Below are 144,179 nucleotides of genomic sequence, written 5' to 3' on the forward strand. Positions count from 1 at the left end.
GGAGTGGTAGTTGCCTTGATGAAGTGCTGTGCCACAGAGTACTCCTTCAGGATGTTGCTCGCTGGGGATCAGTGCAGTGGAAATGTAATAGTGAAGAAGGAGGCCAGAATTAAACATATAAAAGTATCTTTTTCCAAGTGTAATTTTCTCTCTGGCACCAGTAAGGAATATGGAGGAGGTTGGAGGACTGCAATGTAACACTTAAGTTTTACTGGCTTAGTAATGTTTTGGGAGATGGATGTCTTAGGCTACTTTTACATCTGCGGTTTCGTATTCCGGTTTTGAGATCCGGCAGAGGGTCTCAAAACAGGAGCAAAATGCTTCCATTTTGTCTCCATGCATTGTCAATGGTGACAAAAGAGATCAGGATGTCTTCCGTTCTGGTTTGTTCCATTTTGTACCCGGACTGAAAACCGCTCCAAAAAAATTAAATAAATGATCCGTCATCCATTGCCTTACGTTGTTTTTAGTGCCAGATCTGGTTTGTTCAATTTCAATTTAATACAACGCATCCAAACAGAACGGATGCATCCTGATGTATTAAATCGAACTGAGGCGTTTTGCTCCAGTTTTGAGATCCTCTGCCGATCTCAGAACCGGAATACAAAGCGCAAAGCGCAGATGTGAAAGTGGCCTTAGCCATAGTCCCTTACCTCACAAAAGTGTCTTTAATGATGCTGGATGTAGAAGTTCACTCTACTGTCTTCTCATGGATTCACTTGAGTACTGTAGTTAATTTCACTGGAGAACCTCTTTAGGAGCAGGAGCTCAGCTTTGTGCTTCCTCTCCACGCTGTATCTTAACTGGAGCTCTCCCCTACTGGCAGGAAAAGGACCAGCTCACTCCTACCAAGTGAGGAAGAACAGGATGATCATCCCTGTTCCTTGTTAACCTTTTGCCATCCATAAACTTTAACCGGTAGTAACAAAGCAATGTGCAATTGTAGTACCCCCAGGTCTGGGGTACTACACATACCCCATGGATGTGCCAAAAATGTCCAAGATGGGAATAATCCTTAAATTCTTTGGGTAGCATGCAAACTACCAGGGAGTGAGAGGTAATGGAGAACTGGGTCATAGCTATAGGTTGCAGTTGCCCAAAGGTCCCATACAAAAATACTATTATTTTATACGGTATGTGATAGGTGGGGGTCCTTTTAAAAATGTGTTTTTTATAAGTCTTAAGTTACACCCTCTGGGGCAGTTGCTAGTTGCAATAGAAGGCCATAGACTCAACCAGAAGGGTCTTAACAAAGGTAGACAAAAATCAAACACAGGACAAGGGGGGCACAAAGGCACGGGCAAAATTATACCACGATAGGTAAACCTAGTAGTTAGCAAACCAGCCAAGAAACAAAAGGGTTAATCAGGGGAAAAACAATCTCAAGCTCTCTGGATCAATCAACTCACATGTAACGTGCTACAGCTATTTAGAAAGATCATTGTTGCACTGTGCTGCTTCTTTTTTGCAAATCTTTATTTTTTCACCCAGCTAGCTTACAAGCACCAGCAAACCAAGATTCCCAGACAATAATACATCAATTGCTGGTTCCCACCCTGTGGCCCCTGCTCTTCTTGTACATTTTAGTTAGGGTTCCCCAAGTCCAGTGCAGGGTACTACTTAAAAATAGTGGAAAGTTGCTGGTTTGTAAATGTATCATTCCTGTTTCTCTTCTGTTTTCTCATAGTCACAGCACACGATTACTGCAGAATTCCACTTTTTTCATCTGTGCATTGCCAACCAAAGAAATAATTTTGTGCACACAGCATTCACAGTTTTTGTTCCTCTTTGAGATGTCCAGAAAACACAATATAATTTTGGAGTTCAAATATTTTCATCTGTGACCTGGGCCAAATAAATCATTAGTGTTTACAGATTTTTTCATCTAGATCGGAGATAAAAGCTACACATGAGACATCAGATGACTGGATTCATAGAAAACAGAAAGTGACTGCTTGCAAATACACAGATTTTTAACCCCTGTATCTCAGAAACAGTTGAATATTTGTAATAAAGACCGATTGAAAAAAAGATTTTTAGCTCAAAATGAGTAAAAAATGCCCCAAAGGTGTAGATAGCCTTTAAATAAAAAAGGAAGTTCAAGATGGCATTCAGGTGACTATTACTACACAGCAGCTCGGCAATAATCTCCAATACATCATGTACTCGCTATACCTTATCAAACGTAGCAGAAATGGATTAAACCTACTACAGTACTAGAATACAATTTGACCCATTCTCCTTTAAAAAAACAATTATTAATTGTAAATTCCACTACGGTTTCCTGAAAGCAGGTGATGAATTGATTCTGTATAACTGTTGTAGGAGCTCCACAGGGATTTCTACTTCAAAGTGCTACCACTTTGTAAAATTGAAGCCTGAGGCACTAGTAGCTCAAGCTGCAATACCAGTCTGAACGCAGATGTGTTGTTTTATGCTGAAGCATGCAGGACTTTGAATAATGTAGCTGACAACTCTCTAAAGATTGGTGGAATTTGGTAAAGCTGTGATATGCCATGCGAGAGGATCAATCCATGAAGTCTGTGATATCAGACCTAAACCCATATGCCATGGCTCCCACATTTCTGACTTGACTCTCCAAGTTTTAGTCCTGTTGTAAAATACAGAATTTACAATTCAGTAAAAAATTTGAGGCAAATTTGCTGACGTGACATTAATTATTTACTGTAGGTCGCTAGACACGTGGGGCATTTTCTCTTCATTACGCAACCTTGCGAATGTCATGTTTTGTACAAGTAAATGGAACCCCTCAAGGAATTGCAAGTACAAATGCCCAGCTTTAGAAAACCTTTAGTCAACCTTAAGGAGCATCTGTCATAAACCAGGAATGCTGTCTGGTAGAGTTGCTCCTGCTGAGTGAAACTCCTTTCCTGTTAAAATGTGTGTTCCCATTTTTGAGAAAATAGTCTTTTATTCCATATGCTAATGAGGTCTTCAGTGCACCTCGGGAAAGGCCCAGGACCTCGGGCCCCTTCCCTGCTTAGCAACTCCTCCCTCCCCTTTGTAACAGGGCCAGGCATTCTCACCATCTTTCTGCCTGGTCCTGGAATCCTGCGCATGTGCTGGAGAATGTTCAGTCGGCACATGCACAATACATTTCAGTTGTTTTTTTCTCAATGCTGAGGTCCTAACTGTACATGCACTGATTGACGATTCACAAATGCACATGCAGGACTAGAGGGCCAGGCAGAAAACCACTGAGGATGCCTGGCCGTGTCACTGAAGTGGGGGGAGTGACTAAGGCAGGAAGGCAGAGTTGCAGAGGTGCTCGAAGAGGCTAGTCTGGCCCTCCGGAGCACTGAAGGCATCATTAACATTTGGAATGAACATCTAATTTCTCAAAAACAGGGAAAATGATCTGTACAAGACAGGATCAACCCTACCGGGCAGTATCTCTGGTTTTATAGAATTGATTCTGCTCACGGATGCTCTTTAAAGGAACTGTTTCATCATGACAACCCTTGCCGCTGTGTTCTACATATTCTTATGTCAGGTAGGCTCTCAATACCCTCATTAATCACTCATTATAATTAGAGATGAGCGAATCGAAGCTGACGAAGTGGAATTCGATCCGAATTTCAGAAAAAATTTGATTCGCACAGAATCCAAATTTCCTCGCGATTCGCGGTAACAAATCAAATTTTTCCTAAAATGGCTGCTGCACGTGTGTGGACATGGAGAAAGGAACTCTGGTTAGACGGGATCACCAAAAATGCCATGCATGCAGCCAATCAGCAGCCAGCCAGCCCTGTGATGTCACAGCCCTATAAATAGTGGCAGTCATCTTAGATTCTGTCATTTACCAGTGTACTTAGTGTAGGGGGAGACGTCAGCAGGCGCTAGGGACGGTGCTAGGAAAGACTTCATTGTGCAAAAAAAAACGATTTACAAGTGCAGGGCAAGATTATTCAAGGTGTGGGGAAAGGATAGGAATGAATCATTCTACAGCATTTATGTTGAACAGGGTTCAGTAGGGGAGGTTACAGCCTGGGTAAAGGGAACAATCCTATTACACCTTGCTGCACTGACTGCGGATCCAAATCCATTATACAGGTCTGTTATTCCAGCAAACAATTCTTATTGGGGTGCAAGTGCTGTTTGAAACAGGCATTAACAGAGTTTATTACAAGGAAATATTTCTACGTCATATTTGCCCTTGTGCGGTGCAGTTATCTGTTCTAAAGCCCTTTTTGTTGTGTAATAGTGGCAAAAAAATATATATATATATTTGCCGTTTAGCGGTGCAGTTATATGTTCTAAAGCCTTTTGTAGCGTATATTAGTGGCAAAATTAAAATATATTTGCCAGTCAGTGGTGCAGTTATATGTTCTAAAGCCCTTTTTGTCATGTAACAGTGGCAAAAGAAAAATATATTTGCCGTTCAGCAGTGCATATATATATGTTCTAAAGCCTTTTTTGGCTTTTATTAGTGGTTAAAAAAGGGCCTATTAGCCATTGTGTGCTGAAGTGAGAAAATTAGAGTTTTTTGGGATGTTTCCTTTTTATTTATTTATCTGATCTAACAGTATGTCAGACAGAGAAGTGCCAGGCCCTGCACAGGGGAGTGGCAGAGGCCTAAATGTTTCTGGTGCAGGCAAAGGTCGCAGCAGAGTAAGGGGACGTGGCAGCAGGGGTCACAGCGAGAGGCCTGAGCTTCCAGTGTCATCAAGCAGTCGTGTCTTGACCAGCAACCCAGCACTTCTTGAATGGTTGACTCGGTCCTCCACTTCATCCCAAGTGACATCAGACACCCCCAGCCAAGAGTTGGTGGTTCGTCAGACACAACCCTTAGATAGCATGGCCCAGGAGCAGGCCCTGTGCCCTCACCTGTCCTCAACCTGCCTCTGTCCTTTTCTGTTTCCTCAGCCAGAGAAGTATTATATGCTGTCCCCACTATACAGCGAGAACGAGCTACTAGCAGCCAAGATCTGGAGGAGACATCCGCCGCTTCCTCCGGTAGGCGGGCAAGTAGTGATGAGGAGAGTGGCGTGGGAGCTGGTGTTGCGAGTGGTCAGGCTCCTGACCCAGAGACGGTTGAAGAGGACATCAGTGACGTGCAGACAGTACTCGATGATGATGTAGCTGATTGCACTTGGGAGCCAGGTGACGAAGGGGCTTCATCATCATCGGGAGAAGAGGGTGGCAGCTTGCTCGTGAGGCAGCAGCGGAGCCAGAAAGTCTCTAGCGAGTCAGCAGGGTGGCAGCAGTGGGAGGTTGGTAGCCAAACATGCTCGGTGAAGACCACCCGCTTCAAAGGAGCCTACCTGCCCGGGAAGTAGCGGTGCACGGGTTCACTGAGGCAGCGGCAGTAGCAGTCAGTCAGTGTATAGTATTGGGAGTAGAATCACCCACTAGGCGGTGTGGCAGTTTTTTGTTAAGCCACCGGAGGAGGTGAACATGGCCATATGTAGAATCTGTGGGCAGAAGGTGAAGCGTGGCCAAGGTGCCAATGTTGGCACCACGGCCCTGCATCAACATATGCAGCGTCACCATAAAGTGGCCTGGGAAAGCCGTGGCTCTGAAGTGATGGTCCAGCCTGCCACAGCAACCGCTGCATCACCTAGTGGCACGCAGCCGAGTTCAGGCAGTCAAGGCTCCACCACCTCAGCTGAAGGGAGCTGTCTGTCCTTCCCATCATCTGCTGGTCCTGATGCACCTGCTCCTCTCCCTCCTACTCCTTGTCAGTCATTCGGTCAGCAATCGATCAACGAAGAGATTGCCAAGAGACAACAGTATGTGTGCACTCATCCAACGGCGCAGAAGCTGAATGTGCTCCTGTCCAAGTTGCTGGTGCTGCAGTCCCTCCCTTTCCAAGTGGTGGATTCTGATGTTTTGTGCCGAGCCGAGGTGGAGAGTCCCAAGCCATTATTTATTTGCCAAAAAGGCAGTACCAGCCCTGCACACCTATGTAGAACAGAAGGTGGGCCAGTCCTTGAGCCTGTCGGTGTCTGCCAAAGTGCAGGGCAGTGCCAACGTGTGGAGCTGTAACTACTGTCAGGGACAATACATGTCCTTCACGGCCCACTGGGTGAATGTGGTTCCTTCACAGCCACACCAGCAACTTGGTCAGGTGACGCTGCTTCCACGTCCACGTTCTCACACCATTGGTCCTGCGACAATGTCTACCTCTGCCTCCTCATCCTTTACCATGTCCTCAGCCTCCACTGCAGGGACAATTCACAGTGCCCCTCCAACATACCACATGTGCATGCGCTGTTCTGCACCTCGTTTACCTGGGCGAACGGAGTCACACAGGGGAGGAAATACTCTATGTCCTTCATGCTGACACCCTCTCCACTCTGTCGGGGGGGGGGGGCTCTACTTGTATCAGCGTTTAATAGAACAGGTTCTGTAGACATCTATGTGGAATCAGCTGCTGACGGTGTAAAAGGAGTGCGCTTCTTCTTGGCACTAACACTAAGGCTACTTTCACACTAGCGTTCGGGTTTCCGTTCGTGAGCTCCGTTTGAAGGAGCTCACGAGCGGACCCGAACGCAGCCGTCCAGCCCTGATGCAGTCTGAATGGAGGCGGATCCGCTCAGACTGCATCAGTCTGGTGGCGTTCAGCCTCCGCTCCGCTCACCTCCGCACGGACAGGCGGACAGCTGAACGCTGCTTGCAGCGTTCGGGTGTCCGCCTGGCCGTTCGGAGGCGTGCGGATCCGTGCGGATCCGTCCAGACTTTCAATGTAAGTCAATGGGGACGGATCCGTTTGAAGATGCCACAATGTGGCTCAATCTTCAAGCGGATCCGTCCCCCATTGACTTTACATTGAAAGTCTGGACGGATCCGTACTAGGCTATTTTCACACTTAGCTTTTTTTTGCTAAAATAATGCAGACGGATCCGTACTGAACGGAGCCTCCGTCTGCATTATTATGATCGGATCCGTTCAGAACGGATCCGATCGAACGCTAGCCGAACGCTAGTGTGAAAGTAGCCTAACCTGTAAGGCTGAGTTCATACTTGAGTTATTTGGTCAGTTTTGGCCCCGTGACTGCCCAAATAAGTGAAGTGTGCAGTGATTCTAAGAGTTACACCTGTCATCTGCATGTCATACTGACTCACAGTATTATTTCACTGCCACAGCAGACTCCCTATGCGTGTTACTGCAAGGCACAGTGTTCTACACCACTATAAAGACTCTCTGCAGCCAGGAAATAGCTGTTTTTTAACGCGATTCGCCGTGAATAAATTCGTATTGAACCAATTTAAAAAAAAAAAATTGGGCAAACCGGCGAATGGAATTTTTTTAAAAATTCACTCATCTCTAATTATAATATACAATGATATCTTGGATTGTTAGCTCTGCGGCCTGTGTCTCTCTACTCCGGGCAGGCATAGGCACCTCCTTGCTTGCCTTCCTGCCAAGCAGCCCAGACTCTCTGCTCCTCCTCTTCCTCACCTACAGTGGACCCGGCCACATGGGTCTTTTTGTGTCCCTGTAACACGCAGCAGGAGCTCCTTAGTCTGGCATCCTCTCCCCACCCCTAGGGCTTTCTTGCTCTTAACCCCTTAGTGACCACCAATATGCCTTTTTACTGACATAAACAAAGGGGCTTTATGATAGACCGCTGGCTTTAACCACCTCCCGACCGCTGTACGCATATATGCGTCCGGGAGGTGGTTGCTTTATTCCTCCTGGACGCATATACGCGTCTTCTCGCGAGACGCGAGATTTCCTGTGAACGCGCGCGCACAGGTGCGCGTGCTCACAGGAACGGAAGGTAAGCGAGTGGATCTCCAGCCTGCCAGCGGCGATCGCTCGCTGGCAGGCTGGAGATCCGAATTTTTTAACCCCTAACAGGTATATTAGACGCTGTTTTCATAACAGCGTCTAATATACCTCCTACCTGGTCCTCTGGTGGTCCCTTTTGTTAGGATCAACCACCAGAGGACTCAGGTAGGTCAGTACAGTCGCACCAAACACCACACTACACTACACTACACCCCCCCCCCGTCACTTATTAACCCCTTATAAACCCCTGATCACCCATGATCACCCCATATAAACTCCCTGATCACCCATGATCACCCCATATAAACTCCCTGATCACCCCCCTGTCATTGATCACCGCCCTGTCATTGATCACCCCCCTGTCAGGCTCCGTTCAGACGTCCGTATGATTTTTACGGATCCACTGATACATGGATCGGATCCGCAAAAAGCATACGGACGTCTGAATGGAGCCTTACAGGGGGGTGATCAATGACAGGCGGGTGATCACCCATATATACACTCCCTGTCATTGATCACCCCCCTGTCATTGATCACCCCCCTGTAAGGCTCCATTCAGACGTCCGCATGATTTTTACGGATCCATGGATACATGGATCGGATCCGCAAAACACATGCGGACGTCTGAATGGAGCCTTACAGGGGGTGATCAATGACAGGGGGGTGATCACCCTGATCATCCCCTGTCATTGATAACCCCCCTGTAAGGCTCCATTCAGACGTCCGCATGTGTTTTGTGGATCCGATCCATGTATCCACGGATCCGTAAAAAATCATGCGGATGTCTGAATGGAGCCTTACAGGGGGGGGTGATCAGTGACAGGGGGGTGATCACCCTGATCACCCCCTGTCATTGATAACCCCCCTGTAAGGCTCCATTCAGACGTCCGCATGTGTTGTGTGGATCCGATCCATGTATCCATGGATCCGTAAAAATCATGCGGATGTCTGAATGGAGCCTTACAGGGGGGTGATCAATGACAGGGGGGTGATCAGGGAGTCTATATGGGTGATCACCCCCCTGTCATTGATCACCCCCCCCTGGTAAGGCTCCATTCAGACATTTTTTTTGGCACAAGTTAGCGGAAATTTTTTGTTTGTTTTTGTTTTTGTTTTTTCTTACAAAGTCTCATATTCTACTAACTTGTGTCAAAAAAATTAAATCTCACATGGACGCACCATACCCCTCACGGAATCCAAATGCGTAAACATTTTTAGACATTTATATTCCAGACTTCTTCTCACGCTTTAGGGCCCCTAAAAAGCCAGGGCAGTATAAATACCCCACATGTGACCCCATTTTGGAAAGAAGACACCCCAAGGTATTCTGTGAGGGGCATATTGAGTCCATGAAAGATTGAAATTTTTGTCCTAAGTTAGCGGAAAGTGAGACTTTGTGAGAAAAAAACAAAAAATAAAAAAAATAAAAAATAAAATCAATATCCGCTAACTTATGCAAAAAAAATAAAAAATTCTATGAACTTGCCAGGCCCCTCATTGAATACCTTGGGGTGTCTTCTTTCCAAAGTGGGGTCACATGTGGGGTATTTATACTGCCCTGGCTTTTTAGGGGCCCGAAAGTGTGAGAAGAAGTCTGGGATCCAAATGTCTAAAAATGCCCTCCTAAAAAGAATTTGGGCCCCTTTGCGCATCTAGGCTGCAAAAAAGTGTCACACATGTGGTATCGCCGTACTCAGGAGAAGTTGGGGAATGTGTTTTGGGGTGTCATTTTACATATACCCATGCTGGGTGAGAAAAATATCTTGGTCAAATGCCAACTTTGTATAAAAAAAAAAGGGAAAAGTTGTCTTTTGCCAAGATATTTCTCTCACCCAGCATGGGTATATGTAAAATGACCCCCCAAAACACATTGCCCAACTTCTCCCGAGTACGGCGATACCACATGTGTGACACTTTTTTGCAGCCAAGGTGGGCAAAGGGGCACATATTCCAAAGTGCACCTTTCGGATTTCGCAGGCCATTTTTTACACATTTTGATTGCAAGGTACTTCTTACACATTTGGGCCCCTAAATTGCCAGGGCAGTATAACTACTCCACAAGTGACCCCATTTTGGAAAGAAGACACCCCAAGGTATTCCGTGAGGGGCATGGCGAGTTCCTAGAATGTTTTATTTTTTGTCACAAGTTAGCGGAAAATGATGATTTTTCATTCTTTTTCTTTTTTCCTTACAAAGTCTCATATTCCACTAACTTGCGACAAAAAATAAAAAATTCTAGGAACTCGCCATGCCCCTCACAGAATACCTTGGGGTGTCTTCTTTCAAAAATGGGGTCACTTGTGGCGTAGTTATACTGCCCTGGCAATTTAGGGGCCCAAATGTGTGAGAAGTTCTTTGCAATCAAAATGTGTAAAAAAAATGCCCTGCAAAATCCGAAAGGTGCACTTTGGAATATGTGCCCCTTTGCCCACCTTGGCAGCAAAAAAAAGTGTGACACATCTGGTATCGCCGTACTCAGGAGAAGTTGGGCAATGTGTTTTGGGGTGTCATTTTACATATACCCATGCTGGGTGAGAAAAATATCTTGGTCAAATGCCAACTTCGTATAAAAAAAATGGGAAAAGTTGTCTTTTGCCAAGATATTTCTCTCACCCAGCATGGGTATATGTAAAATGACACCCCAAAACACATTCCCCAACTTCTCCTGAGTACGGCGATACCAGATGTGTGACACTTTTTTGATGCCAAGGTGGGCAAAGGGGCACATATTCCAAAGTGCACCTTTCGGATTTCACCGGTCATTTTTTACAGATTTTGATTGCAAAATACTTCTCACACATTTGGGCCCCTAAATTGCCAGGGCAGTATAACTACGCCACAAGTGACCCCATTTTGGAAAGAAGACACCCCAAGGTATTCCGTGAGGGGCATGGCGAGTTCCTAGAATTTTTTATTTTTTGTCGCAAGTTAGTGGAATATGAGACTTTGTAAGGAAAAAAGAGAGAAAAAAAAAATATCATCATTTTCCGCTAACTTGTGACAAAAAATAAAAAATTCTAGGAACTCGCCATGCCCCTCACGGAATACCTTGGGGTGTCTTCTTTCCAAAATGGGGTCACTTGTGGCGTAGTTATACTGCCCTGGCAATTTAGGGGCCCAAATGTGTGAGAAGTACCTTGCAATCAAAATGTGTAAAAAATGGCCTGCGAAATCCGAAAGGTGCACTTTGGAATATGTGCCCCTTTGCCCACCTTGGCTGCAAAAAAGTGTGACACATCTGGTATCGCCGTACTCAGGAGAAGTTGGGGAATGTGTTTTGGGGTGTCATTTTACATATACCCATGCTGGATGAGAGAAATATCTTGGCAAAAGACAACTTTTCCCATTTTTTTATACAAAGTTGGCATTTGACCAAGATATTTTTCTCACCCAGCATGGGTATATGTAAAATGACACCCCAAAACACATTCCCCAACTTCTCCTGAGTACGGCGATACCAGATGTGTGACACTTTTTTGCTGCCAAGGTGGGCAAAGGGGCACATATTCCAAAGTGCACCTTTTGGATTTCACCGGTCATTTTTTACACATTTTGATTGCAAAGTTCTTCTCACACATTTGGGCCCCTAAATTGCCAGGGCAGTATAACTACGCCACAAGTGACCCCATTTTGGAAAGAAGACACCCCAAGGTATTCTGTGAGGGGCATGGTGAGTTCCTAGAATTTTTAATTTTTTGTCGCAAGTTTGTGGAATATGAGACTTTGTAAGAAAAAATAAAAAAAATAAAATCATCATCATTTTCCGCTAACTTGTGACAAAAAATAAAAAGTTCTATGAACTCACTATGCCTATCAGCGAATACCTTAGGGTGTCTACTTTCCGAAATGGGGTCATTTGTGGGGGTTTTCTACTGTTTGGGCATTGTAGAACCTCAGGAAACATGACAGGTGCTCAGAAAGTCAGAGCTGTTTCAAAAAGCGGAAATTCACATTTTTGTACCATAGTTTGTAAATGCTATAACTTTTACCCAAACCATTTTTTTTTTTGCCCAAACATTTTTTTTTTATCAAAGACATGTAGAACAATAAATTTGGCGAAAAATTTATATATGGATGTCGTTTTTTTTGCAAAATTTTACAGCTGAAAGTGAAAAATGTCATTTTTTTGCAAAGAAATCGTTACATTTTGATTAATAACAAAAAAAGTAAAAATGCCAGCAGCAATGAAATACCACCAAATGAAAGCTCTATTAGTGAGAAGAAAAGGAGGTAAAATTCATTTGTATGGTAAGTTGCATGACCGAGCGATAAACGGTGAAAGTAGTGTAGTGCCGAAGTGTAAAAAGTGCTCTGGTCATGAAGGGGGTTTCACCTAGCGGGGCTGAAGTGGTTAATCAATAATTATATGTACCCAAAATGGTGCATTAAAAACTATAACTTGTCCTGCAAAAAAATTTGTCCTCCAAAAAAGATATAGGTCTTGGAAAACGATGATGAAAAAATTTGCATGGTCACTGCACGCATGCCCCAATTCTCCTCTCCAGCTGGGAGTTTCCAAACCAGCATTGCATGTGACGCTGTTTCCGTATCTCACAAGTTACTGGAGCAGCATAGCTCGCTTCAGGCAAATGATAGATCTCCATATGTCTGGCCGATAGCAGAGTTTATTGTTTTTGCATGAAGTTAGATATTGTCTACCACAAAGTGACAGGGGTGAAGAGAAATAAGATTGTAATATGTTCCCCATGTTATTCCCTGCATGCTTGTACGAGATGTGACACGGCAAGCCTCAGGTATTAAGAGCATTGGAGTAAATTTCCATAGGGTTCACGAAATAAGGACATGAGATATTGATTTTGTGATGTATTAAACCCTTATAATTAATATATAAATGCTATAATCCATTTATAGAGTCTCCCTTAGGGATATGCTCTGCTGTAGAGGAAAGTAAGATCCTTTGCATGTCTTCCAAGACACACATCTAAACAAGAAGAAGGGCATCTACAGAGTATAGCTGTCTCAAGTTCTCCTGCTGTTCTGGATTCCTGGGTAAAAAAACATGTTGCGTGACCTCTACTCAAAGTAGTAAGGGATATTTTTCACCCATTGAGCTACATCTTTCGAAAAGTGCATTACCCATTTAACACGTTTAACACATATTTTAAACTTTTATTTATTTGTGGTGATGGGAAACTAACTCTCAAAACCAAACCATAGTCATATGTGGGTCAAATTATTTAGCTGTAATTTTCTGCTCATTTCATTTTTTTGTAAACTAAGGATGCCCTAAATCCATACTTTAGGATTTTGTTTTATATGAAATCCTCTTAGACAAAATTTAACAAGTTGAAACCCAATGCAAAACCTAATTTGCATATTAAAAAAGCCAGAGAAAGAAGGCACCATCATGTAATCTGAGAGTTCGTCTACTGAAAGATAATGGATGTAAAAGAAAACATTTTGATGACCCCCTATACAACTTCGATAGCTGTTCTTCATGACCTCTCCATACACATGCACATTTGGTTTGGCCATGCATGCATGTGTCTTATCACCCTTGAGAACCAAGGATTGGGTCTGTTGAAATCCAGCATGATTGATCCTTTTCTTCCAACATCTGCTGAATAAATGTTGGCTGAACATCTAATACACATTAGATGGTTGGCTGGTTACCCTTTAATTGACAGGTTTGGCCATCCCAAGGGAAGGGACTCATATCTTGTTTTTTGGATGGGGTTTTAAGGCAGATTTTCCTGCAAGTTTTGAGCCAGAAGTGGATCCAGCAGGGAGCAGAAGTATAAGTCCATCCTTTATAACTCCAATTTCATTCAAATCCACTTCTGGCTTTGGCTGAAAAACCTGCATAAAAATCTGCCTCAAAAATCTCCTCCAAAAAACTCTTTGTGAACCTACCTTTCGTCTAATGTGTATGACTACCTTTAGGCTAGAAGACTTCTCATTAATATCTGTGAAGGATTACCACACACCTGGGGAGTTATCTGTCCAAATATGGGACATCTTGTTTTCAGGAGAATTAGAGTTGCAAGGGTTGGTGCCAACTAATTAATGGGTTATAAAAGTTCAAAATGGCCTGTCCTGTTTCAGCTAATGCAAAGTTCATATGAAGCATTTTTGTTGTTTTGTCATTTTGCAACTTCCTGCCCCACTAACACGTGAACGGCCAGATTTTTTTACAAGCCCCAAAGGGGAAAATTTTAAAACTGGTGCAAATGAAAACTGGCTTAGTTGCCCACAGCAACTAATCACATTGATGCTTTCCTTTTTCAAAGGAGCTCTGAAAAATAAATTGTGGAATCTGATTGGTTGCTGTTGGTAATACAGTCAGTTTTCCTTCACAACAGTTTTGATAAATCTCCCCCTTTCTGATGCTGAAAAATAGATTGGGCATGTCATGCAAATAAATGTGTTTTGGACTCCCATAAGGCCCTTGCACACAAACTTTTTTTTTTTCGTTTACAGGCCGTTTTTTGCGTTCCGTATACGGTCCGTATACGGAACCATTCATTTCAATGGTTCTGCAAAAAAAATGGAATGTGTTCCGTATGCATTCCATTTCTGTATTTCCGTTTCTCCGTTCTGTTGAAAGATAGAACATGTCCTATTATTGCCAGCAAATCACTTTCCGTGGCTCCATTCAAGTCAATGGGTCCGCAAAAAAAAACGGAACACATAAGAAATGCATTCCGTATGTATTCCGTATCCGTTCCGTTTTTGCGGAACTATCTATTAAAAATGTTATGCCCAGCCCAATTTTCCTATGTAATTACTGTATATGCCATACGGAAAAACGGAACGGAATAACAGAACAGAACCAGAAACAATACTGAAAAAAAAACTGATCCGTGAAAAACGCCCCGCAAAGACATACGGTCGTGTGCAGGAGGCCTAACCCTGTCACCTGCACACCACTTGTCCTATCTTGGACTACTTTTGGAATATATTTTCAGGGCCAACACAAGACCTTTATTGACATGCTCTGACCCAGTCATATAGTCACTTAGATCCTTACACTTAGTCATCAGCTTCCATCAACTACAGCTTCATGGACTGACTGCTCACTTGCTGCCTAATGTATTGCACCCTTTAACAGGTGCAATTGTAGCAAGATGATCAATGTTATTCACTTCACAAATCAGTGTACATTTATCACACAGATGTAAGAAATTTGGCCACACAAGGATAAATAATGTTTTCATACAATATTCACGCAATACTACCCAAATAACACCTCTATAAATGCCAAAACATGTGAGTGGGTGTTCCTGGGTAGGATCGGGGCGGTCCAAGGGCAGGGCTTATATGCCCCAATTTTATTAGCTGAAACATTGGTAAGTATGAATAAACTTTATTTACAATCATCAGGAGAACACCTTTAATAAATCTCACATACCATAGTTGCTAACTGTCCCAAATTTGAAATGATCTGCCCTCATTTTCAGAGACAGTCCTAGCAAGGTGGAGCCAGAGTAAGTCCCACCCAAAACTGAGAAGTCCTAGGTGGGTTTGGGGGCCTTTCTGGGGGACGGGGCTTGCAGTAGCAAAATTACAAAAAAAATATCAAAAATACAAAACGAAGAGCAGGTGGCAAAAGAGAGCAAAACAAATCCCCCATTTTTTTTTAAATATATAAATGCTAAAAAAAAACAAGGTCTGAGCAGGTAGGTCCCCTTAATTATGGAAAAGGGGGGTTAGTCACTGAAGATAAGAAAAAAGCAGAGTTACTAAATTGTTTTTTTTAGCTCTGTATATACAAAAGAAGAGAAAGGAGTTGATATCTGTGGTGCTGGGGCTGTTAATACATCCAGTAATATACTCAATTTGCTAACTGTAGATATGGTCCAAGATAAGTTAAATAAGGTATACGTGAATAAGGCTCTGGGTCCAGATGGATTACACTCAAGAATGCTTAAAGAGCTCAGTTCAGTCATTGCTGTGCCCCAGTTAAATAGCTAGATTCTGGAAAGTTCATTCATGCTTACCAACATTTTAAATGCTAAATACATAGTTAATACGGTTGAAAAAAGACATAAGTCCATCAAGTTCAAACAACGGATAGGTGGGGACGCGAATCCCAGAAGGAAATGAGATATCTCAAGCAAAATAAGTAAATGAGCCTCAACCCTGAACCATTCATAATACAGATGTTCACTAATTTGGCAGAGATGCTCCTTCAGGCACCAAGGCCTGTATGCCACAATTGCCTGCCATCCCTTATAGTTAGGCCTCTGTATTTAAGTATTTTGCCACAGAGTAGGCAATATAGACATTCTATCCAAAAGTATAAAATTAAGAAACTACGAAATGCCTTGTCCATGCGATGACCTACAACCACCAAGCCATTAAATTTTGACTAAACCCAACATTTTCTGTGGTTAAAAGGGTTGGCAACTTTCTGGTTATTGTTGACCAATGTACTTATGAGATGACTATATGTACTTTGTTAATATAGCCCTTGATGAAATTCTGCTCTATTTTCTATATTTCAGGTAGGTATGCCTCCTTGTTCGCTAAGTCTTGTGTGCTGTCCACACAGAGGTTTTGTCCATAAAATGACTGCTGATGGAGGTTCATGTGATCAAGAGAATCACCTCCAGGTGGAGAATGTCAATGTTGCATCTGGTCACATGGTCCTCCATCAGCGGCCATCTTATGGACAGGATCTCTATGTGAACAGCACAGAAGAGCTGCCTAACAAGGGGACATGGTTTATGAAATATAGCATGGAATATCAACAAAGGCTATATTCATAAGTGTCATACTGTCAACTTACATACATATTGGTCAGAAAAAGCCAGAAACTGACCAACCCTTTAACTACTACAGCTAATTTCCTACATTGCATCCCTCCATCATGGCAGTGACTACTACTTATGGGAAGTATATTTTCTGCACACATGAAGCTGGTACATTCAGAGAATCTGGTACATTGAACTGAGCATTGATCAAGTGTGAATTTTTTTTCTCCTGTCCTTGGGGGAAGGGGTGACATGTAATTACCTTGCTGTCTTATATTGTTTCCTTTTGTCCAGAGAAGGACTCCGTTATCTACTTGAGCAGCCGTGCGTTAAATGCGATCAATGATCCCATAGATGAGCTGAGAAACAGGGGACACCCAAACCACTGCTATTTTTGCTGCATTTAACCCCTTCTTAGCTGAAATATTTCATTGTACATTATATCTTAGAAAAACCAAATATGTCCGATATCATCTTTACATACAAATGTTTATCTATAGTAGTTCAAAGTCATGGGAAGAGGAATGGAGGGGGAGGAATATATTAAGAGTCAAACCCCACTTTACCAAGTCATCATTTCAAGAAAATGACCGTATTAGGATCCACATAACATGGATCCCAGATGCAATGCTAATACCAAAGACCTATGTACCATAGGGACAGACCATACATCTGCTATGGTGCTACCAAAAAGAGGAGGTCCAGACCTGGATGGTCTTATCCCTTTTGCTTTTGGGTGAAGAGAATCAGTGCAGGACACCCTCTACAGAGGCATTGCATTGCTTACAAGCAAGGGGTGGGGAATTGGATCTGAGGTCGGAAAATGGATTTAGGAGGGGTAACAAATGATGAACTCATATCAGCCAAACCAGAGACACCCATCTGTAGACAGCACTGCTCATCAGCATAGAGCAGGATACTGGTTGGCTGGTTGTGATACCTTAGACTCAGCCAAGAACTAGCCTGCTCTTCAATGATAAGCGGCAAGAACCATAAAACAGTGCTGTCTAAAGATGGGTGTCTCTTATTTGGCATGCATGAGTTCATTTGCATCCTTTTTCCCATGGAACATTGCCTGAAAAATATGTCTCCTTACACCACTGTGTCTCTTCAATGAGAAACAGTACCTCCCCACACTTCTATGTATACCACAAAGCTAATGCATTTCAAGTTGGCCATGCTTACTACTGTATAAAATATTTTGGTATACAGAGATTTGGCTATGTAGAGTTTCATTTATATTTATTCAGCATGCTTCATTGGATGTCATGTGCCAGACTCGGCTTTCCTTAAACAGGACGGAACTTTGTGATACTGCACTCAACTCGGAACTATGCAGTACACACTACAGGCCAAAATGCTAATCGTTATGTGCCTGATGCCAAATATAGATATATATAATGAAAATTTGGCAGCATCAACCTGTACTGGAGATGGGTGCTAGTTCCAAGGGTACAACCAGAATACAAAAATGTAAAGCAGAGCAGCACTCCAAAATTGTGATAAAAAAGGATGTGTTTATTCACCCATAAGTGACACGACGTTTTGGCTCCAACATGAAGCCTTTCTCAAGGCTTGAGAAAGGCTTCATGTTGGAGCCAAAACGTTGCGTCACTTATGGGTGAATAAACACATCCTTTTTTATCACAATTTTGGAGTGCTGCTCTGCTTTACAGATATATATATATATATATATATATATATATATACACTACTCACAAAAAGTTAGGGATATTTGGCTTTCAGGTGAAATATATGGAAGAAGTAAAAAGTTCACGCTACAGTGATATTATATCATGAAAGTAGGGCTTTTAAGTAGAAGCAGCAATGGTGATTTCCTCATCTCAAACAATTTATTGAAACAAAAGCCAACAACAGTGGTGGGTATACCGCCACAAAAAATGTCAATGTCTCAATAACTTGTCATGTGGCCTTAAGCATCAATTACAGCTTGACAACGACGTCTCCTGTGTTTCACAAGTCGACTTATTGTCTAGTAACATAGTAACATAGTATATAAGGCTGAAAAAAGACATTTGTCCATCCAGTTCGGCCTGTCATCCTGCAAGTTGATCCAGAGGAAGGCTGAAGCATGGCATCCCACTCTTCTCGAAGGGCCGCCCTCAGGTCATTGAGGTTGTGGGGTACAGAGTTACGAACCTCTACATGGCAACTCAGCTGATCCCATAGGTTTTTAATTAGATTCAGGTCTGGAGAAAGTGCAGGCCACTCCATTTGAGGTACCCCAGTCTCCAGCAGCCGTTTCCTAATGATGCAACCTCGATGTGCTGGTGCATTGTTATCCATGAAGATGAAATTTGGCATGTGTTGTTCATGCAGAGGCACAATGACTGAATTAATGATGTAATTCAATTAGTATGATGTTACACTTGGGTACCTCTCACCTCCCTTAAATGTGCCTGGAGGTGTGTGGCATTCGTCATCTGGTTCCACAGGGTATTGTTCACAATGAAGCGGTCATCAGTGTGGACGTCCACTTCTATGCCTTTCTGTGACTCTTCCAGTCTCTCTGTATCTCTGTTGCAACCTGCTGATGACACTCTTAGCTTAGTGGCCACTTCTGTCTGAGACCATTCTGCTTGAAACCTCGCAATGACGAGGTACTGTTGATCAATTGTTAGGTGTAATCTTGGTCTCGTGATGTCAAAAATGTGAAAAACACGATGAGGAGGACTGTTTAAATACCAATTCTAATTGTACCAGGAAATGTATTGGGTGATGCATGGTTCAAACACCTGTTGTGAATTTTGCCGGTAAGCTCCTTGTTACAGAACATCAAGTTGTGCAAAAAGAACTGAAACATTTAAGAGTTGGGCATGTGCATTCAAAAGTTTAGAGAAGGTCACATTAAGTTCACTTGTAAAGGTTAGAGTGCATTTTAGATTCATCCTGAAATTTCACCCACAAGACAAATATCCCTAACTTTTTGTGAGTTTAGTGTATATGCATATACCTTACCTGAATATAAATGAAATAAATAGAAATAATTGGTTTGGATTCCATATACAGAGAGAGAACTCATATTTTTTTTCTAGAGTCAGAAGAGTTCAACTGAAATCCAGCAAATGATTGTGTTCTGTCAATGCTTGTCCATCAAAACCATGCTATGATGGGCAGATCTGTACTCAATTAAGCATATTACTTTTTGTACAGGAGAACTTAAAGTGTTCTTCCAGAGCATAAGTCTATGTTTCTTTGATTAACAGATACATTATTTGGAATGAACCGTGTGCAAAATATGGAATATAACTTATATATTTTAACCTTCAAATATATAATAATTGTTGTTTACCTGACTTTCACTATAATAAAGCTGGCCAAAGACCTTAAAGGGATTGTCCAGGTTCAGAGCTGAACCCGGACATAAACCTTTCTTCACTCATTCAGCATGAATGAATGGCGCATCTGAGCATTTCCTGGCCCTGTATTTCATTGCGTAGGGCAAGGGATTTTTCTTTACCTCCGGTGACGTATTGGGCTCTCCATGGCTATGCTAGGCAGAGGCTTCTGCCTAGCAGTGAGCCTGTGATGTCACTGGCACTATTGGGCGGTCTTTAGTGCTGCCCTAGCCTGTAAAACAGGCTAGGGCAGTGCTATAGTCCGTCCATTAGTGCCAGAGACGTCACCGGAATTACTTCTAGGCGGAAGCCTCCACCCAGTTGTGTGAGAATGTAAATAAAAACAGCCCTTGCCCTGTGCGATGCAGCGCAAGGCAAGTGGGAGCATCTGTCACGGCTTGAAAGTAGTTTGCCGTGACACTTTCGCCACGCATGCTGGTTGCCAGTGGCAACGTGTTATTGTATTGCATGCGTGTGTGCTTTCCCTTTAAGGCTGTTGCCCTTCCTTGCTGGTGCGCATGGGGTTAAGGTGTGAGCAAGGTAAAGCTGGGTGTGGTCTTAGGTCTCTTCATATACTGTTGCTGTGAGACTGAGATAATTGTTATGTCTACCTTTGTATGAGAAGTAGCTTGTTCTTTTCTTGGATGCTATCTGAGGGGCCATCCTAGTTTGCCATCGATGTCATCTGCAATGTCATTCCCTTGTCTTTCTTTTGTTTCTATTCTTTTACCTATCCTCACTTGTTGTTTTGAGTATGTTGCGTGATGTACAGGGTGTTTGTTGTATGTCATTTGGTGCTCCATGTCTGGTCTATTTGGTGTTTGTAGTCCAGCATGGTTGTTTGACATTTCCCCTGTTTGTCTGTACCTCCGGAAGGGGGTTCCTGGGGTCACCCGGAGGGGGAACTACAACTCAGTTAAGCTGCACTGTCTGGGTCCGCCATGCATCTTGCTGCATGGTGGTCCAGGCAGTTACTATTGCTCCTGTGTTTGGTGTTGGTACTAAGTCCAGATTTGTGTGTTTGGGCTTCAGTGCTTTTCACAGGATCCAGTGGTTGTGGAGTGGACGACTCGTTCCTTTTAGTTTTTGTGGGCAGGTAAGTGACATTGTGGTCCTGTGGTCTGTTGTTATTCTGCCACAGAACACAGAGACTCCTGCTCTTCCGTGTCTTAGAAGAACAGGTTGTCTCTCATTCCTAAACTTACTATCAGGGATCGTTAGGGTCAGAAGTTCAGAGGTTCCTGAGTATGAGCCCTCCTACCATCTGGGTTGGCTCATACGAATAGGAGTCAGGGCAAGTATTAGGGATGCATTAGGAGGTGACCTGCTTCCCTTATCCCGATATCAAGGCCTAGTGGCATATCCCTTGACACCCACATTGTACAGTGGGGGGTTTCCCCACCTCCCCACCGTGACAGCATCAGAGTAAGAAATGCTCCGATGCTCTACTCATTCATGCTGAATGGGTGAAGAAGGGGTTATGCCTGGGTTCAGCTCTGAACCCAGACAACCCTTTTAAATAACTGTCAACCAAATGCTATTTTAGCTGATTGTACTCCCAACTTCTCCATACACATGCAATCTTGGTTCAGCCGGACGTACTGGAAGAAGAGGGTGGAGAAAAGTGCTGCCAGACACCTCCAGTGGCTTATGTCCTTGAGAACAAAGGATTAGGCATGTTCAAGTTAAGATAGTCGCCCAGTCACCAAATCTGCAGGTTTACCTAACTCTACTCTACTATGGGGGCCTTATGCATTTTTAACCTGGTAAAGGTCCAATTCCGACATAAAAAGGAGAAAGAATCTGCTCTGAGGTCAGTGTCAGTATAACTTATGGTGGCCATACACTTCTGATAACTGTCAGCCAAACTGGAGCCGACAGCTTTTCCTCATGACACCCACCAATATACATGAAAGCTCAGCTTGTGTTTTCAGTTGGAAGAAGAGACTAAGCTGTTGACAGACTCCTCTGGCAGTGGCTTCTCTCCCCTTAGGACGAAAGGATCAGACATCTTGTAATGCAACACATCTTCCATCACTGGAGAGTTCTGAGGCTCCCATACACATTAGATGGTTGGCCAATCATGAAGAAATTGTCCAGTCCGGCTGACATTTATCTAATATGTAAGGGAACTAGAAGAGGTATAAAATAGGTGGACAATTATAGCAAAATCATGGTTGGACTAACCCACCACAAATTCCCCCAATGGGCACAGATGTTAAAAAAAATACCCAAAACTAGTCATGTTAATGTTCATGAGGACAACTAAGGTTGCGGATCATTTGTTGTTAAGATCTTTGACTTTTTTGACATTCTGTATAGCTAATAGGTGGACCCTCAGAAAAAGAGCTCATGCACTTTATCATCTTGTTCCACCGTACTGGTTCCAACATATGGTGTATTTTGTATGCAAATCTGACAGAAAACACCTCTTTAAGTCTAAAACTCTCCTATGCACCTCTATAGGGAGTCTTAAATTGGCTCAGTATAAAAAACAGCCATAACACGTCTGTGTGCATGAGCCCATACTCTGTGCTTGGCCCAGTGTACTCCTGTCTGACACTGCAAACTATTTTGAATGTTTCTAGTGAATCTCAAGTTGTAATGACTCAGGAATATAGAAAGTTTGAAGGAATGTGGTATTGCCGAATAAACCAAGCATAAGTCAACAGGATAATATGGCGAGGACATAACAAACAGTTTAAGGCACAAGGCAGTGTCTGTAGAGCAAGCAGGATGGGAAAGGGAGAAACCTTTTTTTCAGACTGTAGAAATGATTTCTTAAAAGCCTTTCCTAGCCTCGGTTAATGATGTTTATTGCTCCACTGCCAGCTCATTAAAGGTAAATGGACTTTTCATTACCAGTCATTACTATCTGTTTATTAAAGCAATGTGCACGTGAGTTAACCCTTTTCATACTAGCCAGGCTGCACTACCGCTTCATGAGCAGATGTTTTATCTTTCACGGGTTCTGGAAGTGACAATTGTGCAAATATACACATACAAACCTATGTTTATGATACAGAACGGGTTTCTTGCTGGAGAAGTATGTTCATACATATACAGTGATGTACCTTTCACAGGCCATGCAGTTGTGATATGTGCCTTGTATCAGAGGGCCTAAGAAGGCCAAATCTATTCCTAAGTCTTTAAAAAAAAAAAAAAAATTATGTAATTTTCTTTCTCATTAAGTGCATCTTTAAAAAGTTCTCCCATGACAACACATATAGGCATAGTTCATTCAATGAACGTAGAGAAGCCCCTTCTAAATGTCCTATTAGGGCATACGGACATCATAGAGGGGAGTTACCATATTCAAGACCCTCCTGTATTAACCAGAGCTATTAACAAAGTGTGGCTCTCGTTCAGACGAACCTGGTCCATGCATGAATTATAGTATGCAGTATATAGTATGCATGTATTACAGATTTGGGCATCTTCAGCTTCATCTGGTGACAATGGATGATTGGCTGGAGTTTCTGAAACCAGACCATTGATGATGTTCTGATAGCTAGGCCCGCTTCAATCTGAAAAAATTGTTTTTTTCAAGAGATAAATATGTTACATTTTCAGACCAATATCTGTTGGCCAAAAAGAAGCCAGTCTTCTGCACTTCTCCACAGTTATCACCATGTCTGTGACCAGAGCAACCAATAAGTCAAATTGGTGGCAGGTCAGATTATCTCTGAATCTAGGCCCACAAAGATTTTTATCTTGCAAAAGGTTCAAACAGAGAAACACTATAACTCAGCATCCTGATGTGTCTTTTATTTTCTTTATTGATGGACTAGGTCAAAGACAATCATCTGCTTGATCCTTCAGCTACTGTGAAATCTACTGCTTAGCAACTTCCATCGTTTTCTATAAGACCTCATCTAATGCATGTCTATTTCTTCTTCTACTCTGAATATACTATAACTACTGTCCATATTAACCATTTTTTTTTTATCTTTCCTACATCTCCCCATTCTCCCCTTTGCTGTCCTTACAAAGCCAGCAGTTTATCTGCTCTCCGCCAGCACTCCCCCTGGGACACTACAACATAATTGCCTCGTTTTCTGTGTCACAGTTGATAACAGATTGATGATTTCACCTCTGTCCCGCTGCTTTCTGCCTCCCGATCGTGGTGGGGCCTATGGGTGAAATGCAGGAGAAGACTGTAATATGGCTTAGGCAAAAAATGGAATGTATTTGAAGCCCTGAAGGGCTATTATACAGAAGCAATGGAGTGGCTGATCCTGAGCTTGGTCTTTCCTATGTCTGACGTGACAGCTCATGCAGGTGCCCAGAATACCCTTCTATAGTGGAAAACTGAGATAGGCAACTATAATAATGCAATCAGTGCCAAGTGTCAGTTTGGTGGAAATGCTCTTTAAATCTATTGGACACGTAATGGTTGATGGTTGGCTATACAGGGAGAGAGAGAGAGAGAGAGCTGACGTTAATATTGTTCTATTAGCTTTGATAAATGCATGAGCTGAGGGACATTATCATATTATATTAATAGAATTTCTGGAGAGGTTTCATAGATGTGGCAGTCTGTGCTAAGTGTGTATTGCCAGTGTCTGTAATGATTCTAGCCCTCTCCAGACCAATCCTCCACTGAGAATTATTTCCATATTCATCAACCTCTCTTGCTGCATAAAAAATTGGCCATTTTAAAGACCCTTATGGCATTGCAACATTATTCCATAAGTCATCATATAGAAAAAATGGAAGTCTTTGAAATGTATGTGGTTTCTGGCACCTTTTATCTTTTTTTGGTTAAGGGTTTTATCGAGATGTCCTTGATGTCCTTAGAATCATATGAGCTTCAAATTGCAGTCCATATTGTGAGGGTAGAACCTAACATATGGATTAGTGATCACTACTCTGAGTCTATAAAGTATGTTGGGTGACACCATGGCTCGAAAAAAGCTCTGTCCATTACCATTGACAAAAAGTATTATTAGCTACAACTGATGGTGGTGGGTAGTGGGAACCATCCTACAGCACAACTGCAACTAGTTTAAAGAGGTTTTTACAGGATTTTAATACTGACAACCTATCCTCAGGATAGGTCATCAATATCAGATTGGTGGGGGTCCAACACCCGGCACCCCCACCGATCAGGTTTATGAAGAGAAGGCTTGCCATAGACATAGCAGCAGCGAGCAGGAAGAGAGACAGGAGACGGCATGCACACACGGTGTGTGCCTTCTCTTCATATAGTGTCGGACCCCTGCCGATCTGATATTGATGACCAATATTAAAAGCCCGGAAAACCCCTTGAATCATCTCTGTGCAAGGTTTAGAAAGGTTGTCCTACCATTTAGTGACCCACTAACTACCAGACCCTTTGCATCTTCAAGTATTAAACTTCATGGTTTTTGATTTACTCTCTTTAGTTATTTCCGCTAACTGGAACATTGGCATTACCTTTTTAAATGGGTTGTGAATGATTAGAAAAACATGTCCGTCTTCTTCCTGAAACATCACCACAACTCTCCATAGGCTGCATCTGATATTGCATCTCAGCTCCATTGAAGTGAACAGGGCTTAGCTGCAGTGCCACCCTATGGACCTAAGGACAGGTGTGGTGCTGTTTTTGGAAAAAGGCAGATATGTTTTACTTATCCCAAACAACCCCTTTTACTACCCTAGACCACCAGGGAAGTGTCTATTAATTTCTTTAGTAATTTAGATTATAATTTTATTGGTATCATATTTGTCCCTTTCTCCTCACAGCTTACCAAGCACAGCATCATCCACTGGATGGAATCTGTGCCTGGTATCAGTTGGGATTGAACTGCACGTAGGCCATGTGATCAATGCATGGTGAAGCCACTGGCCTAGGAAGAGGTGTGAGCACTTACGGGGTGCCGATGCCTCTTCATACAGCCGATCAGTGGGGGGGACGGGAGTTGGACCCCCGCTGATCTCATATCACCTATCCTGAGGATAATCCTGGAAAACCCCTTTAAATATATATTAATCTGTGTTAGTAAAGGGGACATATATTTTGGGCTATCGATGTGTACTTCCAGGCTGTTGGGCTGGTATATTCACAGCTGTAGACACAGGAAACACATTTAGAAAAGTAATTTTTTTTCCGAGCAAAATAACAGTCCCATTATGTCACTTCCTCTACCTGTCACTGCCCTGAGGTGAAAGTGACAGAAGTCATTTGTGTTTACAAGGAGGGAATTCTATATTGTACACTCCTAGCCTTGGGCAAACCCCCCTCCTCATTTCACACTCCATCTGAAAATGTGTGTGGCATTTTGTTGGCATTAAATTTTCATTTTATTTTTAAATAGGCAAGCTGCTATTTTCAAAGCTCCCCGTTGAGAAGATGATTGGCGGTGGATGGGTGGGAGAGAGACGGACATAAGCGGAGGCGTAGGGGGCACGGAGGGAGGAGAGGAGAATGGAACTAAGCTGAGAAATGGATGATAAATTAGAAGAAGGCTGAGACTGTATCTGTGCCAGCTCTTATCCACCAAATAGAGCCTAAAATCAGAAGCAGATAATGACTCTAATTATCCCCCCCCCCCTTTCTGATGAGACAAATTAACCCTGTCCTTTCCACACTTTGATAGACCACATCACTGGCGTAGCAAGGCTTACACGCATCAATAGGGTAATGAATTTGGCTTTTCCGGCTGAGTGTTTTGTAGCCCCAGGGTGGAAAAAAAAAATCAGTTCAAAGACAACAGAAACAAACAGGAGGAAAGTCATAGCAGATGAGACCTATACTCAGGGATTTCTATGAAGCACTAATCTGATGGTTTCTTTCAGATTTCATATTCTACTGGCAATTTTAATTTTTTTTCCAAACATTTTTGACAATGTTCAATCCCTAGAATTTTAACCATCTGTAACAGTCGCGATAACTACAAACTACAAGCTTAGCATCCACTTAGCATCTGTCTTGATTAAATGTTCCTAAGCAAATAGTTAAGTGCATGCCCTGTTATGAGTCTGCGCCCTCCCATCGGGAATTGAAGCTCCAGCTCTGGGCCTTCACTGCCATCGGCCATGCATTTCATGATGGACCACAGAAATCTCTCTGCTCTCTCTTTTTGTTGGATTGCAGATGCCTACAGGAAATATAAGCAGGTCCAAAGAGTAATGATTGCTGCTTTTATCTTGGTATTTTATGGCACAACAAATTTTTTCATTATCTGGGCATATAACGCTGGCCATGGACTTTTGTATGGTGTCATTGGCACAATAAGGCACGACATGATTGCAATAATACACAGTGATACGTAAAAGGTACATTGCTTCACTGAGTAATAATTCACTTTTTTATGGAGCAGCAAGATGGAAGTCACTACTACGATAGAGATAATCTATCCCTGAGATCAATATCCCTAAATGGATCTGCAGGGACACTGCATCCATGGTTCTTGACTGGTGTTGAGCGAACTTGTGTTTTAAGTGTGGCGTCCAAAGTTCAAGTTCGGGTTATTAAAGAATCCCGTTATGGACCATAACTCGGGATTCGGAATCGATAACAGTATTTTTCAATAACCCGAACTTTGGACGCCAAACTTAAACGCAAGTTTGGTCAACACTTTTCTTGACAGTCAGAGCTGGAGGTGCAGAATCCAACAGCTAGTGCAGTGCTCCACTGCTTAAATGGGTTAAAATGTATTTGGTTCAAATGTTGTATGTATGCTACAAAGGTGTTACCAGGCAGTAGATATCGTTGCCAGGTGGGTCTGTGTGGAACCGTCCCCGTTGCAAGTAGTAGGTCAGAACAGAGCAAGACAGTGAAGTGTAAGGAAGCAAAGAACAGCCTTGAGAAAGATCCAGCCAGAGAGGAGCTACAGATGGGAAGATAAAGCTTTAAAAAACAGCTGAAGTGGAGAAAAAGAGCAAAAGAGAATATGGAGCATACCAGTGTTGAGAGGAGGTGTGTGCAAAAATAGAGACTGTGGAAATAACCTAAGAGACGTATTGACTCTGCAGCCAACTTGTCCAGATGAAAGGCCTCAGGGGCCTGGACATACTTTAGAGGCAGACTAAGGCCCCTTTCACATGGGCAAGAATTCCTTGCGGGTGCAATGCGTGAGGTGAACGTATTGCACCCGCACTGAATCCGGACCTATTCATTTCAATGGGGCTGTTCAGCGTTGATCTATATTCTGCGTTTTTCAAGCAACAAACGCCCAATAGAAATGAATGGGGATGCGTAAAAATTGCAGGCATCCGCAAGCAAGTGCCGATGCGGTGCAATTTTTTCACGCATGGTTGCTAGGAGATGATCGGGACGAGCAACCCCATCAAAGTCAATTTACTGTATTATTTTCCCTTATAACATGGCTATGATGGAAAATAATAGCATTCTTAATACAAAATGCGTACTAAAATCTGGCTTGAGGAGTAAAAAAAAATTTTTTAAATGTATTCACCTCATCCGCTTGTTCGCGCAGCAGTCATGTCTTCTTTCTTCTTCTTTCAGGACCTGCCAAATGACCGTTGATGATGTGTTGATTCTATCTTCATTCAGCAGGATCTGCGCTGACGTCATCACGCTCACCATGTGGTGAGTGTGATTACATCATCAAAGGTAATTTGGCAGATCCTGAAAGAAGAAGAAAGAAGATGATGCCGGCTTTGCGAACAAGTGGATGATTTTTTTGATTTTTTTAACCCCTCATGCCACATTTTAGTAAGCATTCTGTATTAAGAATGCTATTATTTTCCATTATAACCATGATATAAGGGAAAATAATAAAATCTACACAACACCTAACCCAAACCCGAACTTCAGTGAAGAAGTCCGGGTTGGGGTCTGGGTACCACAATCAGTTTTTTCTCATGAGCGTGCAAAAGGCATTGCACTCGCGCGGAAAAAACTGAGCAACGCAACGCAATCGCAGTCAAAACCGACTTAAATTGCGTACGCACGATTTTCCCTGATCGCAGACGCAACGCATCCGGACCTAATTCGGACATGCTCATCTGCAAGGGGCCTAAGGCCCACGTTCCACAGAGGATCTCATGCACATGGCCATTGTTTTGGTCCGCATCTGAGCCGCAGTTTTGGCTGCTCGGATGCGGACCCATTCACTTCAATGGAGCCGCAAAAGATGCGGACAGCACTCCGTGTGCTGTTCGCGTCTGTTGCTCCGTTACGTGGCCCCACAAAAAAATTAAAATAACATGTCCTATTCTTGTCCGCGCATTGCGGACCGCAAAACACACCACGGTCGTGTGGATGAGACCTAAAACTGAGAGAAAGTGTGTTAGTGCAGAAGCTGCAAGTGAAATGTTGCACTTCTATTTCTGGATTCTAAAGCTAGAGAGAAGTGCAGTGTGAAGAAAATTGGCCTGCTAAGGCTACTTTCACACTAGCGTTCGGGGCTCCGCTTGTGAGTTCCGTTTGAAGGCTCTCACAAGCGGCCCCGATGCGGATCCGCTCAGAATGCATCAGTCTGGCACCGTTTGTCCGCCTGGCCGTGCGGAGGCAAACGGATCCGTCCAGACTTACAATGGAAGTCAATGGGGACGGATCAGTTTGAAATTGACACAATATGGCTCAATTTTCAAACGGATCCGTCCCCCATTGACTTTCAATGTAAAGTCTGGACGGATCCGTCTGAGCAACTTTCACACTTAAATTTTTTTCTAAACTATAATGCAGACGGATCCGTTCTGAACGGATCCCATCATCTGCATTATAGGAGCGGATCCGTCTGTGCAGACACCAGACGGATCCGCTCTGAACGCAAGTGTGAAAGTAGCCTTACTTTGCAGCCGTGAGAACTGTAAAATCTAAGGAAAGTTAAAAACTATATAAGAACTGCCAGTCCATGTCCATGCTTGCTGAGATCTGTGACTGCTGTATTTATCTGCAGGTAAAGAATGTTCATCTTGCACATCAAAATTCATCACCACCAATTGCACCTCAAGGGCCGGCACCACCCATAAGCAGAGTAGGCCACCGTGTAGCGCGCACTCTGCCTGGGGGCGCAGGCGGCAGCAGGGAGCTACTGCTTGGTATTTGGACTCCTGCCGGCGCCCCCAGGCAGAGTGCGCTCTACACGGTGGCCTACTCTGCTTATGGGTGGACCCACCTGACATCATCTCTTTCTGTTCCTGTACTTGCCGGCCAGATGCGCTGCGAGTATGAGTTTGTTCAGTCACCGGGCAGAGCGACACACAGCTACGAGACCCTGGTGTATTTAAATCTCATTTAGACTGCCTTTCAGAAAAGTTTGTCCTGGGAATCGAACTTGCAACCTCTACACACCAGAGGCAAGGCATTTACCCTCACAGCTATGAAAGCTGTCTTGCTAGTTACTTAAAAAAAAAAAATAAAAAATTAAAATAAAAAAAAATAAGACTTCTACTGATACCTAGTGTACTGATACCCAGTGTACAACCATACACATGACAGCTGCTTCAACACACCCAGCTCTGCTACATCCATACACAGTGGGCAGCTGTCATGTGTATGGATGTACACTAGGTATCAAAGTTACCTACAGTAGAAGTCTTATATATTTTTTTTAAGCAATAAGCTAGATAGCTTTCATAGCTGTGAGGGTAAATTCCTTGCCTCTGATGTGTAGAGGTCATGAGTTCAAATCCCACGACAACATTTTCTAAAAGTGTTTTTTTTTTTTTTTTTTTAAATACCGGACTGTTACTTTACTGCCACGGGGAGGGGGGCCATTGGCGCCATGATACTGGCACATGGAGGGGGGAGGAGAGAGGCACCTGATACTGGCACATTAGGGGACAGGGGGAGAGGATGGCACTATGATATTAGCACATGGGGGGGCAAGAAATGGACATGAATCATGAGGGGCAGAAATGTGAAATGATGGGGGGGGCAAGAAATGGACATGAATCATGAGGGGCAGAAATGTGAAATGATGGGGGGGCCAAAATGTAAATTTGCTTTTTGTTGACAAAAATCCTTGACTTCGGGCGCACAATCCCGCGAGACCAGTGACCTCCAGAGGTGGGTCTCGTGGGATCAAGTGCCGAAGACACATGATCTTGGCAAAAGCCAAGGCAATGTGGACCTGAAGCACAGCGAGGAGCAGAACCTGGTGAGCACCCCTGGCAACTGCACTCTGACAACCTGCACTAGGGTGTCAGAGGCTGCAGGACAGTGACTGGCAGCAGGGTGGCACACACTTGTGTACAGGGGTCAGGGCACACCTGCTGCTTGACTAGGGGCCATAGATTCTGACTGGCACAGGGTGCCCAGCAGTGGCACATGGAGCCTAATAGGTGGCACAGACTGTCTAAAGGGCTATGAATGGTACAGGGTGCAGGACAGTGCCAGACTCGCAGAGGGCACAAGGCAGCATACTGTTTTATGTTGCCCTGGTGGCACAAGATTTCAGACAGTGGCTGAATGGCGCCTGGCAGTGAATAGGTGGCACTGCTCGTGTTTGGTGTGCCAACCTGCTAAACAGCGCAGAGTGATTGGCATCACTGGGATGGTACTAGGTGGCAGACAATGGCTGGATATTATATATACATGACCATAGTCAGACTGGCACAGGGTACGCGACCATAGTCTGACTGGCACAGGGTACATGACCATAGACTGGCACAGGGTATACGACCATAGTTAAATGTTACATGCAATATGTGGCTGAAAAAGGGACGGGTAAAGGGGTGTGGTCAATGGGTGGAGTCAAGGGGGCGGTAAAATTAGCTTTTGCCTAGGGTGGCAAAAATCCTTGCACCAGCCCTGCTCAAACCACATCCAGGCAGGAAAGCTTCAAAGGGGAAAAAAGGTGCACCTTTCCCATCATTGCACAGGAGAACCTCAGAGCAAGTAACTACTATCTCCATTATTGCTACTACAATTACTCCCATCCTCTCCCCTCTCCTGAGCTCGCTGCACAGGCAGTGCTGGTGTCTATTAGAAAGCTGTTATTTAGCATCCAGTGCCTAGTGGTTACTGTAACATTCAGTCACTGATGGTCAGTGGGACAATAATGCTTACTGATACATGGTGGTCAGGCTAACATTCAGCCTTTAGTTAAGGTTGTCAGTTTTACATTGATAGTAGATTACCTTGTTGCCTGAGATGTTGCAGTCTTTTTTCGGGATATAGAGATTATTGTGAAGTTATTGTCTGCTACCTGATGATTAATGTAAAAGTTCTAAGTGTACCATGGAGCACCAAATTCTTTGTAAAAGACACTGCAGTAAAATGTGCTGTAACATCTAACACTAACACCAAATCCTTGGTGGGTATGGACAGACAAGAAGTTTCTGTTCAAAAAGCAAGTGTGCAAGGAATGCTGCTCCAGTGTGTGCACGTGTGTGCAGAGACTCAGTGAGAGCCAAAGCCCATGTACCAAAGCAGACAAGATGAAGAACAAAACCAACAAAAGGAAAAGTTATGGCCTCAGCCTCGTAGTCCCATGGAAGAATATTGTAAGCAGATTGACAGAACCTATTGGTTACTGGAGCAACTAACAACAAGTGGAGCTTAAAAGAACCCAGTAGTAAGAAAGCCCCGGCGCTGCTAGAGAACATAGGCAAGTCGCCACTCGGGGCAGACATCCCCAGAAAAGGCCACCTGGTGTATTTAGAGGCAAAGCACAATACTGTTCGGAAATTATGCTCAACCCAATCAAGAGTGATTGCAGAGATGATAATAATCACAGATTTGGTATTTCTCATTATAAGAAGGTCTATGGTGATTACTGCTGTATTATTAACTACCAATTAGCATGAGATGAGCAAATCAATTCTTTAGAATCAAAATTCAACCCAAATGTTAAAAAATAAAAAATAAATCCTGATTCATAGGAATCAGAATTTCTTTAGTTTCAATTCAGGTAAATTTTGTACCCAGATCAAATTGCAGGGTTGATTAAGACGAATCGCTCATCTGTACTCTTAACCTCAGTGTTAACCCACAGTACCCAATTACCAGTATGCAGAACACACTCTGACCTCATTTACATATATACACAATAGTGCTAATCATCGGCCATTATCCAAAATGCGATCATCTTCAGGGTTACCTCAGTGGTGCCCATAATTATTCAGAGATGTAGCTAGACTTTTCTTTAGGCAGGGCGACGATTCAGTTATCTGCCCTAGCTCTGTATCTAAATACCCTAGCTAATCCCAGCACCCGGAGAACAGCCCTTGCCAACCCTAGCAAAAAAAGAGACTAGGAGGTGTTCCAATATACTCTAGGGGAGTTTGTCACGTTTTATGGTGTCCTAACTAAGGGCAACACAAACCAGTGGCAGACCCCCTTAGAAAAATGCTGGGTCACTTCCGTTAATTGACTCAGCCGTTTTGCTAAACTCTTGTACTGAACAGCTTCAGCACATGCCACATGCCAATAAGTGCTGAATATACATGAGCTCCTGGCCTTCTCCCCCCAGCTGCCGATTCAGTTGGAATAAAACTGTCAATCATTGGTGGTGGGTGGAGCCAGAAGTTCATGACTATCAGAACTCGTCGGCATTTGTTGGAGCAGTTGGATCCTAGAAGCATAAAACTGGTGACAGATTCCCTTTAAATACACTTTTAGGTTGGGTTGATGTTCCAACTGACCATAATAATTGTCAATATGATCATTTATGAAACTTGTGTAATTTACCTACTTTGCTATCGGGGACACTGTTCCCTGTTCAGAAGTCCTAAACTATTAATTTTCTGAACTTGGGGTTAATGTAACGCTCCACGGCCCAAAACAAAAACCTGGAATAGGGTCCCCAACATTTTTTTGTGCTAGATTCTTTATAAAAGGTGCTGTGACTTTAAGGCCCAGGTGTGACCAGAACTTCTGCACCCCCTGTGAACTGGTATATTGGGTGGAAGTATGTATAGTATTTTTATTTATTTTTCATCATAGTAGCAACAGTGTACCCCTAGCCATAAATGAAGGTTAAAGAAAGTATATTTCATAGTACAAATTACATACTACGCTTTGAGTATTCATGTAGACAGTATTTTGGAAAAAGGATTGTATCCTATGCAGAGCTATGTGTAGATATATTGTAGAGTGTGTTTTATGTCACAAGGCGTAATAGAAACACGTTCAGATGACAGAATCCTCGCTGGGCTCTAGTCTCGGGCCCTGTGTGATGCTGGGATGCTCTTATCTGACAGCACTGGGGGATTTACACATATCACAGGCGTCCTGGGCATTGTTGAGGCGTTATCTCCTGCTGCACAGAGGCAGTCTGCTGAGAATCAGCTCCAGCTGCAGGAAGAGGGGGAGATGTGCAATGTGCTACAGGGACAGACATCGCTAAAACAGGCAGTAAAATGGACAATATGTGCAATGTAATTTGATGCTGGTGTAAAACTACGTTACTAGAAAATGATCTTCTAGATGGTAGTTGGTGTAAATGGGAAATGTTAAAGACATCATATGACCATTTACAGCAGGGATAGTCAAACTCGTGGCCCTCCAGTTGTTGCAAAACTACAACTTCCATCATGCCCGGACAGCCTACCTCAGGGCATGCTGGGAGTTGCAGTTTCACAACAGCTGTAGGGCCACATTCCTGATATAGTGTTCTCTGCCAGTCAAAACTCCTATCTACAAAGCTCTACTCAACATGTCTATGCCCTAATCTCCAAAAAACACCCAACATGAACCCTCCACCCAATGAGTTTCTCCTTCGGGCTACTCTATTTCTCATTCCATCTAATAAGCTGGTTCTCCATGGGGAGGCCACAGTTTCGGACTGGCCCACCAGAGTACTTGAGAATTCACCAGGGGTACAGGCTCTGACTTCATAACGAATCCTTAATACAACAAAGCCCCTAGGTCCAACAGAAATCTATCCAACTTGAAGCTGACTTCACTGCCAATAATTTACAACTAGTGTCCATTTTTTATTAAATAAAATTGAAAGTGAATAACACATGTTTTGTATAGATTGATGGTGGGCCCAAGGATCCCCAGTCCTACACACTGGGAGGACATGATGTGGTTGCCTCTTGCCTACTTATGGTGGCCAATGGCCACACAAATTTATGGTTTCACAGAGGTATTACCCTCAAATTTGTGTGCCCATTGGCCGCCGCTAGTTGGGAAGGGTGCAGCCTCCACATGGAGATCCAGCCTTCCTCTTCAACCATCCACACCTTCAAACACAGCCTAAGAACTCTAGACTTTAGTCTGCCATGACAAGGTACAAAAGCTATTGATTCCCCATCTTTCAACCCTACCTCTTTACAGATTGTAAACTCATATGGACAGTGCCATTACGTCTTATCGGTGCCAAAGCTATAGCACACTATACATGGCAAGTGATTGGTCAATGAACCAAAGAGAATAAAGTCACACCTGTAATCCGAATATATCTACACCATATTATTGTTTATACTTATATTAGGGCAAATCTCATAAGGAGAGTGAAATCTAGAGAACAGAGGAACCCTACGGAGAACATGGCTTCATGCAACTGTTCCTTTGTTCAGCTTGGAATTTCTGTAACAGGAAATCAGTTCCATTCATTTGGATGAGGTTCGATTGCAGGAAGCACATGGATTTCTGTAAGTCCAATTCAGATGAGTGGGACAGTCACAACATTTTTTGCAGCAAATCTGCCACTTGTGAATTCAATGTTGCAAGGTTGAACTGCTAACCAACTGCAGTATGTATGCAGCTCATGTAGATTATGCATATTCAGTGGGATACAGAATCAGAGAAAATTATGAAATCTCCCTATAATTTACTACGAGCACAATTCTACAGTAGTAGTCGCCTTTACTCCCTGTCTGTCTACTCCCTCTCCCCATCCCCCATTTTCTCTGCTGTGCTTTCTTTACAGATTTCAAAGCTGCAATTTTCCCTGTAATGGAACAATTTTCTATACTTATGCACAATCAGAGTAAGAGGAGGGGGAGGAAGCCATTATTACAGGCTACAGGAGCATAGAATAGAGGTGGGGACATACTGGCAGGTGAAGTGAAACTGAGCGAGACTGAATAATATAGTACACGATGTCTGATCAGAAAATGTTCACTTAATTGAATAGCTGGATCTTGTGGGTGCCAATCCCAACTAGTCAGTCCTAGAGTAACATCTTCTGGGACAAGCGACATTCTGTCCTACTTGGAGCACATTCTTAAGAGGGTCTATACTAAGACCTTGAAATATCCACCTTCTTTCTACAGGGTGGCCCACGAAAAAGTAGCCCGCCTCTAGCAACAGTATGACAAGATGAACGAGCAAGTGGATTGTTTTTTAATTACCCGCAAGTCACAAAAGATGCTGAAAGTGGTCCCCGTACACGTCTATGCATCTTTGGGCACATCAGATTATGTTGGCTGATACTGCTTGCTTCTCTTCAGCAGTGATGCTGCAGAAGAAAATATGTCCTGTTTTTTCCAACAAGATGGGCAACATGCCGCACCTCACGGAACTCACTGGCGCAGGTTCATGAACAGTTTACGGAAAAGCGAGCTGTGAGCAAGGGGTTATGGCCACCACATTCGCCAGACTTGCCCACATTTTTATCTGGGGGTGAAGTTTAAGACAAAGTGTCCACTAACAATCCATATCCCCTGGATGAACTCGATGAAAACATCAAACACCATCTGCAGCATCACGTGCAGTATCAGCCGTCATAAACCGACCTGCCCAAAGATGCAGACACGTGAATGGGGATCACCTTCAGCATCTTCTGTGACTTGTGGTTAATAAAAAAAAATATTAAAAAAAATCTACTTACTTGCTCGTTCGTCTTGTTATAATATCACTGGAGATTAGCTACTTTTTCGTGGGCCACCCTGTATTACCTATTTACTGTTATATAACACCAATATATTCCACTGTGCTGTATAGACAGTGTTGTCAATCCCACCATTCCTTGTATATTTGGGTCCGAAACTATTAGATTTTATTCACTGAAAAATATGGGCATGTTTGAAAATCTGTATTTAAAATTTTTGTAACAAAAAAGCACAGGATAGGGGATAATTGTTAGATTGGGGGGGGGGGTTCAACTGCTGGAACCCCCACCCATCACAAGACCAGGGATCACATGGTTATTTACAGCAGCCTTATAGAGATGCATGTAATGTCAGTGACATGGTTGACCTGCCACTCTATTTGGGGGGTACAGGGCCTTTGTTCTTGTGATCAATGGGGGTCCCAGGGATCGGACCCCTACATAATAGCTATCCTTTGGATATTGGATAACTGATACGGACGTCTGAATGGAGCCTTACAGGGGGGTGATCAATGACAGGGGGGTGATAAGGGAGTCTATATGGGGTGATCACCCCCCTGTCATTGATCACCCCCCTGTAAGGCTCCATTCAGACGTCCGTATGCGTTTTGCGGATCCGTGGATATGCAAAACACAGACACCGCGGATCCGCAAAACACATACGGACGTCTGAATGGAGCCTTACAGGGGGGTGATCAATGACAGGGTGGTGATCACCCCATATAGACTCCCTGATCACCCCCCTGTAAGGCTCCATTCAGACATTTTTTGGGCACAAGTTAGCGGAAATTGATTTATTTATTTTTTGTTTTGTTTTTTTCTTACAAAGTCTCATATTCCACTAAAATCTCATCTTTTACTTAAAAATAAAATCTCACATGAACTCACCATACCCCTCACGGAACCCAAATGCATAACATTTTTTTAGACATTTATATTCCAGACTTCTTCTCACGCTTTAGGGCCCCTAAAATGCCAGAGCAGTACAAACACCCCACAAATGACCCCATTTTGGAAAGAAGACACCCCAAGGTATTCGCTGAGGGGCATATTGAGTACATGAAAGATTAAACTTTTTGTCCCAAGTTAGCGGAAAGGGAGACTTTGTGAGAAAAATAAATAAATAAAAAATTTCCGCTAACTTGTGCCCAAAAAAGAATCTATGAACTCGCCATGCCCCTCATTGAATACCTTGGGGTGTCTTCTTTCCAAAATGGGGTCACATGTGGGGTATTTATACTGCCCTGGCATTTTAGGGGCCCTAAAGCGTGATAAGAAGTCTAGATCCAAATGTCTAAAAATGTCCTCCTAAAAGGAATTTGGGCCTCTTTGCTCACCTAGGCTGCAAAAAAGTGTCAGACATGTGGTATCGCCGTACTCAGGAGAAGTAGGGCAATGTGTTTTGGGGTGTCTTTTTACATATACCCATGCTGGGTGAGAGAAATCTCTCTATAATGACAACTTTGTATAAAAAAAATGGGAAAGTTGACTTTTAGAGAGATATTTCTTTCACCCAGCATGGGTATATGTAAAAATACACCCCAAAACACATTGCCCTACTTCTTCAGAGTATGGCGATACCACATGTGTGACACTTTTTTGCAGCCTAGGTGGGCAAAGGGGCCCACATTCCAAAGAGCACCTTTAGGATTTCACAGGGCATTTTTAACACATTTGGATTTCAAACTACTTCTCACACATTAGGGCCCCTAAAATGCCAGGGCAGTATAACTACCCCACAAGTGACCCTATTTTGGAAATAAGACACCCCAAGGTATTCCGTGAGGGGCATGGCGAGTTCCTATAATTTTTCATCACAAGTTAATGGGATACGAGACTTTGTAAGGAAAAAAAAAAATAATTAAATCATCATTTTCCGCTAACTTGTGACAAAAAATAAAAAGTTCTATGAACTCACTATGCCCATCAGTGAATACCTTAGCGTGTCTACTTTCCGAAATGGGGTCATTTGTGGGGTTTTTCTACTGTCTGGGCATTGTAGAACCTCAGGAAACATGACAGGTGCTCAAAAAGTCAGAGCTGCTTCAAAAAGCAGAAATTCACATTTTTGTACCATAGTTTGTAAACGCTATAACTTTTACCCAAACCAATAAATATACACTTATTGCATTTTTTTTTAATCAAAGACATGTAGAACAATAAATTTAGATAAAAATTTTTATAGAAATGTAGTTTTATTTGAAAAACTTTACAACTGAAACTGAAAAATGTCATTTTTTGCACAAAAAAAAAAAAAAAAAAGCTAAATTTCGATTAATAACAAAAAAAGTTAAAATGTCAGCAGCAATGAAATACCACAAATGTAAGCTCTATTAGTGAGAAGAAAAGGAGGTAAAATTCATTTGGGTGGTAAGTTGCATGACCGAGCAATAAACGGTGAAAGTAGTGTAGTGCAGAATTGTAAAAAGTGGTCTGGTCATTAAGGGTGTTTAAGCTAGGGGAGCTGAGGTGGTTAAAGAGGACCTTTCATCGGTCCAAACATTGTAAGATAACTATCAGGCTGTGTAGAGCGGCACCCCGGGAACTCACTGCACTTACTATTATTTCGGGGCGCAGCTCCGTTCTCCCGCTATGTCCCCCGGTATTTTCGCTGAATTGGTTATATTGGTTTCGCTGGGAGGAGTCTGCCTTGTTTCTCCCTGGGCGTTCCTTCTCCCTGGCTGTAGCGCTGTCCAATCGCAGCACAGAGCTCACAGCCAGAGAGGTCTTTTTTCTCCCAGGCGGTGAGCTCTGGCGATTTAGAAGCAGATTTCACCCTATGCTTTGCAAAGGTCGAAATCCGAAGGAAGACTAGACAAGTTGCAGATTTTAAACCCACACCACATGTTAGTTTCCATGTGGATTATTTTCCGCAGTGTTTGCATGACACTTGTTTGAATCTCATCCACTTTGCCTGCTACAACAGACCGCCGATTTTTCCGGTTGGAAAATCAGCAGCATATCCCCTATATCTGAACATATGCTAATTTTATAACTCCGTGTTCAATTAGGGGGCTATCGGGTTCACCATCATCTCCACCATCTCCTGGGATAGACGGTCACTTTTTGGCACACTAGGAACATAGTTCATGCCAGTCAAATGCTGTGCAACTGGCCGTAACCAGTTGTATTTGCTTTTCAGGCAGTTCCAGAAAACACAAACAATTCAAAATAAAATCCTCGACGGCCGTCTGGTCACCAACTAAACACAGGTCTACTAACTAGTGAAAGCTGAGCCTACTGCACAGCATCCCAAACAAGGCATACAGCAGTATTAGGCCTCATGTACATGACCGTATTTTCCATCCATGCCTGATTGACATTTCTTGTGGATCACACACGGACCCAATTATTTCTATGGTTTGGCAAAAACAATAGACAGCACATGGATATCATCTATGTGCTGTCTGCATCCAAGTGTCGGTTCTGCAAATCATGGAACATGTCCTGTATTTCTGTCCAGACAAAAATAGTAATTTCTAGTAATCTGAGAAAAATGCGGATTGTACACGGAAGGTGTCCATATTTTGCAGACTGCAATGCAGACACGGCCATGTGCACGAGTCCTGCAGTTTCTCCTGGGAGCAGAGAGCCATTATCCTCTGAACTCTTTGGGACTCTGTCTAACAGGAACACTGTCTTAGTTGCCCATGGCAACCAAAGAGCTTACCCTTTATTTCTTAACCTCTTGCAGACACAGGGCGTACAGGTAGGCCCTGATGTCAGAGTCCTTAAGGGGTGCATCGCAGGGGCTTCAAATGGGACATAGTGTCAAAAAACGAGTCCAGCAAACTCTGCCTTCCAAAAACCATATGGCGTTCCTTTCCTTCTGCGCCCTGCCATGGGCCCGTACAGGAGTTTATGACCACATATGGGGTGTTTCTGTAAACTACAGAATCAGGGCAATAAATATTAGGTTTTGTTTGGCTGTTAACCTTTGCTTTGTTAGCGGGGAAAAAAAAGGATTAAAATGGAAAATCTGCCAAAAAAAAGTTAAATTCTGAAATTTCATCTCCATTTTCCATTAATTCTTGTGGAACACCTAAAGGGTTAACAACGTTTGTAAAATCAGTTTTGAATACCTTGAGGGGTGTAGTTTCTAAAATTGGGTAATTGTTGGGCGGTTTCTATTATGTAAGCCCCACAAAGTGACTTCAGACCTGAACTGCTCCTTAAAAAGTGGGTTTTGGAAATTCTCAAAAATTTCAAGATTTGCTTCTAAACTTCTACGCCTTCTAACGCCCCAAAAAATAAAATGTCATTTACAAAATGATCCAAACATGAAAGTAGACATATGGGGAATGTAAAGCAATAACTATTTTTGGAGGTATTATTATCTATTATAAAAGTAGAGAAATTGAAATTTGCTAATTTTTCAATTTTTTTGTAAATTTGGTATGTTTTTATAAATAAAAATGAAATTTTTGACTTAACTTTACCACTGTCATGAAGTACAATATGTGACAAGAAAACATTCTCAGAATGGCATGGATAAGTAAAAGTGTTTAAAAGTTATCTCAACATAAAAGGACACTGGTCAGATTTGCAAAAAATGGCCTGGTCCTTAAAGGGGTTATCCCTTCTTAGACAATGGGGGCATATCGCTAGGATATGCCCCCATTGTCTGATAGGTGCGGGTCCCACCTCTGGGACCCGCACCTACAAGGAGAACGGAGCAGAGAAAGTTAAGGAGGGCGCACTGCGCATGCGCAGCCACCCTCCATTCATTTCTATGGAGCCGCCGAAAATAGCCGAGCGCTGGCTTGGCTATTTCCATCGGCCCCATAGAAATGAATGGGAGCAGTGGCCGCACATGCACGGTGCGCTCCCATTCACTTCAATGGGAGAGGCGGGGAGCTGCGCCTGGTGGTGGACGGACCCTTGGAAACCCAGGGTCCTCCAGCCACAACTCTCCCTGGCTCCGTTCTCCTTGTTGGTGCGGCCCCCAGAAGTGGGACCCACACCTATCAGACAATGGGGGCATATCCTAGCAATATGCCCCCATTGTCTAAGATGGAAAAAACCCTTTAAGGTGAATATGAGCCCGGTCCTTAAGGGGTTAAAGTGTTCTGAAAAATTAAAAGGTTGAGGTCTGATTGGTTGCTTTGGGCAACTAAGGAAGTTTTCATGTTAGACAGTTTTGATAAATGAGGCCCTCTGAGCTTATGAAAACATATCTCCACTCTGCTTGTGATTAGCCAGAATCACCCTTAAAGGGAACCGGTCACCAACTAAGGGCAACATAAATAAGTGACCGATTCTCTTAGCAAAATGCTGGGTCACTTTCTTTAATTGACCCAGTCAATCTGCCAACATCTTGTATTGAAAAGCTCCAGCTGATAATGATGAGTCATGAATATTCATGAGCTCCTGACTCTCCCCGCCCACCTGCTGCTGATTGACAGTTATTTTCTATATGAATCAGCAGCAGGTGGGCAGGGGAGTGGCTATAGCTCTGAATTAAATATACGCTGGACTCAATGACATCACGCTGGACTCAAATCAGCTCAATAGCATGCGGCATCTTTGTGTGTATATTATGAGGTAACCATCTGTCACACCAGTAAGTGAATACATCTAAGGCACTTTTTAGTAGTTAAAGATTGTATATAATTAGTTAGATTATAATCAAATATCCACATGACAGGTTTCCTTTAAATACCTGTAGTGGCTAAATGGAGTAGGGAACACCCAGCTTTCCTACTCCCTGGCTGGTCTTACCATGAAGAAGTCAGGAACCCGGGTGAAATGTATACACCCTCAAACACTTTTCCCCTGGTCTTGTCACACCTGCTGGAATCAGATATGCCACAATTACTAAGGCCTCATTCACATCGCCAGCTGGATCTCAAGGATCCTCTGGCCAGATTCTCTACTTGACAGCTGGATCACCACTGACTGCAAAGGGATTTGGTGCAAAGATTTCGGACTGAAAAACGGATACGGTCACGTGCATTGGGCCTTGATGCGCAGAGCCGACTATATATAGCTCTTTACTTTTTGGAAAAGTAGCAAGCGGGGCTTTAAACCCCATTGAATGTGCAACGTATCCATTGAGATATAATTGGCATCACTGGCTTGCAATATTCATCCTTGGATCAATATATTAGGAACAGGGGAGTGACTCGAAGCTCCTAGGCCGCAATGCAATCCTGTCACAGGGACCACCACCTACTATGTGCTATTTGTAATACTTTTTAAATGTAGTAGAGGGGCCTTACGCTCCCTCAGCCCCCAGGGCCCTGTGCCAATTGCACATAGTAACCAATCACAGTGCAGCTTTCATTTGCCAAGAGCACTATAAGACATGAAAGCTGCACTGTGATTGGTTGCTATGGGCAACAAAGACCATTTTGCTTTTTGGGCAATTTCCAGTGTAATGGAGTGTGGAAAATACATGTAAAGAGTTAATACTAAGCAACAGAAGGGGAACAAAACAGCTGACTGGGTTTCAGTATACACCATTTCATTCAGGCAGGCTTGTACGTGCGTAGACTTTTCCTAATAACAGTCTTTTAAATCGGCACTGAGCCACGCACACCCCCCAAACGAGGAAGAATATCCCCAGACTTCATATCTCCAAACCTCCAGTCATTATGATAAATCTCCATGTCTCGTGAAAGCCTTAGCTATTTTTGGGGAGGGCGCAGTTATTTCGGATAGGCTAAGCTATGGACCAATCTGGGTTGCCTGGCAACTGCAAGGCCTGCACGCTGCTGATAACAGCGGCATCATTTCCATGGCTGAATGGCTTGGAAGCGGAGAAGCTAATCAAGGCACTGAGCACGACAGACAATCCCAGCAACATTTTCAAAACCCTCTGGTCGTAGCACACGACGGAGTTCTGAGGGAGGGAGCATGACGCCAAGTGACAAGTGCTGCTGACATTACAGGGGACAAAATGTCCGACATCATTTAAAATGGATGGCAGCAAGTGAGCAACGGAATCAGTACACAGAGTGTGAACAACAGGAAAACAGATACAAGTGAATGGTGAAATGCAACGCTACAGTGTGTAGTGGTATAGATTGTGGGGGACATTTATCAAAACTGGTATAAAGGAAAACTGGCTTAGTTGCATATAGAAACCAATCAGATTCCACCTTACATTTTCCAAAAGGAGCTCTGAAAAATGAAAGGATCAATCCGATTGGTTGCTATAGGCAACTAAGCCAGTTTTCCTTCATACCAGTTTTGATAAATCTCCCCCAGTCTGTGCAGCAGTATAGCACTCCTATGGAGCATGCGTTGTCTGGTCATATACAGGATGGGATTATTGCTGTTGCTCATGTCTATAGTACATAAGCATCAAAGCATTTATGTACAATATTACTATAGTATTTCCTTATAGTGGGAATGAGAAAGCAAAAGGTGCCAGATTACAGGGGGTGAACGATTAGATAAGGGCACGAGGTCATTCTGGATGCTGCAGTCTTTGGGAATTTCTATTCTAAGGCTGCAAGTATTGGAAAAAAATCAGAATTTTTCAAATAACAATACCATACAGCCCAACTTTTTGGGAGGGACACTTATGGGTCATTGTGCATATCTATACACTTCAATAATTTTCTTTTATACAGTAACACAAAAATTATGCAAATATAAGAATTTCTAAAATCCAAATGGCATCAAGTAATAAAATAATATACAAGGCAGGCTCTAATATGCAGATGGGAACCAGACAAACACTTTCTGGATCAATATTGTAAATATAAGAATGCTAATCTATACTTCAGATCAACAAGAGGGACATTTTAGGAGCAAAGAGGGACAGGGGGACTGAGGTCAAAAGAGGGACACTTGGGAGGTCTGCAATCTGTTATCACCATCATCCCTACTGATATATGTGTAAAACAAAGTATAAAATAGAGAGATACGATCACTAGATATGAGAGATACAATCGATCAATACTATCAATAGATACAATCAATAGATATATAGATAGACACAACTAATCGAAAAATAGAAATGATTGATTGATAGATATATAGATAGTTACAATGAATGAATAGCTAGATAGATAGTTACAATGAATGAATAGCTAGATAGATAGATACAATGAATAGATAGATATACAACAGATAGGGTAAATAGATCCGACCGATCGATAAATCGATCGATACGATCCATTAATGACAGATACGATCAATACAGTAGATTGATACGCTCAGTAGATACAATCCATAGATACAGTAGATAGATATTAAAAGAAGGAAATAGGCTAGGGCTGTGTGACACATAGGGCACAACTACACTGCAACATGTGTCGCACGACAATTTTTATAATGATAGTCCATGGTGTCACACTGCGACGTGACAGCCGCAGAAAAATCCATCTTGGATGGATTTTTTGCTACCGTCATGTCGTAGTCGCAGCATGTCGCATGTCACAGTGCGACACCACAGACAATGGTCTATTGTCATGCGACAAAAGGACGCATGACACATGTCGTCGTGTAGCCCTAGCTTTACAGATTGAATACATCAAATACCACAAAACGCCATGAGAACAGATATATTGTGCAGGCGTAAGCAGACAGGTGAACAGGCTGCCATCTTTAGTCATTTTACAGTTCCCTGTAATTCTGCAGCAGCTGACGGGCTATTTTCTTGCCACACGTATGCTCATGCCCTTACCCCGGGGTAGTGGGCAAGTCAGGTTTCAGAGCCGGGTTAAGGTAGGAATGATGTAGGTTTAATCATATATCTGAAAATGCACACTCAGGTGACAAGAGGTGTCAGAAAAAGGGGTTAATGCTTGCATCTGGTGACACACTCTCCTCCCCCCCCCCCCCCCCCCCCCCGTTCTTTAATACACCCCATTAAATGGCTTTGTCTCCCAGCAGTACAGGCTCTAGCCGATTCCATAATTACAGTCATTTTGCAGAGTCGCATACAGCTGCCTGTCCTAATGAACTAGAACTCTTCGCCTCTCCTCAATGACAGTGTTTGTCACAGAAAAGGGGGAACATACAAAATAATAAAAAAACACTAGAAACACACATGAACAAAATAAAACAACGGTAACCTTTTTTTATATATAAATGTTCATTATTAACTTTATGTTTTAATTATTGTACATTAAATACAGATGTAACAAAATCCGGACGTAAAAAATGAAAATAAAATAATAAAGACTAGCTCAGTATGGACAACTAGAACTAACAGACATCATTGACATCAAAGAGACAATACAAAAGGGAGGACTGTGCCCTCTGGTGGTGAGAACACGCAAATGTATCACTCCCTCGATCCCAATAAACCACTCACATTTTAGATTTAATAATGAATACTTCCACCTAAACGTCTGACGTGTGGCAATGAAGAAAGTATCCATCAATTTCGATGTCCATGGTATAAAAGGCGTATATGGTCCCGGCGATCACACACTAGGGTCATTGTCTTCCTAGGAAGACTACATTGACTTGCAGAGGGCATCTTGTATACTCAGCCATCGCAGGATTGGACTCAGCTAGTTTAGACTGCATGCCTCATCAAGAGGGGCCTCCAAATCATCAGGGCTCTGCCGTGCCGTTATCATTTACAAAGCAATAACCGGCCTCTATGAAGTAGGCGTCGAAGGAGGACTTGGTTTAATCACCCATTCTCCATTCGGATTGGCATTATACAAGTCCAATAAATAGGTATCCGGATCCAGGCAATGTTCACCTAGGTAGACACACATAACAGATTAGTTACAGGTTCCTATGACTCTAGCAACCCTAAACCTGGCCATAGATCTTGTAGTTGGCAGACCCTGGTCTACACTGATGCAATCTGCTTATAATCTAGTGTCCTTGAGGCCTGTCTGGTGGCCCCCAATGCGGAACAAGGATACAGATTGGATGTTTAACTCTTACCCTGGTTTCACACCTGAGCGTTTCCCAAAACGCGCTTCAAACGCGCGTTTTTGACGCGCGTTTTTTGTAATAGTAAACGCGCGTTTGACGCGCGTTTGTGTCATTGACTGCAGTGTCCTATGGCCACAAATGCGCGTCAAAACGCCCCAAAGAAGCTCAAGTACTTGTTTGAGCGTCGGGCGTTTTACAGCACGATCGTACGCGCTGTAAAACGCCCAGGTGAGAACCATTCCCATAGGGAAGCATTGCTTTTCATGTGTTGAGCGTTTTACAGCGCGTTTGAACGCGCTGTAAAACGCTCAGGTGTGAACTTAGGGTTAAGGTACATTTACACCTTGCAAAGAGCAGCAGATTGTTGGGAAAGAAGCGTTCCTTCCTGACAGTTCAGGTTCTGCTCATTCAGTGGAGTAGACCGCTGCATTTACATGCAATCCCCTCCACGGTATGAGAATTTTTGATTTTTTTTCATGATTCTGAAAGATGGGGGTTCAACACCCGGGACCCCCGCCAACCAGCTGTTTGAGAAGGCAATAGTGCCCAGCCTTCTCTCAGCTCACCAAGCACCATACATTGTATAGTAGGCCATGTGACCGATGAAGGTAATTCTAGGCAAAGCTGCAAGAAGGCCGCAGCACTACTGTGTGCGCTGGAGCCCTCTCAAACAGCTGAATGGCGGGGGTCCCAGGTGTCGGATCCGCACTGATCAGATACTGATGACGTATCCAGAGAATAGGTCACCGTTTCCCTGCAGGATTTTCAGCCAAAGCCAGAAGTGGATCCACCAGGAAGGTGAAGAATAATCCTTCCTTTATACTTACGATTCCTTTCGAATCCACTTCTGGTTTTGACAGAAGATCCTACAGGCAAATCTGCCTCAAAACCTTGTCCCAAAAACTGTGTGTGGCTTTATCCTAACTGGGGCATAGCTTGTCGTGCCATGCCGTTTACATAGCTCCCATTCACTGCTGTGGAAACAGAGGCGCAGTGGTGCGCACAGTGGTTATGGCCATCTTGGCCGGGAAAGACCAAGATGAGACAACCCCTTTAACTATTCATCTATGATATCGATCTAATGTCTGTGGTCAGATACGCTAAAAAGCACTTACCAATATTTCCTCCAACTTCATAAAGTTCCAGATTGGATAACGCAAAGGAACTATTACTAAAAGAGGAGAAGAATTAATTCAGCAACGTGAAGTACAAATGATGGTGAAATAACAAATGCATTAGTAGGACTTTACTAGTCAAGGCAAAGTGAATGGAGAAGAATGATTATTAGCCCCCATTCAGGCCTAGTGATTAATTGGCAGCACACTGCTGATTACACGGGGAGAAGTGATGCCAATAATCAGGCATCTTTCATTCGGAAACAGACAGTGTAAAGGCCACTTGTTCCGGCTGTGCTGCTTTTTTGGTGCGGCAAAAAATAAAAAATAAAATAACACACACACATGCAGTTCTTGCAACAACACACCTGCATTTATGGTGCATTTTCTTCCAGCCCTCATGGCTGTGCTGCGTTTTGGATGTGGCAAAAAAGCATTAAAAAAAAAACTGCATGTGGTTTTTGCAACACACCTGCATTTATGGGGCATTTTCTTCCAGCGAAAGGGGCCAAACCCCTTAATAGGCCCAAATATTGCTCAATCTAAGGCCCCTCTCACACGAGCGAGTTTTTCACGCGGGTGAAATGCGTGACGTGAACAGATAGCACCCGCATTGAATCCTGACCTATTCACTTCAATGGGTCTGTATACATGAGCGTTTTTTTTTCACGCATCAGTTCTGCGTTGCGTGAGAATCGCAGCATGTTCTATATTCTGCGTTTTTTGCAAGCAGCCCTGGCCCCATAGAAGAGAATGGGGCTTCAGTAAAAAACACATCCGGATGTAACCTGGATGCAGTCCGGGTGCAATGCGTTTTTCACTGATGGTTACAAGGAAATGTTGCTGGTAAACCTTCAGGTTTTTTTTTTTCACGCACGTGAAATCGTGAATTTATGAGAGTTTATGCAGCACATCCGCACCAAAATCTGCAAGGTCTACCAGCGTTCTTTGATACAGATTTGATGCAGTTTTGACGCAGGTCTCGCCAAACATAAAATTGACATGTTATAAATTTTGAAATCCGCACGACAGGTCAATTTCTGCACAGAAAAAATCTGCAAAGTGGACATGAGATTTGTGTAATATCATACACTTTGCTGGGTCTGTAATACACTGCGGTATTTCCGCATGGAAAAAGCGTGATCAGGTGGCCTAAAAGGGCTTTTACATCACTGTGCAAAAAAATAATTCTGTCTAGCTCATGGGAGACGTCTGGCATAACAGCTGATGTCACCAGACACAAAACCTTTTCTATGTGGAACTTTAATTTCCCGCTGTAATTTTTATACTAAGCCTGGGGAAATCGTGACTGACGGCCAGGTATATGTAAAAGGGGGCCTTAGAGCGTCAGCAGAGTGGGACAACCTGCTCGGAACCATCATCTATTTGCAAGAATAGCTAAATAGGGCGCCTCTAGTGGAACCTTCAAGTCTATTAATCACGTGGGCAGTTGATTTCAACAGTGACTTTTTAAGTCCTCATTCACATGACCAAGAAAAATGGCCGTGAGGGACATTTTCTTTTTTTAAACACCAGTCAGATAGTCATTTTCAGAACAATGGGGGAGATTTTATCATCTTCCTTGCGCTAGAAAAGTATTTCTGTTTAGATGCACAGACTGCCAGAGAATGGGCCTAATTTATGAGGAGTCGGGCACCTCATCTTAAGTTAGGTTCATCCTCTGGCAGAACAGGAGATATCACGAGTGGGGCAGAAAGCCTATTGGCGTTTTTTTTTTTTTTTTTTTTTAACAGACTGTAAATGCGGACCATCAAAAAATAGTATGTCCTATTTTCACGGCCTGACAGCCCTATAGAAGTCAAGGAGGCCATTTTTAACGGCTGTTTGAGACAGAGCCATGAAAAATGGACCGTTTCACTGTTTTAAGAGTGTGCTTGTTTTACCCCCTCTGGGAGACGTTCATAACTCAGATTGTAGAAACCAGTTCATTCCTATGATATGATGGTTGCCCATGTGGCAGCATCACATCAATGAAACCAACGGCATTCTGTTCATAGACATCCTAAGTTATGGAAATCTCTAAATTGACCATAGCTATCTATGTCTAATCTGTGATGTATCAAAAGTAAGATTATGAAAAATCCCTTTCAGCTAGGGCACGGTCATGGAAGTCATCAGTGGATGTAATGTGAACAAGGGAAAATGCCTTTATGAAGGATCAAAAAAAACCATTCTACATAGATTAATCTAGTAAACATAAGGTATCTACCATTTGATAAGGCCCATGGTGCTGACCATTTGCCAGCTACGATTATTCACGTGCTCCTGGAATTTCTTTAAGACATCTGCTGCTTGTGTGGCCTCATTCAGCTGAATAGCCAAGGAGTCCTTCACAAATATAGACGCTCGTATCTTTACTTGCTTACAGGGCTGAAAATAAGGAAAAAATAATTTTATCACAACTGGCGATATTCACGACCAAACATTCCAAAATTCATGAGAAGCAAACTGATGCCATAGCTTTCTAGGAGATCATCGATGACACCCGGTGCTTCAGTTTTAACACCAGATGTCTCCCAGCACCGGATGGAAATCATAGTAGGTGGCGTTTTCTGTCCAGAGCTTTCAGGTTATAGACGCCAGAGTGGTGCACAAAAATGGATTCAGTTTTGTTGGGCTCCAGCATACAATGACTGACCACACACTACTTATATAGGAGAAGCCAGTCTTATCTTAATGGGTGAACCCAATAGCACCCATTGAATAGTTGTTGCCACCACTCAAGATGGGATTGTGGACCCCCTTCTAGAGATAAGTGCTGGTTACAGAGGTGGGACCCATATCCATCAGACATTTATGATCTAGCTGGTGAATGTTAAATGTCTATGATGGGAATACCCTTTTAAGATGCTAAAGAGGTTCAAGCTACAAATATTGATGCCCTATCCTCTGGATAGGTCATAAATATCAGATCAGTGGGGGTCTTATACCCAGAAAAGAACCACCGCGAACGCCTTATTTTGGGCTTCCACAGTCCCAGAAACGCAGCAGCTCTATACACTGCGTAGTGGCTGTGCCAGGGAACTGCAGCTCCCATTGAAGTGAATAGGAGCAGAGTTTCAGTACACCAGCACCAGAAATTACACAGTAGCCTTCTGCTTCCACACACGGTGAGAAGCAGCGGCGGCGGTGCGGGGACCAGGAGCGGCACAGGGAGCCAGGTAAGTAGATTGAATGTGAGGGGCCTGGGCATATGGCAGACATTTTTTAGTCTCCGATAACCCCTTTAAAACATATCCATGCTATATCTGTATCAAAAGAGCATTCTACCCCTCCCCAAAAATAAAACTCTCCAGTAAATGGCAGGTTTTTGCGTTGTGCTCTTTTGTCACAGAATCCATATAGGTGTCTTCTGGTTTCTTGGAGATCAAAATGACTATATGACCATTTGGTTGTCATAACCGCTCCTGCCGAAGCTAGCGCCCAGAATACTGAACCTGAATTGCAAATCTGTCAAGGTATGCGATGATACGAATAGAGGCAGAATATAAAGGCCCCTTTCACACGGGAGAGTATTCCGCGTGGATGCGATGCGCGAGTTGAACGCATTGCACCTGCACTGAATCCCGACCCATTCATTTCTATGGGGCTGTGCACACGAGCGGTGATTTTCGCAGCATGCTCCTCTTTGTGCGTTTTTCACGTAACGCAGGCCATACCCATAGAAATGAATGGGGTTGCGTGAAAATCGCAAGCATCCACAAGCAAGTGCGGATGCGGTGCGATTTTCACGCACGGTTGCTAGGAGACGATCAGGATGGAGACCCGATCATCATTATTTTCCCTTATAACATGGTTATAAGGGAAAATAATAGCATTCTGAATACAGAATGCATAGTACAATAGCGCTGGAGGGGTTAAAAATAAATAATTTAACTCACCTTAATCCACTTGATCGCGCAGCCGGCATCTCTTCTGTCTTCTGTCTTTGCTGTGTGCAGGAAAAGGACCTGTGGTGAAGTCACTCCGGTCATAACATGATCCATCACCATGGTGAAAGATCATGTGACGGACCATGTGATGACCGGAGTGACGTCACCACAGGTCCTTTTCCTGCACACAGCAAAGAAGACAACAGAAGAGAAGCCGGGCTGCGCGATCAAGTGGATTAAGGGGAGTTAAATTATTTTTATTTTATTTTTTTAACCCCTCCAGCGCTATTTTACTATGCATTCTGTATTCAGAATGCTATTGGTTATAAGGGAAAATACAATCTACAGAACACCGATCCCAAGCTCGAACTTCTGTGAAGAAGTTCGGGTTTGGGTACCAAACATGCAGATTTTTCTCACGTGCGTGCAAAACGCATTACAATGTTTTGCGATCGTGCTGAAAAATCATGCATTTTCCCGCAACGCACCCGCACCTTTTCCCGCATCGCCCGTGTGAAAGGGGCCTAAGGGTATATTCACATGTGGCAGATTGGTTACAGAAAATTTCTGCCACTGAAAATAAGTTCCATGAAGGTTTCTGCAGCAGGTGCATAGATTTCTAACTCCATTGAGATGACCGTGACAGAAATGTTTCCATCACATCTGCCACATGTGAACTAGCCAGAGTTTTACCTTCAGAAATTCGGCCTAGGAACGGTGTGTTTTTGCTGCATGCAGTGATAGCAATCACATAAACTACAACTAAAATGGAACGTTTCCATTGTTACAATTTAATTATAGGATGCCTCATAAAAGAGAAACCAAAAGATAAACAGTACTATGTGCTTCGGACAAGCCCTTAACCCTTTCCTGACGTGGTGATTTTCCATTTCCGTTTTCCCCTCCCTGCTTTCCCAGAGCGTTATAACTTTTTTTATTTTTCCGTTCACATGGCCGTATGAGTGCTTGTTTTTTGTGGGACAAGTTGTAATTTCTAATGCCACCATATAATATTACATAGGATGCATATTTTTTTTTTTTTTTTTTTTTACAGCGTTCATTGCGCGGTAAAACTGACTTGTGCTCTTCATTCTCCAGGTCAGTACGAATCTGGCAATACAACATATGTATAGTTTGCATTTTAATACTGAAAAATAAAAAATCTTTGGAAAAAAAATGTTTTTTCTTTTCATCACCATATTCTGACGCCCATAACTTTTTTTTTCTATAGTTATGTCTATGGAGGTTTATTTTTTGCTGGACGATGTGCAGTTTTTCCGAATACCATTTTGGGGAGTGTATGACTTTTGATCACTTTTTATTCAATTTTTTTGGGAGATAAAGTGATGAAAAAAATGCAAATCTCTTTCCCTGTTTTGCCATAGTACAGGTGTTTTGCATGCGGTGATGCCCATGATGTTGTTTTTTTATTATTATTTATTTAGGTTTTGGGGAAAGGGAGGAGTTTTTAATTTTTATGGGTGGGTATAAAACAGCAGGCTATGGTGCTCACTCTGCTCTGGAGCGGGCGCCATCTTTAAAGATGTATGGCGGATGTGGTGAAGTTGTTAAAGGGAACCTGTCACCTGGATTTGGGGTATAGAGCTGGGGACATGGGTTGCTAATTGGCCGCTAGCACATCTGCAATACCCAGTCCCCATAGCTCTGTGTGCTTTTATTGTGTGAAAAAAAAAACGACTTGATACATATGCAAATTAACCTGAGATGAGTCCTGTCCCTGACACATCTCACGTACAGGACACATCTCATGTTAATTTGCAGATGTATCAAATTGGGTTTTTTACACAATAAAAGCACACAGAGCTATGGGGACTGGGTATTGCGGATGTGCTAGCGGCCATCTAGTAACCCATATCCTCAGCTCTATACACAAAATCCCGGTGACAGGTTCCCTTTAAAGGGGTTTTGCAAGAATTCCTTCCTGATAACTGCCTGCTCTTCAGTGGAGACGATCTGCTGCCTACAAACAATTACCGTATATAGGTGGCGGCACAAACACTGATTTCACCTGATGAATGACGGGTTGGCTTGTTGATTGGGTGATCTGCAGCACCCTATCACAGGCTGCCTTTAGACCTGTACTCACCTCTGTGTGATTCTTCTCTGGCCTTTCCTTGTCAATGTTCATTTTGCGAAGGAAATTGAGTAGCCGTCGTTCATTGAATCTCTTACTGCTGCTCTCATTCAACTTGCGGACTTGGGATAGCAGGAAGGTAGGAACCTAAAAATATATATAAAATACACACATTACCAAAATGATCAGCACATAAACATGCAACAAACACCAAACTAAAGCCAGGCATAAAATGTCAAATCAGTTTCCGCCTAGGAATAGTTCACCCTGTACATCCACAAAGACACCATTTCCCCCAGCTGCAAACTCTGATCAGGGCTTTTTGTTATTGGGGCAAATGTAGCCCTCTGTCATTTTAGACAATATTTCGCTGAATTTAAAGAGCACCTGTTAGCAGGGCTAACCCAGTCACACTGCCTGGTAGAGTCGATCCCGCATATTAAAAAGATATTTGTCTTCTGAAAATCTGTTGGGATGTTCCAGGGAAAAAAAAATACTTATTTCATTATGAAAATGAGGGCTTCGGGGCACCAAGGAGCAAGGCCTTGCCTTAGTGTACCTCAACTTGCCAGAGCTGACAACGCCCCTTGGTGCGTTGATGCCACCAATTGAATGAAGAATAAGGGAGAGTTCACATCACTGTTGTTAGTTTTCCATTCTTCTGATTCGTCAAAAAGAACAGAAAAATTAAAAAAGAAAACGGATCTTGTGCCTCAGTTATCTACATTTGGCATCCTGCATGCAGTACTTTACCTGTCTAAAACCGGATCTCAGACAGAAAAGGCTCAAACAGATGCTGAATGTACATAATTGATGCACAGGATCCGTTTTTTGTTTTGTTTTTGAAACTTCACTATGGCCTGCTGCTGCTCGCACAGTCTGTCCAGCATGTGCAAGGTGGAGTTCCACCTGGTGGGCACGTCGCATATGAGGCGGTGAGCGGGAAGGCCAAAGTTACGCTGTAGCGCAGACAGGCGAGCGGCGGCAGGATTTGAACGCCGGAAGCGCGAACAGACTGCCCGCACTTTATGCAGCAGCTCTGACATGTCGGGGTAGTTGTGAATGAACTTCTGCACCACCAAATTCAGCACATGCGCCAGGCAAGGGATGTGCGTCAAACCGACTAGTCCCAGAGCTGCAACGAGATTTCGCCCATTATCGCACACCACCAGGCCGGGCTTGAGGCTCAACGGCAGCAACCACTCGTCGGTCTGTTGTTCTATACCCCGCCACAACTCCTGTGCGGTGTGGGGCCTGTCCCCCAAACATATGAGTTTCAGAATGGCCTGCTGACGTTTACCCCGGGCTGTGCTGAAGTTGGTGGTGAAGGTGTGTGGCTGACTAGATGAGCAGGTGGAAGAAGAGGAGGAGGAAGCCGAGTAGGAAGAGGAGGTGGCAACAGGAGGCAAAGAATGTTGCCCTGCGATCCTTGGCGGCGGAAGGACATGCGCCAAACAGCTCTCCGCCTGGGGCCCAGCCGCCACTACATTTACCCAGTGTGCAGTTAGGGAGATATAGCGTCCCTGGCCGTGCTTACTGGTCCACGTATCTGTGGTCAGGTGGACCTTGCCACAGATGGCGTTGCGCAGTGCACACTTGATTTTATCGGATACTTGGTTGTGCAGGGAAGGCATGGCTCTCTTGGAGAAGTAGTGCCGGCTGGGAACAACATACTGTGGGACAGCAAGCGACATGAGCTGTTTGAAGCTGTCTGTGTCCACCAGCCTAAATGACAGCATTTCATAGGCCAGTAGTTTAGAAATGCTGGCATTCAGGGCCAGGGATCGAGGGTGGCTAGGTGGGAATTTACGCTTTCTCTCAAATGTTTGTGAGATGGAGAGCTGAACGCTGCCGTGTGACATGGTTGAGATGCTTGGTGACGGAGGTGGTGGTGTTGGTGGTACATCCCCTGTTTGCTGGGCGGCAGGTGCCAACGTTCCTCCAGAGGCGGAGGAAGAGGCCGAGGCGGCAGCAGCAGAAGAGGCCGAGGCGGCAGCAGCAGAAGAGGCCGAGGCGGCAGCAGCAGAAGAGGCCGAGGCGGCAGCAGCAGAAGAGGCCGAGGCGGCAGCAGCAGAAGAGGCCGAGGCGGCAGCAGCAGAAGAGGCCGAGGCGGCAGCAGCAGAAGAGGCCGAGGCGGCAGCAGCAGAAGAGGCCGAGGCGGCAGCAGCAGAAGAGGCCGAGGCGGCAGCAGCAGAAGAGGCCGAGGCGGCAGCAGCAGAAGAGGCCGAGGCGGCAGCAGCAGAAGAGGCAGTAGGGGGAGCCTGAGTGACTTTGATCCCTGACCTCCTGTTCAGTCTGCACACTGCAGAAAGACGCAGCAGTTGGTACCTGTGTTTCGTCATCAGGGACGTGCTGAGGTGGTATTCCCATGTCCTCATCATCAGGAAACATAAGTGGTTGTGCGTCAGTGCATTCTATGTCTTCCACCGCTGGGGAAGGTCTAGGTGGATGCCCTTGGGAAACCCTGCCAGCGGAGTCTTCAAACAGCATAAGAGACTGCTGCATAACTTGAGGCTCAGACAGTTTCCCTGGTATGCATGGGGGTGATGTGACAAGACTGATGGGCTTGGTTTTCAGGTCCAGTCTGTGCGCTTTCTGCAGAAGACTGGGTGGGAGATAATGTGAACGTGCTGGATCCACTGTCGGCCACCCAATTGACTAATGCCTATACCTGCTCAGGCCTTACCATCCTTAGAACGGCATTGGGCCCCACCAAATATCGCTGTAAATTATGGCGGCTACTGGGACCTGGGTAGTTGGTACACTAGGATGTGTGGCTGTGGCAGAACGGCCATGTCCTCTCCCAGCACCAGAGGGTCCACTAACACCTCCATGACCGCGTCCCTTACTAGATGTTTTCCTCATTGTTACCGTTCACCACAATAAGAAAATTATTATTTGGCCCAATGTATTAAATTCAAATTCAGGCCTTTTTTTTTTTTTTTTTTTTTTTTTTTTTACAGACACCTAACACTATCTGGCTATCTATTTAGGTACCGTATTACACTAATAAAGGCACAGCAGTAACGACAGATTTAGCTGAATATAAATTTGAGGCCTAGTATTTAGGCGCTGGGTGAAAGGTATACGTTTACAGACGGAATTAGACTTGGAAATGCACAGTAGCGTGTGAAGTTATTGAGAATGACCCTATGTGCACCTTGATTCTTATATACCCTTTTAGGGATAGATTTAAAGTAGGTCTGATACAGCAGAAACCACTAAATTAGGAAATTGCAAAATTGGGAATTGTATTTCAACCCAGAACAAAAACTGTGCTTTGACGGACACTAAATAACTTGCCCAGCCACAGCAATAACCGACTATAAATTTGAGGCCTATTATTTAGGCGCTGGGTGACAGGTATACGTTTACAGACAGAATTAGACTGGGATATGCACAGTAGCGTGTGTGTGAAGTTATTGAGAATGACCCTTTCAGCACCTTGAATCTAATATACCCTTTTAGGGATAGATTTAAAGTAGGTCTGATACAGCAGAAACCACTAAATTAGGAAATTGCTAAATTGGGAATTTTATTTCAACCCAGAACAAAAACTGTGCTTTGACAGACACTAAATAACCTGCCCAGCCACAGCAATAACCACAGATTTAGCCGACTATAAATTTGAGGCCTATTATTTAGGCGCTGGGTGACAGGTATACGTTTACAGACAGAATTAGACTGGGATATGGCCAAAAAATAACCACACTATTGCTGGTTAAATGCACTTGGTGTGACAGCTTCACCCTGATGTAGGATATAGCCAAAAAATAACCACACTATTGAGGGTTAAATTTACTTGGTGGCAGCTTGTGCTGGCGCACCACAAGACACAAAATGGCCGCCAATCACCCCAGAAAAAGGTGAATGAAAAACGCTCTGGGCAGCCTAAAAGCAGTGAGCAATTGAATAGCAGCAGTTCAATGATCCACAGCTGCAGATCGATCACTGAATGAAGTCTTTTGGAGGAGTTAATCACTACCTAATCTCGCCCTAACGTTGCGGCTGCAACCTCTCCCTACACTGTTCAGAGCAGAGTGACGGGCGGCGCTACGTGACTCCAGTTTAAATAGAGGCTGGGTCACATGCTGCACTGGCCAATCACAGCCATGCCAATAGTAGGCATGGCTGTGACGGCCTCTTGAGGCAAGTAGTATGACGCTTGTTGATTGGCTGCTTTGCAGCCTTTCAAAAAGCGCCAAGAAAGCGACGAACACCGAACCCGAACTTTTACGAAAATGTTCGGGTTCGGGTCAGTGTCACGGACACCCCAAAATTCTATACAGTTCGGGTTCGCTCATCCCTACTCACGATTTAGCCAATTCTGGCCTTCGGACAGAGTTTTATTTTTTTCCCTTTTTCATCTACACACTCTGAGAGCTACCATTTTTTTTTTACTATTCCATTGATGTAGCTTTGTGAGAGCTTTTTTTTAGCGTGAAGGTATTTACCGTATATTAAAAAAATATTTTATTTGTTGGGGGGGGGGGGGGGGGTGGAATATAACAAATTGCTCATTTTTGGGGGTTTACATTTTACAATATTCACCACGCAGTATAAAGTAGGGGTCAGAATGATTATGGCGATATGAAATTTTACACCGCTCATTTATTACATTTTGCATGATCATGCGTTTCTGTTTTGACATAGTCAGAGAGCCATAACTTTTTATTTCTCCGACAATGGAGCTGTGTGGGGGCTTCTTTTTTTTCCAGGATGCGTTTCATTTCAGTTTGCATACATAAGACAGCTTGATGGATTTACAGTAAGTTTTCTTTAGAAAGCTGGATGAACAGAAGACATTCATAAGATGTATATATATTTTTATTTTTTACTTTTTATTTTATTCCTACTAGTCCTAGCACCCCAAAATAGCATTAAAGGGAGCCAGTGGGCTGACATAGGCAGCTGCCTTCTTCTGTCTTACCACTTAACATGATGCAGTTGCTATTGACTGTTGCATCTAAGGAGCTAAATGGCTGGGATCAGAGTTCTCTCCAATCCTGGAGGTGGGAGAGGGGTGACGACTGTTATAATGAGTGAGTCAATTTGTGGGACCTGCATAATTCTGATGATGTAACTGTACAGCATGGAGCAGAAATGAATTAAAAACCAATTTGATCCGCAAATAACACAATAAATAAACATTTCTCGACTATTATATGACTTTTTATGTTCATAAGAACTAAAAGGAACTCACCTTCCATAAAAGATCTTGGTAATGCACCATGGCCATGACCAGGGCTGCCACCCCCTCTGCCTGCTGCTTCTCTCCACCTTCTTGGCTCTTGCCACCACTCCCACGATACAAAAAAAGATTAGGTGCCATAATGGTGGCAATGTTCCACAGAGACATGAGGTTACCTTTTTCATGAGAAGCCACTTTACGGAGAAACTCCAGTAATGCCTACAAGCCAGGGTAAGACATTATGGTTACTACAAGGGACATAGAGCAGTAGTCAGTCAGGTACAGGAGATTAACAATATGTAGACTTCATTTAGGAATGCGGTATATGCATAAGGTGTTAATAAAAATTAGACTAAAGAAATGTAATAAATGAAAGTATCCAGTCTTCACAGTTTTTTACTGTGGCCTGCTATACTATAGGGACCCCTTTAAAGGGCATCCGTCAGCAGATTTGTACCTATGACACTGGCTGACCTGTTACATGCACTTGGCAGCTGGAGGCATCTGTGTTGGTCCCATGTTCATATGTGCCCACAATGCTGAGAAAAATTATATTGCAATATAGGCAAATGAGGCTCTAGGAGCAACGGGGGCGTTGCCGTTACACCTTGAGAGTCTGCACTTTCTGCAACTGCTGCGTCCTCTGCACTTTGATTGACAGGGCCAGGCACACCTAGTCAAAGTGGAGAGGGTGCGGCAGTTGTTGAGAGAGCAGAGCCTCTAGGTGTAACGGCAACGCCCCTGTTGCACCTAGATGCTCATTTGCATATATTACAACATAATTTTTCTCAGCAATGCGGGCACGGATGCAAAATGAATGCAATCCAGACGGAAGAAAAAACACTGACGTTCCATAGTGCTCATGTAAAAGAAGCCTAAAGGGGGATGTCCGAGATTTTGATGGTCTATCATGCTGTTCTGAAGTGGTGTTGATGCTGCTCAACTGCAGCACTAAATCACATTCGCTTCCATAGGAGAAACTCTGTAGTTACCAGCCATGTCCACTGCACAACGGATGGAGCTGTGCAGTTCCAACGCCAGAGTTACAAAGTAATAGCTGAATGGTAGGGGTGTGGGGTGTCGGACCTCCGCCAAACTGATATTGATGGCCTATCCTAAGGATAGACAGCCCAGGTGTGCACCACAATGAGGCCAGTGGAGGCGAAATCCTGGACAAACCCTTTAAGGAGATTACAATTAGATTAGAACAAGGTTGCTTTCTTCCAAAAACAGCACCACATCTGACCATGGGATGCGTCCGGTATTGTAGCTCAGGCTTAGTTATTTGAATGGACCTGTTCTACAATACCAGACACCACCCATGTAAAGGAGTGGTCTGTGAAAAAATGCTCCTTTTTTTCTAACCTCGGCTTTTTAAAATATGTGTGTGGTCTACTTCTCAGCAGATATAGGACACACAATTTCAAGCTTAGGATCAGCCAGGAATGGATAGAAGGCAAGGTGAATAGAAGGTGTTTGTATTACTATCAGGAATATATGGGAGTTACTATAGTATTGAGGATATGTCCAGGTGAAGTTTAGCAAGTACAACCAGAGTATTCATAGATGGCACACTGTGTGAACCAGTCTTGTTTTCTATCCATCTCTAGTTCGTTGAGGGGAAGTCGCCATTTCACTCTCCACCACGGGTAGCAGAAAGCCTACAGTTGCCCCTGACTTACAGTCCTTTTTATAAGGGTTGTCTGGCTTAGAGCCATAGTGGAGAGCAGTTGCCAAACAGAGAGCCTCTTGCTGTGGAGGACTCCACATATCCATGTACACAACAGGCCTCTTGATTTCTATGGCACAGTGTAATGCCTCAGTTAACCCTTTAATCAACTTGTCATCAAGGGACTCTTGTAACAAACAAGGATTACCCTGTGTGAGTAACCACTAAGACTGTCAGCAATTTTGACCATGCTAAACTGCTAACAGTAGGTAGAGGCCGTGAAAAACAGTATACGTTTTGTGAAACCTTTCCCTCTAAGGAGTAGTGAGAACATGAAGTTTTACTTTGTCAGATATGGCAGCTGCAATTGCCCTGGAGGTGGAGCTTTGCTTCGAATTGCTTTCTGCATTGAACTGCTTCACAGCCCCTCTCCTCTGCTTTGAGTAGCAGCTGTAGCATCCAAACAGGAGACCGCTACAGCTGTCACTCAGAGCAGAGAGGAGAATAAAACGTCATATTCACACTACTCCTGATAACAAATGCTACACAAAAGATATGTTTGTCTTAGGCTACTTTCATATCTGCATTTTTTGCTGTCCGGTTTTGAGATGCAGCATGGGATCTGAAAACCACTGCAAAATGCTTCCATTATAATAATACAACCAGCTGCACCCGTTAACAACAGATCCGGTTGTATTATATTGAAAAAAGTGAAGAAACCGGATCCAGCACTAAAACCATGGATTTTGGTGCCGGATCCGGTATCTTCAGTTTCCCATGCCACACACAAAAACGCTGCTTGTAGCGATTTTGTGTCTGGTATGGGAACTCAACAAACTGGAACGCAATACATTCTGGTGCACTCCGTTCCGTTTGTTCAGCTTTGTCCCCATTGACAATGAATGGGGACAAACTAACGCGTTGTGCTGCGGTTTTGAGACCCTGTGCCGGAGGATCTTAAAACCAGACAGCACAACGCAGATGTGAAAGTACTCTGTCCAGCCTTCCCTAGGGCTATCAGCAGTTCAGTGTGGTCAAAACTGCTGTCAGTCTCCCTTTAGGATTAGGAAATTGTCTTCATTTTAATCTAATGATATTTCTATAAACCTCCACAATGGAATCAGGAAAATGAAGTGTAGCGATTGGATCAGGTACAGACTGACTAACAAGTATCGAGTAGTAGTACCTTTAAGGTGCTGCGATTTGCTTCTGGAAGGACCAAGATAAGTAGGTTCAGAGCTTGGAGTCTTTGTTTTAAATCAGTGATTTCTGCATGAAAAATACAAGAGTTCAGTCTCTTCATTATATAACGCAGTGAGGACCATGATGTAACCAGCAAGTATAATATAGGGAAAACATACGAGATAAACCCGTTCTTCCATTGCACAATGATAATGATGAACTTTTATCTGGAGTTTCATCTTCATTACACAACACGTAGTTTATATGCAAATATTCCAGCTACCATACAGTCACCATCCTAATGTTCTGCAATAGTGCCCAGACTCATGCCAGTCATTTCCTGCAGGAGAGTATTTTGTGGGATAGCTGCTCACTTGCTCTGTGACCACAATCATGAAAATTTCAACCACAACTAAATGATATATAATGTAGCAAGACACTTGGGAGTTCTAAACCGGCCACAACATTATCAATCATGTCCATAGCATGAGCCTCATCAGACCGCTAATGTCTATAGATATGGGAGAACTGTCACACCTGCCCTTTTTTTCACTACCCTGTCCCAAGAACTGGTCTCATAAGGGGCAAGCTTATGCAAATTTTCATTAAAAATTAAATTTCTTTTCATCCCCAATTTGGTGTGCATTCTTGGGCATACCAAGGGTGGAACTTAAAGAGCCCCTCTGGGAGGTAGATATTGATGGCCTATCCGCAGAATAGGTCATTAATATCTGTTCAGTTGGGGGGGGGGGGGGGGCAATTCTTGGCATCCCCATGATCAGTTGTGTAAATAGGCCATGACGCTCCAGTAAGGCCAATGACGCCTTGTTCTTTGGTCATATGTTCTTTGGTCATATGGCCTATTTGCAGCTCGATCCCATTCAAGTGAATGGGTCTAGTTGCAATACCAAGCACAAGCACTATTAAATGTGTACAGAGCTGTGACTGGTATGCTGGGAGGAGGCTGCAGCACTCACCAGAGTCAGACCCCCTACAAATAAGATGTTGATAACCTATCCTGAAGATAGATTATTAATATTGAACTATCAGAAAACCCCTTTAAACTGTCCTGTGATTTGGAGGTATACTGTTGGCTGAATGGTTGGTTGACCATTCAGTCCCAGTTCATACTATAAAGTATTTTTAGCCAAAAATCTTATTGGCAGTTTACCAAGGGAAGCTGCAAGACAGGCAGACATATCTGGTGCTGCACATCTCCAAAAGAAACAGTGCTACTGGACAAATCAATCTACCTGAGAATCCATCCTTAACCACCTCCCGACCGCTGTACGCGTATATGCGTCCGGGAGGTGGTTGCTTTATTCCTCCTGGACGCATATACGCGTCTTCTCGCGAGACGCGAGATTTCCTGTGAACGCGCGCGCACAGGCGCGCGCGCTCACAGGAACGGAAGGTAAGCGAGTGGATCTCCAGCCTGCCAGCGGCGATCGCTCGCTGGCAGGCTGGAGATCCGAATTTTTTAACCCCTAACAGGTATATTAGACGCTGTTTTTATAACAGCGTCTAATATACCTCCTACCTGGTCCTCTGGTGGTCCCTTTTGTTAGGATCGACCACCAGAGGACTCAGGTAGGTCAGTACAGTCGCACCAAACACCACACTACACTACACTACAGCCCCCCCCCCCGTCACTTATTAACCCCTTATAAACCCCTGATCACCCCCTGTCATTGATAACCCCCCTGTAAGGCTCCATTCAGACGTCCGCATGTGTTTTGTGGATCCGATCCATGTATCCATGGATCCGTAAAAAATCATGCGGATGTCTGAATGGAGCCTTACAGGGGGGGGTGATCAGTGACAGGGGGGTGATCACCCTGATCACCCCCTGTCATTGATAACCCCCCGGTAAGGCTCCATTCAGACATTTTTTTTTGGCACAAGTTAGCGGAAATTTTTTGTTTGTTTTTGTTTTTGTTTTTTCTTACAAAGTCTCATATTCTACTAACTTGTGTCAAAAAATAAAATCTCACATGGACGCACCATACCCCTCACGGAATCCAAATGCGTAAACATTTTTAGACATTTATATTCCAGACTTCTTCTCACGCTTTAGGGCCCCTAAAAAGCCAGGGCAGTATAAATACCCCACATGTGACCCCATTTCGGAAAGAAGACACCCCAAGGTATTCGCTGAGGGGCATATTGAGTCCATGAAAGATTGAAATTTTTGTCCTAAGTTAGCGGAAAGTGAGACTTTGTGAGAAAAAAACAAAAAAAATATAAAAATCAATATCCGCTAACTTATGCAAAAAAAAAAAATTCTAGGAACTCGCCATGCCCCTCATTGAATACCTTGGGGTGTCTTCTTTCCAAAGTGGGGTCACATGTGGGGTATTTATACTGCCCTGGCTTTTTAGGGGCCCGAAAGTGTGAGAAGAAGTCTGGGATCCAAATGTCTAAAAATGCCCTCCTAAAAGGAATTTGGGCCCCTTTGCGCATCTAGGCTGCAAAAAAGTGTCACACATCTGGTATCGCCGTACTCAGGAGAAGTTGGGGAATGTGTTTTGGGGTGTCATTTTACATATACCCATGCTGGGTGAGAAAAATATCTTGGTCAAATGCCAACTTTGTATAAAAAAATGGGAAAAGTTGTCTTTTGCCAAGATATTTCTCTCACCCAGCATGGGTATATGTAAAATGACCCCCCAAAACACATTCCCCAACTTCTCCTGAGTACGGCGATACCAGATGTGTGACACTTTTTTGCAGCCAAGGTGGGCAAAGGGGCACCTTTCAGATTTCGCAGGCCATTTTTTACACATTTTGATTGCAAGGTACTTCTTACACATTTGGGCCCCTAAATTGCCAGGGCAGTATAACTACGCCACAAGTGACCCCATTTTGGAAAGAAGACACCCCAAGGTATTCCGTGGGGGGCACGGCGAGTTCCTAGAATTTTTTATTTTTTGTCACAATTTAGCGGAAAATGATGATTTTTCTTTTTTTTTCTTTTTTCCTTACAAAGTCTCATATTCCACTAACTTGCGACAAAAAATAAAAAATTCTAGGAACTCGCCATGCCCCTCACGGAATACCTTGGGGTGTCTTCTTTCCAAAATGGGGTCACTTGTGGGGTAGTTATACTGCCCTGGCAATTTAGGGGCCCAAATGTGTGAGAAGAACTTTGCAATCAAAATGTGTAAAAAATGCCCTGCAAAATCCGAAAGGTGCACTTTGGAATATGTGCCCCTTTGCCCACCTTAGCAGCAAAAAAGTGTGACATCTAGTATCGCCGTACTCAGGAGAAGTTGGGCAATGTGTTTTGGGGTGTCATTTTACATATACCCATGCTGGGTGAGAAAAATATCTTGGTCAAATGCCAACTTTGTATAAAAAAATGGGAAAAGTTGTCTTTTGCCAAGATATTTCTCTCACCCAGCATGGGTATATGTAAAATGACACCCCAAAACACATTCCCCAACTTCTCCTGAGTACGGCGATACCAGATGTGTGACACTTTTTTGATGCCAAGGTGGCAAAGGGGCACATATTCCAAAGTGCACCTTTCGGATTTCACCGGTCATTTTTTACAGATTTTGATTGCAAAGTACTTCTCACACATTTGGGCCCCTAAATTGCCAGGGCAGTATAACTACCCCACAAGTGACCCCATTTTGGAAAGAAGACACCCCAAGGTATTCCGTGAGGGGCATGGCGAGTTCCTAGAATTTTTTATTTTTTGTCGCAAGTTAGTGGAATATGAGACTTTGTAAGGAAAAAAGAGAAAAAAAAAAAATCATCATTTTCCGCTAACTTGTGACAAAAAATAAAAAATTCTAGGAACTCGCCGTGCCCCTCACGGAATACCTTGGGGTGTCTTCTTTCCAAAATGGGGTCACTTGTGGGGTAGTTATACTGCCCTGGCAATTTAGGGGCCCAAATGTGTGAGAAGTACCTTGCAATCAAAATGTGTAAAAAATGGCCTGCAAAATCCGAAAGGTGCACTTTGGAATATGTGCCCCTTTGCCCACCTTGGCTGCAAAAAAGTGTGACACATCTGGTATCGCCGTACTCAGGAGAAGTTGGGGAATGTGTTTTGGGGTGTCATTTTACATATACCCATGCTGGATGAGAGAAATATCTTGGCAAAAGACAACTTTTCCCATTTTTTTTATACAAAGTTGGCATTTGACCAAGATATTTTTCTCATTCCCCAACTTCTCCTGAGTACGGCGATACCAGATGTGTCACACTTTTTTGCTGCCAAGGTGGGCAAAGGGGCACATATTCCAAAGTGCACCTTTTGGATTTCACCGGTCATTTTTTACACATTTTGATTGCAAAGTTCTTCTCACACATTTGGGCCCCTAAATTGCCAGGGCAGTATAACTACCCCACAAGTGACCCCATTTTGGAAAGAAGACACCCCAAGGTATTCTGTGAGGGGCATGGTGAGTTCCTAGAATTTTTTATTTTTTGTCGCAAGTTAGTGGAATATGAGACTTTGTAAGAAAAAATAAAAAAATAAAAATCATCATCATTTTCTGCTAACTTGTGACAAAAAATAAAAAGTTCTATGAACTCACTATGCCCATCAGCGAATACCTTAGGGTGTCTACTTTCCGAAATGGGGTCATTTGTGGGGTTTTTCTACTGTTTGGGGATTGTAGAACCTCAGGAAACATGACAGGTGCTCAGAAAGTCAGAGCTGTTTCAAAAAGCGGAAATTCACATTTTTGTACCATAGTTTGTAAATGCTATAACTTTTACCCAAACCATTTTTTTTTTTTGCCCAAACATTTTTTTTTTTTAATCAAAAGGCATGTAGAACAATAAATTTGGCGAAAAATTTATATATGGATGTCGTTTTTTTTGCAAAATTTTACAGCTAAAAGTGAAAAATGTCATTTTTTTGCAAAAAAATCGTTACATTTTAATTAATAACAAAAAAAGTAAAAATGTCAGCAGCAATGAAATACCACCAAATGAAAGCTCTATTAGTGAGAAGAAAAGGAGGTAAAATTCATTTGGGTGGTAAGTTGCATGACCGAGCGATAAACGGTGAAAGGAGTGTAGTGCCGAAGTGTAAAAAGTGCTCTGGTCATGAAGGGGGTTTCACCTAGCGGGGCTGAAGTGGTTAAAGTGGTTTTATGAAATTAGAAAAACAAGGCTAGTTTTCAAAAAGAGCACAATTTTTATCCATGGGTTATTTTTTCGTATTGTTGTTTCACTTAGGGGAGGCTGAACTGACTGGACTCCAATACCAAACCCAACTAAAGATCACAAACGGTGCGGTTTTGGGAACAATGTAGCCATGTTTTTCTAAGCTCCTACAACCCTATAAAATATATTTTTTTTAAAAGTAGGCGAGTCTAAAATTCAAAAATTTGACCAAAATTTTCCAAAAAGTTTTGATTCTAACAAACCTGAATTTTGTGTGATTTAAGAGAGAGAGAGAGAGCACGCGAGAGAGAGAGAGAGCACGCGAGAGAGAGAGAGAGAGAGAGAGAGAGAGAGAGATCAAGAGAGAGAGAGAGAGAGATCGAGAGAGAGAGAGATCGAGAGAGAGAGAGAGATCGAGAGAGAGATCGAGAGAGAGATCGAGAGAGAGATCGAGAGAGAGATCGAGAGAGAGATCGAGAGAGAGATCGAGAGAGAGATCGAGAGAGAGATCGAGAGAGAGATCGAGATCGAGAGAGATCGAGATCGAGAGAGATCGAGAGAGAGATCGAGAGAGATCGAGAGAGATCGAGAGAGAGAGAGATCGAGAGAGAGATCGAGAGAGAGATCGAGAGAGAGATCGAGAGAGAGATCGAGAGAGAGATCGAGAGAGATCGAGAGAGATCGAGAGAGATCGAGAGAGATCGAGAGAGATCGAGAGAGATCGAGAGAGATCGAGAGAGATCGATCAAGGAGAGAGAGAGAGAGAGAGAGAGAGAGAGAGAGAGAGAGCGAGAAAGAAAGAAAGAAAGAAAAAAAAAGAAAAAAAGAAAAAAAGAAAAAAAGAAAAAAAGAAAAAGAGAAAAAGAGAAAGAAAGAGAGAAAGAAAGAGAGAAAGAAAGAGAGAAAGAAAGAAAGAAAGAAAAAGAGAAAGAAAGAGAAAGAGAAAGAAAGAAAGAAAAAGAGAAAGAAAGAGAAAGAGAAAGAAAGAAAGGAAAAGAGAAAGAAAGAGAAAGAGAAAGAAAGAAAAAGAGAAAGAAAAAAAGTGAAAGAAAAAAAGAGAAAGAAAAAGTGAAAGAAAGAGAGAGAGAGAGCGCTCGCAAGAGAGACCAAGAGAGCATACGAGAGAGTGGGAGATCAGGAGGGGCGCAAGATCACGAGAATAAGTGCACTTGCAATTCAGGTTTGGACCCAAAACAAAGTTTGAGAAATTTGCTCATCTCTAGTGCTTAGCTGAAATGAAGCTGGAGCTGCAGACCAGATATTTGGCGGCAAATGGAGGCTGCAGACAAGAGATATATCAACTATAAACTGAATTTTTTGTACTCGGTGTAGCAAAGTGGGTTTTGTGAGGTATTGGTTAACATAAGAAGTACTCACTCTGGACAGCAGCAAAGGCAGGTAGATATTCTGCAGTAAGCAATGGGGCAGGCAGCTCTCGGAGGAAGAGCTTCAGGAGCCCAGCAGCATCATGTGGGTTCACTTCATCCCAGGAGAAGAGGCCAGCATAGAAATTCTTCTCCAGACGCTGCTGAAGGGACTAAAAGGAAATAATTACCCAACATAAGAAAAATGTAGGATTTTATGTAGGATTCTGTACATAAAAAGGTACCCATAGACTTACTCTTAGGCCTCATGCACACAGCCATTGCCCAGCCGTGGCCGCATTGCAGCCCGCATACGGCAGGTCTGCAATACAAGGGCACCGGCCGCGTGCAAGCCGCATCACGGATGCGGACCCATTCACTTGAATGGGTCCGCAATCCAGGAGATGCAGTGCGAAACGGAAGCATGGATCGGAACCCCACTGAAGCACTACGGAGTCCTTCCATGGTGTTTCTGTCCGTGCCTCTGCACCGCAAAAAAATAGAACATGTTCTATTTTTTACGGTGGGGACGGATCACAGACCCATTTAAGTTCAATGGGTCTCTATCCTTCCTGGCCACTTGGCAAATTGCGGTCCCCAGTGCACGAAACGGCCGCACAACGGCCATGTGCATGAGGCCTTAGCATGAGCCACAAATACTCCACTGACTAATAAATCAACTTCTTAGCTCATCTCTGTAGAAGCCACATATGACAAACAGATTTACTTTATTTCACCAATACGACAACTATACTGGTCCTGCACTGATTTGGCCCAAATGTGTCTGAAATGTCAATGATATCTGGGCAACAGTTCGGTTCATATATTATGTATTGAAGGCTCCATTTGTAGCCCTGGTCCACAATTTCATCAAGAATACATAGAGCCCAGGCTGACCTTGTTATAATGTTGTTGGGATCCACCCTACTGGTCGGTCCATGTATTTGGTCTCGGTACCCATGAACATTAGTTGGATATGGGTGGGGTCTGCTATGGCCTGCCAAAAGTTATTGATAGGATACGACATTACTTTATGACTGGTGGGGTAGTGACTTCTGGAACCACCACCAATCCCGAGAATGATAGGGCCACAGCGCTGGTTTGAGGTTTTGCCTTCAGGGTGGTGATCCAGGGAATGCAGAGCTACCCTACATGAGCTTTTAGCTACTTAAGACATCAAGATCTTACTACCAATGTGCATCCTCATCTAGAAAGCCATTGAAAACATACATCTGTACGTGGTGACTGAGCAGGCCCAAATCCACATATGACAGTCAGGATGGTCCGGGCCCTGTGGAGATTCAAGCTTCACTTCCGCTTCTGTTCTAAGAAGCAGTCAGAGGTTTTTGCCTTATAATGGAAAACTGGTTCCAGTACGTAGAGTATATAGTAGTTGTCCTTTATTGGATAGTACAGAAGCAATAAACATAACAGAAGAGCATGGGTCTACTGAGATCTCCTGCCACATGTGTGCATATTCCATCATCTACTACCAGGAGTGTATATTACCTTCATGCGTGCCTGTGAGCCGCAGACCCTTAAAATACCCTGAAGCTCCAGACCGTTCTTTTCTAGACAGTTCAGAATCTGCAGAACAACGTACAAAACAGTTATGATCCATGGATAATGGAAGTTCATGCCCAATAATCCCCGACCCACAAATTGGAGCGAGTGGTGTAAAAACAATGATGCTGGCACAAAAATGCTTAACTTTCTGATGCAGAAAACTGGTTCAAAGGATAAACTGCCCTCTATGTCCCAAAATACAGAAGGAAGTGCAGCTCTGGAGCACAAACTGAGACTCTAACAAGGTGGACGCTATGCTATGCAGACTGACATGCATAAAACACAAGACAACTACTCACCGCCTGCAGGAGGAGAGGGACCTGCGTGTTAGTAATCAGCTTTCGATCTTGTTCCAGAAGAGCGGCGAGAGATACTCCAAATAATCGACTTTCTAAAAAGACACAAAAACTTAAATAGGACCACCACTCCAGATATGTCTGCTTTAGCAAATACTTGAGTTTTCTATTAAATTACTTTTTTATCCTCATGCTGCAATTTGCTGTTCCTTTGTTATTCCTCCAGAATATATATGAATAAACTGACATCTGAGCATTACCATATAACCTTGCCAAACGGGTTTCTCTACGTAATGGAAATTGTGAGCACTGATTGGATAGTATCAGACAGTTCCGGGAAACACCCCCAACTATACCAGAAGAATGAAACATAGCATACTTAAAAAGAACCTGTCACATGGAACATGGTGTCTGAGCTGCAGGCAGCAGGTTATAGAGCAGGAGGAGATGAGCAGATTGATATATCGTTTTATTGGAAAATATTCAGTATAAATTAGATTTTATACATTTAAATTACTGCTCATTCTGGGCTTTGGAGTCCAGGAGGCGGTCCTATCAGTGATTGACAGCCTTCCCTCTATGACTGTGTATACACAGATAGCTGTCAATCAATCACCGATAGGACCGCCTTCTTGACTCCAAAGCCTAAAACGAACAGAACTTTAAAGGGTTTGTCCAATCTCAGACATTGGGAGCATATGGCTAGGATATGCCCCAAATATCTAATAGGTGTGGGTCCCACCTCTGGGACCTGCCCATATACTTAGAAAGGAGCCCGCAAAGTCACGCTCGGCTATTTTTGGTGCTCCCACAGTAATGAATGGAGGGCGGACGCACATGCAGGCTCTGGTCTAAGTACCACACCTATTAGACACTGGGGGCAAATCCTAGTGATATGCCCCCAATGTTTCAGAAGGGACAATCCTTTTAAGTGTATAAAATACAATTTATACCAAATCTTTTCCAATAAAACTATATAACAATCTGCTCAGCTCAGAGAGGGGCTGGCAGAGGAAGCAGGGTGCACAGAGTGGCTTGGACCCTCCCTTGGTGCACTCAACTGTTCATCTGCAGCAGGGATCAGCAACCATCGGCACTCCAGCTGCTGGGAAACTACAACTCCCAGCATGCAAACATGCTTGGCCGTTCTCACAACTCCCATAGGCCCAATAGAAGTGAATGGAGAATTCTGGGAGTTGTAGTTTCAGACCATCTGGAGTGCCAGAGGTTGCTGATCCCTGATCTACAGATTGATTAAAAGTACCTTTTCTCCAGAATGAAGCAATCGATCACAAAGTTAAAGGTATCCTTAGCTCAGCTAAGCAAGCCTTAAAAGACACTGTAGTGAAATCTCCGGTGACAGGTTCCCTTTAAATCATGCAACTCTAAGGCCTCTTTCACACTTCAGTGTTTGGTCAGTGATTTCCATCAGTGATTTGTGAGCCAAAACCAGGTGCAACTCTAAACACAGAACAGGAGCAGATCTTTCCCTTCTACCTCATGTCTGTGGAGGCTCCACTTCTGGTTTTGGCTCACAAATCACTGATGGAAATCACTGACCAAACACTGAAGTGTGAAAGAGGCCTAAGGCCCCTTTCACACGAGCGTGACGGATTAGGTCCTGATGCGTTCAGTGAAACTCGCACTATTTTGCAAGCAAGTTCAATCAGTTTTGTCTGCGATTGCGTTCAGTTTTTTCCGCGCGGGTGCAATGTGTTTTGATGCGTTTTTCACGCGCGTGATAAAAAAAACTGAAGGTTTACAAACAACAGCTCTTAGCAACCATCAGTGAAAAACGCATCGCACCCGCACTTGCTTGCGGATGCAATGCGTTTTTCACGCAGCCCCATTCACTTCTATGGGGCCAGGGCTGCGTGAAAAACGCAGAATATAGAACATGCTGCGATTTTTACGCAACGCAGAACTGATGCGTGAAAAACAACGCTCGTGTACACAGACCCATTGAAATGAATGGGTCAGGATTCAGTGCGGGTGCTATGCGTTCACATCACGCATTGCACCCGTGCAGAAAACTTGCTTGTGTGAAAGAGGCCTAAGAAGAGCTAGCAGCCGGTGTATAGCTTGGTTGTGATGGACTTCATGTCCTAGGCTTCCAAGAGAGTTCACCACACGCTACTGTATATCTATAATGAAAATCGATACACAAGAGATGGACATTCAGGTAGGTACTAACCTGCAGGTCTACGCTTGGCTGGTTTATTCCTCTTTAGATCCAATTCTAAAACGTCGTAAAGCGCAGTCAGTTCAATGAGAGCAAAGGCAGGCACCTGCTTCATGTCGGAAGAAGACAAGTCGGAAACCCGGGTGACACCAAGCCTTCCCTTCTGTATCTGAAAATGCTGCAGAAAAATAATGTGCAGAAAAAGCAGAGTAAGGCGCTTGATAAGGTCTTGGCAAGAAAATGTTTGTTTGCGATTGGTGAAAAATTAAGCTATAAAAACCTATTAGTGATAACTAAATTCTCACTTCAATTGTGTTTCTACAGTTCTCCATGAGGAAATGTACATGGTGCACTTCCCTGGTTGACTACTAGTGGGTTTAGTGACGGCACTTCATGTATTGGTTAATTGTACATGATAATCATTCATCACAAATTTAATAGGTTACAAGTTATAGGGTCATATCATCCCCCAAATTTGCCCACTCAAAATCCCTATTCTGTCATCTGCACCCAGTAAAATAAATAGACGGTGTTTTCTATAATCTGACTACTAATATCTGAATTTGAAGGCCACTCCCCATCATACATGTCCAAGATTTCAAGCAAGATCGAGATTAGAATGCAAATTTAGATCGCATACAGTGGGGTTGAAAATTTTCATTCTAATTGACATTATATCAGAACATTTTTATTACATTTACAAACAAAAAAGAAACCCTCAACCCCCCTTTCTTCAACCCCCACCACCCTGCCCTCCAAAATAAAGAGACACACATCCCCTCACTCGTCCAAACCCCATAAGAGGCATACAAAAAAAACAAAAAAACAAACAAAAAACAGACTGGGTTCATTCCTCCCCTACTGAATCTCCACCACCTGAATGATTACCAAGACCCATCATGTAGAAAGTCAGAAAATGACAAGCCTGAGGCTGCCAACCACAGAGACCACTGACTCAACTTTTCTAATAGCACTGTGTCCCAGGTAGATACCCTTCTCCATTCTAATGATTCCATTGAGACGGACCACCAAAACCCTACATTTCAGACGGGGCATATCTAGCCATTTGGATACTATAACTATATGTTTTTGAGCCCGATACTGCCAGTTTTCGGGCCTCAAAACAAAAAGGTGGAATCGGTCCCATAACCTAGTATTCCCACCAGCTTGGTTTATCAATATGAAGAAGTGTATTAATCATCCAAAACACCTTACACCTTTAGTGTAAGCAAGAGATTCTAAAAGAGGAATCAACACAGAGGACAACACCTTGTTGCCAATTTATTGGTAAGTATCTGGTAGGAACAGCAGAATATAGATATAAGAAAAGAGGATTCCGAATTATTTCATGGGGAATGCAAGTATTAATTACTGAAAGGTCAGGAGATCTGAGAGGTCTTTGGTAAAGAATCTTACAGGCAAAGACTCTGGCTGCCATGCTGTTTTGCAATTCTCATTGTGACCGAATACGGCTTGTTCTGAATACGCCACATCCATGTTGTAGATGTTGGATCCTCCAGACGGCCTGTGTAGGCTGGAAGGAGCTGTAAAGTAAAATGAAAATAAAATACTTGAACAAAATGTATCTTCTTTAAAAAAATAAAATAAAATTTAAATGCAATTTCAATAGTTAGGAGCTCTATACCAGAACATATAGCGTGCATCCCCTAGTTTCTAAGCTTTTCTCCCACACAGTGCCCTAGTCCCATTGCTCTACTTATCTGGCTGCACAGTTATAATATAGGGATTAATAACGTGGCACTCTTACATTTTGTTGAATTCTCTGTGAAGCCATTTGTGTCTGTTATTCCATTCCTTGCGTGCATCCCATTCTGCTCCACAACAATGTCCTGTATATAGATAGGGTAATTAAAGGAACAAAAGCCAAGAATTATTGCTACCTGATGACTAACTGCAAAACCAAACTTCTAGATCAGTAATTATGTAAGATTGTTTCAGGGGTATTTGGGACTTTAGAATGAATGGTCTATCCTCAGGATAGGCCGTTGATGCTAGATGGGTAGGGGGTATGACTCTTGGCACCCTCAACTATTAGATGTTTGAAGGGGCCATAGCCTTCCATTAAGTGCCGCAGCGGCCCCCTTCATAGCTTACCAGGCACAGATGCTAACTTTTAGCAGTGGCTGTGCTTGGTATTACATCTTAGTCCTATACACTTAAAAGTTGATAGAGCCAAGAACTAGTTCTAATATTGATGGCCTAAAACCCTTTAATAGAGCATTAAAAAACTCTGCTAAAAATAAACAATATAAAAAAATAAATACCAGCAAATGCAGACCCATCAGTAATATACTGTATTATAGGGATACCTGGATAATAATTAATATAGCCTCTACTACAGGTCCTACATCTACTATAGCTTTGCTAGACTCTTTAGCAGGCATAGACGGACCATTCAGCAATAAAGGCAGTACTCAAGCGCCATCATAGCTAGAATATGTCAACAATGTCTATTAGGCGGGAGTCCGACTGCTCTGGTCCACACCTATCGCTAGAAGAAAGTGGCATTGTGCCACATCTTGTTGGCCCCGCTTTTTGACTTTTTCTTGGAGGCCACATGGTGATCCAAGCAATGTAACCACCACTTTGCAGTCATAGAAACCAAAGTCTGTAATTACACAACCCCTTCAGAGTGAAGATATGCAACATGAATGCTGTTCAATGAGTTTGTTAACAAGGTTCTATTGTAACTTTTGTGACTGGTGAAGGGTCAATGACCATATTGCTTAGGGACTTAGACCACACTCAGTCCACCCCTGCTCTTGGTTATGCTGGAATACATTCATTTCTACAACATGAGGCAGATAGGTCATTAATGATATCTGGGGGAGAACAGCAGACTTTTCTTTTATTTGGGGGGTAGAAGGATTATAATTTATCCACAGATATAGCAGGCATCTCAGCAGTCCAGGATACTCACAGTTTTGCTTGCTCTGTTGAACACCTCTCTGACGTCACGTGCTGGTTGTTTGGAACGTTTCCGAAGGGATTGACTATAGCTGTCAAGGCGGCGCTGCACAGCTAAGGTCTGCGTTCGTGTAAGGGTTGATAAGATCAAGACATTGTCTTCTGTAGGATTGTGGTCTCCAATAAGGGGGGAGAGGCCGGTGTCTTGCAGCCAATCAGCTTCTGCTTCTCCTTCTAAAAGGAGTAAATGAAAAGGGATTTTTGGGACAAACACTTAAAATCTATTCAATGCAACTGTTGTGACATGTAATATGCCTGGTTTTCCAGCAGGTTGCATATACTCTGGCAGAGCCTTAGACAAGAATGGGACCAATTCCATTCTTTTTCCACTTTGGGCAGGAGTGGGTCAGTCCTGCTTCCCAACAAAGGAGGGGGTGTTGAGGTAGTAGTCAGTTGGAGTTAGGCTGAGAGAGCAGCCAGACAACAGGCGCAGTGAGGGAGCGTTTTCCCCTCCTGCAGCAGTAGTCTTTCAGGGGAAGCAGCTTGGAGAGCACCCCAACTACTTGAACTTAATAGACTGATTATTACGAGGTGGTTAAAGGCCACTCAATAGTTCTAGAGCCTCTAGAATGTCCAGTAACCAGCCTGAAGACTGCGATTAGCACAGCAGAGAGCAGAATACTAAGGCCTGCCACCATATTGCATCCTGTTGGAACCAAGTAAATGAGAATAGCACTAAACCATTTGATGGCAAGTTATTCAAGTAAACACAATTGAAACGTTCCCAAGTCTGGACTTCACTTATTCTTCAACTCAATCCGGCAATGGAGATTAACCCCCGGGAAGCGAAAGCCTGAAGGTAGGAGCACTGTGACACAAACATTAGGCCGAAGTAACCACTCGCATCCTACACACCGGGACTACTCCACCTGAGGAGGCGGCCCGATGCAAATGCACTCTAAGGCACACAAATATCCAACATCTAATATGGACACTTAAGCTTATTTAGACTTTTGATCTTTTCTCTAGATTCCATTTCTTCAATGTGGAAAGTTCTCATTGCTACTCTGACTCCATCAACATTGATATTGTGCTCCGTTTTAAAAGAGGTTTGGGGTGAAGCTGCAATACTTGCAGATTAGAGAGGGTTTTATTGGGGGGGGGGGGGGGGTTACGTTTTTCTAATCCCAGAAGGCCCTTTGAAGCTGGAAATTCTCTGGGAACACTTTCTCACATGACGTTATCATTCTATTACTGAAATATTTCAATCCTTCTGATATTTGTTGGGCATCTGGCCCATCTTCACCAGGTATTTTTCTAAATCATAAAATACCATATATTTCTTCTGTTTTTGTGCATGGAGATGGAGCAGCAAGAAGGGCCTAGTTCAAACTGACTCTACAATATGGGTGTAGCTACCAGGGTAGCAGTTGCTATGGGACACAACAACTAAAGGAGCCCATATTTTAACTTTGAATGTGCCCACTGATAAAAGAATGGAGCCCTGTACATGACCTCTTCGCTGCATTATTCCTGTGTGGTTACATCAGCATGTGACATGTGTTTCTTCATCCTTTGCTGTGGAGTCACTGGTACATGGTGACTTATATGAGGGTTGTCACTGCATTATTTCTGTACTGCAAGATCACTGTGAGCCTTATCCCTGTCCTAGGACACGACAGTGAGCCTTATCCCTGTCCTGTGACACGACTGTGAGCCTCATCCTTGTCCTGTGACATCACTGTGAGCCTCATCCTTGTCCTGTGACATCACTGTGAGCCTTATCCTTGTCCTGTGACATCACTGTGAGCCTTATCCTTGTCCTGTGACATCACTGTGAGCCTTATCCTTGTCCTGTGACATCACTGTGAGCCTTATCCTTGTCCTGTGACATCACTGTGAGCCTTATCCCTGTCCTGTGGCATCACTGTATCTTCTCCCTGTCTTGTGGCATCACTATATTGTATCCCTGTCCTGTGACATCACTGTGAGCCTTATTCCTGTCCTGTGACATCACTGTATCTCATCCCTGTCCTGTGACATCACGTTGTGTATGATTCTTGTACTGTGATATCACTGTGTATCCAATCCCTGTACTATGACATTGCTGTGTGTGTTATCCCTGCACTTTGACATCTGTGTACATTCTTCCTGCTAATTAGTGAGACCACAATAATCATAAGCTTTTAATACTCATAATGCATTGTAATAAAGAGCTTGTGAATTTGGTATTCATTTTAACCACTGGTAAACAAATCCTAAAAATAGTTACCATGTTAAATAATGTAATATTAACCCGTAGAGGATCTGAGCCATACATGTACGGCGCAGCTGGACGTGACTTAAAGAGGACCTTTCACTACTCTACAAACGAAAAACTAACTATACCTGTGGGCAGAGCGGCGCCCAGGGGTCCCCCTGCACTTACTAGTAAGTCTGGGCGCCGCTCCGTTCGCCCGGTATAGGCTCCGGTGCCTGCGCTCCCTCTGACTGTTTTCTTGTAGGAGGCGTGTCCCTTGCTGCACTGCTGGCCAATCGCAGCGCACACCTCATAGCCTGAAAAAACACATTTCCCTACCCCGGAAAGTCATCTTCTCCTTTCTTCTTCTCTGGACTTCCTGTGACACAGCTGCACATGAAGTTCACAGGTCTGGAAGGAGGTGTGCCTGCGCGGCAAGACGAATAGAACCAGTGGTGGACCTAGAGCTCCCCAATACTATACTGCAATAGGGTGCCAGTAAGAGGTGCCCCCATAGATGCCCCCCAATCATGTGCTAGTGAAAAGTGCCTCTCCCCCTACTCATGTACCAGTAATAAGTGCCACTCTCCTCTCCCCCCCACTCATGTGCCAGTCTCCTCTATGCTGCCACCCCCCCATGTGCCAGTAATAAGTGCCAATTCTCCCCCCCCCCCCATCATGTGCCAGTCTCCTCTTTGCTGCCCCTCCCCGATGTGCCAGTAATAAGTGTGGCAGAAAAATTTGGCCTATTTAATAAAATAAAAAAAATAAAACTCATACTTACCTCCTGCAATGCGGTGTGATGCAGGCCTCTTCTGGCCTGTGTCCCGCTCTGTACTGCACTGGCCTCTGATAGGCTGCGGGCCTTGTGCCCGCAGCCTATCAGAGGAACAGGGAAGGGAGACGCATCTCCCTCCCCTGCCACAGCACAGCACTCTGTTTCGCTGTCCTGATGACGCCGATACAGATCACTATGGAGATGAGCGCAATGGAAGCGCAGCGCTCATCTCCTGCTGTGCCCTGCAGCCTCCACCACTGCCTACAAAACTGCTGAAACGGCCAAAACACCCAGCAGGCCGGATCAGTGTACTCGGCGGGCCGCATGTGGCCCGCGGGCCGGAGTTTGAGGACCCCTGCTCTAGAAGGTGCCCCAGAGAAGCAGCGGAGGCAGCCCCCCAGAGTGAGCCCATATGGACCAGCCCCCTGACGATTATCAGCCCCAAATTCCGGATTTTGAGGGCAGCTCCGGAACACAGATAGATTGTGCGGGCTTCACTGAACTAGATTTTTTTCTTGTTCTCTGAAGATTTTGTAAATTTAATGGTGGCCCAAAGCAATTTATATACCCACCAATTCATTGCTCAGAACCCTACATCGCCATACGTTCGACCCATAGGTTGGACCCCAGTAAATGCAGCAGAGATGATTACGTTTTGGAGACTCTGGCTTCTTAACCATGCCCATATGCAGCACAACGTCAGACAATATTGGAGTTCGGACATTTTCTACCAGACTCCAATTTACATTAACACCGTGACCCGAAGAGATTTGAGTCAATTCGGAAATTCCTACACTACAATGACAATACACAGTGCCCATCCCATAACGACCCAACATTTGACCGTCTGTTCAAGGTTAGGCCTGTCACTTCTTGGGGTTTTTAATTTCTGGGGACCTCAGGAATTTTTTAAAATGCGACATGGCAGCTAAATTCCATGTCTGCCAATTCAGGCCTGCCTGCAAAATCCATATTTCGCCGTTTGCCTGCTGTATGCCCATACAGCAGGCTACAAGCTCATATGGGTTTTTTCCTGAATGCGGAGAAATGGGGAACAAAATGTGGGTGCATTTTCTCCTTTAACCTTTTGTCAAAGTGAAGAATTGGGGTCTGCTAGTAATTTTTCATTTTCACAGCCGTGTGCTTTTAAATCCTTTGACAAGTGTTTCTGCCTTCTGTGAGACACCTGTTTGCTGAAAAGTACCGCTTCAACCCCATACAATGTTCAAACAGGGTACACTTTCCAAAATGGTGTAACTTTTTGGGGGTTTCCACTGTAGGGCCACCTCAGGGTGTCTTCATATGCGACATAGCTCCCAATTACCATTCCAGCTAAATCCGCTCTCCAAAAGCCATATGGTGCTCCTTCCACTCTGAAGCCTGCTGTGCGGCCATACATCAGTTTTTGAGCACATATGGGACGTTTCTGTAAACTTCAGAATCAGGGTAATAGATTGAGTTTTGTTTGGCTGTTTGTGGTGCAGAAAAAAAAAAGTTTACAATGGAAAATCTTCTAAAAAAAAAAAAAAAAAAAAAAAAGTGAAATTTTGAAATGTCATTCCCATTTTCCTTTAATTCTTGTGGAAAACCTAAAGGGTTAACTAAGTTTGTAAAATCAGTTTTGAATAGCTTGAGGGGTGTAGTTTGTAAAATGGGGTCATTTATGGGCGGTTTCTAATATGTAAGCCCCACAAAATGACTTCATTACTGAACTGGTCCTTAAAAAAATTGGGTTTTGGAAATTTTCTTAAAAATTAAGATTTGCTTCTAAAGTTCTAAGCCTTCTAACACCCCCAAAAAAGAAAATTTTATTTACAAAATGATCTAAACATGAAGTAGACTTATGGGAAATGTAAAGTAATTACTATTTTAGGAGGTATCACTATCTATTTTAAAAGTATAGAAATTGAAGTTTGAAAGTTGCAAATTTTTACACATTTTTGGTAAATTTGATTTTTTTTTTATAAAAAAAAAATAAAAAATTAAAAAAATTGGGTCAAATTTACCACTGTCATGAAGTACAATATGTAATGAGAAAACAGTCTCAGAATGGCTTGGATAAGTAAAAGCGTTTTAAAGTTAGTACCACATAAAGTGACACGTCAGATTTGCAAAAAATGGCCTGGTTCTTAAGGTTAAAACTGGCAGGATCCTGAAGGGGTTAAAGAATTTCTCATTAAAACTATAGCACAGGATTGAGGAAAGACACCTTGTGGTTGAATGGTGTACTGCAGGTCCAAACAGGACGTTAAGAAGAAGAAAAGAAAAAAAAAGTTGCACATATTTTCTAAATTCTTTCTCTGAAAGAATTTGTGACTCATCTAGCAATGCATATATAACCTAAATTACCCAGGGGTAGAAAGCTATAAATAGAGATATCTGCTCTAAATATAGGCTCCTGTCAAAGAACAGGGAAAGGGAACTGCTGTCGCTCCACCTGTTGATAAAGTAGACTGCTGATTGGGTCAGACAATAGCTTGCGGATAATCATAGGAACATAGTGATCGCTAAATTAAGCAATCTGCACATAGTATAATAATATATACGTGCCATTATAGTGAATCAGCTGAAAGGGACACTTCCATCAGAAAGAAAAAAAAAAACACAACATGTGCATCCGCCAGCAGTCCGTGCTGTTAGATTAAAATCTACTCCAGTCCTTGACTGAAGAATATTTCAAGTGACATTTAGGTTTGGATACAGACGAAAATGTTAGTGAATTTGGTGGAGCCATCAGCCCACACCCTGCTCCTCCCTAAATTTAGGTGCACGGCATTTAAAAAGTCCAAAAAGTGCCATAATGGGTCATGATAATTGACCTAAATATTATATATATATATATATATATATATATATATTATATTATATACACACACACAATCCGCTGTCAGGTTACATTTGCTGTGAGTGGAAGACGTTATATAAAAGGGTAATCATCATAATAATTGTATGTGTAGAATTTGGATAACAGTATGACCGCTTTGTTGTTCTGTTGATAGGCCTAGATAAAGATGGTGACAGAAGAGCATTGTATTGATTGGTGTAATGAAACTGCTGTCTGCAGATGAGATGCTGGCTTATTTAATACCCAAGTCATATCTCAAGGCCTATTTAATGGGTTGAACATTGACTTATAGGATAGCTGCCTTACATCTGGTGGCATCAGAGGCAGAGCTTGTGAGGAGCTCGTTTGCATCCCTTTCTTCTCAAAATTCCAGAGGAGCATGTATGGCCTTTAAGTCTCCTCACACCGATTAAGGAGTTCTCTCCCCAAGGAGATATAGTACCTGCCAGTTATTGATTAGTGTAACGCGTGATGCTCTAATTGACTCACTACATGGGGGTCTCTCTCTGGTCGCAGTGATGATCTGACAGAGTTAAAGGGGTATTCCCATCTTAGACAATGGAAGCATATCGCTGGGATATGCCCCCATTGTCTGATAGGTGCGGGTCCCACCTCTGGGACCCGCATCTATATCAAGAACGGATCGGGGAGCGCTGTGGCTGGAGGACCCCAGATTTCCCGGGGTCCGTCCACCACCAAGGACTAATCCCCGCCTCTCCCATAGAAGTGAATGGGAGCGTGCCGTGCATGAGCGGCCCATGCTCCTATTCATTTCTATGGGGCAGACGGCAATAGCCGAGCCAGCGCTCAGCTATTTTCGGTGGCCCCATAGAAATGAATGGAGGGCGGCTGCGCATGCGCAGTGCGCTCTCCTTCACTTTCGGGGCTCCATTCTCGATATAGATGGGACCCTCACGTATAAGACAATGGGGGCATATCCTAGCGATATGCCCCCATTGTCTGAGATGAGAAAACCCCTTTTAGCAGGGCCATCTTCCATACTGAAAGTCCAAACAAAGACGAAGCTAAAGAACCAGAACAGGAAGTAGAATACATGTAGGGACTTCAAATCAATGATAGAACTTGCGGCACAGTTCATCCTCAGCATTTCTAATGAATGGTCAACCATGAGATGCCAACAGAGCAAGACTTGTCCACTGGTAGTGGTTCTCTTGCCTCTGGACCCTCAACTATGACATTCATATGCCCCACTAGGAAATATGGAAAGCGGTTGTTTTTAATTAGACATCTTTTTCCAACTAAAATTACAATATGTGGATAGCGGAGTGGTCACACAGAGGTATATACTGTGTTACAAACGTGCACAAAGTGATAATGAAGATATTTGTTATTCTCCATAGAGGTAAATTCATACAGTATTTGCAAAATCACATGTATCTTGACTTTACTACCAAGTCAGTGGGACTTAAAGGGTACGGAATAGGTTGTCAGGGCACTTTAAAACAGAATTGTTCTCTTAAAATACAGAATTGTTCTCTTAAAATACAAAAATGACTGATGAATACAAGTTCTTGAGTAGCCCATAATCCTAGTCACACCTGATTCTGAGAAACCTCTTTACAGCTCATACACGAGTGCAAAGAACACCCGTCATCTGGATCATCTCTAGTAAACCATCTCTAGTCACAGTGCTCTAGCTGATGATCAGTCAAATGATCTAGCTGATAGGTGCTTTTGTAGCTTTTCCATACCCCTGTGAAGACAGATTGGGTCACTTACCTTCTGGGGTGCTGGGTTCCGATGAACTGCTTTCCTCCCCATCAGAGCCTTGCATCTGTTTGATATTTTCCACCTCTAACCAGAAGTCGTTCATAGAAAGAGGGTCAGAATTTTTGCGGGAGCTGGTCTGGAGCTGGTACATGTTGTAATGGCAAGTCTGCAGGCTGCGGGAGACAAGGACAGATGTGTGAACCATAAGGACATTACAGATGACAGGGAGCACAAGTGGAATACGGTTATATACACGCTTTTTTTTTTTTTTTCTTAAACTATATTATTAGGGTCTGTGCGAGTCCAGTATGTGCCAGTACATTACCAGTGCTATACAATGTGAGGACTCATAGGATTCAGTGGTACAATATGTTCAATAGGGCTCTCCATCCATTTATCATACTAGGGTCGGGGTATTTGGGCGACTGCTGCCTTTACATCGCATATAGGTATGCCCCCGGTATGGTTTGATATCAATAGAGCCAGGGATGTAGACTGAAAAAAAACAGCCCCATAACAAAAATTAAAATGACTGGTGCAATCACAACCCAGCCAGAAGAGGTTGGTGGGTGCTTCCCCCAGGGGCAGACTGGGAACTTAACGTGGCCCTGGAAAAATACTAAAAGTGGCCCTGTTTTGTAGTTGGGTCCAAAATGATGAAAGGCAGGGCCAGGAATACCATATTGTGGCAGATTATGCCACCCCAACAAAGTCAAATACCATACTCCATCACAAAATACATCCCACTGGCTGGCCGTGAGGAGGGCCCAGGCAGCCCCCTGGGTATTGGCCCAACTGGAAGTTTCCCTGTAAGGTCTATAGCCAAGCTGCCCATGCCTCCTCCACCTCTTTCCCATTCACTGTAGGACAGAAGGATATCTCGTCCCTCTGGCCATATTCATCAGGTTACATTTAGGGTAAACTCACATGACCGTATAAATGGGTCCGCATCAGTTCCGTAATTTTGCGGAACTGGTGCGGACCCATTCATTTCAATGGCGCCGTTGTTCCGTTCCGTGGCCCTGCAAAAAAGATAAACCATGTCCTATTCTTGTCTGCAATAGTGGACAAGAATAGGCATTTTCTATCTAGCACCGGCCATGTGCGGTCCGCAAAATGCGGAACGCACAAGGGCGGCATCAGTGTTTGCGGACCACAAAACACTTAAGGTCATGTGGATGTAGCCTAAGTTTGCCGAGCTATCTTACAGGCCACCCTTAAAAGGAGAACTCCAGGAAAATGGATATAGTGTTATATCTAGTACAGACCTTATTTACACCTTCAGTGTTTACTCAGTGATTTCCATCAGCGATTGTGAGCCCAAACCAGATGGGGGTCAAAACCACAAAAGAGGTGAAAATATTTGCATTATACCTTTGTTTGCAATCACGAATGCAAAAGACCGACCCATACTTAAACTTTTGTTAAGTTGGTAAAAATCGGGGCATCTAAGCCACTCCCCTGTGAACGCCCTGCCCCACCCAGCTCTTCCTCAATTCCTCCACCGTTTTACGTTTTTTTTTTCCACGGCATTCTGTTTGCGGCAAAACTGACCCATGCCCTTCATTCTCTGGGTCAGTACGATTACAATGATACCCCATTTGTATAGATCTTTTTGTGTCCAAATATATATATTTTTTTTTTTACATCACCATATTCTGACCCCATAACTTTTTTATAGTTATATCTACGGAGTTGTGTGGGGGCTCATTTTTTGGGACAATCTGTAGTTTTTATTGGTAGCATTTTAGAGTGTGTGAGACTTTTTGATCACATTTTATAAAAATTTTTGAGGCAAGAGAAGCAGTGAAAAAATGGCCAAATCGGCCAATTTGACCTTTTTTCCCCCCTTTACGCCATTCATTGTATTGGAAAAATATTTTTATATTTTAATAGTACAGGTATTTTCGGTCGTGGTGATTCCCATGATGTTTATATTTTTTGTTATTTATGTATTTATTTTTTATTATACGAAAAAGGGGGGCGATTTAAACTTTTATCTTTTTTTATTTTTTATATATTTAAACTGATTTTTTTATTTTGTAATTATTTTAATTCTGAACAATTATGTATTTTTAAAATCCAGTTATTGCTCAGGATTGCTCATTTCTTATGTTGGCCTGCCACCTGGTGGCCAAAATAAGAATTGCTGCTTCAATGCTCTCAGCCTCTTCAGCGAGGCTCAGTGTATTGAAATCAATTACCGGCATCCTCACTGGCTGCAGAGGAGGTCGGTAAGAACGCTGGAAGTGCAAGATTTCCGGTTTTTCCCCTTTGGATGCTGTGATCTCACTTAATCACGGGATTAAAGGCTTTAATTATCGCGATCAGCATTATTGCCGGTTGTGGTAATTAGCTGCGGGTCTCGCAGGCCATGCACATGCGAGCGGGCGCCATGTTTGCCTATATCTCCAGAGCTGTACATGTACGGTGCTGGTGGCAAAAGGGGTTTTCACTGATTACCTATCCTCTTGCCATATGACATTGCGTTCAATGGGGCACAGACAATGATTTTTTTTGTACAGCCTGTACAGTTTTCCCTCTCTGTTGAAATAAACTGCATACTTGGCCTGCCAAGCATGCATATATATGGAGAAGTCAGAAGTCAGCTATTTCAGATGTAGGTCTCTGCTTAGAAAATTGAATCATTTGAGCTCTTCGCTACTAGTCATGTACTATATTACTCCAGCCTCTTTTTATACAACTCTGGTACAGATATGGTGAGACATTCTCATTGTGAGTCACACTGACGATCTCATCCACAAAACAGCCCCAATCTTGTGGTTAGGCTGTGTTTGATATTGCAACTCTGCCTTATTCACATGACACAACACAACTAAAACCTGCAGAAACTGCTGTACGCAGATATTTAGGCTAGTTTCAAACTAGCGGTAGGGGAGTCCGGCAGGCTGTTCCGGCGGGTGAACAGCCTGTTGGATCCGTCCTGCCGCTAGTTCACATGTGCCCCCGTACTGCCGCTGTGTCCCCATTGACTATAATGGGGGCGGGGTGGAGTTCCACTGCAGCACGGCAGCGTACGGCAATGGGGCAGCTGGACTAAAAGTACTGCATGTCGTAGTTTTAGTCCGGCTGCCTCTCGCCGTGCACTGCCGCCGGAACTCCGCCACCATTATAGTCAATGGGGATGGAGCGGCAGTCCGGGGGGCACACGTGAACTAGCGACAGGACGGATCCGACAGGCTGTTCACCTGCTGGAACAGCCTGCCGGACTCCCCTGCCGCTAGTGTGAAACTAGCCTTAGTGATTTATAGATGCCAAAGCAATTATTCAAAAGCACACAACTACAAATGATTTTGCAGGGTTAACGGCCAACTTATTCACAGTGATAAAAAAAATAAAAAAAAATAATGGCAAATCTGACCAAGGGTAAAGGCTGACTTTGTAACCAATTTTTAATTTCTGAAAAATTAAGCAACTTTGCAACTAGTCTTAAAGCGGTTCTCCAGGAATTTGATATTGAAGGCCTGTCCTCAGGATAGTTCATAAATATCAGATCCCACCCCCCACTCTCCGATCAGCTGTTTGAAGAGGCTGCTGCGCTCAGCGAGTGCTGTAGCCTACTAACAGTTTACCAAGCACAGCGCCGTACATGGTCTAGTGGCAGTGCTTGGTATTGCAGCTCATCAGCTAATCAGTTGAATGGGACTGAGCTGCACCTAGCGATCAACGGCCTAGAAAGAGGCCCAATCGCTTACAGAGCACCGCAGCCTGTTCTAAAAGCAGATCATAGGGTGCTGAAAGTCGCACCCCTGCTGATCTAATGTTCACGAGTCTATCCTGTGGACTAGTGATGAGTAAAATAATGAAAAATTTGATTCGGCTGCTTTGCCGAATAAAAATAAAATAACATTGTTTTATGACAAATTACTTGCAATGAAGGGGAGCGGTGAGTACACTGCTCCCTGTCATTGTACCACTCAGATGCTGCGTTTATAGCTGATCGCAGCATCTGACATTTATATTACAGTGTAAAATCAAAAAAAAAAAATCAAAAATATAAAAATCACTTACCTAATACATTGGATCGCAAAGATCCGGCCGCTGTCATCTTGATTGAAGATCTAGTGTAAAATCTCATGTGGCCCACGATGACATCATCACATCAGCTGGAGTGGTGATGTCATATGCCATACCGCGCATGGGAATTTGTGCAAGATGTTCAATCAAGATTGCGGTGGCTGGCTCTTCATGCTCAAACAGATGAGATAAGTATGATTTTTTATTTATTTATTTTTACCGCCATTCAGGGAAAATAGATTCGCTACCACGAAGCATGAGGAAATTTTGCTTTGTGGAGAATCCAATTTTACCTGAAATTCTGGTCAAATTCCATTTCGTCCAGATCAATTCGCTCAACACTACTGAGGACAGGTCATCAATATCAAATTCCCAGATAACCCCTACAAACCTTATGTAGTCTGATGCTGCGGTTGTCCCTCACGTTCTGATTACCTAGGAATATGTTATCAGGTAGTAGAAGGCTGGTTGAAGGGACTATCTGTTGCTAGAAGATAGAAACTGGTGCATAACAAAGCTGAGGTGTTACTAGAGGTACGAGAGGTCCCAAACTAGCTCAGATCGAAGCACAAGATCATCTGTGCAAGCTAAACTCAGCAAGGAGCCCCTTCCATTTCATGACCACCTCCGATCACTGCACACAGTTACTAACAAATAAGGAAGCCAATGCTTCCTCATCATTAAAAAGAAGGAAATTCCCTTTTGTCATCTGGGATTTTCCTTCCACAAGTCTTGCCATGGGAGGACTTACTGCACACTGAGCCGGTCACATGTATGTGTGACAATGCTGCACTCTCACGTTACAAAAAATTCCGCCTATGAAATATATACATAAATTCAATCAGTGTTTATTACAGTCAAGGGCCATTAGGCTTTCCTCCAACATCATAGTTTTGCCTGGATGTTTTTTTGTTTTTTTACAAATAATGCAACAATTAAACTTTTTTTTTTTTTTGCTGCAAAATACAAACCGTACTTCCCAACTCTTGAAAAGCAGAAAGAAGGACAAATATGTGCAGCCCCACAATTATTCCTCATTTGCCCAGATACGTCCTCCCTTCACAGTAATTATGCCAACATACGTGCTTCCTTCGCAGTACCTATGCCCAGATATGTGGCACCTCACAGTAGTTATGCCCAGATACGCGCTCCCTATGTAGCTGGCCAGCTAAGACCTGTCCTAGGTTGCTAACATAGCTTATATGTTTATACAGCTAGACCTGCCAATAACCGTAATACAGTTACTATGTTTGTGTGTTAAAGACAAAAGCAGAGTTATTTACAGTGACTTCATGTTTCGATGTCATAACTGTATGTATATTGTGTTCACAGAAGCAGAAAAGATAATATGCCTTTAAGATTCATTATATGGATATGAGGTAAGCTCAATAACACTGCAGAAACAACAAAAAGCATAGAGTTAAACTGTTGCTGCTGGGCAGGAGTCTAGACCAATCACAGCCAGCCTCCCACACAGCCTGTGTGGGAAATTCCCCCAGCAGGAGATGCTGGAATCATTATTCACCAGAGAGAAGCTGAACAGACATTCACTCCACTAAGAACTGTGTTATGGAAGCAGAAAGGCCAAAATAGTTCCACCAAATTAACTTGAAAACTATAAAGTTCATAATCCAAATTCAAATTCCATATTGAAATCCAAATTGCATACAACCATACAAGATAATCAGGGGCGTAGCTATAGGGGAAGCAGGGGAAGCTGCTGCTTTGGGGCCCTGACCCAGAAGGGGCCCATCAAGGAGGAGGAGGACTAAAATATTTTGTCAGGGCCTCCTCAACAGTAATGCACAATGAAATTATATACAGTGGCAGCAGGGGCGTCGTTAGGTCAAAACATTTGGGGCTGGAGCCCCGAATGTTTTGTCCAGTGCCCCAAATGTTTTTGCTGGTGAGATTTTTTTATTTTTTTTAGGCCATTCCTAGCTGTCTGGGCAATCCCACAGATCATCCCCCAACCCCCCTTGTACTTGTTCCGCTACTTGAAGGCTGCGCGGGCATGAGTTCAGAACTTCAGTCACTTCAGTTCACAATTCTGTTCTGCGGCGCATGATCCCGCGAGACCCGCTGCAGGAGGTCACGGGTCTCGCGGAATCACACTCCGCAGAATAGAATTGCGGACTGAAAAGACTGAAGTTCTGAACTCATGCCGGCGCAGCGTGCAAGTAGCGGAACAAGTATAAGGGGGGGTTGATGGATTCCAACTTCCTACACTTGATGGGTTTCTTCACAGATTACAACTGATTCTGGCATCCTAACAGCACAATCTGTAATTAGTTTATAGTCGGGGGGGGGGGGGGGGGGTTAGGATTATATGTGGGGTTGCCCAGGCGGCTAGGCCCTTCACTGTAGTTATTAACCCCTTTAAGCAGTACCCCATTTACTGAAGGGGGGACTGCTGAAAGGGGTTAATAACTACTGTGAAGGCCTCCCCCCCCGGTGGTGATTTAGGGCGTGGCTTCGTGGGGGCATGGCTTCACAGGGGCTCGTGCCCTGGATGTCTTCAGACCCTAGCAATGTCCCCGAGTGGCAGTATAGACAGATTAAACAGCTGCCGGGCCTGGTCAGAGAGTGATCTTTCATGCAGCTCCCATTCCTGTGGCAAGTAAAGTGAGGGGTTGCAAAATAAAATTACTGGTGGAGGGGGGCCCATTCAAAAATTTGCTGTGGGGCCCAGTCATTTCTAGCTACGCCACTGCAGATGATACTCAACCAATCTGTAAATAGTTACTGCATACTGCAAATTTCGACCAAATTCAGCAAGCAGAACTATTAGTTAGACTTCAGATATACCTCTCAGATACTCAAGAGAGAAGTATATCCACCATTTTATGTTGAATGACAAGATTGAACAGTTGAACGACCATCTTATGCATACCGCCATTTTATGATATTTTATTCAACACGTGTTTTGTACATGGACTATCTGCTGCGGAGGTGGCAGTGTTATAGTTAATAAATAAGTTATTTCAAGCATTTGGTGTGCTCTTTAAACCTACTGCTTCTATAGAACGGCGCTAGAGGAATTACAGAGTAATAGACAGACAGTCTGGTTAGACTAAAAAGTCAGAATTCTTCCAATGCCACAGCGCAAAAGGCACTTCATAGTGCTGCGCCTGCCACACCCTTCACAGTAGTTATGCCCAGATATGTGACCCCCCACAGTAGTTATGCCCAGATATGTGACCCCTCACAGTAGTTATGCCCAGATATGTGACCCCCCCAGAGTAGTTATGCCCAGATATGTGACCCCTCACAGTAGTTATGCCCAGATATGCTGTTACAAATGGTGCTGCTGGGCTGTGTAGGAGGTGCAGAAGCCGATTCCTAGCACGCACCACTCCTCCTACACAGCCCAGCAGTGAGATGTCTGACCGCATCGTGCCGCTGCTGTGGAGCGCCGGAAACTGAGCTGAATGGTGAAGCGGGGAAAGGACGGCTGCCTGCTTCACCATTACAGACATTATGTGGATGCAGACACAGCTGAGAGCAGGACATACCTCAGCCGTTCCAGGACCTCAGGACAGCCACCAAAATACAGAACTGTCTGGCGGGATCTGCAACAAAATATGGAATCTCACAAGGCGACAAAACAGAAAACTACCGCCATTGTGACACCGTTCTATTGCTATATTGTTGCTTTCTAAAAGGTTCTTTATCCTGACTGTGGCGAAACCAACCTCGCCACTGGGTTTTGGAGAGGGCTGTTTAAAAGCCTCTTGCCTCAGGATTATGGCCCATAGTAACTTTAAAGGAGAGGACAGACCGGCCGCACAGCTTAAATCTGTCTGTAGAATTGTATTTGGTGTTATTATGGGTTCGGTTAAATTGTATGTTATGTGAGGGCACCCAGATAGCTAATATTATTGTATTCGTGTATTCTGAGTGCCATTCACCTAATGATATGCACTCAGACTTGAGCTATCTGGGGATATGTTAAATGTCTGTGTTTGCTGTGGGGGTGTGCCATTGTGTGTTTAAATGGTGATGTCTGTCCTGTTGTCTCCACATGTGTATTGGTGATCTCCCTTTGTCCTGAGAGATAATTGGATTGCCTTCGGTTGTCTCTGGGACAGAGAGGAGGAAACGATGATGCATTGTGGGGATGTGTTGTATCTGTTCTGTATTTGCAAAACTGTAATAAAAACCAGGCTGGGTGTGCCAGCACATCAGAGCACTGCTTGACCCTAAACACGGAGCCTTGTCTCGTTATTGGGGGGATTCCCTGTATGCTGTTGGAGACTGATTGCCAGGAGTGTAAGCCGATTGGATGCTTTTCCTGTTCGTCTGCTGGCAGCTATTCGCGAGGTTCCAGTTTGGAGTGCTATTTTGTATCCAGTTCGGGAGTTTGGTGTTCTGCAGTAGCTGTGCCTGTCTCTTGGAAAGGGGCATATCGCCTAAACGGATTTTAACGGTCCGTTACACTGACAATACTGAATATAAAGGGCCACCAAGCTTTCACAAAATGTCATAGCAGTAAATCAAAAGGTTTTAAATCGGTGGGGGTCCAAGTGCTGAGACCTCCACCAATCAAGAGAACGAGCAGAGAGAGGGATTCACATGTTGCACTCTCTACTCACTGCAGGATAGGAAGCAAGAGACTCTATAGACAGTCTATTGGAAGGAGTCTGTTCAGTCTCCTTGTCCTAGCGATTGGTGGAGGTCTCAGCACCTCGCCAATTTATGTCTCACCATGCATATCAAAAGTTTTAAAGGAAGCTCAATGACCCTTTAATATATTTTCCCTGGTTGATCAATAGTCCAGAATGTCATGTACCAGGAAAATGTACTGTATACAAAAAATGTTTACTTTATAATGACTCACACACTACTGTATCTTTCTTCAGTGCGCCATGGGGCCAGACACACATGCGTTTTTTCTTTGTGTCCAATTTGCATATCTCAGCACAGTCCTATTCTGGTCTGTATTTGCGATTTGAGAATAGCCCTTTCTATTCATGGGAATGAGACACCTATGGAAAGCATGAAGAAGCTATCCATATTTTGTGGATAAAAATACAGACACGGCCGCGTGCATGAGGCCAAAGAGTCTATATTGATGAAGGGGATGTGAACATCATTTTAGGGACCTCCTAATTTAAAAAGGTATAGAGTAGGAATAGAGACATAGTGATCCTGCTGTGTAGACATCTAATGAGAAATACTGGAAAACTGTGTTAAGTTATGGAGACCTCACCTACAAAAAGACATTTGTAAAATAGAAGCAGTCCAAAGACGCGCTACAAAAATACTGGAAGATCTTAAGAATAAAAGGACACTTCTGCCAAAAGAGGTATTTATTTGTAAACTCAAGAGTCATAGAAAACTAATAAGATTTTTTGGCCATTTTTCTTGGTCATTTCTAGAGATGAGTGAATTGAAGTTGACGAAGTGGAATTCAATCCAAATTTCAGGAAAAATTTGATTCCCACCGAATCTTAATTTCCTCACCCTTCGTGGTAACGAATCACATTTTTTCCTAAAATGGCTGCTGCACATGTTAGAACATGGAGCAAGGCACTCTGGGAACGAGGAATCGCCCACAGTGCCATGCATGCAGCCAATCAGCAGCCAGCCAGCCCTGTGATGTCACATATAAATAGCCTCAGCCATCTTGGATTCAGCAATTTTTCAGTGTACTTAGTGCAGGGAAAGACATGACAGGCGCTAGGGACAGTGGTAGAAAACACTTCAAAACTTGTTTTGGGCTGAATAGAAGAAGTTCAGGGAACAATCATTAGAAGTGTATGAAAAGGATAGGGAGGAATAATAAAAGGAGAAGAACAGGGTCCAATAGGGGAGTGTACAACCTGGGTAATCGGAACAATCCTATTACACCTTGCTGCACTGACTGGGGATACAAATTGCCATTATACTGCCGCTTTTAGGTTTGCAATAGATAATACCTCTAATTCCAGCAAACCTTGCTAGTTATTGGGGTGCAAGTGCTGTGTGATACAGCCATTAACAGGGTGTATTACTAGGAGATATTTGTATGTCTTATTATCCGTTGTGCGGTGCAGTTATATGTTCTAAAGCATTTTTGGGGGTGAATTAGTGGAAAGAAGAAAAAAAAAAAGGGCTTATTTGCCGATCAGCGATGCAGTTATATGTTCTAAACCCTTCTTTGGTGTGTATTAGGAGTGGCACAGAGGAGTGGCAGAGCCCTAAATGTTTCTGGTATAGGCACAGGTCACAGCAGAGTAAGAGGGTGTGGCAGCAGGGGTCGCAGCGAGAGGCCTGAGCTCCTGGTGTTATCTAGCGATCGTGTCTTGACCAGCAACCCAGCGGTGCTTGAATGGATGACTTTGTCATCCACTTAGTCTCAAGTGACATCATACACACCCAGCCAAGATTCGGTGGGTTCACCAGACACCCCTTAGTTGGCATGGCCTCCGTCCTTTACTGTTCCCTCAGCCAGAGTAGTACTTGAGATGTGGGCTCAGCTCCACTATACAGCGAGGACGAACTACTAGAGGACAGTTAGCAGCTACTGCCCAACCAAGATGTTGAGGAGACATCCACCGCTTCCTCCGGTAGGCGGGCAAGTAGTAATGAGGAAAGTGTTGTGGGAGCTGGTGTTGCCAGCGGTCAGGCTCCTGGCTCAGAGACCATTGAGGAGGACATCAGTGCAGACAGTACTTAATGATGATGTAGCTGATCACAATTGGAAGCTAGGTAAACAAGGGGCTTCATCATCATCGGGAGAAGAGGGTGGCAGTTTGCGTGTGAGGCAGCAGCGGAGCCAGCAAGTCGGTAGCAGAGTGTTGGGGGTAAAATCACCTACTCAGTGGTTTGGCAGTTTTGGGTTAAGCCACCGGAGGAGGTGAACATGCCCATTTATCGGATCTTTGGGCAGAAGGTGAAAGGTCCTGCGTCAACATATGCAGCGTTACCATAAAGTGGCCTGGGAGAACCGTGGCTCCGATGTGGTTGTCAAGCCTACCGCAGCAACCACTGCATCACCCAATTTCAGGCAGTCAAGGCACCACCACCTCAGCTGAAGGGAGCCGTCTGTCATCTACCAGTCCTGATGCTCCTGCTCCTCATCCGCCTACTCCTTGTCACTCATTTCATCAGCAGTAGATCACCGAAGCGATTGCAAAGAGACAGCAATACGCGTGTGGTCATCCTATGGGCAGAAGCTGAACTTGCTGCTGGCCAAGTTGTTGGTACTGCAGTCCCTCCCTTTCAGAGTGGTGGACTCTGCACCTTTCAGAGAAATGATGTCTTGTGCCGAGTGGAGGTGGAGAGTCCCAAGCCGTCATTTCTTTGTGAAAAAGGCAGTACCAGCCCTGCACAAATTTGTAGAACACAAGGTGAGCCAGTCCTTGAGCCCGTCAGTGTCTGACAAAGTGCACAGCAGCACCAATGTGTGGAGCTGTAACTACGGTCAGGGACAATACATGTCCTTTACGGCTCACTGAGTGAATGTGGTTCCTGCCCAGCCAAACCATTAACTTGGCCAGATGACGCCGCTTCCGCCTCCACGTTCTCACAATGTTGGTCCTGCAACAATGTCCGCCTCTGCCTCCTCATCAACCACCATGTCCTCAGCCTCCACTGCAGGGACAATTCACAGTGTTCCTCCAGCAAACTAAATATTCAGGGCACGGCGGTGTCATGCTGTTCTACACCTTGTTTGCCTGGGTGAACAGAGTCACACAAGGGAGGAACTTCTCCAGGTCCTTCATCAAGAAATTGAATCCTGGCTTTCTCTGCGACAACTCAAAATCGGAACCATGCCACTCCAAATTGAAGATCCGCTGGACTACTGGGCAGCCAAACTGGATTTGTGGCCACAACTGGCAGAATTTGCCCTAGAAAAGCTGTCTTGCCTGGCCAGTAGCATGGCATCAGAGCGGGCGTTTAGTGCGGCAGGGGCCATAGTTACCCCAAGAAGAACTCACCTGTCCACCCAAAATGTGAAGAGACTGACCTTTGTCAAGATTAATCAGGCGTGGATCAGCTAGGATTTCCACCCACCAATACCTGATGCTTTAGATTAGATCATCCATGCTGCCTCACCCAAACCTTGACAAAAGAGACCGGTTTCTTTGGCTACCTGACTCAGCTACTATTCTGATGCTGCCACCCGTCTGATGCCACTCACTTCTTACACTCACCATCGTCAGCAGGTACTGTTATTGCCACCCACCTGCACACTCTGTCACCAGGTCACTCTGTGGTCTCCTGATGCTGCTACCACCTCACCACTCAGGTCTCCTCATGCTGCTGTTGTCACCTCCACACTATGGTCACCAGGTCACTCTGTGGTCCCCACATGATGCTGCTGCTGCCACCTCCACACTGTCACCATGCCAGTCTGTGGCCTCCTCATGCTGCTGCTGCTGCCACCTCCACACTATGTCACCTTGCCCTCTGTGGTCTCCTCATGCTGCTGCCACTTCACCACTCTGTGGTCTCCTCATGCTGCTGCTACCTCAACACCACTATGTCACTTGGCCACTCTGTGGACTTCTCATGCTGTTCCCACCCTCCCCACTCCATGACTGGGCCACTATTTTGCCTTTTTGGCCTGGCTGACATCCTCATTTATTTGACCCTTCTTCTGATCTGTCAGAAGGAAGGAAAAATGAGACGCAAAATTGATCCCGTCTATGTAGCAGCTGTAAGATCTGTATGATCCCATCAGAATTGGCTTATGATTTGGTAGTCAAAAGCAGGAGTGGGTACAAAACACAGAAGACATGCAAATATTCCATTCACGTGTCATCTCTGTTTTAGATCCACTTCATTTTTTTTTTTGGCTTTAGCAATACTTATGGATTACTGACCAAATGCTGATCGAGTGAAGGCGAATGCTCAGACAGGATCCATTTGGGGGGGGGAATTATTGTTCTTATGGAGCAGAGGAAGGGCAAAATAATCAGTGACGTCAACACAAACTTACGGCTGAGACCCTCTCCACTCTGTCCGGGGGGCTCTACTTGTAAAAGGGTTTAAGAGAACTGGTTCTGTAGACATCTATGTGGAATCAGCTGATGACGGTATAAAAGGAGTGTGTTTTTTCTTGACGCTAACATCGACCTGTAAGGCCGAGTTCATACTTGAGTTATTTGGTCAGTTTTGGCCCCACAAGTGCCCAAATAAGTGAAGTGTGCAGTGATTCTAAGAGTGACTCCTGTAATCTGCATGTCATACTGACTCACAGTATTGTTTCACTACCACAGCAGACTCCCTATGCGTGTTACTGCAAGGCACAGTGTTCTACACCACTATACAGTCTCTCTGCAGCCAGGAAATAGCTGTTTAACGTGATTCGGCACAAATAAATTCAGGTCAAATCGATTCATTTCAGAAAATTCGGCTAACTGGTAAAATCTAATTTTTGAGAAATTCGCTCATCTCTAGTCATTTCTGAAGGGCTATGCCACTGAAAATTCACTGCAGAATATTGTCCTCCTGTAGCAGCAAGCACAAAGAGATAAAACTATATAAAATAGGTAACCCATCATCATTTTACTGATGCTGTGAGGGGAAGATGTCATCTGTTACTACAATAGTGGGTTAGTAAAGTTAGGATAACAGTATGACAACTCTATTATTTTCTTGATAAAGTGTATTGTCTGATGCTCTACAGTAACTGAGTCACTCATCCTTTTCCTTCTCTGGTCGAATGGTCCGAGTGAGAAAGTCAAGCGAGGCTGTTTGCCGTGCTAAAAGTCTAAACAAACAGGAAGTTAAAGAGCCAGGGGAGGAGGTAGAATATATGGAGCGACTCCAGGGCCTTTTTTTGTTTCTACTGATTACCTATCCTCAGGATAGGTCATGATTATGTGATCAGTTGAGGTCCGACACCTGGGTTCCCTGCTGATCAGCTGTTTGAGAAGGCATCGGCACTGGCACTAGCGCTGTGGCCTCCTCTCAGCTCACCAAGCACGGTGCCTAGGCCTTGTGACCCATGAATGTGACATCACATGGCCTAAGGTAAGCTGAGAGAAGGCTGCAGTGCACACCAGAAATAGGTTAACTTTGGGATACACAGTGGTCCCTCAAGTTACAATATTAATTGGTTCCAGGACGACCCTTGTATCCTGAAACCATTGTAAGTTGAGTAATTGGTTTCAAAGCCCCAAGATGAGAGAAAATTAAGATTTAGGAAAAATATGCAGATAACCAAGACAGATAAAATAAGTCCTTACATATAACAGTCAGGAATAGCTGCTAACTAGAAACTAATACAACTATTTTACCAGAGAAGAAGTAGCCTTGATTGGTTGGATTAAGTCTGAGGGATTGTATGTTGAGTCTAGTTTCAATTTACATACGATGGCCGAGAAAAGACCATTGTATGCTGAAAATATTGTATCTTGAGGGATCACTGTACCCTTTAAAGGGTTTCTGTCATCAGAAATAACGTTATGTAGCTGACTGATATTAGCGATGTGCTAATGTCAGCAGTACGTAAGAGTATGCTTTATAACTCCCTGCCTGCCGCCGTTCTCTTAAAAGAAAGACTTTAAAAATATGCTAATGAGCCTCTAGGTGCTATTAGGGTGTTGCTTCAGCACCTAGAGGCTCGGTCTACTCACCCTTTGGCATGCCCAGGTCCCGTTGATTGACTGTCGAGTTCTCCTCGTCGTCACGTAAATCCCGCGCCTGCACCGTCCTGCTTCGTATTTGGCGCAGGCGCAGCGAGTTAAGGGCACGCTCCTGGTGCCGGCTTCCTCACTGCGCCTGAGCCGAAGGAAGAAAGTCGGCAGCAGGAGCACGTCCTTCACTCACTGCGCAGAATACTAAACAGGACGGTGCAGGCGCGGGATTTACGTGACGACGACGAGAACTCTACAGTCAATCAACAGGACCTGGGCCTGCCAAAGGGTGCGTAGACCGAGCCTCTAGGTGCTAAAGAAACGCCCTAATAGCACCTAGAGGCTCATTAACATATTTTTAAAAGTCTTTATTTTAAGAGGACGGCGGCAGGCAGGGAGTTATAAAGCATACTGTTATGTGCTAATGTCAGTCAGCTACATAACGTTATTTCTGATGACAGAAACCTTTTAACTAAATCTTACAATACTCTATACTGTATACTAAATTATGTAAAGTTATGGTCAGCACATGTTTCATAAGGTCCAGGAAGGACCCATTATGGGCCTTTGTCAGCTCCCTTCCGGGATCTCGCAGTAACAGTTTCTATATTTGTAATAATAAGTCCATTCAGTTTCAGGGCTGAATACCAAAGAGTTAAAGTACACTATGATGTACTATGTACTGTATGAATAACTGCTGTGTGCATCATGCGGAACTAGCTGGCATTGTATGGCGCTTCTTTGTTGTGTCCCAGTCTTCAGTGACCCAGTTCTCAGTATAATGTGTTACAGAATGATAAAGCGCCGTCTCTTACAGAAGTAACATATGTAACCTGCTGTGAAGAAGATCACAAAGAAAGAATATTGGGGCAGATTTACTAATCCTACAGATGGCTGGCTGTCTAGACCTGCACCACATTTATCACAGAGGTTTAGGCTGGATGATAAATGTGACGTAGGGATAGATACTTTTCTCTGACTCTATACAAACTGTTGATCGGCTTACTTTGAGACAGAATTTTACACCAGAACTGTGGTGTCATTTTGGCACAAAATGTTGCATCCTAGGCCACAACCATTTCAAACCATGCCTTACCCCTTTTGGAACTACGCGCAGAACATTTCATTAAACCTAGATGTCCCAAATTGCACAATTTAAGCCAAAATCTAGGTGTGGACCATAGTATATCCAGTATCACCTGCTCTAGTTCTAGAAACCAGGAGGTGGACATGCCAGCTGCATTGGGGCCCTGCAGCTGGCATGTCCACAGCTAATGGACTACATGTCTTCTTAGCCATGTTTCACAGTTATTTAAAGCTTGGTACATGGGCAAGGGATTTTCTGGTGAGCCACGAATGAGGTGGACTAGCAACCCCGCCACTGAAAATTAAGGAGCCCATATAGTGTTCATGTACAGGATTACTCTGTTGTTGGTGTTTGGCTCTAATTAAGCTACTGTAAGTAGCCTCTAAGGAAGTATCAGTTAGGTATCTCAGGTAGCCTCTAAGGAAGTATCAGTTAGGTATCTCAGGTAGCTGTGACATCACAAATAGTTTTCAGTCAGGAAAGGTATTGTGACATCACAGGTAGGTTTTAGTCAGATACATTGCTGTGACATCACGAGTTGTCCTCTGTCAGGCAACGTGTTATGGCATCATAGTGGTTCTCAGGTATGCTGATGCCACATCACAAGTGGGTTTTAGTTGGGTAAGCTACTGTGACATCACAAGTGGGTACTTTCACACTTGCGGCAGAGGATTCCGGCAGGCAGTTCCATCACCGGAACTGCCTGCCGGATCCAGCAATCCAGACGCAAACTGATGACATTTGTCAGACGGATCCGGATGCGGATCTGTCTAACGAATGCATTTAAATACCGGATTCGTCTCTAAGGTGTCATCTGGAAAAACATATCAGGTATGATTTTTTTTTTGCATTTTTAAAAAGGTCTGCGTATGCGCAGACCGGAAAGCCGGATCCGTTTTGCCAGAACACTTCATGCCGGATACGCAGCATGCTGCGGTATTTTTTTTGTCCAAGAATGTAAGAGGGACTGAACTGATGCATCCTGAACGGTTAGCTCTCCATTCAGAATGCATTAGGATAAAACTGATCAGTTTTTTTTCCCGTATTGAGCTCCTGTGACGGAACTCAATACCGGAAAACAAAAACGCTAGTGTAAAGTACCCTAAGCTGCCATGATATTAGAATAACTCCCTTGAATGAAACAGTTGTGATGTCACAGCAGTTACTTGACGGAAACCCACTTGTGATATCAGGCAATTATGACATCACAGGTGGATATCCAGCAGGAAGTGGCCCTGTCAGTCCCAGCAGCTTACCTGATGAAATCAGAGTAGTCATGTACAAGCTATCCTGACCGAAACCCATTTGTGATCTTATACTAGCTGACCTGCTTGAAACCCACTGTGAGGTCACCAAACTTATCAGACAGAAAAACGCATTATAGTTGAAGCTGATGCGAAACACGTTTCGGGGTGGTTCGTTTTTTGAGGTGCCGATCTGGGTCTGTATTATACTGCTTTATTTACACTTCCTTGTCTTTAAACAACTTTTTTAGGGAATACCATATGGTCTTTGTCATTTGTGCATACTTTCCCCTATTAGACATTGTATAGGTTACTACAGACAACCCTGAACGGCCCCCTTGTGGGCTGTGGTGTGTCCATGCTAAGAATTAATAAAGACATTGTGATATAACATTATAGGTGTTTTTCTTTGCGTCGCTTTATGTCAGCACCTGCATAAGAAATCTTTTGAGTAATTAGCCCTCATTTACAGGTATACAACATTATAGTTGGTAAATTTGGGGTACGTAAGCCCCGCTCCAGAGAATGGCCCCAGACCCAACAGGGACTATCCAATTATGGGTGGCGTGACCATTTTCAACTTGGGACAGCTCAAATTTTCCTCGACTGTCTAAAAATTAGGGAGCGTCCCTGCAAATTCAAGACTACTGGCAACTATGTGCTTGTTATGACATAGCACCTTAACTGCCTGAAGCTCAAGTTCAGGGGCAAACACATCACTTAGTATGTACCAAACATCAAGAGGCCCACATACCAATTTTACATAGGCGTCCACCCCTGATATAAACATTGACTTATATAGTGAACAGTTGTTTGTAGGCCCCAGTGACTATATATATATATATGTAATATTAATGCACTTCATACACAGCCACCAATAGGTATCATAAATCACAGCCAACAAACTAGTTCATACAAATCAGGATAAACCATATACCTCCTATTACAACACAAAAATACATGTACCTTCTGCACTCTCTTGGTAAACAAGTTATTGAGCATGTTACCCTGACATCAACACCAATTCCTCTCACGTGGTCATCAGAGCATGGACTCAACGTCTCAACTTAACTTCTAATACACAGGCCATTAGATACCCGCTTATGCCTTACCATTTCCTAAAACCTACAGTACCTAAACTTGACCTACAATCTTCATGGAGGAACCTTAAGTGGTTCATTCCCATACTTCTCTTACCTCCTGTATAGATTTTAAGACCATTTTCTCAATATTGAACAGGCATCTGTACATGCATAGGTGGATAGGTGATAAAGGGGCTATACAATCAGGACAATGCCCTTTCTAAATACACCATTATGGCATATGGGTTCTATAGAGGTGCACCTCCACTCAGGACTCCTGTCTTTGAGGCATCATAGGCAGGGGTGAGATTCACAGGCTCCCTACTCAACGGCGGACACGCGGCTTCACGACACATCTTTACATATGCATACACCATATATATGCAACACACATACACCATATACATGGTACACATACATAAATACACGATATATACACACACACACACTACACACACATACCACCCAACTAAAGAGCTAAACTATCAGCGCAGAGCCAGAGCACCGGATCGGGACTCAGCCAGTAACACGTTTCTCTGATCCAGTTGTAATTTTAACAACCGGATCTGGAGAACTGGCTGAATCCCATGCCTGATCATAGGGGAGCCTGATACAACCCATATACAGCATATGTTATTGTAGACGATACTCATAAAGGGATATTGACACAGATATTTGTTCTTCATTATAAACTATTTCAGATTGGCACCCAACACCAGCTGTACATTCAGATGCCTAGATTATAAATTGCTCCAAATACGTTCAAAAGTTCCGTTCAAGCATCATTTTATACCTATATGCACTGACTAATTAAACTGTAAAAGAACATATTTGCCACTATACAAGTCATTGACTTATGGGTTAGACAGCAAAGAAATATATGACAACATGGCAAGCCCCTAAAATGTGGCTGCACTGGTTACCTGTTTGACAGAGGAAACAAATGTCTTGGAAGAAGAATTTGGGGTCTTGGTATCCGGGTAATAGGAAATAGTGATGCATTTTCCCTCTGCTTCAGAGAGTCTACACTGGGAGCTGGAGACATCCTAGAATCCATTCACAAGGTTTGCAGGTTTAAGAGAAAGCAGCAGGCACAGAACAATGCAGATTCCATTCCACGACGTATAGAACATTATAGAACAGTTTGAAACCTTCATCCAATCTCATTTCTTCAGTATAAATCTGTATAAGAACTCCATGGAGCAAAGGAGCTCTGAAGAGCTTTAGCAGAAAGTGTTCTCAAACCACCTTCTCCCTGGCTCTGCACCACAGTGAACTTGCTATACTGGTTTTGCAACCTATCAATTTCTGGCAATCCTTTTGCAATGCCTACATGCCAGAGGGCGGGGGTTCGAAATCCACTTGGAAAGGCATATGCATGGTGTGGTGGATTTTAGGATGCTAGCGAGGGCATACATACAGTGCCACCAATTTATCAGCCATAGAGCCTATGGGGAAGGTGGCACTAAGCTGGCCAATCCTCCATGGTACGTGCAAAAATGTCACGTTTATCGGTCACAAGGCCTAGGCACAGCTCAGGTCCATTCAAGGGAATGGGGCTGAGCTGCAATACCAAACATGGCAGCTATCCAAAGCAAAGGACAGCACTGTGCTTTGTAATCTACTAGGAGGCTACATGGCACACTGGAGCACCTCAGCCTCTTCCAACAGCAGGTGGTGCTGGGCATAGGACCCCCATCAATCAGACACTGATGACCTATTCTGAGGATGTCATTAGTATTAAACACTCGGACTTCTTTAACCAGCTGTGTTGAGTTAATAAACCTATATCGTAACACACTAGACTCCAGGGAGGCTTGTATCTATGAATTCTTGACAAGCTCTCAGGCTTTTAACATAGTAATGATGTATATATTCCTCCGAAATGTCAAAGGCAAGCATGCAATTACTGTCTACAGACAGAGAAGTCCTGTGGTCAAACAACTTACTGTAAGAAGCAGAAAAAGGCTGCTAGGTAAACTCTATAAGGTCAGTCCTAAAGGCTTTACATGATCTTAATCACTGTATCCTGATACATTCTAAAGGCCACTGAGCCAAAAAGAGAACTGTTTTTAATATAAAACTACTGGTAATTGTATGTACTGTAGATGGAGTAGACAACATAGGCACAACCAGAAGAATTGCCTGTAGGGTTGTGCTCAGTAGGGAGGATTCTTGTAATATTTCATTTTGGTGAGCAGCTTTGTGTTAATGAAGTCAGAAGATAATTTCTGTTTCCACTGATTAATGGCAACACAACAGATTGATCTTGCCACTCAACCCCCAGGTTGATGTGCTCTGGGTGCCGATTGCCAGGAGGGTGACAGCAAGCCATCTTTCCTTGGCCCCGGTATTAACAAGGCTAGGGCAGAGAACTGAACCTTTGCCCTGTGTAAACTATGAGTTTGCTAAACCCCATGGTCAAAGGATGGAATAAACCTCCATACGTGGCCAAATCTGTCTACATGTTCTTTTAGATCAGTGTTTCTAAACTCCAGTCCTCTGGATCCACCTGCCAGACATGATTTGAAAATATCCCACAGAATGAATACCTGTGGCAAATCCTGATGGATTGACACTTATGGTATCACCTGCTCAATACTAAGGAAATCCTGAAAACATGACAGGCAGTTGGGCCCTGAGGATTGGAGTTGGGGAACACTGTTCTAGATAATTACTCGTTGGAACAGATGGAAGATGTCCATAAATTAATTGATCTGGTCAATTTCTTATCAATGGACTAGTGGTCCACATTAAACGGGTTGCCAGATATCCCCTTGTTTTATGACCTACAATGAAAAAAGTCATGTCCAAGGCAACACTAGCAGAGAGGCCACCATGGTTAGCATCTGGCAGTGGCATCCACAATATAAGTAGGCATGGCCATAACTGGTGATTTCAGTAGAAAATACTGGGGTTCTAAAACAGGTTGAGTTGAACTGCAAAAAAATTATCTTCTGATATTGTATGTGCTCCAAAATATATAATGACTTGATACTGAACTTAAAATGCACTTGTCATCTATTAGATGACCTGGTTGTCATCAACATGCAGACGTCATGGATTAATTTCCAATACTACAACTCTACCCTGAGAGAAGTATGCCACTACATAACTAGCACATGCGTTATCAAGATACGGAAATATTTGTGTGAGGAAAGATGTCACAATCATGTAGATTCATAAGTGTCACTCGTCAATGGGTGTATCATCACGACCTACTTAGCCAGTATACTACAGATATGACCAACATACCTTTCCATACCAATATATGGCAGTTCCCAAGGGTTAAGCCCATAATTAGCCAATAGCGTGAGCTGGTATTGTTGAGATCCTTATGTAATCACATACTGTACTGAATAGGAAGAAAAGGTGTGGTTTCAAAGAAAAGGACTTTGTCCGTAATTAGCCACAGAAGAGCATTAAATGGAGTCAGTTTAAGAACAATTATCCAGCAGATTTCTAAACATATTATAGATATAGCGGCATTATCTTAAAGGGGTTTTAAAACTGAATTAAAATTAGTTCAGAATGGCTTAAATAAATGAAAAATATAGTAGCCATAATTGCATCCCCCAATGCTCCCGTTTTGGTGCTTCCTGTGCCCTACTTGTTTCTATTCCTGGTCCCTCTCGACACAGGAAATGTGGCCACTGATTGGTTGAGCAGTCACAATATTGATCAGCCTCATCCAGAGATTGGCGACCAGGAAGTAAGGACCTGCAAGGAATCCAGCAAGCGTCAGAATCTGGGCCGTAGAAGATTGTGGTGAGACGAGCTTGACGCCTGTTATCTTCTAAGCTATTCTTGATCTGTTTTGGTGACATTTTACAGGCCAGACAATCTCTTTGAACAACATGCACATTGATTTATGACATTAGCAATTGAAAAAAAAAAAAAAGAACGCAGTAAAAGAAAAATGTTAAGCATGGGCTTATGCAGGATGCAACATGTCAGCACGGGGCCCGACTGGTGCCCCACTGCAGTTCTCCACAATCTTTATTTGGGGGTCAGTGGAGGAACCGTAAGGTACATAAAGAAGTGCAAGTGAGAAATTTCTGTACGTTATTAGTTGCTGGAATGCAGGACCTAAAATCTCTGCAATAATAGTATTTGTATTATAGCTACAAGATGAAGTATACACAACGAGACATTCATATTTACCAAGCATCCAAACGACATGGTCATGTGAGCATTTTGGGAAATGAAAAAGGTTGTCTCACTTTTGCAAATGGGATTTATTATGTAGAGAAAGTTAATACAAGGCACTTACTAATATAATGTGATTCTCCATATTGCCTCCTTTGCTGGCTGAGTTCATTTTTCCATCACGTTATACACTGCTAGTTTCCATGGTTATGACCACTCTGCAATCCATCAGTGGTGGTCGTATTTGCACACCATAGGAAAAAGCACTAGCCTATGTGCGCTCCCACGGTCCAGGCCAACAGAGAGGCTGTTGATTTTTCCTATAATGTGAAAGCACGACCACCACTGATGGATTGTAGGGTGGTCGTAACTAAGGAAATGAGCAGTGTATAATGTGATCGAAAAATGAATCCAGCCAGCAAAGGAGGCAATTATTGTATTAACTTTCTGTACGCTCTTTCGCACTTGCGTTGTCCGGATCCGTCGTGTACTCCATTTGCCGGAAGTGCCCGCCGGATCCGTAACACCGCAAGTGAACTGAACTGATCCGTCTTCAAAATGCTTTCAGTGTTACTATGGCAGCCAGGACGCTATTAAAGTCCTGGTTGCCATAGTAGTAGTGGGGAGCGGGGGAGCAGTATACTTACCTTCCGTGCGGCTCCCGGGGCGCTCCAGAATGACGTCAGAGCGCCCCATGCGCATGGATGACGTGCCATGCGATCACGTGATCCATGCGCGTGGGGCGCCCTGACGTCACTCTGGAGCGCCCGGGGAGCCGCACGAACGGTAAGTATGCTGCTCCCCGCTACACTTTACAATGGCAAACAGGACTTTAGCGTCCCGGCAGCAACGGTAACCATTCAGAAAAAGCTAAACGTCATATCCGGTAATGCGCCGAAACGACGTTTAGCTTAACCTCCTCCCGTCACACTAACGCCGAAAGGCGTCAATGCTGCGGCGCTCCCAGGTCACACTAACGCCGATTGGCGTCATCTCGCGTGAGCCGAGATTTCCTGTGAACGCGCGCTCACAGGAGCGCGCGTTCACAGGATTGCGCAGTTCACAAGTTCATCTGCAGCCTGCCGGCCGCGATCATTGGCTGGCAGGCTGTAGATTTTTGAATCGTCCAATGAAATGGTTATGTCAGACGCTATTTTGAAAATAGCGTCTGATATAACTGCTGCCTGGTCCTCTGGTGGTCCCTTTCGCTTGGATCGACCACCAGAGGATACAGGCAGCTCAGTAAGTAGCACCAAACACCACACTACACATTAGATATTACCCTGTCATTTATTTAACCCCTTATTTAGCTCCTGATCACCCATATTAGACACCCTGATCACCCCCTTATCCACCCCCCTGTCATTGATCACCCCCCCTGTTAGGGTCCCTTATCACCGCCAGGTAGTTAGCTACTTGTTAGGTAGTTAGCGCCCTCCGCACCGCACCGCAGTCACCGATTAGTCGCTGATTAGCGTCATCGCTGTCGCTAATCAGCACTAGTACTATATAGTATCTGTAAGTGATCAATACTGATCGCAATCAGATCTATATAAGTACATTAGGGTCACCTTAGGTTCTACAAAAAACGCAGTGTTCGCCCGATCAGGCCTGATCTTGTGCGCACACTTGCGTTCAGTCCGCCCCACCGCAGTGACAGAATTTTTTTTTTCTGATCACTGCAAAAACCGTAAAATCGCTGCGCCGCTATAAAAGATCACTTTTGAGCTTTTTGGATCTTTATTAGCGATCGCAGCTTTACTTCGCAAGCACTCCTTTTTACTAAGCAGGTTTGCTCTTTTTCCTGGGTAGTCTCAGAGGAATACCCCCTAAATTTAGTGAACCCAAAATGTCAAACAAGGGGTATTCCGCTGAAGAGGCCTACAGGATTCTGGCCGTGATGGATGAAAGCGATGGGGACGCCTTATCCGCTGAATCCAGTGGTTCAGAATATGAACCTGTAGACAGCAGTGGCACTCTAACGGCTAGTGAGGATGACAAGGTAGAGGTCCCTGCTACGGCCAGACGTACCCGATCCCATGTAAGAGTTCTGCCTACCCTGCATGATGATCCTCATTTGCAGCAGAGTGGTGCTAGCGCTGATCTTGTTTATGGTGCGGCATACACCAGCAGCGCAGCACAGCCTGGACCTTCTACCAGCACTGCCGTAGTCCCTGGTGAAGTGGCGAGCACCAGAAGGGCAGTTCCAGCTGGTACGGTGGCACGTGCAATAACTCCCCCGTCACAGCCACCGCGTTCACAGGTCCGTAGAACCCTTAGTCTCCCAGAGGTGCTGGCAAATCCTAATTGGCAATCCCCTGATTCCGCCGCACCCGTATTGCCCCCTTTCACTGCCCAGTCTGGAGTTCGCGTGGAGACGGCTCATTTAGGATCGGCCCTTCAGTTTTTTGAGCTGTTCTTCACCGCGGATCTCTATGACCTAGTTGTGGCTGAAACCAACCGCTACGCCACACAGTTTATTACCGCCAATCCGGAAAGCTACTATGCCCAGCCTTTCCGGTGGAAACCAGTCACTGTTTCCGAGTTTAAATTTTTTTTGGGCCTTATCCTCAGCATGGGTCTAACAAAAAAAAATGTATTGCGGTCATATTGGTCTAAAGACCCAATACATTACATGCCCATGTTCTCTGCTGCAATGTCTAGGGCACGTTTTGAGGTCATCATGTGCTTTATGCATTTCGCGGACAATAGCACCTGTCATCCAAGAGGCCACCCTGCTTATGACCGGCTCCACAAAATTCGGCCCCTCATAGACCATTTGTCATCCAGATTTGCAGATGCGTATACCCCTAATGAAAACATCTGCATAGACGAGTCCCTAGTACATTTTACCGGGCGCCTTGGCATAAAACAGTACATCCCCAGCAAGCGCGCCCGGTATGGGGTCAAACTGTATAAGCTCTGTGAAAGGGCCACAGGCTATACATATCGTTTTAGGGTCTATGAGGGAAAAGACTCAAAACTGGAGCCGGTCGGATGTCCTGACTACCTGGGGAGCAGTGGCAAGATTGTCTGGGACTTGGTGTCACCCTTATTCCACAATGGGTACCACTTATACGTGGACAATTTTTACTCAAGCGTGGCCCTCTTTCGGCACTTACATATAGTCGGAATTCAATGCTGTGGTACCGCGCGACCTAGTCGCCGGGGCTTCCCCCAACGGCTCGTTAGTACCCGACTTGCACGGGGGGAGAGGGCTGCCTTGTGTGACCAAGAACTGCTCGCGGTGAAGTGGAGGGACAAGAGGGACGTTTACCTTCTGTCCACCATTCACGCAGACACGACTGTCCAAATTGAACGGGCAACTGGAGTCATTGTGAAACCCCTCTCTGTCCACGACTATAACCTTCACATGGGAGGGGTGGACTTCAATGACCAGATGTTGGCTCCCTATTTAGTTTCCCGCAGAACCAGACGCTGGTATAAGAAGGTGTCTGTTTATTTGATCCAATTGGCGATGTACAATAGTTTTGTTCTCTACAGTAAGGCTGGGAGAACAGGATCCTTCCTAAAATTCCAGGAAGAGATCATTTCGGAAATCCTGTATCCAGGAGGGTCCGTGCCCCAAGGCCCTGATGTAGTGAGCCGGCTACATGGCAGACACTTCCCGTCTGTCTATCCTGGTACCCCAACTCAACGTTCCACAAGAAAAAGATGTCGTGTCTGTAGCAGGGGTGGAATAAGGCGTGACACCACCTTTTTTTGTCCTGACTGTCCTGACCAGCCTGCCCTATGCATAGGGGAGTGTTTCCGCAAGTTCCACACTCAGGTACACTATTAGCATAGGGATTGCGTACACAGGACAGGCACACAGGGGTCTTAGGGCCCTTTCACACAGAGCTGCCACAAACCTCTCCTTTCACCTGGGACAAAGTGCATAATGCACTTCGCCACATGTTTGGGCGATTTGCGCTTTGCACATTGTCCCATGGGGAAGGAGAGGTTTGTCCAAAAAAGGTAAAAAAAAAAAAAAAAAAAAAGAAAAGAAAAAATCACCGGTAAGCAAAAAAGTTATTGTTCTGTTTCAAAAGTTTAGAAAAGTTAATGTTCTCTAAAGTTAATGTTAATAAAATTATTGCGTTGCGGCCTGGTTTTTTCTTTTTTGTTTTTTTGTTTTTTTACCTTCCAGGTGGACCAAGCGATCAAGCAGCTGCAGCACTGATGTGCATTCTGACAGAAGCATTGCGCTGCTGTCAGATTACACGCAAGTCGGTGTATGCGGCGCTGCAAGACGAGATTTCTACTCTGCAGTAACAGATACGTTTGCCGAAGCATACGAGCTGAGGAGGAGGCGGCGTTCCTATGCTTTGGCAAACACTTTGTATGTAAAAAAAAAATAATCCCGGCAATGATTTATTCATCCACATCGATTGATGCGAATGGAGAAATCTGGTTTGCCAGGGCATACGAGCTAAGTGGGTATGGATGTAGGGCGGAGCTCCTATGTCCTGGCAGACGCTTTTCCCCTCCCTTTTCTATTTTGGGCAGATATTTTTTCATCCACATTGATCGATGCGAATGAAGAAATCTGTGCCGTTCATTTTTTTCTTTCAGCCCAGAGGCTGAACGGAAAAAAAAAAATCTCATTACCTGTATGCTCAATATAAGGAGAATAGCAGAAACTCCTAATGCTGGCCATACATGTAATGATTGCGGAGACCCTCAAATGCCAGGGCAGTACAAACACCCCACAACTGACCCCATTTTGGAAAGAAGACACCCCAAGGTATTTGCTGAGGGGCATATTGAGTCCATGAAAGATTTAAATTTTTGTCCTAAGTTAGCGGAAAGTGACACTTTGTGAGAAAAAAACAAAAAATTTTTTTTTTTGCTAAATTATGGCCAAAAAATAATTTCTATGAACTCGCCAGGCCCCTCATTGAATACCTTGGGGTGTCTTCTTTCCAAAGTGGGGTCACATGTGGGGTATTTATACTGCCCTGGCTTTTTAGGGGCCCTAAAGAGCCAGAAGAAGTCTGGGATCCAAATGTCTAAAAATGCCCTCCTAAAAGGAATTTGGGCCCCTTTGCGCATCTAGGCTGCAAAAAAGTGTCACACATGTGGTATCGCCGTACTCAGGAGAAGTTGGGGAATGTGTTTTGGGGTGTCATTTTACATATACCCATGCTGGGTGAGATAAATATCTTGGTCAAATGCCAACTTTGTATAAAACAAATGGGAAAAGTTGTCTTTTGCCAAGATATTTCTCTCACCCAGCATGGGTATATGTAAAATGACACCCCAAAACACATTCCCCAACTTCTCCTGAGTACGTTGATACCAGATGTGTGACACTTTTTTGCAGCCTAGGTGGGCAAAGCAACCCACATTCCAAAGTGCACCTTTCGGATTTCACCGGTCATTTTTTACAGATTTTGATTGCAAACTACTTCTCACACATTTGGGCCCCTAAATTGCCAGGGCAGTATAACTACGCCACAAGTGACCCCATTTTGGAAAGAAGACACCCCAAGGTATTCTGTGAGGGGCATGGCGAGTTCCTAGAATTTTTTTTTTTTGTCGCAAGTTAGTGGAATATGAGACTTTGAAAGAAAAAAAAGAAAAAAAGAAAAAAATCATCATTTTCCGCTAACTTGTGACAAAAAATAAAAAATTCTAGGAACTCGCCGTGCCCCTCACGGAATACCTTGGGGTGTCTTCTTTCCAAAATGGGGTCACTTGTGGCGTAGTTATGCTGCCCTGGCAATTTAGGGGCCCAAATGTGTGAGAAGTACTTTGCAATCAAAATGTGTAAAAAATGGCCTGCGAAATCCGAAAGGTGCACTTTGGAATATGTGCCCCTTTGCCCACCTTGGCTGCAAAAAAGTGTCACACATCTGGTATTGCCGTACTCAGGGGAAGTTGGGGAATGTGTTTTGGGGTGTCATTTTACATATACCCATGCTGGGTGAGAGAAATATCTTGGTCAAATGCCAACTTTGTATAAAAAAAATTGAAAAGTTGTCTTTTTTGCAGCCTAGGTGGGCAAAGGGGCACACATTCCAAAGTGCACCTTTCGGATTTCACCGGTCATTTTTTACAGCTTTTGATTGCAAAGTACTTCTCACACATTTGGGCCCCTAAATTGCCAGGGCAGTATAACTACCCCACAAGTGACCCCATTTTGGAAAGAAGACACCCCAAGGTATTCCGTGAGGGGCATGGCGAGTTCCTAGAATTTTTTATTTTTTGTCGCAAGTTAGTGGAATATGAGACATAGTAAGAAAAAAAAAAATTTAAAAAAAATTCATCATTTTCCGCTAACTTGTGACAAAAAATAAAAAGTTCGATGAACTCACTATGCCCATCAGCGAGTACCTTAGGGTGTCTACTTTCCGAAATGGGATCATTTGTGGGGTTTTTCTACTGTTTGGGCATTGTAGAACCTCAGGAATCATGACAGGTGCTCAGAAAGTCAGAGCTGCTTCAAAAAGCGGAAATTCACATTTTTGTACCATAGTTTGTAAACGCTATAACTTTGACCCAAACCATTTTTTTTTTACCCAAACATTTTTTTTTTATCAAAGACATGTAGAACAATAAATTTAGTGAAAAATGGATATATGGATGTTGTTTTTTTTGCAAAATTTTACAACTGAAAGTGAAAAATGTCATTTTTTTGCAAAAAAATCGTTAAATTTAGATTAATAACAAAAAAAGTAAAAATGTCAGCAGCAATGAAATACCACCAAATGAAAGCTCTATTAGTGAGAAGAAAAGGAGGTAAAATTCATTTGGGTGGTAAGTTGCATGACCGAGCAATAAACCGCTAAAGTTGTGGAGTGCCGATTTGTAAAAAAGGGCCTGGTCACTAGGGGGGTATAAACCTGTGGTCCTTAAGTGGTTAAGGCCGGATCCGGATTAATGCCTTTCAATGGGCATTCATTCCGGATCCGGCCTTGCGGCAAGTCTTCAGGATTTTTGGCCGGAGCAAAAAGCGCAGCATGCTGCGGTATTTTCTCCGGCCAAAAAACGTTCCGGTCCTGAACTGAAGACATCCTGAACGGATTTCTCTCCATTCAGAATGCATGGGGATAATCCTGATCAGGATTCTTCCGGCATAGAGCCCCGACGACGGAACTCTATGCCGGAAAAGAACAACGCAAGTGTGAAAGAGCCCTAAATGCCCTTTAACATGGAAAATGTCCTATTTACAACAAGTTTTAATACTAAGGTAGATTTACTATTCCTGTATCTGGTGTAAACCTTAACAGGCTGTCTAGAGCGGCAACTGATTTATTTCAGGCTGGATGATAAATCAGGTACAGGGATAGACGCTTTTCTCGGACTCTGGACCAACCAGTGGCTGCATTAGTTTGAGACAGATTTTAGGCCAGAACTCGGGTGCAAACTGGCATATCTTGGGGCCACACCCATTACCCCTAAGTCACACATCTTTTTGAATTAGCTGCAGAAACTCTTTAACCAGCTCAACACTGGACCATTTACCCCCCTTATTGACCAGACGCATTTTTCTTTAAGTACATGGCCTTTTTATTTTGGCGTTTTTTTTTTTTTGTTTTATACCTAGGGAAATGTAAAAAAAAAAAAAAAAAATAGATCATACCAGTGTATTACTGTATTGCGGCGGCAGCAGGGAGCGCACGGCGTCATAGCAACCAGTGACGCCGTGCGCTCCAGCTCACAGGAGGGATCCAGGCCGCGGTTCCACAGCCCGCACACGGCTGCGAAACACGGCCGTGTGCATGGGGCCTTAGCTGCAGGTTTCCACTGTCGATTTCCTTGAATATCCACAGAGAAGTATCAAAATTCACCCTTGGGGTATGTTTTTTTTTTTTTTTTGTCGATTGCACACATGCATCAGATTTCTGAGGTAAAACCCTTACTGATTCTTCAGCATAATCCACGGCTAAATCTGCATGTAACATCTGCTGAAGAATCACAATGAATCTGTAGCGAGACCCATGGTGGAACTTTTCCCACAGTGATTTTCCTTCTTGAAGGATGGAATGTTAGAACCTCGATGTAGACTGACACTTGGCGAACTACAAAGGAAAAAGATATCACTGGAAGAAAATGTAACCGTAGTTATGGAGATGATATTCTCATTGTAGAACCCCTATAGGCACTGTAATGGTGGTCATAAGTGGTTGTTACTAGCATCTTTAAAAAATAATAAAATTTGCACCGATTGGAGACTAGTTCCAGAAGAATATTTTTTTATGTACAAATGCAGCCATTGTGGTTTTTTACCCAGTTACCAGCATTCACATGACTGAGATAATGAATGGTGCCCAGGGCCAGTAACTGTGATTCATCATGGATACAGGACTCAACAAGGAACACGTCTGGCTTTAACGGGAATATAATTATCTTGTAGAAATCATACGAGTTACAATTAGTCGCTTCATACCATTATGAACAAAATTAGTCATGCACCATTCTTCCTTTAAGAACAGATGCCTCTTGTTTAAGATTTCTTACTCTACACGTGGAGCTGTGAAGAAACTGCACAAAGGAGAGGGATTGTATCAGATGGATCCTTGCAAACCATGCAAGGTGCAGATTTGAAGCCAAAACTAGGACTATGGATACCTCAATGCTGTGAGCCAAGAGCAGCCAAAAACGTGACTGTAACAAGTGCCTTCTTATGAGGGAGAAAAGTATTGAATCTAACAGATGTTTTAGTGGCAATTTTAAGGGACAGTGCATTAACAAAAAGCCAGTGAAGGCACATATGTATTCTAGCTATGGACTTCACTGCATTTGGTTGGGGTTTACAAAGCTTCAGGTCCCCTATCATACTAAGAGATTGACCAACTGTAAAAGGAAAACTCTCTGCAGCTGGAAATTGTAAAAATACTGACTGAACAAGAGAGTATAGAGAAAGTGAAAGAAATTGCATGCCATGGCTACACTGGAAAGATTGATCAGAAAAATGACTTCCTACTGAACTACCATACGGACTATTCTTCCATATTTATGCAGCCTTGGAAAAACAGTCAATGCAACCTATAAAACGCTGTCCCTAACTTTGCAAATGCCTGTGTATGCCACCTATCGAGTTGCTCTAGTAAACTACAGCTAACTTGTTTTACCCAAAACCAGCCTCATCATTGCACAGCATCCTCACCTACAATGCCACTGCACAATGCCACTTCCAGTGGGACCTGCCTTGTACCCCAGAACCCAGTAACACTCAGGGCAACCCAACCACCACCAGACAGGAAGCCATAAAAACAAGAGTGTGCCCCGAGGCAAAGAAGTGTGTGGCCCTCCCTTCGCAGCACAGCCCAGGGAGCACCAGAGTAAGGATGGCCACTGTGAGCACTACAACCACCAACATCCACACTATCACTGCCACTCCCGCACTGGGTCCGCTGTAATAGGAGTCAATGTTCCAGTTTACTCACAGAACATATTCAAACAGTCAAGACTTTTGTCAGCAAAAATAAAAATAGTCAGCTTGCCTGCACCATGTGTACAAGCTTGTAGAAAGACTCAACACCTCTGTATGGGGTTCTTCACACATGAGTTTGGCCTGGAGCCCTCACATCAGCTCATAATAGAGTGGTAGATTTCAGGGAGACGTGCAGCTTTTCTGCGCACAGACGCAACTGTTTTTTCATGCACAAATAAATGATACCAGTCGAAGTGAGTATGAACCTGTCTAACTGAAAAACAACCACCAGAGGTCAGACTAATAACAATACTGCCAAGTCTAAGGTCTGTTTCACATTTGCGGTAAGCAGATCCAGCGGGCTGTTTTGGGTGGGGACAGCCTGCTGGATCAGTGAATAACGGGCGCTACCGAGACGAGATACCATCCGGCCCCATTCACTATAATAGGGACTGGTGGAGATTCGGCCGCTACCCGATAAATATGCTAAGAAGCGGGCGGGCAAAAACCGCTGCGTGCAGCAGGCAAAATAATACAGCTGAATGACATACGCCAGTCTAATTTTACTCCTAAAAACAGGCAAGCTTGATAAATGTGCCCCATTGTATTACAAAACAATTAATAAAAAATAGGGTTCCATAGAGGTCTAGGGGCCCCCTGCCCCCCATATGCGCTACTGATGGACTGTGCTGAAGGAGCCGCACAGGACTCTCCTGTGTGTCTGAGTCGTTCGTTCCAAAAACAGGGTCAAAGCCAAACGTATTTTGAGCAAGACGTTCCAGCTTTGACATGATAGGTTCCTGTTTTTTTGCACAAAATATATGGGCAGCATCATCACGTTATGGAAGTGTGACAAGAAAATACATACATACATGGTACAGATCTGTGCACAAAGTCTGAACAGATCCTCCATTGGACTCAAATAGTATTTAGAGTATTGCCACCTCTTTGTGCCCCCCCTGCTATCTCCTATGGTTAACCCAATGTCATCTTATGCATGGATTTCCAGGTCCCGTATAATATGCATATTTCTTTCCTTGTAATGTACGGTTCAAGTGTAGTGTGCCTGGTTTACCAGCAGGTGGCAGCAAGCTTGGCAGAGCTAGTTTTGCCTAGAGTGGAAATATCTATCCATTCTAGCCCTCTTTAGAGAGGGAGAAGAAGTTTTAGTTGTGAGAGTCAGTCTAGAGCAGGCATGCTCAACCAGCGGCCGTCCAGCTGTTGCAAAACTACAACTCCCAGCATGCCCGAACAGCCTACAGCTATCAACCTACAGCAGGGTATTGTGGGAGTTGTAGTTTTATAACAGCTGGAAGGCCGCAGGTTGAGGATCCCCTTTATGGGGTAAGTAGCAGGCCCTCGCCAAAGCCAGCCAGAGTACCTTCAACTTGGCTGGAACAAGAGAGAAGAAGTAAAGAGCCTCAGAAGCCAGGAGGAAAAGTTCCCTGGATAAAGATAAAGAGATAAATAAAGATAAAGACTGAGTCAGATACAGAAAGTCAAGTTCAGCAGAAAGGAAAAAAGTTTCTATTTAATCCAGGTAGCAAAGCAAAGCTAAAGGAAGTGACAGATGTAGCAGAGCCAAATATGTTTGCCTGCCAGAAGTTATGCCAAAACCTGCTAGTAACCAAGATAAAGTTTGGAAGATTGTTCCTTGATGAGCGTTTACTCAAGTAAAGCTGTATTCAACGTTAATACAAGTCTGGACTCAGTTTATTTCATCCTCACCTTCATCACCTATCCATCTTAGTTTCACTGCTGAGGTTTCAGTATATCCAGGTAGGAGGACCGCGACACGTGCACAGCCACACCTCAAGGGACATTATAGGCAACCCTTACACCACTGAGGTATTCCTACACCTCGGTACCACCACCACCTAGTTAGGGGGACCCAGTTCCTCGCTGCTGAAATGCAACAGGCATCACTACAAACTTTTAACCTCCTAATTCGACTTAAAGGGACCCCCCTGGACGACGTCGCACCCGTGGTGCGCTGCAGTTATTTTACTCTAGAATGCCACCGTACATAGGGGAGCATATAGCAGTAAACTCAGCACTACAGAAGGATTGCCACATCCACAACAGTATTTACTTAGGTAAAAAAAAAAAAAAAAAATCCATATGGATTTTTACACAGAATTATCTGCGTTTCCGCACCAAATCTGCGTCAAAGTCCGTGTGCATTATTTGTGGATTGGCACTGATCCCATCCCTTGCATTGCAAGGGGTGAAATCTGCACAAAAAATCCACAAGCTTCAGATTTCAAAATCCACACGGCAGAGCAATGTTCGCACGCAAAAAATACGCAAAGCGTACATGAAATTTGGCAAATCTTATTTACTTTGCTGGGACTGCATTTCCGCAAGAAAATCCACACCAAAATCTGCATGTAATACACAGCAGAGATCTCTTTCACACAAGAGAGTTTTCCGTCGGGTTGCGATACGCAAAGCAAACGCATAACATCCGGACTGAATCCTGACCCGTTTATTTCAATGGGTCTGTGCACATGAGCAACGTTTTTCACGCATAATTTCTGCGTTCAGAAAAAAAGTCGCAGCATTTTCTATATTCTGCGTTTTTCACGCAGCTCTGGTTCCATAGAAGTGAATACGGCTTCCGTGAAAAACAGATTGCATCCGAATGCAATGCGTTTTTCACCGATGGTTGCTAGGAGGTGTAGATTGTTATTTTTCTGTGTTTTTTTTTTCACGTACATACAGACAAAACAGACTGACCTTGCGTGCAAAACCATCAGCTTTTTCCTGAACAGACCCTGAGAGAATCCGTAACGCTCGTGTGAAAGAGCGTATAAAATGGAGCTGTGATACAGCTAAGTGCACAAGCCCTTATTTTGGAGAAAATGATAGAGGCAAGAGCAGGAGCGAGCTCGTATGTCCCTCTTGTTTGGACGCGCAGAGAATGAGGAACTCGTGCTGCACGCTCAGTGTTGTTTCCTTATTCTCATGCCAATAACCTCAAATAATCAAAACACGTTCAAGGACAAAGCCTTGAGTGGAAGTGTCTGGGTTGTGAAGACTTCCTTACCAGGTGGTTTTTACTTCAGCATATTCATAGTTAACGACTCTCCTGACATGTCTGGTTTAGTACCTACCTGCCTCTCCCATCCAATAACAATTCTGGAACTTATGACCATTTTGTGGCATTCCCCTATTATTCTAAACTTTATAAAAGAATTGCAAGCAGTCTGCGATAAAAGGTCCAGCTGAGGGTTACCAGTTGGGGGGGGGGGGGTGTCCCCTGAACAGTTTGACATTGGCAGCACTGATTGGATAGTGTCAGACTATGCAGGGACATGCTCCCAACTGGTAATACCTAGATGGACCTTCGTTGCAAACCGCTAGTAATTCCTTCATACAGTTCTAGAAGGTATAATAGAAGAATGGCATAACATTGAGTTATATGAAAAGATGCCACTCCATTCATTTCAGGGCGCTGCAGGGGGGGTATGGGGCCCCCATTCTTGTGATCGGACGGGTTCCAAGTGGTAGGAACGTCACCGATCTAATAGTTACTCCCTGTCCTGTGGACAGAGGATAACTTAATGTAACCGGAACAACCCTTTAAGTTGTAAGCAATCTTGTGGACTACAGCTGGCACTCAAGAGTTAAAATTAAATCAGTAAGGCTAGGTCTACACGACGACATTGTTGCACCAATGTCGCGCGACAATTTTTATAATGGCAGTCTATGGTGTCGCACTGCAACATGCGACATGTTGCGACTGCGACGCGACAGTCGCAGAAAAATCCATCTTGAATGGATTTTCTGCGACTGTCGCGTCGCAGTCGCAGCATGTCGCATGTTGCAGTGCGACACCATAGACTGCCATTATAAAAATTGTCGCGCGACATTGGTGCAACAAAATGTCGCGCGACAAATGTCGTCGTGTAGACCTAGCCTAAGGCTCATGCACACAAACGTATTTTGTTTCAGAGTCCGTCCCGTTTTTTGTTTTTTTTGCGGAGAGGGTGCAGACCCATTTATTTCAATAGCACACTGAATGTCCATTCCGTAGCCCGACAAAAAAGATAGAACATGTCCTATTCTTGTCCATTTTGTGGACATGGTAGGCATTGTTACAATGGATCCACAAAGAAAATGGATGCAATACGGATGTCATCCGAATTAATTGCGGATCTGTGTTTTGCGGACCACAAAATACATATGGTCGTGTGCATGAGCCATTAGCCTTTTCTGTCACAGATCGAAAAGGTGTTGTGAACTCTCTGTCCAGGAAACATGCACAATGTGTCGGCTGTGTCTCCCTTACCCGACCCGAACCGACTGCACAGTACAATAGCGCCACAATAAGAGATGTACCAACTGTTTCATAAATTACTATGAAGCGGTCAGTTCGGGTCAGGAGAGCCGCCGTCGGCGGAGGATGTGACCAACACGCAGCCCATGTTTCCTGGACCCAGTATGGTCATGTGAATCAGCCCTAAGGCTACAGTATGTCCTAGTATAAGGCCTCTTTCACACGTTTCACGCGTTTCTTGCGTTCCATATACGTTCCGTATACGGAACCATTCATTTCAATGGTTCCGCCCAAAAAACGGGATGTACTCCGTATGCATTCCGTTTCCATATTTCCGTTCCGTTGAAAGATAGGACATGTTCTATTATTGCCTGCAAATCACATTCCGTGGCTCCATTCAAGTCAATGGGTCCGCAAAAAAACTGAACACATACGAAAATGCATCCGTATGTCTTCTGTATCCAACTATTGAAAATGTTATGCCCAGCCCAATATTTTTTTTTTTATGTAATTACTGTATATGCCATACGGAAAAATGGAAACACAACGGAACAACGGATCCGTGAAAAACGGACCGCATAACACTGAAAAAGCCATACGGTTGTGTGAAAGAGACCTAACGGAAATGCAGCAGATTTGCCGCAGTGGATCTTGGTGCAGCAAATCCATAGCCTTGTACAGTACCAGCAAAGTGGATGGGATTTTAAGGCTACTTTTACACTTGCGTTCAGGGTTTTGGTTGTGAGTTCCGTTTGAAGGCTCTCACAAGCGGCCCCGAACGCATCTGTACGGCCCCAATGCATTCTGAGTGGATGCGGATCCGCTCAGAATGCCTCAGTCTGGCACCGTTTGACCTCCGTTCCGCTCAGCAGGCGGACACCCAAACGCAGCTTGCAGCGTTCGGGTGTCCGCCTGGCCGTGCGGAGCCAAACGGATCCGTCCAGACTTACAATGTAAGTCAATGGGGACGGATCCATTTGAAGTTGACACAATATGGTGCAATTTCAAACGGATCCGTCCCCCATTGACTTTCAATGTAAAGTCTGGACGGATCCGTCTGAGCAATTTTCACACTTAGAATTTTTTCTGAAATATAATGCAGACGGATCCATTCTGAACAGATCCCATCATCTGCATTATAGGAGCGGATCCGTCTGTGCAGACACCAGACGGATCCGCTCCGAACGCAAGTGTGAAAGTAGCCTAAGACATCTCATCCGCACACACGCTACGTATGAAAACCACCGCGGAAATTGACCCGTGGTCTGGATTTGAGGTCTGCAGCATGTCAATTTAAGCCTTATGCACGCGACCATTGTTTTGGTCCGCATCTGAGCCGCAGTTTTTGTGGCTCGGATGCGGACCTATTCACTTCAATGGGGCCACAAAAGATGCGGACAGCACTCTGTTGCTCCGTTCTGTGGTCCGCAAAAAGTATATAACCTGTCCTATTCTTGTCCGTATTGCGGACAAGACTAGGCAGTTATATCAATGGCTGTCCGTGCCGTTGCGCAAATTGCGGAATGCACACGGACGCCATCCGTGTTTTGCGTACCGCAAAACACACAACGGTCTTGTGCATGAGCCTGTGACTCTCCACTGCAGATTTCACCTTTTGCTATGACGAGGGTGCGCCGCGACAGACTTCATAGTTTCAGTCACGTGTGAACATAAGTCACTGCTAATAGAACAATATAAAAGGTATACGTCTGAATAATCTTCTGACGGTGTGAGGCAGTAAAAATTATATACTTTATTAATAAATAATAAAAAAATGGGGGGGGGGAATAAATGTATCACAAATCCTCAAAATGTAACAATAAATTTATGATAAAACAAAAAGACACTTGCTGGCTGAAGAGTGTCAGAGGAAAGACAGAGGACTGTGACATATAGGTCAAATCACTCCATCACTATATAGGCCAACACACGTGTCACAAATAACGCACAGTCAGTGCTGCCCGACAATCCGATTGGGGCTGCTTAACAACATGTGTGAACACAGCCTAAGCCTTGTGCATAGGGATGAATATCTGGAGCTCGCCCTCCTAGCTGCCAGTAAAAAAAAAAGTATCTCCAATCAAAGCTGAATTTGCCAGTTTCCCAGAATTTTGTTGCGGTTTCTATTACAAAGTTTGAATACTACGTTCCCTCTATTAACCCTTTTTAAAAGTGAAATTCTCCTTGAATTACTGCTGAACAAGATAGAGGCAGAAAATAAAACCCTAGAACATTACCATTCACGCCTAAAAACCTGGGGCGGTATTAAAAGCACAAAGTAACTGACACCCTGGGAAATGACATGACAGCGTACGGTACCTGCTGATAGGAAGCCACCGGGTATCACAAAGCCTGCCCGTCCAGCACTCGTGTCCTAGTGCCCCTGAAGAAGCTGCTGCTGGCTGTTCCTCCTACTGATTACAGCAGCTGCCACAAAGAGGAGGGGAAGGAGAGGAGCAGGGCTACTGCTGAGGGATCCTTTAAGGCTGCAGCTGCTCTCGTGCACAATACAAATGGCCTTGTACAATGCGCTGTTCCCACGAATAATTGCTCTCTTCATGCCTCTGTCCGTTTCCTTTCGCCACGTAAATGCACCGCCCTAGCACTAGTCTATGCACAACTCTGCTGGAGAAAAGATGTAGCAGAGCTGAACTGAGGGGGGGAATTTACCATTCCCCTTAGGCCTCTTGCACACGACCGTATGGCTTTTTCAGTATTTTGCGGTCCGCAAAAAACTAATCCGCCAAAAATACGGATGACGTCCGTGTGCATTCCATTTTTATTTGCGGAACAGAACAGCTGGCCCCTGATAGAACAATAGTATCCTTGTCCGTTATGCGGACAATAATAGGACATGTTCTATCTTTGAACGCAACGGAAATACGGAAACGGAAGGCATACGGAGTACCTTCCCTTTTTTTTTTTTGCGGATCCATTGAAATAAATGGTCCCGTATACGGAATTAAAAAGACGGAGTGTGCAAGAGGTCTTATGTCGTAGAAAAGAATTTAAAGCATTTGTGACTTTTTTTAGTTGCAATCTGCAATTTACACCGCTATTGCAAAATTTGCATTTTGAGGACCGCACATCGCCAGCACTCTCATAGAAAATGCCTTTTCTTGTCCGCAATTGCAGACAAGAATAGAACTTGTTCTATTTTTTTGCAGAACGGAAGTGCGGATGCGGACAGCACATTCCGGCCCTATTGAAAATGAATGGGTCCGAAAAATGTTCCTGGTGGCCACCCGACAGCTTAGGGAGGGTGGGCAGGGACTGGTGGTCCCCCCCCCCCCTTTTCTCTTACCCCCCTTTGTTTTGTCTCCTGCTGGCACCCCCTTTTTCGTGTGGGCAGTTAGGGGTTAATGTGAGGATCCGTTTTGGAGAGGAGGCGGGCGCCTAGGAGGGCTTATATGCCACTGTCCCGCCTCCCCTCTTCCTCTTTGAGCGGAAGCGATTTGTGCTCTGTCCGCATGAAGATGTCCGCCTCTGACGTTCCCCTGATGGAGGCTCTGAGGGCGAGAATGGCGGAGGGGGGTGAGGGATGGCTGCGCTCATTCTTGAGCAGCCTCGGTTCCCCTCAGCCCTCCTCCTCCCCTGGCTTGGCGTGTCACCCTGGGGAGGTAATGGCTATGGATCCCGGTTCTGTGGTGGGGGGCAGGCGGTCTGCTCGGCTCACCCGCCCCCCCGCTCGGTTCAGGCACAGTCCCCCCCCTCCAGTTCCCCGTACCTTGTCTGCTGCCACCGGCGCTGCTGCTTCTCAGGCTGGCCGGCATGTCCCCTGTGCTGCCGAGGCTTTGGTGGCTCCGCCCCTTCCTGTTCCCTCTCACCTCGTGTCCCGTCCTGCTGCCGCTTGTGTTACTGCGGCGTGGAGCGGCGGATCAGCGATGGGTGCCCAGGCCAGCAGCTCCTCCTCCCATAGTCTCCCTCCCACTCCTCCAGCTTCCCAGCAAATGGCCCCTCCGGTCCCCCATGAGCAGCTGCAGGTGGATGGGGCTCTGCCATCTGCGGCAGTTGTGGAGGTGCCCCCCCCTCCTGCTTACACTAATGATGGGGCGCGGGTGGATCCTCCTCCTGCCCCTGCTGTCGATTCTTTCTCCCTGCCTCCCCCCCCTCCCCCTCCCCCGGGGTCACGCCGGCGCAGGGTTCAGTCCAGCTCGTCGTCCTCCTCTCCGGAGAGCAGGAGACGTGGTCGGCGCGGTTCCCGCAGTCGTCGCTCCCGCCGCAGGTCAGGCGGCTCGGCGTGGAGCAGGCGCTCCAGATCCTCCAGATGGCGCTCGCCGTCCTCCTCTGAGGGGTCGCTGGCTGCGTCGGAGGAGTCTGGTCGTGCAGCACGTTCGCGTCGCGGTGGACGGTCGCGGCGTCACTCATCCAGGGTCCGTTGCCTGGCTCCTGCGGCGATTGTTCAGCCTGCGGTTCCGATGCCTGTTCCTCCAGTGGTTCCTGTTTCTGCGTCCGGTGAGTACCATTCTGTGGGTGTGTTGGGGGCGGGTGCGGGGGATGCGAGCGCGGCCGATGTGTCTAAGAGGGCGGGTGATGCGAACACGGCGGAGTTATTGCAGATGTTGTTGGACCGTTTGCAACCGCCTGCCCAGGTTCCGGATCCCCCTCCTCCCAGCGTTAAACAAGCGCCTGTTCTGGCGGGGGTGCACAAGGATTCGTGCTATTGTGGGGTTAGCCTCCTTGGTTCCCACCTGGACGAGGCTGTTAGGGAAAAGGTGTGGGCTAACCAGTATGTGGATGTTTGGTCCCTCATATCGGTTGACCAACACACGGTTGACAAGGAACGGCGTTTCTCGGATAGACCTTCTGAGCGTAGGCCCCGGGTGGCCAAGACCATGAATAATTGGTTGCAGGCCTTTTCGGTTTTGGGTTGCGTTATGGGTCAGCGCCACCCTGAGCGTTGTTCTGAGCTGTTTGTCTATCAGGATATTATTTATAGTGCTTATAAGTCGCACGGGGGCAGCGCCTGGTGGCGGTATGATGAGGAGTTTCGTCGTCGGTTGGCGTTACATCCGGAGATGGGGTGGGGGGTGAAGGCGACGGACGTGTGGTTGAGGTTAATGGTTGCGCAGAGGCCCTCTCCCTTTCCAGCGGCGGCCGCTGGTTCAGGGGGATCACCTTCCCATGGACCGGTGGCCGTCCGCCGCCCAGGGTCTTGTTGGTTGTTCAACGAGGGGAACTGCAGGTTTGCCGGATTGTGTAGATTCAAACATGAGTGCTCCGCCTGTGGCGGCCCTCACCCGGCTGGTAAGTGCTCCCGCCCCGCGATTAGGCCTTCCAGGCAGTTTGACCAAGGGGGAGTTAAGGACCCCGGTGAGCGTGGCAGAGATGGGCCCCTGGTTAGACAGGTACCCCAATAAACAAGCTTCTGCCCAGCTCCGTTTTGGCTTTTCCTATGGGTTTTTTATCCCTTTTGTGCTTAACCGCTTACCGGTTTATTCTGATAACTTGAAATCCGCCCGGGAGTTGCCGGAGGTTCTTCGGGAAAAGGTCTCTAAGGAAGTTGCGTTGGGTAGGATTAGAGGGCCGTTTGAGGTGTTGCCGTTTCCTAATTTACGGGTTTCCCCGCTTGGCGTTGTCCCTAAGAAAGAACCGGGTAAGTTCAGGTTGATTCATCATTTGTCCCACCCGAAGGGTTCGTCTGTTAATGATGCCATTAGCCCAGAGGATGCCTCAGTGTCTTACGTCTCCTTTGACCGTGCGGTCGCGTTGGTTAGGGAGGCGGGCCAAGGGGCTCTCTTGGCCAAATCGGATATTGAGTCTGCTTTCCGTCTGCTTCCTGTTCACCCGGATTGTTTTCATTTGCTAGGTTGTTGTGTGGACGGTAAGTTTTACTATGATACCTGTCTTCCTATGGGTTGCTCCATTTCGTGTCACTATTTTGAGTTGTTTGCTTCTTTTTTGGAATGGGTCATCCGTTATGAGTCGGGCTCTACGTCAGTTTTGCATTATTTGGACGACTTTCTTTTTGTTTCTCCAGGGTCCGGTGAGGGTTGCTTGGTATTGCTGAATCTGTTTTTGGAGAGGATGGCTCGGTTTGGGGTACCGATTTCTATGGAGAAGACGGAGGGCCCGGTTACGTGTTTGTCCTTTTTGGGCATTGAAATTGACACAGTCAATATGGTTTTCCGGTTGCCGCGTGATAAGCTTCAGAAGCTTATGGGTTTGATTGATGGGTTCCTGGCGGTCAAGAAGGTTACCCTCCTGCAGATGCAGTCTCTTTTGGGTCTCTTGTGCTTTGCTTGTAGGGTAATGCCCATGGGCCGGGTTTTTGCCCGGCGTTTGTCTCTCGCTACCAGGGGTGCGCGGTCTCCCCATCATCGCATTAGGGTCACTGCGTCTCTGAAGGAGGATTTGCAGGTCTGGAAGGCTTTTCTGCGCTCTTTCAATGGTCATACTTGCTACATGTCTGAGGTGACCCCTAATTCTGAGCTGTCTCTGTTTTCGGATGCTTCCGGTTCGTGTGGTTTTGGTACGATTTTGGGTTTCGAGTGGTGTGCCGGTGAGTGGCCTGACACTTGGCGATCCTCTGGTTTGTGCAAGAACCTCACGTTGTTGGAATTGTTTCCGATTATTGTGTCGGTGGAGTTATGGGGGGACCGGTTGGCCAATAAGCATGTTTCGTTTTGGACTGACAATTTGAGTGTGGTTTATGCTGTCAACAGCTTGTCTTCCTCTTCCCTCCCGGTTCTAGCTTTGCTTCGTCATCTTGTACTTCGGTGCCTCGAATGTAACATCTATTTTAGGGCTCGTCATGTTCCAGGAGTGGATAATAAGATTGCTGATGCTCTCTCCCGTTTTCGTTGGCAGGATTTCAGGTCCTTTCTTCCGGGGGCGGATTTGGAGGGCAGGACGTGCCCGTCGTACCTGTGGGACCTGGTGGACAGGAGCTGATGTCGTTGGTCCGATCATCGATTACACCGGCTACTTGGCAGGCGCATGGTAAGGCGTGGGGTGAGTGGTTGGAAATGGTGGATGGCAGAGACGTGGTTTCCCGGGTTGACCTGCGCTTGGAAGTCACGACGGAATGGCTATTGCGCTTGCGAGCTGCGCGCGTTTCTGCGGCGGTCGCGCAGCGGCGTTTGGCAGGTATTGCCTTTCATTTCAAGTTGCGCGGTTGGGTAGATGTAACCAAGCAGTTTATTATCCGTCAGGCTCTGAGGGGTTGGAGGAGGGAGTTTGTCTCTCGTGAGAGCCGGAGGCCGATCTCGTTTGCTTTGCTAGGTAGGCTTATTGCCGGGCTTCCTGCGGTTTGCGCTTCGCCCTTTGAGACTGCGTTGTTCTCGTGTTGTTTTAGCGTAGCCTTCTTTGCGGCACTGCGGTTGGGCGAGTTAGTTTCCCCCTCTTGTAGCAAACCGGGGGGCCTTTCGTGTCAGGACGTGGTGTTAGGCAGTGATTCGTTGAGGATTAGGGTCCGGCGGTCTAAGACTGACCAGTTCGGCAGGGGGGCCTGGATTCCTCTGTATCCGGTGGCGGGTATTTCTTGCCCTGTCCGGTTGGTGGGTAGCTATAGTGCGGTGCGCCCGGTGAGCGGTAATTTCTTTGCGCATGCGGATGGTTCTCCCTTGACCAAGTTCCAGTTCACCAGGGTTTTGCGGTCTTGTTTGGAGTTGGTTGGGGTGAATCCCAGGGAATTCGGTACTCATTCGTTCCGGATTGGGGCGGCCACGGAAGCAGCCAGGGCAGGTTTACCCGAATCGGAGGTTATGAGGATTGGCAGGTGGAAGTCCGCTTGCTTTGCTAGGTATATTAGACCGGACCTTCTGTTATGTTAAAAAAAAAAAAAAAAAAAAAAAAAAATCATTTTATGCTGCTTATTTGTTTCTAGGTGCTGTACTTATGCGATGTTTTGTTGACATGTCTTTTGGTTTGCAGGAATCTCTTGGTTTTGTGTGGTATTTGCTTGGTGCTAATTCTATTCTCTTGCAGGTCCTGGGCGTCCGGCTGTGTGGATTCTAGGCCATTCATATGTGTTCTGGGCGGCTCAGAGAGCCGATTGCCGGCCCGGTGGGAGGTCCCTCGGCTTCCGGGAGGTGGACGTGTCCTGGAGAGGAATCCGTGGGTTGCGATGGACTCAGCTCTTGTCCCAAGTGGTCGACATTGGTTTGCAGGCCAGTGGCCCGGTGATTCTGGTTTTGCATGCGGGGGGGAACGATATAGGTTCTGTTCCCCTGGTGGAATTGTTGGCCCTCATTAGGTCTGATTTGGAGCGTTTCCCTTCATTCTTTCGTGAGGTGGTACTGGTGTGGTCCGAGGTTGTCCCTCGGGTGGTATGGCAGGGTGGGGAGGCGGTGGAGAGATGTAGGAGGACGATTAATGCCCGTATCTCCCGTTTTGTTCGGTCCCGGGGTGGTGTGGTGGTCAGACACCGACAGCTGGAGGGCGATAATCGCTCGTTGATGAGACCTGACGGGGTGCATCTGACGGATATCGGCTTGGATATTTTCCTTTCCGGTCTTCAGGATGGGGTGGAGCAGGCTATGTTTTTGTTGGGTGGTGGTCGGAGCCCCGTTTGAGGGCGGTTCTCCTCCGTGGCGGCAAGTTATTACAGCTTAAAGGTGTTGGAGAAAAAATGGGCGAATCCGCCCGCTGGGAGACCAGCGGCTGGCGGAGAGCACGGTTCAAAAGTTATGGTTTGCCGTTGGAATAAAGCTGTGGCCGATTACCACCCAACAAAATAAAAGGTTGAAAGTTGAACGGTGTCAGTCTCGTTATTAAAAGGTTTAGATGGGGTTGGTATGCGGGGCCAGAGGTAGGGTTGGAGTACCCCTTCCCCATTCCTGATGGTGCCAACAGTCTGGTGGCCACCCGACAGCTTAGGGAGGGTGGGCAGGGACTGGTGGTCCCCCCCCCCTTTTCTCTTACCCCCCTTTGTTTGGTCTCCTGCTGGCACCCCCTTTTTCGTGTGGGCAGTTAGGGGTTAATGTGAGGATCCGTTTTGGAGAGGAGGCGGGCGCCTAGGAGGGCTTATATGCCACTGTCCCGCCTCCCCTCTTCCTCTTTGAGCGGAAGCGATTTGTCCCTCCCTCCCCTTTTGAGTTGGTAGTGTGGGGCCTCTTTCGAGGGGGTTTTTCTACGTGGTTCGTGGAAGTGGTTTTCTGGGCGGTGTGCCTCGTTGGAATTTTCTTAAAGTCACAGCTGGCGGCAAGTTATTACAGCTTAAAGGTGTTGGAGAAAAAATGGGCGAATCCGCCCGCTGGGAGACCAGCGGCTGGCGGAGAGCACGGTTCAAAAGTTATGGTTTGCCGTTGGAATAAAGCTGTGGCCGATTACCACCCAACAAAATAAAAGGTTGAAAGTTGAACGGTGTCAGTCTCGTTATTAAAAGGTTTAGATGGGGTTGGTATGCGGGGCCAGAGGTAGGGTTGGAGTACCCCTTCCCCATTCCTGATGGTGCCAACAGTCCTGTCACTGTCCCTACACATTAGCAAAAACAAAAAATAAATTAAACAGCAGTTACACTAAAGGGATTCTGTTACCAGGTTTCACCCCTGTCAGCTAAACATATGCTGATGTTCAGGGCCTCATCAGGATTCATAATGTGGGCTTGTAAATGTGATCCGTAGCCTTATTTTGCTAAAAAAAACTGTTTTTACTAACCTGTCACATAAAAAAATAAGGTGCCCAATGGAATGTCAAGAGATGCAAGGTGCCGTCCGCACCCACGGCCGTTCGTGCCCAGCGCCGCCTTTCCTGACTTCTGCACCGCCTCCTAATCCTCTGTGCCGCCTCTCACTCTCCCTCCCTCCCCCCTCCTCCTGCTGTAAGATCTCGCGCGTGCGCACAGGGCTCTGAGAGGCTGGCGCCAGAGTGCAGGTCATACCTGGGTTGAGCGAAGTTTCGGCGCATGCGCACTTCGCTTTAAGAAGCCAAATCGAGAAGTCCGCATGGATGCATCAGACAGAGCCCTGTGCGCACGCGCGAGATCTTACAGCAGCAGGAGGAGGAGGGGGGGGGGGAGAGAGAGCAAGAGGCGGCACAGAGGATTAGGAGTCGGCGCAGAAGTCTGGAAAGGCGGCGGTGGGTGCGGACGGCACCTTGCATCCCTTGACATCCCCTTGGGCACCTTATTTCTTTGAGTGACAGGTTAGTAAAACCTGTTTTTTTTTTAGCAAAATAAGGCTACGGATCACATTTAGAAGCCCACATTAGGAATCCTGATGAGGCCCTGAACGTCAGCATATGTTTAGCTGACAGGGGTGAAACCTGGTGACAGAATCCCTAATTTTACTTGCAGGGCTTTGTAAAACCACAGGTAGTGGGGGAGATTTATCAAACTGGCTTAGTTACCCATAGCAACCAATCAGAGTCCACCTTTCATTTTCCAAAAGGAGCTCTGAAAAATGAAAGGTGGAATCTGATTGGTTGCTGTGGGCAACTAAGCCAGTCCTACTTTACACCAGTTTTGATAAATCTTCCCCAACATGTCTTGAGTAGCTCTGCTACATCTGTGTGTATGTATACACGGAGGAGGCATTCTAGTTATTTCTGGTTTGTTGTTCTCTCGGCCTATGACTGGAATGCAGTGTGTGTATTCCTCCTGGCCATACTTGTTAGAAAATGCTGCCCCTCCCCCACACTGAAGAAAGCTTTAGATTACTAGACTTCCCCTTTTTGAATGAGGAATTATGAGGCATGCATACTTTATAGCGGCAACACAATCAATGCAGTGTCTCCTCTGTCTGCAGTCTTGTGACATGGGAGTCCTGTAAGGATATGTCAGTGTATAGCATTAAAAAAGTCTGACTACCTGAGCAGAAAAAAAACGGTGTTGACAACTAAAATGAGCAAGAAGGTCATGTGCGTTTTTTTCCGCATGGATTTTCGTGCAGCGTAGAACAGTACCAGCAAAGTGAATGAGATTTGACAAATCTAAGGCCTCGTTCACACGACAAAATGTATTTTGCGGCCCGCAAAACGCAGATCCGCAAAAAATACATCTGTGTTGCATCCGTTTTTTTGCGGACCCATTGTAAGGGCTCATGCACACATACGTATTCTCTTTCCATGTCCGTTCCAGGGTTTTTTTGGGACCATGTGCGGAACCATTTATTTCAATGGGTTCGCGAAAAAAAAATGAAGTTACTCCGTGTGCATTCCGTTTCCATATGTCCGTTCCGCAAAAAAAAAATAGAACATGTCCTATTATTGTCCGCATTACGGACAAGGATACTACTGTTCTATTAGGGGCCAGCTGTTCCGTTCTGCAAAATACAGAATGCACACGGACGTCATCCATATTTGTTGCGGATCCATGTTTTGCAGACCGCAAAATACATATGGTAGTGAGCCCTAACAATAACTATTCTTGTCCGCAAAACTGACAAGAATAGCACATGTTCTATATTCCTTAGGCCTCATGCACACGGTGGACATACGGGAACGGAATGCACACGGAGTAACTTCAGGTTTTTTTGCGGACGCATTTAAACGCGGAAAGAAAATACGTTCTTGTGCATGAGTCCTTATACCGAGCCATTGAAATGAATACTGCATCCAGTCGGCAAAAAAATGTGGTTGTGTGAATAGGGCCTTGTGCACACTTAGCTTTTTTTGTTCCATGCGGAAATTGACCTGTTGTGCTGATTTAGAATTCTGCAGCATGTCGATTGTTTGTCCGATTCCGCATCTTTTGTAGAGTGGTTTTCCACATAGAATTCAATGGGGTTGTTTACACAAACAGAAAATCTGCATTAAAAAACGGCTCATGCACAAGAACGTTGTTTGGGTCTGCATCCGAGCCACATTTTTTTTTTACTTTAATGGTGCCGCAAAAGATACGAACAGCACACTATGTATTGTCCGTATCCCTATGTCCTTTCTACGGGCCCACAAAATGAATAGATGTCCTATTCTTGTTCGTATCACGAATAGGACTAGCCAGACCTTCCATTCCACAAAATGCGGAACGCACACGGCCAGTACTCGTGTTTTGCGGGTCCGCCTACAGCCGTGAGCATGAGGCCTTAGGGTGGGTTCAGACCTGAGCGTTTTACAGCGCGTTCCTACGCGCTGTAAAACGCTCAACAGGCAAGAACCAATGATTCCCTATGGGAATGGTTCTCACCTGAGCTTTTTACAGCGCGTACGATCGCGCTGTAAAACGCCGACGCCCCAAGAAGTACAGGAGCTTCTTTGGGGCGTCTTGTCGCGCGTTCCCGTACATAGACTTCAGCGGGAACGCGCGACAATGGGCGTTCGCTTGTCTCTGTATGCACGATTGCAAACACCCGTACAATCACACATTCAAGTACGCTCAGGTCTGAACCCAGCGTAAGGTGCAAATTTCTTGCAAATTTTCTGTACACAAATCTGCACCATGTGTCCTGGATTTCTGCAAGCCCCAGTCACATGAATGGAACAGATTTTTGGTTGCAGAAATTACTGCAACAAAATCTGCTGCGTGTGAAGGCACCCTAAGGCCACCTGCACATGGGTACAGGTGAACACACATAAGATCCGCATAAACTTCCGTGCAGATTTATGTGCGTTTATGCACCATATCCACAACAAAATCAACAATGTATAACAACGTTTTTTGATGCAGATTTGATGTGGTTGACATGTTCTATATTTTATGCGGAAGTATGGAACGGAAGTACAGAAGCGGAAAGCACACTGTGGACCAGAACCGAATAGACTCCCATCAACCAATGCGACGATTGACATCATCCCCCAAACCCCTCCTAGACGCGCTGATCAACCACCTGATATAAAACCACCCGACAACTCCGACCCAACTGATCAGTTTTTGACCTCCTAATACAAAATTCCACACTATCATTAAATAAATCCACGTCCTCTCTCTGAAGCCCTCCCGCTCGGCTTTTACATAGTAACCAATTCCCCAATGCGCAACGCCCAAAAATAAAGCAAAAGAAAAGGCCAACTTAAACAGCCTAACCTCACCAACTGTTACACAAACCTGCCCCAACTGTTCCAACATATCCACCAACAATGCAAAGAAAATAAGCCTACACTGATCCACCCCCGGCGACCGCTTCCTCCAACCCTTTAATGCCTGCAACACCCAAAATGATTTTGTCACATTCGGTGTAGCCTGACACTTAGAACCAAAAGCCACCCCTGCCATAAACGTATTCATTCTGGACACTGATCATCCCTCCTCTCTGCAGTGCCCCACAAACAGCAACATCAAAGCCCCTTCCTCTAACCTACACCCCTGAAAACGCTACCTCCATACCTCCCATAACCCCCATACCTTCTCATACGCCGCCCAGGTTCCCACCTGACAGGAGCCATCACCTTCATCCACAAACCAATGTCCTTCTGATCCCACCGAATGCTAGACCGAGCCACTTTCCATTGCCAAAATTGCTTGTCGTACCTCAACCACCCGTGTCCCCCATATACCCGATACGCCTCCCCTATCGCGTCAAGGTAACAGAAAAGCGCAGAACAATTCTCCGGCGCCTTCTCCCCAATTACACTGGCCAGGATCACAAACACCTGTAACCAGTTGGAAAAAGTCAGCAGAATCAAACGGTACCGCCGCTTATCCTCCTCTTCCTTCCTCCTATCCTGATCTAAATTAAACCATTGTGGCGGGAGTAACAAAAATATGTCCACGTACTCCCCTTTCCAAATTTTTTCCTTCACTTCCAGTCTCAAGTGGGCCCCCAGAGGCCCTTCAAAGCAAACATATACCTCTCCTCTTGCTGCGTCATCCAAACATTATCCGCCGACCCATGTGGAGATGCACCCGCCGACCCACTATCCCCCGTCCCTCCTGCCACCACTGCCCCACCACTACCCGGTACTCCTGACCATTAGGAAGCCTAAGAAGCCACCGGTGACCCCGTTCCTGACCCCGTACTTACCAGCCCGTTCACCAACACCAATAACAACTCCCCCAGCCCACCCACAACGGATGCCCCTGGGTCCCCCCAACTCCAGGAGCTCCCCAAGACAAGCAACCATTAATGAGGACTCTCCGTGTGTCCCACCTGGCTGCGCGGACGCTGTGATTCCCCTAGCTGGATCGTGAGGTAGTGGAACTTGACCGACGATGATCTCTCCCCTCGCTGTCCTCAGATCTTCAGCACCACCTGTGCCCCCTCTTCCTGCTGCTGCTGCTGCAAGAGCCTGCACTTCCGCAGCTCTGCCACTAGAGGCCACCCTTGACACATCAGGAGCCGACAACGCTGAGACATCCCAAGTTGGTTTGGTTTCAGTCAGGTTACAATGACATCACAACTGTTTTGATCAGGTAAGCTCCTGTGACATCACAAGTGGGTTTTTAGGCAGGTAAGACCAAGTTCATTTGATAAGTTATTTCCATCAGTTATTGTGAGGCAAAAACAAGGTGCTGGTCAGTAACACAGAACAAAAGCACATCTTTCCATTATACCTTATCTCTGAGTAGGCTTCACTACTGGTTTTGGCTCACAATAAAGCTTCATTCATACGTCGGTTCCCGTGCTTAAATCCATAAAGAGGTGGTTAGTGATGCTTCCATAAAGAGGCCCATGAAGGATCCTTGTGTGGTCCATGTATCCTTATTTTGCTGTCCGTGTGTAATCCGTGTTTCACGGACAATGTGCAGCTGAAAAATAATTTTCAAAGCATCTCTTCCTAATGATCCGTGAAACACGAATAGCATCGTAGTCTATAATAGGCGTGATGGTACCATGAACGTAAAAAATAGCGCATGCTTCCATGCTAAAAACACACACAGAACCACGGACCGTGGTAAAAAACTGATGTGTGAATACACACATTAAAATCAATGGGGACGTGTACTGTCCATGGAGCACGCGTACGTGGAACACTGACGTGTAAAAGAGGCTTAACTCATGGAAATAGCTGATCAAATAACTGAAGTATGAACTTGGCCTAAGCTTTTGAGACATCACAAGTAAGTTTCTGTGGTGACATCACAACAGCTTCAGCAAAATGTGCTATTGTGTCATCACAAGTGGGTTTTAGTCAGTTAAAGGGGTTGTCTCACTTCAGCAAACGGCATTTATCGTGTAGAGAGTTAATACAAACCAGATTCTAATGTATTGTTTTTGATAATTTTGCTTCCTTTGCTGTTTAGATTCAATGTTGTATTGCATTATACACTGCTTGTTTCAACTGTTACGACCACCCTGCAGTCCAGCAGTGGTGGTCGTGCTTGCACACTGTAGGAAAAAACGTCTATGCTCACTCCCGTGGTCCTGGCCACCAGAGTAGCTGACACTTTTTCCTGTAGTGTGCAAGCACTATGGTGACCACATTTCCTAACTGCCATTCAGGGACACTTACTTTCATAAGTGCATTTCGTCAAACTTATACTTGAGACTGGGCCGGTTCTAGGTGAAATGGGGGCGGAGCCCTGGGGCGAAAAACAATAAGGCCCCCCCATGACACTTGATGGCTTTTACAGAAGAAACTGTATATTGTGAGGCACGGTGTAGGCTACAGTCAGGTCCATAAATATTAGGACATCGACACAATTGTAAGATTTTTGGCTCTATACAGCACCACAATGGATTTGAAATGAAACGAACAAGATGTGCTTTAACTGCAGACTGTCAGCTTTAATTTGAGGGTATTTGCATCCAAATCAGGTGAACGGTGTAGGAATTACAACAGTTTGCATATGTGCCTCCCACTTGTTATGGGACCAAAAGTAATGGGACATAATAATAATCATAAATCAAACTTTCACTTTTTAACCCCTTAAGGACCCGGCTCATTTTCACCTTAAGGACCAAGCCATTTTTTGCAAATCTGACCAGTGTCACTTTATGTGGTGATAACTTTAAAACGCTTTGACTTATCCAGGCCATTCTGAGAATGTTTTTTCGTCACATAATGTACTTCATTACACTGGTAAAATGGAGTAAAAAAAATACCAAATTTGGAAAAATTTGAAAATGTTTAAGTTTCAATTTCTCTACTTCTATAATACATAGTAAGGCTGCTTTCACACTAGCGTTCGCTGGTCCGCTCGTGAGCTCCGTTTGAAGGAGCTCACGAGCGGACCCGAACGCAGCCGTCCAGCCCTGATGCAGTCTGAATGGAGCGGATCCGCTCAGACTGCATCAGTCTGGCGGCGTTCAGCCTCCGCTCCGCTCGCCTCCGCACGGACAGGCGGACAGCTGAACGCTGCTTGCAGCGTTCGGGTGTCCGCCTGGCCGTGCGGAGGCGTGCGGATCCATCCAGACTTTCAATGTAAGTCAATGGGGACGGATCCGTTTGAAGATGCCACAATGTGGCTCAATCTTCAAGCGGATCCGTCCCCCATTGACTTTACATTGAAAGTCTGGACGGATCCGTACGAGGCTATTTTCACACTTAGCTGTTATATGCTAAAAATAATGCAGACGGATCCGTTCTGAACGGAGCCTCCGTCTGCATTATTATGAGCGGATCCGTTCAGAACGGATCCGCCCGAACGCTAGTGTGAAAGTAGCCTAATACCTACAAAATAGTTATTACTTTACATTCCCCATATGTCTACATGTTTGGATCATTTTAGGAATGATATTTTATTTTTTGCGGATGTTACAAGGCTTAGAAGTAAATCTTGAAATTCCTCTGAAATTTTCAAAAACCAACTTTTTAAAGGACCAGTTCAGGTCTGAAGTCACTTTGTGAAGCTTACATAATAGAAACCACCCAAAATGACCCGATTCTAGAAACTACACCCCTCAAGGTATTCAAAACTGATTTTAAAAACGTTGTTAACCCTTTAGGTGTTCCACAAGAATTAATGGAAAATAGAGATACAATCTAATATTTCTATATGTCTTTTCCCTAATTTTTTTTACACATTTTTTTTACTTTATTTTGGGAAAATTACGCTTTGCTTTTTTTTTTTTACTTGAAACTTTTAATTTTTTTGTAAAACTTTAATTTTATAAACTTTTTTTTTCACTTTTTTTTTTGTCCCACTATGGGACTTCAACATTTACAGGGTCTGATCTTTGTTTCAATACAACATACATCTGTATTGTGCTGTATTGAACTGTTAGTGTCTTACACTGTAAGACACTAACAGTTGCCTAGGAGACCCAGCCTGGGGGCTGGGCCTCTTAGGCTTCCGTAGTTAACAGGCCCCAAGCCTCGGAATGGCTTGGGGCTGCCATGACAACGATCGAGTCCCCGCCACAGCACAGCGGGGACCCGATCCATCAGGTGAGGGAGCGCAAACCTCCCATATGAGGGGACCGCGGCATATGAGGGGATAATCCACCGGCATCGCGTTATCGCCGATGCTGGTGGATGCAGCAGGGATCCTGCGGTCAGTAACCGCCGGAACTCTGCTGCTGACCGGGGGGGCCGCATGTGGGGGGGAGGAACGACTCCAGGACGAGATAGCTCGTCCTCGAGCGCTAAGTGCCGGTGTTTGAGGACGAGCTATCTCATCCTGGGTCCTTAAGGTGTTAATACTTGGTTTCAAATCCTTTGCAGTCAATTACAGCCTAAAGTCTGGAACGCATAGACATCACCAGACGCTGGGTTTCATCCCTGGTGATGCTCTGCCAGGTCTCTACTGCAACTGTCTTCAGTTCCTGCTTGTTCTTGGGGCATTTTCCCTTCAGTTTTGTCTTCAGCAAGTGAAATGCATGCTCAATCGGATTCAGGTCAGGTGATTGACTTGGCCATTGCATAACATTCCACTTTTCCCTTAAAAAACTCTGGTTGCTTTTGCAGTATGCTTTGGGTCATTGTCCATCTGCACTGTGAAGCGCCGTCCAGCATTTGGCTGAATATAAGCAGATAATATTGCCCGAAACACTTCAGAATTCATCCTGCTGCTTTTGTCAGCAGTCACATCATCAATAAATACAAGAGAACCAATTCCATTAGCAGCCATACATGCCCACGCCATGACACTACCACCACCATGCTTCACTGATGCAGTGGTATGCTTAGGATCATGAGCAGTTCCTTTACTTCTTCATACACTTCTCTTCCCATCACTCTGGTACAAGTTGATCTTGGTCTCATCTGTCCATAGGATGTTGTTCCAGAACTGTGAAGGCTTTTTTAGAAGTCGTTTGGCAAACTCTTATCTGGCCTTCCTGTTTTTGAGGCTCACCAATGGTTTACATCTTGTGGTGAACCCTCTGCATTCACTCTGGTGAAGTCTTCTCTTGATTGTTGACTTTGACACACATACAACTACCTCCTGGATAGTGTTCTTGATCTGGCCAACTGTTGTGAAGGATGTTTTCTTCACCAGGGAAAGAATTCTTCGGTCATCCACCACAGTTGTTTTCCGTGGTCTTCCGGGTCTTTTGGTGTTGCTGAGCTCACCGATGCGTTCCCTCCTTTTAAGAATGTTCCAAACAGTTGTTTTGGCCACGCCTAATGTTTTAGCTATGTCTCTGTTGGGTTTGTTTTGTTTTTTCAGCCTAATGATGGCTTGCTTCACTGATAGTGACAGCCCTTTGGATCTCATCTTGAGAGTGGACAGCAACAGATTCCAAATGCAAATAGCACACTTGAAATGAACTCTGGACCTTTTATCTGCTCATTGTAATTGGGATAATGAGGGAATAACACACACCTGGCCATAAAAAACTGAGAAGCCAATTGTCCCATTACTTTTGGTCCCTTAACAAGTGGGAAGCACATATGCAAACTGTTGTAATTCCTACACTGTTAACCTAATTTGGATGTAAATACCCTCAAATTAAAGCTGACAGTCTGCAGTTAAAGCACATCTTGTTTGTTTCATTTCAAATCCATTGTGGTGGTGTAAAGAGCCAAAAATCTTAGAATTTTGTCGATGTCCCAATATTTATGGACCTGACTGTATATGTGTATAACAAACATATTTCATATGAAAACTTACAATTACTTGGCTTGACCCTTGGGGATCTCGGACGCCACTTCCACACTTTGGCCGGGGGCTCGACAGAGCTGATGTGTTTTATCCTAATGAGAAAGATTTCATAATAAGGATTTGGAAAAGGGGCAGAGGGATAGCAGAGCAGGGAGAGGCTGGTGCTGCTACTAGGGGGCTCATACCATGGGGGAGTACTAAAGCCTACCATAATGCCCCCCCCCAGTAGAAATAATTATCCTTATAATGTGACAGTGCAAAAAATACCCCCTTGTAATGCCCCCAGGTGAGCTAATGTCCCCATAGTGCCCCCATAATGTGCCAGTATAAAATGCCCCTATATAGTACCCCCAGTAAATGCCCATAGAGTGCTCCTCTCCCCCCTCCCTCCTAGTGCCCCCCATAATGTACCAGTATAAAATGCCCCATATATAGTGCCCCAGTAGATGCCCTCAGTGTCCCCCATAATTTGTAAGTATAAAATACCACTTCTCAGTGCCCCGTAGATGACCCCATAGTACTCCTCTCCCACCTTCACTATAGTACCTACCATAATGTGTCCCAGTATAAAATTCCCCTATACAGAGCCCCCATATAAAATAACCGTTCTTTGTGGCCTCAGTAGATGCCCCTATAGTGTCCACCAATAATGTGCCAATAAGTGCCCCCAATGTGCTAGTAGTAGTGCCCCCATAGATGTCGCCCAATAATGTGCCAGTAGCCAGAGCCCCCCTACCATCATGTGCCAGTAGCCACAGCCCACCCTATATCATGTGCCAGTAGCCAGAGACCCCCCTATATCATGTGCCAGTAGCCACAGGCCCCCCCTATCATGTGCCAGTAGCCTGAGCCCCCCCATCAACATGTGCCAGTAGCCATATGCCCCCCTATCATGTGCCAGTAGCCATAGTGCCCCCCCTATAATGTGCAAGTAGCCAGAGCCCTCTTATCATGTGCCAGTAGCCAGAGCCCCCCTATCATGTGCCAGTAGCCATAGCCCCCCTATCATGTGCCAGTAGCCATAGGCCCCCCTATCATGTGCCAGTAGCCATAGGGCCCCCCTATCATGTCCCAGTAGCCATAGGGCCCCCCTATCATGTCCCAGTAGCCATAGGCCCCCCATCATGTGCCAGTACCAGTATTGACAACAAAAAACACTTCTACTTACCTCCTTGGCAGCGATGTGATGCAGGCCTCTTCCAGGCCTGTGTCCCGCTCTGTACGGCTCAGGGCTCAGGCGGCGCGATGACGTCATCGCGCCGCCTGCGCAGGCCTCTGATAGGCTGCAGGCACTAGGCCGGCAGCCTATCAGAGGAAGGGGAAGGGACACACCTCTCCCTCCCCTGCTGCCCAGATGACTGGAGATTCCACAATGGAAGCACTCATCTCCGGCCTCTTGCCTCTATGGAAGCGCCGGCCCTGACTGTCACAACAGCAGCGGTCGGCGGCTCAGGTCATTCCGGGACACTGCATTGTCCCGGAATGAGGGTGAACGGGACCCGGGACAGACTCTCCAAATGCGGGACTGTCCCGGGCGATCCGGGACATGTGGTCACCCTAGCAAGCACGACCACCTTTCCTGGGTGGTCATAAGTTACCATAGAAACAAGAAGTGTATAATGTGATGTAAAAACAAATCAAGCCAGCAAAGGAAGCAATATGGACAATCACAATACATTAGTAAGTGCCTTGTCTTAACTTTATCTACATGATACTTGCTGATGTGAGACAACCCCTTTAAATAACTGCTGGCATTACAGACTTCGCAAATGTTTTATTGTAAGGTAGACTGCTGTGACATCACCACTATTACAGTAAAGGTAAACCGCTGTGACATCACAAATGTGCATCATTTTGGTAAACTATTGTGTAGATCTTTGAACACAGGACAGGTGACTTCTAATATCCTCAATTATTTAGTACAGGGATGCAAATTCCTTATAAGGCCCCATGCACACAACCGTTGTTTGGGTCCGCATGCAGCTCAGATGTGGACCCATTCATTTCAATGGGGCCGTTGCTCCGTTCCGTGGCCCCACAAAAATTGAACATGTCCTATTCTTGTCTGTTTTTTTGCAGACAAGAATAGGCATTTCTATCATGGGCCATCTTTCTAAAGGAGAAGAGGTGGTATGCCTTAATGCCAGGTTCACACAGGCAGTTTGGTGCAGTTTTTTTTAATTTTTTTCGCCAAAGCCATAATTAATAATTATTTTGGATACAAAAATGACTCAAAAAAAGCACACGGGAGACTTATCATCTCCCTACTTTATGGCGTAAAAAAAACTGGTCATGTGTATTTTTTTACAAGCCTTTTCGGCTGTTTCTAGACAATATTTTATGTGTCTCAAGTCCTATAGACAGGTCTACGGCCTATAGATTGTACTAGTCTGATTGGAAACTTTGTGACTTGTTGAGTCTAAAAATACTAAACAGATTAAATCTCTGAATTCTGTGTAAAATATGCTGGTACTGGGAAAACGGGCAAAACGTCAGAACTGGAGGCATACCTGTCACTGCGGTTGACTTTTCAAAACAAGCTGTCGTGTGTACATGGGGAATAATATGTCTGGCCATTATATGACTTGTATCCTGCACTTATCAACAGTTTTCCCCTGTGAACTCCAATACCAATTAGAAATGCACACTGCCACCAATGTTTCAGAAAACTCCACCTTTATTAGTACAAAATAATTAATTAGCACACATATATATTAGGCCAACACATAAACCCAGGGCTGGCTCCAGGTTCATGTGGGCCTTTGGGCGAAAAAGTCTCAGTGGGCCCCCTTACACAGTGATAACTCTCTGAGTACAGATAATATAGTAGATATCACCTGCAGTCCTATGTAACAGCACAGATAACAAGTGATGGCTGAGTACAGAAAATGTAGTAGTGTTACCTGCAGTCCTATGTAAAACAACAGATAACACTAGTGCTAATAATGTGGCAGTCTTACCTGCAGTCCTATGAAAAACCACAGATAACAATAGTGTAGACCATGTAGTAGAGTTACCTGCAGTCCTATGTAAAAACCAGATAAAACTAGTGCTGATAATGTTACCTGCAGTCCTATGTAAAACCACAGATAACACTAGTGTAGATCATGTGGTAGTGTTACCTACGTCCTTAGTGTGCCTCCCTGCTGGCGACGCTGCCTCCTCTTCCATCTTCTTCTTCTTGCCCCGCACAGAACGTCCTGATGCAGCTACACTGTGGGCATTGTGATGTTCACACAGTCAAATACTCACACAGGGACAGACACACACACATATGGACAGACACTTATGCGATGGTGAGATAGTCAACCAACTTCTGTCTTAATGTGTGTGGCCACCTTTAGGGGACCTTTAGTTACCTTCTAATATGACTCCCACCGATTCCCAGTACTGAGGGGACATGGACTGGAGTTTAAAAAGAAGTTATTAACATGTACCAGAAGGTGGTCTAAACTGTAACCCATTAGGCACTGGCTAGACTGCAATGCCTTAGAGACACACACGGACAGAGACATACACAGGGGTACACACACACACAGCTTGGCCTCACCACATTCCAGCCTGGCTCTTCTCCTTAAATAAACACAGCTCTCTGCTCCTCCCCCACTGGTCACATGGGCGGATGACATCATAAGGGTCCATTCACACGTCCGCAAAATGGGTCCACATCCGTTCCGCAGACCCATTCATTTTCAATGGGGCCGGAATGCGCTGTCCGGATCCGCACTTCCGCATCCGTGCTTCCGTTTCCGCAAAAAAATAGAACATGTCCTATTCTTGTCCGCAATTGCAGACAAGATTAGGCATTTTCTATTATAGTGCCGGCGATGTGTGGTCCGCAAATTGCTGAATGCACATTGCCAGTGTCCGTGTTTTGCGGATCCGCAAAACACTTACGGACGTGTGATAGGACCCTTAAGGTCCTTTTAGCCTGGTAGGAAACTCCATCTACCCTGTTCTGAGTCCTGGGGCTGCCCACAACAGCAGTGCACATGGATAAAATTGTCTGCATTGCTGGGGTAAGCTGCCCTAGAATTCAGAACAGGCAGTTTAATGAAGACCAGGACACAGCTGCAGAAGTGAGTGGGCTCAGTGGGCCCTGGCACTTGCCCGGGTGCGGACGCCGGCCCTGCATAAACCACATGATACATGCCCTATTGCTGCCTGACTACTAATTAATTGGATAAAAAATATTATTCCCGATATATATAACCATATCAACACTGTTTGTACAATACAAAATGCACTAACACCAATAAAGTTAAAGTGTATATGGGTTTTAAAAATAACTTTGCATAATGGCTGTGCTTATTTGTACAATCATGACTGTGAAGGAACAGTTGTTTTTCGAGCTTCCCTATTGTTATTCCCTGTTTCAGCTGCACAGCTAGATGCATTTCACACAGATGCATGGGACATCTTATGTGTGCCAGTACTGTATTGCTGTGAAATCCTTTCCCTTACTTCCTACCAAGCTTGTTTTCAGCTCACAGAACAGATGAGGAGGAATAAATCGCACTTAAAGACACACAGGAGACTCATATGATGTTCAGAAGCAGTTGTTTTATCAGGCGAAAGGCTCTTTCACATGAGCGGATGCCGTGCGGGTAATCCACTGCGTGAAAGAGAGCCAAGCCCCGTTCTGGACAGCAGGGACACGAAGCACTAACATGATTGATAATGCTCCGTTGCCTCTCTGTTATTTTTTTGCTACAAAATCCCAGTGAGAGTAAGCGGTCACTCACAGAGAGGCTCCGTGTCTCTGCTGTCCGGAACGGGGTTTGGCTCCCTTTCACGCAGCGGATTACCCGCTCGTGTAAAAGAGCCCTAAGTATCTCATCTTAGGCTACTTTCACACTAGCGTTCGATCGGATCCGTTCTGAACGGATCCACTCATATTAATGCAGACGGTGGCTCCGTTCAGAACGGATCCGTTTGCATTACCGGATCCGTTTGTTCATGATAGTGCAAACGGATCTGTTTTGACTTTACATTGAAAGTCAATGGGGGACGGATCCGTTTGAAAATTGAGCCATATTGTGTCAACTTCAAACGGATCCGTCCCCATTGACTTACATTGTAAGTCTGGACGGATCCGTTTTGCTGCAAGCAGCATTCAGGTGTCCGCCTGCTGAGCGGAGCGGAGGACAGACGGAGCCATACTGATGAATTCTGAGCGGATCCGCATCCACTCAGAATGCATTAGGGCTGGACGGATCCGTTCGGAGCCGCTTGTGAGAGCCTTCAAACGGAACTCACAAGCGGACACCCGAACGCTAGTGTGAAAGTAGCCTAATTCTGACACGCCCCCACTTCCTCTTTTGAGTCTCTGTTACCAGGGATGGATCTTGTCTGACAACAGCCAGTGGAAGTGAGACTCCTAGTGGTCATGACTTTACAGCTTTTTTCAGGTAGATGCAGGCAGATTTTTCAAATGAAGAGATTTAGAAATTTTATGATTACACCAATCTCTATTAACCCCTTCCCGCCCAGCGCCGTAATATTACTGTGCAGCGGGATGCGAGTTGCCGCCCAGCACCGTACTATTAGTGCTCACTGATCGGGCGGGTGCAGGAGCTGCGCCTGCCTGATCGGCGGCGAAGCAGTCACTGATAGCCGGACCCCTGCTGTATGTGCCGGCATCGGTGGAAACACCGATGCCTGCGCATTAACCCTTGATGTGCAGCGGTCAGTGCTGACCGCGGCACGTGCGATGTCAATGCGGAGATCGAAGCTGCCATCTGGTCCCCATGCTGCTGTGACGGGGACCTGAGGGCAGGGAAGGCAGCCCAATGCCTTCCTTAGGCATCGTGGCTGCCTTCCATGTATCTCACAGCAAGCAGGCTGTAAGTGTATTACTCTGGTAATACACTTACAGCCAATGCATCACAATATACATAAGTATTGTGATGCATTGTAAGGGGATCAGACCCCCAAAAGTTGAAGTCCCAGAGTGGGACAAAAAATAAAGTGAGAAAAAAGTAAAAAATAAATAAAGTTTTACAAAAAAATTAAAGGTTTCAAGTAAAAAAAAAAAAAAAAAAAAAAAAAAAAAACACGTAATTTTCCCGAAATAAAGTAAAAAAAATAATAATAATATACCCATATTAGGTATCGCCGCGTCCGTATCGAGCGGCTCTATAAAAATATCACATGACCTAACCCCTCAGATGAACACCGTCCCCAAAAAAAACTGCTAAAAAAAACTTTTTTTTGTCACCTTACATCAATAACGCTGGGTTCAGACCTGAACGTTCGCGATGGAGCGCTCTGTATGCGCGATTGTACGGGCGTTTGCAATCGCGCATAGACAAGCGAACGCCCATTGTTGCGCGTTCCCGCTGAAGTCTATGTACGGGAACGCATGACAAGACGCCCCAAAGAAGCTCATGTACTTCTTGGGGTGTCGGGCGGTTTACAGCGCGTTCGTACGCGCTGTAAAACGCTCAGGTGAGAACCATTCCCATAGGGAATCATTGGTTCTTGCCTGTTGAGCGTTTTACAGCGCGTAGGAACGCACTGTAAAACGCTCAGGTCTGAACCCAGCCTTAAAGTGCAACACCAAGCGATCAAAAAGGCATATGCCCCCCAAAATAGTACCAATCTAACAGTCACCTCATTATGCAAAAAATGAGCCCCTACCTAAGACAATCCAAAAAAATAAAAAAAACTATGGCTCTCAGACTATGGAGACACTAAAACATGATTTTTTTGGTTTCAAAAATGCTGTTATTGTGTAAAACTTTACAAAAAAAATAAAAAAAAATATACATATTAGGTATCGCCATATCCATGCTGTATAAAAATATCACATGACCAAAACCCTCAGATGGACACCGTAAAAAAAAAAAAAAAAACTGTGCCAAAAAGCCATTTTTTGGTCACCTTACATCATAAAAATGACAACACCAAGCGATCAAAAAGGCGTATGCCCCCCCAATAGTACCAAACCGCCACCTTATCCTGCAAAAAA

General features: G+C 44.6%; 1 protein-coding gene across 4 annotated transcripts; it reads right to left on the reverse strand.

The window, feature by feature from the left end:
• Nucleotides 1-45,324: 45,324 nt before the first annotated feature.
• ARHGAP40 (Rho GTPase activating protein 40) lies at nucleotides 45,325-120,837 on the reverse strand. 4 transcript variants are annotated; one of them, XM_044297913.1, is made up of 15 exons: nucleotides 120,721-120,837; nucleotides 82,576-82,739; nucleotides 74,987-75,207; nucleotides 73,814-73,895; nucleotides 73,462-73,589; nucleotides 72,058-72,223; nucleotides 69,867-69,958; nucleotides 69,511-69,588; nucleotides 68,015-68,174; nucleotides 61,515-61,597; nucleotides 58,672-58,878; nucleotides 53,481-53,615; nucleotides 49,711-49,871; nucleotides 47,481-47,536; nucleotides 45,325-46,183 (listed from the first exon to the last, which is right to left on the reverse strand). In XM_044297913.1, the coding sequence occupies exons 2-15, from the start codon at nucleotides 82,715-82,717 to the stop codon at nucleotides 46,077-46,079; spliced, it is 1,818 nt and encodes a 605-aa protein (XP_044153848.1). In that variant the 5' UTR covers nucleotides 82,718-82,739; nucleotides 120,721-120,837; the 3' UTR covers nucleotides 45,325-46,076. The 4 variants fall into 4 exon arrangements, with proteins under 4 accessions (XP_044153848.1, XP_044153847.1, XP_044153850.1 ...); XM_044297912.1 differs by lacking the exon at nucleotides 120,721-120,837 and adding an exon at nucleotides 101,512-101,841; XM_044297915.1 differs by lacking the exon at nucleotides 120,721-120,837 and adding an exon at nucleotides 87,040-87,215.
• Between the last annotated feature and the right edge of the window lie 23,342 nt (nucleotides 120,838-144,179).

The sequence above is a fragment of the Bufo gargarizans genome, chromosome 6 (assembly GCF_014858855.1).
Source record: "Bufo gargarizans isolate SCDJY-AF-19 chromosome 6, ASM1485885v1, whole genome shotgun sequence".
NCBI lineage: Eukaryota > Metazoa > Chordata > Amphibia > Anura > Bufonidae > Bufo > Bufo gargarizans.

Bases quoted from the DNA above. Each gene is read 5' to 3' on its own strand.
- ARHGAP40 (XM_044297912.1), bottom strand. From the start codon at position 101,645: ATGGATTCTAGGATGTCTCCAGCTCCCAGTGTAGACTCTCTGAAGCAG. The intron at 75,208-82,575 runs GTAAGTGACCCA...TACTCCTTTTAG, and splicing joins GGAACCCAGCACCCCAGAAG to AAGGAGAAGCAGAAGCTGAT. The intron at 58,879-61,514 runs GTACTACTACTC...CCTGGCTTGTAG, and splicing joins CAAATCGCAGCACCTTAAAG to GCATTACTGGAGTTTCTCCG.